Genomic DNA, 144,179 nt, shown 5'->3' with positions numbered 1-144,179 from the left:
AACAGAAATAGCAACTCTTTCATGGTCTGGCAAGAAGTAGCAAATTCTGATCCACAGTCTCTAATCCAAACCACCCGTAGGAGACCAGAGGGACTGGAGAAAGTGCTGTCTATAGTCGCCTGCACCATACTGACCTCTGCATGCGTGCTAAGTCGCTCAGTCATGTCCAACTCTTTGTGACCCTATGGGGTACAGCTGGCCAGGCTCTGGTCACAAGTTAATTGGGGTGGAAACAAAGGACTCAGGGTGAACAATCCTCCTATTTCAGAAATCAGTCTGCAGAAACCCAAAGGACCCTGTTCAGAACATTCACAGGAAATCAGGGCTCTTTGCTACCAAAATCCAACAGAGAGAAGAAGCTACCAAAATGCTTAAGCCCACTTACCTTCCCTGACTTTGCTCAGAGCCTGGCTCTTTCTCCAAGAATGACAGGGCCCATCACCTCTCTTAGGCTTCCCAGGTGGTGCAAGTCAGAAAGAACCGGCCTGCCATAGCAAGAGACATAAGTGACGTGGGTTCAATCCCTGAATAGGGAAGATCCCCTGGAGGAGGGCACGGCAACCCACTCCAGTATTCTTGCCTGGAGAATCCCATGGACAGAGGAGCCTGGAGGGCTACAGTCCATAAGGTCACAAAGAGTCGGCCACAACCAAAGCAACTTAGCACTCATGCAGGCATGGCTTCCCTTGGTAGAAAGGAGATCCAACCGGCCTTCCTTCTTAGGAAACTCAGGCCAGACACTTATCAATAGATTTAACATCTAAGCACTGCCTCTAATTCAATGAGATAAATTTTTAACCTATTAAAATTCTAAGCCACTGGTGTTTCCACCTAAAGAGAGAATGATGACTTGGTAGCATTACCAAGCCTGGGGGCTTCCACAGTGGCTCAGAGGTAAAGAATCTCCCTGTAATGCTGGAGACATGGGTTTAATCCCTGGCTCGGGAAGATCTCCAGGAAGGGGAAATGGCAACTCACTCCAGTATTCGTTCCTGGAGAGGCTCATGGACGGAGGAGCCTGACGTGCTGCAGTCGATAGGGCCGAAAAGAGTCAGACACGACTGAGCATGACAAGTGAGTGAGTGTCCACCCCTCTTCTGCTTGTTTGGTCCGGGTGTCACCTATACGGCAGAGCCTGACTCCATGCTTTGTGCTTAGCTCACCCACAGCAGATGGAAGGTCCTCAATTCACTGAGCATACATCTCTCCTTCTCCTGGTTCGGAGGGGTGTGTCATGGAACCGCCGCAGAAGCATCACATGCTCTCAGCTTGGCCTCCAAAGGCCTCTGTGGTCCAGCACGGTCTCTGCTTTCTGTGGTTCTTCTTTACCCATCTTTGGTGGGGAAAGAAAGATGTGGGGCTGTGGGGAGTTGCTAGTATTTTCCAAGGTTGAACAATACCTGTACCTCCATTAACACACAATTTTTTATCTTGGGCACTTACAGTATCAAACTTATTTCTATTATTGTGTTAGTTGCAGTAGAAAATCCAATTCAAACTGGCTTGAGCATGAAAGGGGATTGACCTGATTCAAACAAATGAGGAACTGGGGTATAATGACCACCAGGACTGCGCGGTATGCTCTGACTCTGTGTGTGTGTCAGACTCAGCATTGCACCTCTCCCTTCAGGCTTGTCCTGACCCAACCACAGATGGCTGTTAGGAGCACTGGGGGGTTCTGTGCTTTTTTTGGTTCACATCTAGGAGACAGAACCCTAAGACCAACCCTGAGGCCTGAGGAATATCTTGAGCTGTTTATTTAGAGCATCATTAGAGTGTAACCAATCACTGTGGCAAGGGAAGTGTGGTCACCTTGCCTGGTTTAGACTTGGAAACCAATCGGGACCACCACTGGAGCTGGAGTTGTGCCAAAGCCACCCCATCAACCTGGCTGCCACTCACGGTAGGAGGGAGGAGGTCTACTGAGACTGTCCACTCTCTGTCTGTGCAGCACATTTCTGCCAAAGCCACTCTTGCCTTTTGGAAATGGACCACATCCTACCTATGGAATGTGTATCTCTAAATAAGTTCACTTCTTACCTAAAAAAAGGTGGAAGGGGAGAATATGGTTGATGGGAAATCAACCACGTCTATATAATTGTCACTTTGTAATTTTTTCCCACTAGAAATGTACATGTGTGAGAGTTGGACATAATGAAGACTGGGCACCAAAGAATTGATGCTTTTGAACTGTGGTGCTGAAGAAGACTATTGAGAGTCCCTTGGACTGCAAGGAGATCCAACCAGTCCAACCTAAAGGAGATCAGTCCTGGGTGTTCATTGGAAGGACTGATGCTGAAGCTGAAGCTCCCTCAATACTTGGGCCACCTGATGTGAAGAGCCGAGTCATTGGAAAAGACCCTGATGCTGGAAAAGATTGAGGGGAGATGGCTCGATGGGATGACTGACTCAATGGACATAAGTCTGAGCAAACGCTGGGAGAGAGTGAAGGACAGGGAAGCCTGGTGTGCTGCAGTCCGTGTGATTGTAGAGAGTTGGACTTGGTGACTGAACAACAACTGGTCTTTGGTGAGTTTGCCCTTAGATTATTTCTTCACCCTTCCCCTGCCCTGCTCTGTAATGTTGGGGTGTGTGTGTGTGTGTGTGTGTGTGCACGCGCGCGTGCGTGTGTGTATGTGTAGGCAGTGGAGATGGGCTGATCCCTGCAGGATGCACTTCCCATCTCCCATGTCAGCTGGGCTTCAGCTAGATTCAGCCAATGGAAATTACTGAAGAAATAGAGGCCAAGGGAAGGCAGAAACCAGAGTATTTCCTCCCTTCTTTGCCTGACTTGGGCAGCAGCATTTCTGGCAACACTGCATCTCCTGCAAGGCTCTAGTCCCCAGGTCAAGCCCTTTGATGCCTCAGCTTCCACCTGGTGGCCCCACCCTGGGCTCTGAAACCACCCCCTATCTGCCATTGCTAGTTTCCAAAGCGCATCCCAGTCAGGTCTCAGCAGTCCCAGCCCCTGCGTGACCACGTCCCTGTGTTAGATTGCCTCTGTTTCAAATGTTCAGAGTGGTTTCGATTTTCCTGATGGGAGCCCTGCAGCACTCCAAAAGAGGTACAGACATAAAACTGGGAACATATTCTGCAGGCGCAGGGTTCTCATATAGTAATATAAACAATAAAACTCCAAATAACATTAACTCAACATGATAGACCATATAGACTGTATTGTTTTGCTGAACAAAATTCCCTCTTGAAATGTGACTGTGAGCCTGCCCCCTGTGGTGCAGATTCTTTCTGAGTTCCGCAGGCCTATGCCACCACGTGAGACTCAGCACGACCCGATTTTCTCACTGCTTCTCTCTATTGGAGTCTCTCTGAAACTTTCATTCGTATAATATCACCCTTGATCGCTGGCTTCCCCATCTAAAAACTGTTGTAAACATGATCTCTGAAACCTCACAGACAAACTCAGTAATCACCAGTTATCATCAGTTCATCATCTAGATTTCCCCCAAAATCTGTATTTATTATGTCTTTATTATGAAAATAAAAGCAGCATTTTAAAATGAATAGCGAAGAAAAGGCTGGCACGGTTTCCATATAGATACTAGTCGATGAAGAAGAGCCCTGGGCCAAATTTCACAGTCCTGGAATAACATTATTGTGCTCAGACTATGTGCCCGGGAACACCCTAATTAATCCTAATGACAGTCCTTCCAGGCAGGTACTATAATTTTCATTTTACAGATGAAGAAACAAGCTCAAAGAAATTAAGCCACTTGACTAAAGTCTCGTGCCTAGAAGAAAGTAGAGTCTCACACATTCTAAAACCCATTCCTCGTGATTCACCTCATCCATCCAGAGGAACTTGAGTTGCAAAATGAATTTATTTATTCAGTTCAGTTTTGTTCAGTGGCTCAGTTGTGCCTGACTCTTTGTGACACCAGCCTTCCCTGTCCATCACCAACTCCCAGAGCTTGCTCAAACTCATATCCATCGAGTCAGTGATGCTATCCAACCATCTCATCCTCTGTCATTCCCTTCTCCTCCTGCCTTCAGTCTTCCCCAACATCAGGGTCTTTTCCAATGAGTTAGTTCTTTGCATCAGGTGACCAAACTATTGGAGTTCCAGCTTCAGCATCAGTCCTTCCAATGAATATTCATGATGGATTTCCTTGAGGATAGACTGGTTGGATCTCCTTGCAGTCCAAGGGATTCTCAAGAGTCTTCTCCAACACCACAGTTCAAAAGTGTCAATTCTTTGCCGCTTGACTTTCTTTACAGTCCAACACTCACATCCATACATGACTACTGGAAAAACCATAGCTTTGACTAGACAGACCTTTGTTGGCAAAGTAATGTCTCTGCTTTTTAATATGCTGTCTAGGTTGGTCATAACTTTTCTTCCAAGGAACAAGCACCTTTTAATTTCATGGCTGCAGTCTCCATCTACAGTGATTCTGAAGCCCAAGAAAATAAAGCCTCTCACTGTTTCCACTGTTTCCCCATCTATTTGCCATGAAGTGATGGGACTGGATGCCATGATCTTAGTTTTCTGAATGTTGAGTTTTAAGCCAAATTTTTCACTCTCCTTTTTCACTTTCATCAAGAGACTCTTTAGTTCTTCTTCATTTTCTGCCATAAGGGTGGTGTCATCTGCAAATCTGAGGTTATTGGTATTTCTCCCAGCAATCTTGATTCCAGCTTGTGCTTCTTTCAGCCCAACGTTTCTCATGATGTACTCCACATATAAGTTAAATAAGCATGGTGACAATATACAGCCTTGACCTACTCCTTTCCCAATTTGGAACCAGTCTGTTGTTTCATGTCCAGTTCTAACTGTTGCTTCTTGACCTGTATACAGATTTCTCAGAAGGCAGGGAAGGTGGTCTGGAATTCCCATTTCTTTAAGAATTTTCCAAAGCTTGTTGTGATCCACACAGTCAAGGCTTTGGTGTAGTCAATAAAGCAGAAGTAGATGTTTTTTTTGGAACTCTCTTGCTTATCCAGCGGATGTTGGCAATTTGATCTCTGGTTCCTCTGCCTTTTCTAAAACCAGCTTGAACATCTGGAAGTTCATGGTTCACGTATTGCTGAAGCCTGGCTTGGAGAATTTTGAGCATTACTTTACTAGCGTGTGAGATGAGTGCAATTGTGCAGTAGTTTGAGCACTCTTTGGCATTGCCTTTCATTGGGATTGGAATGAAAACTGACCTTTTCCAGTCCTGTAGCCACTGCTGAGTTTTCCAAATTTGCTGGCATATTGAGTGTAGCACTTTCACAGCATCATCTTTTAGGATTTGAAATAGCTTAACTAGAATTCCATCACCACCACTAGCTTTGTTCATAGTGATGCTTCCTAAGGCCCACTTGACTTCACATTCCAGGATGTCTGGCTCTAGGTGAGTGATTACAACTTCGTGATTATCTGGGTCATGAAGATCTTTTTTGTACAGTTCTTCTGTGTATTGTTGCCCCTCTTCTTAATATCTTCTGCTTCTGTTAGGTCCATACCATTTCTGTACTTTATTGTGCCCATCTTTGCATGAAATGTTCCCTTGGTATCTCTAGTTTTCTTGAAGAGATCTCTAGTCTTTCCCATTCTGTTGTTTTCCTCTCTTTCTTTGCATTGATTGCTGAGAAAGGCTTTCTTATCTCTCCTTGCTGTTCTTTGAAACTTTGCATTCAAATGGGTATATCTTTCCTTTTCTCCTTTGTTTTTCCACTTCTCTTCTTTTCACAGCTATTTTGTAAGGCCTCCCCAGACAGCCATTTTGCTTTTCTGCATTTTTTTCCCTTGGGGATGGGCTTGATTCCTGTCTCCTGTACAATGTCCTGAACAGGCACTCTGTCTATCAGATCTAATCCCTTAAATCTATTTCTCACTTCCACTGTATAGTCATAAGGGATTTGATTTAGGTCATACCTAAATGGTCTTGTGGTTTTCCCCACTTTCTTCACTTTAAGTCTGAATTTGGCAATAAGGAGTTCATGATCTGAGCTACAGTCAGCTCCTGGTCTTATTTTCGCTGACCGTATAGAGCTTCTCCATCTTGTCTGGGGGGCCGGGCAACTGTAATTTTAGATGTGGTGGATAGGGAAAGCTTTCAAGAAAAGACTCAAAGGAGGTAAAGAAACAGGACAAAGAACTATCAGATTCAGACTATTTCAGGAAAGAGTCAAGTCAGGGAAAGCGTGCCTAGAAGCCAGTGTGGCTGGAGCGTGAAAAAAGCAGGGTTGATATAGCAAGAGATGCGTATAAGGGATGGTGAGGAAGCTATAGGGCTTATAAGGCCTTGGGGGTCAGAGTAAGGATGGCGGCTTTACTTTGAGTAGGACACAAAGCTACTGGAAGTTTCTAAGCAGCATCACTCGCTGTTACATGGAGAAGAGACTGTGAAAACGTAGGATGGAAGCTGGGAAGAGAGTTAGAACCATCACAGTAAATCCAGGTGAGAGTTGACAGTAATGGGACCCCCCCAAGTAGGTAGGTAGAAGTAACAGAATTCCAGCTATATTCAGAATTTGAGATATGACCAGGCATGCCCTAACCACTTAGCCTTTCTGGACAACTGAACTACAAGGACCAAGTTCTTTCAATCCAGGGAGGCACCAAAAGACCCCAGCACCAACACAACCCAGGGCACTGGTGTCCTGTGGAATTTTCTGATACTGGGAAAACTCTACACTCTCCAGAGTGGTGGCCGTTGGGCCACTCGTGGCTACTGAGCCCTTGAGACGTGGCCAGTGTGACCAGATTTTTAATTTTATTTAACTTAAACAAATTTACATCTTACAAAGCCGTATTGGACAATGTAGCTCTAGAGAACCCATCTGATAAATGGCCTCCTGGCAGCTCTCGCCTCTCCACGGGATTCACCGAGGAGACAACCGTCTGCCCTTTTATTCTCTGCTCTCACATCTCAGCTCCCCTTGACGTGAGTCAGCGTGCCTTTGAGAAATGGCTGCGATGTGAATAAAGTCCCTATTTTATCTCTGAAATGGCCCATTAATAAATAACAAAGTGTTTATGCATATGCAAAACACACAATTAGTCAATTTCACAACGTCTCCGTGATGGGAACATTAAAAAACGTGTCCTGGAGTGAAGGGTGGGGGGATCCAAATAAATTTAGTTTCTCTTTAAACCTTACCAGCAATGAATACTGAATCATTTACTTCTGAGAATTGTAACACAAAAGCAAGTCATTTATTGGCTCCTCTGAGCATGAGCAGCACACTCTAACTTAATTCATAGATGTGGAAAGCCATTATAAGAAGTAAATGAGTTACCAATGAGAGCGATGGCAGATGGCAGCTGTTTTTGCACGACTTCATGGACCCTGAATTACTCTAATCATCATTTTATTTAAGCCCAGAAGGCCATAAGAAATAAGTTACTGACTCCACTGAAATATGTCTCCCTTAAACATACAAACTAGAACTTGAAATAGGGTACATTATTCAAGCAATTTCTTACAGCGACAGGCGCCAGCTCACAGGCCAAAGGCAGCCATGAAATTCTGCAGTACTTCCTGGGATCTGGGAAGGTCCCCGTAGGAAGATATTTGAAAAAGAGTCCACTTTAGCAAAGAAGACACTGTCTGGCCTCGCAGAGTGATTGCCTATTCTAGAATCCTTGTGAGCATATCCACTGCTCTCCCTCAGCCAGAAAATGACAGTGTTGATCAGAAATCTGGGCATTATGGTTTTATTTTTTCCCCAGCTTTATTGGAATATAATTGATATATAACATCATATGTTTCATGTGTACAAAGCGTTGGTTTGATACCTTAATAAATTGCAAAATGATTACCACCATAGCATTAGCTAACACATCCATCACATCACCTAATCACCATTTTCCTTTTCATGATGAGAACATTTAAGCTTGACTCTCTTAGCAATCTTCAAGTATATAATACAATATTATTAGCTATAATCACCCTGCTGTACATTAGGTTTCCCAAACTTGTCCATATTTTAACTGGAAATCTATCTCCATTTCTGCTTCCTCCCAGCCCTGGCAACCGCACTCTACTCTGTTGAGCTTTGTTGCTGTGCTGTGCTTAGTTGCTCAGCCGTGTCTGACTCTTTGCAACCCCATGGACTGTAGCCCACCAGGCTCCTCTGTCCATGGGATTCTCCAGGCAAGAATACTGGAGTGGGTTGCCCTGCCCTCCAGGGGATCTTCCCAACCCAGGGATTGAACCCAGGTCTCCCGCATTGCAGGTGAATTCTTTACTGTGTGAACCACCAGGGACACCCTACTCTCTGAGTTCAGCTTTGTTAGATTCCAATAAATAAGTGAGACTGGGCAGGATTCATCCTTCTCTGTCTGCCTTACCTCACTTAGCGTAATTCTGGGCATTTCTCTCTGCTCCCTTCCCAATCCCAATCCATTTATTCCACTGGACTAAAAGGGTCTCATAACCAGCCCTCTTTCCCTCTGCTCTAGTCCACTCTACACACAGCAGTGTGAAAACTTCCTGTGTTACAAAGGGCCTTGTAGACCCTCAACAGTAGTCACGGAGTGAATGAATGAGCTCTAAGAGGTAGGCAGGGTTGAATGATGTCAGTGTTGATTTGAATCCTGGTTTGATTTTGACTCCAAGAGTCCTGGGAAGCATGTAGGAGAGTGTCTTCACCTGATGTGTATTGTCAAGGTCCTCCAGTTTGGGACCACCAGGAGCACACCCATGGGTCAGCAAGTAGGGTAAACTGCCTCCTTACAGTGAGGGTGAACACGCACGGTGGGGAGCTCTGGGGGCATCTCAGTTAAAGGGCGTTGGGACTTGCGGTAGATGCAATGTTCTAGAGAACATTCAAGGAAGTGGAGTTTGCTCTGGGTTTGATATTGTCAGGAAGCGGGGAGGATTCTGCAGCTGGGTTTCTCCATAAGTCTTACTCTGAAGATGAGAAGGACAAAGTGAAGCTGAAACTGATAAAGAAGTGTTGGTAACTCCCATGAGCCAGGATGGGAGGCTTGTTGGGCACTTTTGTGGTTTGGAAATTCTTTATGTTGATGTCTCTGTTGAGACCTGATTACAGAGATTACAGAGTGGCCTTGTTTTTGTCTTCATCTATGAGGGTCATGGGCTTCCCTGGTAGCTCAGCTGGTAAAGAATCCACCTGCAATGCAGGAGACCTGGGTTCAATCCCTGGGTTGGGAAGGTCCCCTGGAGGAGGGCAGGGCAACCCACTCCAGTATTCTTGCCTGGAGAATCCCATGGACAGAGGAGCCTGGTGGGCTACAGTCCGTGGGGTCACAAAGAGTCAGACACGGATGAGCAACTAAGCGCAGCTCAGCATGAAGGTCACAGGGTGGCCTGGCCTGATACTGGGGCTCTAGGACATCAGTGTTGAGCAGAAGACACAGTGGTCCGGTGGTGAGGGCCAGGCCAGCTCTCTTCTGCCAGGGGCTGCTTCTCTTCGTGGTGTTACTAGCACACAGAGCAGAAGCCAGGGTGTCCAGTTTGAAAGGTGAGTCTAAGTGAGAGATGGCGATAGCTTGCATTTGAACGATGGTCATGAGCTGATGAGACGTGACTGATTTCAGAATGCATGTGGGGTCACGGCCCTCACTCAGACCACACTGAGCTCACCAGCTCCTCAGAGGAACACCAACCCCCGGTGCCTCTGGGCCCTTCCTTAAACACTCTTTCCCAGACCCCTTCTCCACCTCCACTTCTGCAATGCAAGCCCTATTTGCTGACATATTCCTGTTTACCCTGCTCTAGATTACTCCCACCAGATCTACCCCAGTGATTTCATCTCAAGTCCAGTTAGCTGGCCTTCCTCTATGCTTCCATGCTATCTCATTATATTATTATCTTTTACTTATCTGTATCCCCTACCAGACTGTAAACTGTGTCCAGGAAGGAGTGACATCTCATTCACTGTGTGTATGCAGGTCTCATCACATGATCAATGCTTAATGAACACATGATAAATGGCTCAATGCTTTACTGAAATTTGTAGGCTCTCTCTAAACTGGTTTCCAGCAAGTCATTATCCAACCCCTGACATTTAAGTCATAATACCATTCCAAACCTAAGCTGCCTTTTCTTTGGCACATACTCACCAAATAAAATTATATTCCTGGCACCATTGTGTATATTCAAATTTCCTGCAATTCAGCTATAACCCCTGAAATAGCAGAAGATACTATGGGGTGCCATGATTAAGTGGCAGTAAGTGTCTCAGTTGTGAATGGTTTCAATTTAATTTGTTAGTAGAGCAGAGAGATATTTACAAGCTGTCTACCCTTTATGATTTTATAGGTCAAAAATTGAGTTTTGGTGCTTTGACATTTATCCATTCAACAACCGATTTTTCAAGAGCCAGGTGTTCTTCTAGAAGTTGGAGCTACAGCAATGAAAATATAGAGAAAAATCTTTGAGCCAGTGGGGTTCCATTATAATAGACAGGAAAGACTCTTTTAAAAATAGAGAAATAAAATATAGAGAATGTTGAAAGTGATGGTAGAAGTGAGGGATATAAGTGGGAAATATGGGAGTCAGGACCTTAAATAGTGCCTTCAGGAAAGGTTTCACTGAGGAAGTAGTTTGGAGGAGGCCAGAAGGAAGTGAAGGTGCCAAGCTCCGCAGACATCTGGGGGAGGCAAAGGGCATAGCTAGTTCTAATGTCTTGGGGCCAGAGAGGTGGATAGGAGGGACTTCCCTGATGGTCCAGTGGCTAAGACTCGGGGCTCCCAATGCAGAGGGCCCAGGTTCGATCCCTGACCAGGAAATTAGATCCTGCTTGCTGCAAGTGAAAGTTCACGTGCTATAACTAAAAAAGCCCACCTGCTGCAACTGAAGACCCTGCACAGTCAAATAAATAAATATTTATTTAAAAATAAAAGTAATGGATGGAAAGGCCCAAGGAAGATTTAAATAACCCAACTGCACACAATTCAGATATCGGTCTTGAAAGGACAAGAAAAATAGGAAATAAAATATATGGCCGTTATTGCTGACTTCCCCTTAAGAGAAAATGGGACAAAAATTCCAAGCTGTAAATAAAATAAAGGTGACTCAATAGGAGACTAAAACCAGACTTCAGAAAACTTGTAAACAACGTTCGGAGGCTACCTAGCAGCTGAAATGAAAGGAAACTTGCTGTCTCTTTTTGTAAATAGAATCAAATCTGAAATACTTTAGGAGACTTTGTCAGGAAAATAAATTGGAATAGGAAATGGCAAATTTAGAATATCTCTGACATGTGGCTTAACATTTTCAAAGAACCTTGGAAAATAAAGCAGCTAGAAAAGAAACTTCTGGCTGTCCCAGTGAAACAACTCATCCCTGAAATAAAAGTAAAAGATTCTCTATCCCCTGAGGATCAACAGCCTATGAGAAAGACGCCTGTGGGTGATGTAGGAAGAAGAGTCATTGGAGAAACTAACATCACAAATTGGTTACGAAACAGACAGTTGTCCAAAATCTGTTTAGTGGTGCTGCAAGCCAAGAGAATGATTAGGTTTCCTCTCTTCCTGTCCTCATTCTAAACTCCCTAGGTGAGTGGCTTATAAATATGTGTGGACAGCAATTCAGCTTTCTTACTGATGAGGCTGCCATGCCAGCTACAGTATCATAGAGCATTCGACCCCTCAGGGGACCACGACCAGTGAGAAGCCCTGGCAATCAAGTCCTTTCCCGCATCCCTACCTGTAACTGTTCCACTGGGACCAGGAGCAACAAAACATTCCTGTCTTCTCTGTAACGAAACTCCTGCAAATTGAATAGGTGGGGAACGAGTTTACAACTAAAATGCATTATAGAAAGATTATCTGGGCAAGTCCCAGAAATTATAGTTACATGTCTGTTAAAACACCTATATTGGACTTCCCCAGAGAAGGCAATGGCACCCCACTCCAGTACTCTTGCCTGGAAAATCCCATGGACAGAGGAGCCTGGTGGGCTGCAATCCATGGGGTCGCTAAGAGTCGGACACGACTGAGCAACTTCACTTTCACTTTTCACTTTCATGCACTGGAGAACGAAATGGCAACCCATTCCAGTATTCTTGCTTGGAGAATCCCAGGGACGGCGGAGCCTGGTGGGCTGCCACCTATGGGGTCTCACAGAGTCGGACATGACTAAAGCGACTTAACAGCAGCAGCAGCGTTGGACTTCCCTGGTGGTACAGTGGATAAGAATCTGCCTGCCAATGCAGGGGACACAGGTTCAAGCCCTGGTCCGGGAAGATACCACATGCCACAAAGCAACTAAGCCCGTGCTCCACAACTACTGAGCCCATGTGCTGTGTGCCTAGAGCCGGTGCTCCACAACAAGAGAAGCCGCTGCTGTGAGGAGCCTGTGCCGCCCAACTAGAGAGAGCCCATGTGTAGCAACAAAGACCCAGCACAATCAAAAATAAATAAAAACACTTATACTGTGATTATTCAAGAAACAACTGAATGGTCTCGGAATGTCTAAAGGCCAAAGACTCTACGAACACAAGCAAATTAATTGAAACAGAGTCATAAGAGTTCAGATGGATTCTTCTACACTTTTACCTAGATGTCCTCAATACGCCGCTAAAATGAAATGCAAAGAAGCCCTTGGGCCAGTTACAACTAGATTAGTAGGAAGAGGATTAAGTCTCCTTTGTTCTACCTGCACTACCTGTTTCACCTGCTTAAAAGCCTTAGCGTGCAGAATATTGATTTGTCTAAGGTCTATAGGAGAAGGCAATGGCACCCCAGTCCAGGACTCTTGCCTGGGAAATCCCATGGACGGAGGAGCCTCGTGGGCTGCAGTCCATGGGGTTGCTAAGAGTCGGACAGTACTGAGCGACTTCACTTTCACGTTTCACTTTCATGCACTGGAGAAGGAAATGGCAACCCACTCCAGTGTTCTTGCCTGGAGAATCCCAGGGACAGAGGAGCCTGGTGGGCTGCCGTCTATGGGGTCGCACAGAGTTGCACACGACTGAAGCGACTTAGCAGCAGCAGCAGTAGGCAGTTAAAGCATGTTTGCTTCCCTAAATTTGTGAGTCTGTTTCTGTTTTGTAAAGAAGTTTATTTGTATCATTTCTTTTTCTGGTTGCCAGGAGGGAAGGGGAGGCAGACAGATAGGGAGTTTGGGATGGACATGTACACACTGCTATATTTAAAATGGGTAACCAACAGGGACCTACTGTCTAGCACAGGGAACTCTGCTCGGTGTTATGTGGCAGCCGGGGGGGGGAGGGGAGTTTATGTATACATGGCTGAGGGACTCTGCTGTGCAGCTGAAACTATCACAACATTAATTGGCTATACTCCAATACAAAATATAAAAGGATGATGCATACATACGAGGGAGTCTCCAGTAGCTTTACACTTTGGGATGCAGAACTGTATTTACTGACGTAGAAAAATGTCCATGTCGAATGTCAGTGAACAAGGCAGACTGCAAAACAGCATGTAAAGAACACTATCATGAAGGTTAAATTAAGACTGTGTATATGTTTTTATTTGTACAGACGTATTCAAAAATATCCAGCAGAATGTTGAACTAATTACTAGTACAATTATCACCAGATGGCAGAATTTCCGGTGATTTTGACATTCATATTAGACTTTTCTGTATTTTCCTGAAATTTTTTCAATATGTATATTTTGGCATTAAAAAAAAAAAAAAAAGCTCGCTTGCCAACTGTGCCTAACTCAAATACTGCCCACTCTCTTTAGTCCCTGCTGTTGTTGCTGCTGCTGCTAAGTCGCTTCAGTCGTGTCCGACTCTGTGCAACCCCAGAGACAGCAGCCCACAAGGCTCCCCCGTCCCCGGGATTCTCCAGGCAAGAACACTGGAGTGGGTTGCCATTTCCTTCTCCAATGCAGGAAAGTGAAAAGTGAAAGTGAAGTCGCTCAGTCGTGTCCGACTCTTAGCGACCCCATGGACTGCAGCCCACCAGGCTCCTCTGTCCATGGGATTTTCCAGGCAAGAGTACTAGAGTGGGGTGCCATCGCCTTCTCCCCTCTTTAGTCCTACTTTAAGCCAAATTCTGTTCTTTATTGGATTTCTACTCACCTTTCTTTACTCTCCCAGTTGAGGATAATCAAGATTAATGCAACATAAGAAGTAGTTACGTTCCAAGCAATGTATTTGCTTTCACCTCAGAAAATCAACAGTCCTCCTGGATAATACACCTGAGGGTTTCTCAGAAGTGGCACCCTACTTTTCTCAAGACTTAGAAGATGTTAAGGATATAGTGTTTCCTTGTGAATCCATTCAGATTCAATATGTAGATGACTACTTCTTGTGTTCTATTAACCTTGAAAATTCTAAAACTGACTCTGTGCATCCACTCACAGAGTTAGCTGAAACAGGAAACCAGTCTGCAAGGGAGAAACTCCAATTCTGAAAAACCAATATTCATTGTCTAGACCATGACCTATTGGCTGTAGGAAAAGCATCAATTCAGAGGAGATTATACATTATCCAGAATTACCCAACACCAAACACTAAAAGACGAAAGATTTCTGGTATTCACTGGATATTGCAGAGAATGTGCATAAAATTTTTTCTGTAATATCAAGGCTGTATATTATTTGACAGAGTCAAACATCTCAGAATCCTAAACGGAACAACTACAACCACAAAAAAAAAAAGGGTCCTCAGTGATCTCACATATCCCTTAACAACCACCTAAGCCAGATCTCCCAAATTATTATAATACTGACGTTTTGTTTGTTCTTGAAAGGTTAGACCATGGGGACTTCACTGATGATCCAGCGACTAAGATTCCGCACTTTCAATGCAAGGGGCGTAGGTTCAATCCCTGGCCTGAAATTCAGATCCCACACGTTGCGCCACATGGCCAAATAAATAAATAAAATTTTTTTAAAAAAGAAAGGTTAGGCTGTGCTCTGGGAGTATTAACTCAAAAACATCCCACACATCAAAACCCCACTGCTTACTGTAGCCTGTTCCTTCGCCTAGTAGCAAAAGATAATCCTCCTTGCCTCAGAGCAATTTTACCCTCAGCTAAATTAAACAAGGAAATTCCCTGGCGGCTCAGATGGTGAAGAGTCTGCCTGCAATGCAGGAGACCTGAGTTCGATCCCTGGGTCGGGAAGATCCCCTGGAAAAGGAAATGGCAACCCACGCTAGTATTCTTGCCTGGAGAATCCCATGGACAGAGGAGCCTGGGGGGATACAGTCTATGGAGTGGCAAAGAGTCAGACTCAACTGAGCGGCTTCACTTTCTTTCTTTCTTTTAAATTAAACAAAGCACTTCAGATCTTGTACTGGGATCACCTTTAAACTTGATGGCAGCTTATGTTGAATAATCTCCATGGCTAATTCAAAATACCAATATTCTTCCAGTAAATAATAAAATAGTGCTACTTCCTCCCTTCTCTTATTACCATACTGACACCCTTGATCCAGCAACTTTCTTGCCCTTACCCCATGAAGGAGAATGTTACCATTACATTTCTGTTGTTCAAGAATTGTCCATGCCCAGAACACCCATACCCAATCCTGGCTTAATATTTTTTGTCTTATCTTAAAATCTAAAAGCTGTTCAGCTGTGTACAGAGAAGTATTATTCACACTAGACAAAATGTGTAAGCTACTCAAGTGTCCTATCAGTCCATGAATGGATAAACAAAGTATGGTATATATATATTGATAATGACTATTGTGAGCTTCCCGGGTGGTACTAGCGGTGCTCCTGCCAATGCAGGAGACATAAGAGACGTGGGTTCAATCCCTAGGCCAGGAAGATCCCCTGGAGAAGGCAATGGCAACCCTCTCCAATATTCTTGCCTGGGAAATCCCATAAACAGAGGAGCCTGGTGGGCTACAGTCCATGGGATCACAAAAAGAGTTGGACAGGACTTAGCAACTAAACCACAACAAACGACTATTATTCAACTTCAAAAAGGAAGGAAATTCTGAAGTTTTGATGTGAATGAACCTTGAAGATATGCTAAGTGAAATAAGCCAGTTGCAAAAGGACAAGTACTGTGTGATTCCACTTCTGTGAGTTTCCAAGAGTAGCCACATTCAAAAGCAGGAAGTAGAATGGTGGTTTCCAGGAGCTGAAGGAACGGGGAGAGGAAAGTTGTTTAATGGGCATCAAGTTTCTCTTTTGCAAATTGAAAAGTCTGGAGGTGGATGGTGGTGATGGCTGCATGATGTGAATGCACTTAATGGTTAAAATGGTATATAAAAATGTACTTTAAAATGGTTAAAATGGTATATTTTGTGCTTTGTGTTTTTTACCACAACGAAGAAAATGAAAAGGGACAGTACCAGGCTGGATTATACAATAGCCATCACAAATTTTCTTGAAAAAAATTCCAATCCCTTACTAAATGCTAAGTCAGGGTAGGTGGTCAAACATACAGCTATTTCAAGGGCATAACTAAATTCACTTTTATTGCTAAAACTAAAAAGGGAAATATATTCAATGATAGCTGACATGTTTTTGGAGTAGTTGATGATTCTGAACTAATACTGGAGCAAAGATATTTCTTAACCTTCTCAAGTAACCCTGTAAAAACAATAGGCAACAAATACAGAAATTACCTGATGTCTTAATGCTACCCAAGGGGACTGTCCTTAAAATATAAGTGAGATACTACAGAAGTTAGAATAAATGCTTTAAAGGTCATCATGTTAAACAAGCTGCTCTGAAAATCATTCTTATGCAAGAATCACTCACAGAAAAAAAAAAATACATGGAGAAGTTCAGGAATCTCACAATAGATGCACAAAATTTAGCTACCAACTCTGGAAACAAACATGGTGAATAGCCGGATAGTGAGACCCACAGGATAAAATCTGATGAAGCCAGGAGAGCAGGGTGGAAACACCAGATAATCTAATTGTGTAGTTGCTAAAAAGTACCATGAAACAGCTCATCACAGTATGAACAAAGGGACCTCAACATTACACAGCCACTGGTAGAGGAGCCTTTCTAGAATATTACAAGACACGCAACTCATTCTTCACCTGTATTCAACATAATTGGGGGAAAACTGGGAAGGTAGCGTATGGACTGGCTCCTCTATCCATGGGATTCTCCAGGCAAGAACACTGGAGGGGCTTACCGTTTCCTCCTCGAGGGGATCTTCCCGACCCAGGGTTCAAGCCCACATCTCTGTGTCTCCCGCATTAGCAGGTAGATTTTTCTCCCTCTGTGACACCTGGAAGCCCCTTCTACATGTTATGTATGTGCAATAAGAATAGTATGTTTCTTTTGTGAGTGGACTGAAGCATTTCTCTAATACAAGCCCAGCATTCACTGTAACCGAAATACTATTACTTTTGTCGAACCTACATGGGACCTTCCAATACATCCACCCAGAGGTAGAGAGTACATTTTACTGGGGACGCTGTTTGTAAATTATGCAAAGCTTTGTTCTTTCCTTGAAAATTCTGTTGTCCTATCACTTCCAATCCTCTATCAAAGTAGAAAGGACAAATGAGACTTAACCTGGAACTGGAGAGCCACTTTTAGGTGTTATAGTCCTGACTTCTGCTTTTAGGAACTTACAGTATCAGACAAAATAGACTTTATGACCAAGAGAATAACTAGGGAAAGAGAGTGTCGGCACATAATGACGGAAGTTTCACTTCACCAAGAAAATCTAGTCATTCTGAATGTGTTAGCATCTAATGAATGTGCCTGACAAGATACGAAGCAAAACTTAACAGAACTTCACAAAGAGATGGAAAAATCCACCAGCATTTCACCATGTATTCCTTAATAACTGATAGATCAGAAACAAAATCAGCAAACTTAGACGATCCCAACAACACAAAGAATGAGCTTCACCTCACAGACAAACACAGATAATAATGAGAGTACACACACTTATCAGATACACAGGAATATTTTTTTTTTAGTTTTTATTTTTTAAATTTTAAAATCTTTAATTCTTACATGCGTTCCCAAACATGAACCCCCCTCCCACCTCCCTCCCCATAACATCTCTCTGGGTCATCCCCATGCACCAGCCCCAAGCATGCTGCATCCTGCGTCAGACATAGACTGGCGATTCAATTCTTACATGATAGTATACATGTTAGAATGTCATTCTCCCAAATCATCCCACCCTCTCCCTCTCCCTCTGAGTCCAAAAGTCCGTTATACACATCTGTGTCTCTTTCCCTGTCTTGCATACAGGGTCGTCATTGCCATCTTCCTAAATTCCATATATATGTGTTAGTATACTGTATTGGTGTTTTTCTTTCTGGCTTACTTCACTCTGTATAATCGGCTCCAGTTTCATCCATCTCATCAGAACTGATTCAAATGAATTCTTTTTAACGGCCGAGTAATACTCCATTGTGTATATGTACCACAGCTTGCTTATCCATTCATCTGCTGATGGACATCTAGGTTATTTCCATGTCCTGGCTATTATAAACAGTGCTGCGATGAACATTGGGGTACATGTGTCTCTTTCAATTCTGGTTTCCTCGGTGTGTATGCCCAGAAGTGGGATTGCTGGGTCATAAGGTAGTTCTATTTGCAATTTTTAAAGGAATCTCCACACTGTTCTCCATAGTGGCTGTACTAGTTTGCATTCCCACCAACAGTGTAGGAGTGTTCCCTTTTCTCCACACCCTCTCCAGCATTTATTGCTTGCAGATTTTTGGATCGCAGCCATTCTGACTGGTGTGAAGTGGTACCTCATTGTGGTTTTGATTTGCATTTCTCTAATAATGAGTGATGTTGAGCATCTTTTCATGTGTTTGTTAGCCATCCGTATGTCTTCTTTGGAGAAATGTCTATTTAGTTCTTTGGCCCATTTTTTGATTGGGTCGTTTATTTTTCTGGAATTGAGCTGCATAAGTTGCTTGTATATTTTTGAGATTAGTTGTTTGTCAGTTGCTTCATTTGCTATTATTTTCTCCCATTCCGAAGGCTGTCTTTTCACCTTGCTTATATTTTCCTTTGTTGTGCAGAAGCTTTTAATTTTAATTAGATCCCATTTGTTTATTTTTGCTTTTATTTCCAGAATTCTGGGAGGTGGATCATAGAGGATCCTGCTGTGATTTATTTCTGAGAGTGTTTTGCCTATGTTCTCCTCTAGGAGTTTTATAGTTTCTGATCTTACATTTAGATCTTTAATCCAATTTGAGTTTATTTTTGTCAGATACACAGGAATATTTACACAAATTAATCACGGGCCAGGCCATAAAGAAGCCTCAGTGAAATTCAGAAAACAGTTTCTCAGACCACATTCTCGGGAAATAGGAAAATTATGTTAGAAGATCACAACACAAATATCAATTAAAAGCTCTATTTGAATAATTGTGAAAACACTGTTGCTGAAATCAGGAATTAAAGAATAAATCATACTGGAAGTTCTAAAATACTAAGATTGAGTAATAATGAATACTACACATCAAAATCTATGAGCTGCAACAAAAGTAGTGGTTCATGGTAAATTTATTTCATTGATTAATAGCAGATCATCATATTTATTTCATTGATTCCAAAGAAATACATTTAAAGAATAAAATGGAGTATATCAATATAGTTAGAAGCTGGTTCTTAGAAAAATAAATAACAAAATAGACAATGCTCTGAAAAGGCTAATCAAGAAAACGAGATGATTCAGGTAAATAATTTTAAAAGAAACACAACTAGAGATAAAACAGAATTTTAGAATAGAATAGAATAGAATTTTATAATAGAAGATACCATCAATAATTATATGCTGGGAATTTAAAAACTTAGGTTAAATTGAACAAATTCCTAGAAAAATGTGACATCAGATCTGACTTAAGAAATTTTTTTAATTGAATACTTATAACTATTAAAGAAATCATAAGAGTAGTAGTATTCTTCCCAAATTATAACAAATTTACATGCTTTTCCAAATAAACTTCAAGAACCAAGTCATCCTAATCTTACTAACTCTCCCCAAAAATAAAAAAGGAAATATCCCCCTATATTATTCTAAAAGGTAACCAATATCCTAATATCAGAAACCAAAAGCATGGAAAGAAAGAAAAATGTTGATGTTTGGCAGAAACCAACACATAATGTAAAGAAATAATCCTTCAATTAAAAATAAAATTTTAAAAAAGAAACAAAAATTATGAACTCATTTCATTCATGAATATCAAAAAAAATGAAGTCACATATGATAATATTTAAATAAGGTAGTGCACCATGACCAATTTGGGTTTATTCTAGTGCTCAATAGCTTACAATGATAAGCATTCATTATTGTTTATGGGTCTATAGTTAGCTAGGCAGTGATGCTGATCTGGGCCAGCCATGGCTGACCTCAGTCAGAGTCACCCGTGTGTTTTCTATCAACTGGGATGTTTGTTGGACATCAGCCAACCCAGGATATCCTCACTCACGTATCTTGTGATTGGCTGGCTGGCTTCTGGGGTGATAGGATAACTGGACCACACATCTTTCATCACGCAGATGTCTAGTCCAGCCTTATTCATAGGATAGGAGCAGGGTTCCAAGACAGGAAGTAGGAGTGGAAGCCGCAAGGCCTCCAGAGGCTTGGAACTGGCATGCAGTCATTTCCACTGCTTCTGTTGATAAAAGTGAGCCACAACACCTGCCCAGATTCAAGGATGGGAGGATGAACTCCACCTGTTCATGGGAGGAACTGTATCAAAATACTGCACAGAATATGGTTGTGCGGAGAAGTGAAAAATTATGGCCATCTCTGCAATCTACCCTACTAGGTATAAAAATAGTTTCACATCGGAAAATACTTGTAATTCACCACATTAAGAGAGAAAACCTGATCATTTCAGTAGATGCAGAAAAAAGCATTTGATACATTGCTATGTGATTACATGGAAAAAAGTCATTTGTAAATTAGTAACAAAGAGGAACCTGGAGGAGGAAGTGGCAACCCACCGCAGTATTCTTGCCTGGAAAATTCCACAGACAGGGGAGCCTGGTGGGCTCCAATCCATGGGGTTGCAAAGGATCAGCTGTGCCAGCGACTGAGCGCAATAAAGAGGAACTTTTACTACAGAAATTTACATCATCTTAAGAGAATAAATCTTAGAAGCATTCCCTTTAAAATAAACAGGACCCATGTACCCACCATCACTATTTCTACTGAATACTTTATTAGATGTCATAGTGCAATGAGGCAAGAAAATAAACAGAAGCATAAATTAGAAAGAAGAAAATAAAGCTGAAACTGTTTGCATCTGATATGACCATTTTCATAGACAACAAATAGAACTTACAGATAAATTATTAGAAATAAAAAGGTGCTTTTGGCAAGAAGATTGGCTATGATATTAATGTTTAAAAGTTCATTTCATTCTACATATCAGTAACAAATAATTAGAGAACATTTTTTAACAAAAAGGCCACATTTATAGGAGCATCAGGGAAGATTGGATATCCATTAAATCTAAACAGAAGACATCAATAACTTCATGGGAAATATTAAGCAAATTTATTAAGAGACTTTTAAAGAACCTGAATTAACCGAGAAACATACTTTGTTCATAGCTAGTGAGACTTAATATTATAAAGGTATCCGTGCTCCCTAAATTGACTATAGATTCATTTCAATTCTAACCAAAATGCCAATATATTTTTTTTTCTTGAGAATAAACATTTTGTTGATCATTCAATTCTGAAGGACAAATGGAGAAAAAAATTGCAAAAGCATTTCTGTAGAAAAGCAAGGAAGAGGAATTATTTTAAAGTTATGGTAATAACTATGATATAGAACAGGCTTCCTGGGTGGCTCAGTGGTAAAAACATATGCCTGCCAATGCAGGAGACAAAGGTTCAATCTCTGGGTCAGGAAGACACACTGAAGAAGGAAATAGAAACCCATTCCAGTATTCTTGTCTGGGAAATCCCATAGACAGAGGAGCCTAGCGAACTACACTCCGTGGGGTCGCAAAAGGGTCAGAGATGATTCAGCGACTAAACAGCAGCAACATGCTATAGAACTGGCTGAAGAACAGATAGAAATTACTAGCAGGCTAAATAGAACATAAAATCTGGCCATTCTTTGTGTATGTGTAATTCTTCTCACATTTTAGACAATTCTTAAAGCTTATACTTCGTTTATAATTACTATTCACTATATTTCCCGTATTGTACAGTAAATGCATCCTTGGAGCCTGTTTCACCCCCAATAGTTTGTACCTCTCATCCCTCCATCCCTGTATTGCTCCTCCCCACCCCCGCTGGTACCAACTAGTTTGTTCCTTTTTTTCTGGGATTCTGCTTTTCTGTTATATTCACTAGTTTGTTTTTTTGTTTTTGTTTTTGTTTTTTTGCTATTTTTTAGATTCCACATGGGATAGCATACAGTATTTGTCTTTCTCTGTCTTACTTATTTCACTTAGCACAATGTCCTCCAAGTCAACTATGCTGCTACAAATGCAAAGTTTCATTCTTTTTTCACAGCTGAGTATTCCATTATGCATATGTACATATATATAGATGTATGTATACACACACAACATCTTCTTCATCCAGCCATCTGCTGATGAACACTTGAATTGCTTCTGTATCTTGGCGATTGTAAATAGTGCTACAAGAAACATTAGGGTGTGTATATATCTTTGAATTAACGTTTTGAAGGTTTATATATATATATATATATATATATATATATATATATACACATACCCCAGAATGGAATTGCTGGATCATATGGTAGTTCTGGGATTTCCTGGTGGCTCAGATGGTAAAGAATCTGCCTGCAATGCAGGAGACCTGGATTGGGTCCCTGGGTCAAGAAGATCCCCTGGAGAAAAGAATGGCTACCCACTCCAATATTCCTCCCTGGAAAATCCCATGGATAGAAAGAGCCTGGCGAGCTAAAGTCCATGGGGTCACAAAGAGTTGGAAACTAACTCATTTAGTGTGAACAGCTAACAATTCTCATTCTTCATGGTAGCTCTACTTTTGTTTTTTGGAGAAACCTCCATGCTGTTTTCCGCAGTGGCTGCACCAACTTACATTCCTACCAATAGTATCCGAGGGTTCCCTTTTCTCCTCACCCTGGTCAGCATTTGTTATTTGTTGTCTTTTGGATGACAACCATTCTGACAGGTGTGAGGTGATATCCCATGGTTAAGGCTTCATGCTTCCGATGCAGGGACGTGGGTTCAACCCCTGTTTGGGAAACTAAGATCCCACACGCACATGTGCCTCACAGTGCGACCAAAAATTTTCTTTAAAAATTTAAAACCCTTGCCCTGTAAGTCGCAACAGTTAGTTGCCGTGGTTTATCCTAGTCTTCCACCCAAAACGGACTGGTGCGCGTCCCTGTAATACTGCACAGATCTAGGGGAGCCCTCTGGGCTACTTGTCGGTCTGCCCAGCTCAGCCGCCTGCCTCCCTCTGTGACCTGGAAAGCAGACATCACTGGGCTCATACTATCAGAGACTCGAAGTTTCCTTTCTAGCTGCAAATCACGATGCTCTGGCTTCTCCGCGTCCTCTTTCTTGAGTTCCCTGCTAGAAAGAAAAACGATGACAGCCACAAGGTTGTCTTAATACCAAGCATCATAGACTCTGAGGGTTTTTTTCTCAAATTCTTCAGATTTGTTTGTGGACTTCACCCATTGTTCCCTTGTCCCAAGAAGTCCTTCAACTGTGTCCCACGCCGCCGTCCTGACGAGGCGCCACGGTCTCTCAGGGAACGACTGGCCCCTGACACAATCTGGTATCAGAGACCTGATGTTTTACCACGGGGCAATTTGTAATAAACATAGCGAGATTTCCCAACAAGGACGTTCAATTGCCTTCTTCCGTCATGTGGAGGTCAAGTGACAGAATTCTAGACTTGATTCTGTCCCTTTTTAGTTAACTAGTTACGTGAGTATCTTTTTGCAGGTCATCTCTTTCTCCATTGCTCTACCTTTTCTAATAAAAAAAAAAAATTTTTAATAGTCATGCCAAACTGCCTCCTCCCTCCCCAAAGTGTTGCATGGATTAAATATAATGAACTTTATTGTGCTTTGCAAACTGCAGATCTAAGGTGTTATTCCCTTGGTGAAAGTAAAGATAGGTTGTGCATCTTCCCTGAAGGAGTATAAAGGCTTGGAGTTTTCATTGAAGGCAAATTCACAATATGTATGGGACCCCCTTTTGTTTGCTTGCATTCTTTTGTGTAGGCCTTTGTGTAAATTAGACTTCTCTGGTGGCTCAGATGGTAAAAGCATCTGCTTACAATGCCGGAGACCTGGGTTTGATCCCTGTGTTGGGAAGATCCACTGGAGAAGGAAATGGCAACCCACTCTAGCATTCTTGCCTGGAAAATCCCATGGACAGAAGGGCCTGGCAAATTACAGTCCACGGGGTCGCAAAGAGTCGGACACGACTAAGCGACTTCACTTCACTTCAAACTTTGTGTAAATTTTCTCATTTTGTCTTCATTGTAAGCCTGCAGGGCCACTAGTACTAAGATCCACTTGGCAGATAAGGAAACTAAGATTCAAAAAGATGAAGCAGTTCACCCAGAATCACACAATTGATATCACTTCTTCCCCATGAGGCCCTCAGGAGGCAGGTTCCTTCCAGGGTACGACACTGCCTTCCTGAGGGTGGCCCTTGTCCTTGGCACCCAGGATGGTTGGCAGAATTATATCCAAGGCAGGAGAAAGAGAAGAAGCAAAAAAGAGAGGAGAAGACCCAAGAAAAGCTCACAGGAGATGCCACGGGACACATTGCCACCCTCTCCTCAGCCAGGTATAGTCTCATGATAACCAGCCAGGTTGTTGGCAAGATGCTGCCGGAGCACTTGACCTGAAGCAGCAGGGGCAACCGAAGAGAGCCTAGTGAAGGGCTCATGTTCCAAGGCGCAGGTGCATTTAAAAGAAGCAAACTTGGGATGGGGCCGCACATCAGGGTTAGTAATAGTGGGGACCATTGTAACTGCAGGCCTGAGGGCCTTGGGAGGGATGGTTATGCGAAGCCAGAGACAGCTGGAGTTGTAGCTGAAGGAGAGGGATATTCCTACTGAGCTTTGGTAGAAGAAAGCCATCTTCAGTACTTCCCTGGTGGTCCAGTGGTTGAGAATCCGCCTTCCAATGCATGGGCCATGGGTTCAATCCCTAGCCAGGGAGCTAGGATCTCACATGCCAGAGGCAACGAAGCCCAGGTGCCACAACCAGGGAATCCATGCACCACAGGGAAAGAAGCCACTAGCTGCAACCAAGATTCTACTTGCTGCAACTGAGATCTGATGTAGCCAGATGAACAAATATAAATTTTAAAATACATTTTTTATGTAGCCAAATAAAAAATATAAATACATATTTTTTAAAAAGAGAGAGAGAAGTCATATTTTAGAGATACTGTAGAATTAAAATCAAGAGATCTGATGATGTCATTAAAAATGGAAAAGTAAGAGACTTCAGAAAACAATTATAAAGCTGGCAAAAACTTATCAGGATGGACTTTTATAGAACTCTGAATTTGAACAAAATTTTACAGCCCCCAAGGGAACATTAAAAAAGGAATATGTGGGCCTTCCACAGTGGCAGCCTTTGAAGAACAGCAGCCGTGGCTCTGAGCTACCCCGTGGCCATGGGCCTCAGCAAAAGCCGCAAGGTGACCAAGTACGTGAGCAAGCTGAGGCACAACGGCCGTCACGGGCACCTTACCAAACACACCACGTTTGTGCAGAACATGATCTGGGAAGTGTGCATCTTATGAGCAGCAGGTCATGGAGCTGCTCAAGGTCTCCAAGGACAAGCAGGCCCTCAAGTTCATCAAGAAAAGGGTGGGGGGAGAAGGAGGTGGACATGCAGTACATCTCTCTCCACGGGTACATGAGGAATATACCTTCAGACACACAAGCGCACGCAGAACACCAGCTGAGTGCGGACAGGAGGACCTGACCAGTGGAAAAGAGTATACAGAACCATGCAAAACTTAGTAGGATGAAGGAATTGGGGAGAAAAACAGGAGTGTTAGCAGGACTGGACCTGCCCTCGGCAGGTGGGGGAACTGAAGCAGGGTCTGATCCCCACATTGGTGCCACTGTCTGAGTCAGAGGAGAAACATTTAAGGCTGAGAGTGAAACAGCTGATCTGTGGCAGCCTACATGGAATGAGAATCAGACAGTCCTTGCTGCAGCCATACATACCCTGAACAGGAACACTGGTCCCCTGGAAGGTGCACCGGCTCGGAGCTGGAGTTTAGGGATTGTGGAGCAATCCCAGGGCGAGGGCTACTGTTGACTGCAGAGAGACAGATCGAGGGGATATGAGGGAGATCGCGGTGGGAAATGCCTGTGGAGGAAAGCCAGGCAGCCGTGGAAGCAAGGTGATACTGCTGAGTCACACATGGAGGGGAGCCATCACCAAGCCTCTCTCTCCCCACACACCAGCACTGGCAGCCAAACAGGAGAGAGGCTGGCCCATCAAACGCCGGACGCACTGAGCTACAGAGTAGGACCCCAGCCAGGGTGCTCCTTTCAGTGACTGATGCGACTATCTACAGAGCAGGACCCTAGGCAAGGGAGCCCTCTAAGTGCCTGAATGGGCTATGGAGAAAGACTGGCCAAAGAGGCCTTCTGATCACCAGCTACAAGAGGCTCAGAAAAAGACTGTGATAGAACCGTAACTCCTGCAGCCGAGGCAGTCCATCTCCCTGCACCCTTGGCACTGCCAGGGTCCCCACAAGCCAAGCAGCTGCATCACCTCCACATTCAACTCTCATTGGGGCAGAGCTGCCACAGGCAGAAAAAGTCTTGTGTCTATGCGTGCAGGGTTGCTTCAGTAGTGTCTGACTCTTCACAACCCTGTAGACTATGGCCTGCCAGGCTTCTCTATCAGAGAGGGGGTTCTCCAGACAAGAATACCGGAGCATATTGGCCACTACCGGTTGCCATACGCTTCTGCTGCTGCGGCTGCTGCTGCGGCTGCTGCTGCTAAGTCGCTTCAGTCATGTCTGACTCTGTGCAACCCCACAGACGGCAGCCCACCAGGCTCCCCCATCCCTGGGATTCTCCAGGCAAGAACACTGGAGTAGGTTGCCATTTCCTTCTCCAATGCATGAAAGGGAAAAGTGAAAGTGAAGTCGCTCAGTAGTGTCCGACTCTTAGCGACCCCAAGGACTGCAGCCTACCAGGCTCCTCCATCCATGGGATTTTCCAGGCAAGCGTACTGGACTGGGATGCCTTTGCCTTCTCCAGCCATTCCCTTCTAGAGCACATATTTCCTGCTACCCTAGCCACCAACCCCCCTGAGTACCCGGTGCTGCCAGAACCCTTGTGACCCAAGCAGCTGCACCACCTTCACACCTGGCCCTCAGAGGGGCAAACCCAAGCCCTCCAGGGCAGCCTCAGGAGGAAACCCCAGTGGACGACCCATGTGTAGAGGTAGAAATAAAACCACAGTTGAAACCAGGGGCAGTGTGGGTAAGAAAGAAGACTCAAACCCTTCCCACCAGCTGTACAAGATGCAGATTAAATCCACACAATCAACTAAGCAGACTTTGTGTCTATGGAATATATAAAAGGCCATTGAGAGCTCCCACAAAAGTAAATGCACTAGTTCTGATAGCTGTGGACATTGGAGGCAAGAACACACAGGAGCAGGACCAGATTAGAATCTGAGCTGCCCCCATAGCAGGTCCAGAGATCAGCACAGTGTTGGAGGGCATCCTAGGGAGGTGAGGTGGACTGTGACTCCCAGCGAGGGAAAGGACTGTGATAGCAGAGACTCAAGAAAAATATTTTTTTATTTGCTCTGTAGATTCTTTTGTATTATTTTTTTATCTCCCTTTCAACTCCCTACCCCCATTGTAGTTATTGATTTTATTGGCACTAAGAAATCCAATTAAGCTATTGAGCTTTTTTTTTCCTCAGTCACATTTTTTATTGTTGTCTTAAACCTCTGCCTCTATGTTGGGCTTTTGCAGTTCCATGGAGTTTTCCTCTTTTTTTTTTTTTCTTTTCTTTTTTTCTCTCTTTAATTTTAATTTTTAAATTTTTAAACCTATTATTTTTTCTACATTTATTCCTTTGTTTGCTTTTCCTACTGTTCTTTCCCCTTTGCAGTTAATTTTTTAATGTATATAAATCCACTTTATCTACCTCTATTTAACTTTGCATATTTATTATTTCTTTCCTTTCTTTCCTTTCTCTCAACATATTTGTTCAGTGTTGTTTTCATTGCTTTATTCCCCCACTTGGCACCTTTAGTTTTGTTTTCCAATTTGTGCTTGTTAGTTTTGTTCTTAATTGGTAAATATTTTTTATTTCCTTTGTTAGCCAGGTCAGTATACTGTACTTTATTTTTGTTGGACTGTTTTGACTTTGCTCATGGGTGTATATGTACATGTGTATATTCCATTATTTTAATTATTATTTGCCTGATTTTGTAACTACCATTTGTCTGGGATTCATCTTTGGTTTCTTATTTTTGGATATTTGTTCTAATCTCATTTAATGCCATATCAAACCACTTGTAGAATCTTTGTTCCTGGCCAGAGATCAAGCCCGGAGCCTTGGAGTGGGAGCATTGACTCCAAGACCCTAGACTACCAGAGAACTAACCCTAAGGAGTATCAAACAATGAGAACTCACACAAAGGAAACCACTTGAATACAAGACCCAGCATCACCCAACCACCAGTAGCACCCTGTGCAGGACGTCTCACCTAAACAACAAACAAAACAAAAGTACAAACCCAACCATCAGCAGATAGGATTACCACCTCAGTCAGCCTTGCCGTCAGAGGAAAAAAAGGAAACAAAAACTCAGCACAAATCTCACCCTATACGAAGCTCACACCAACCACTGAAGCCTGGGAAAAGGAGGCTTCAAACACAATAACTTTTTTTAAAAATAATGAAAAGGCAGAGAAATACAAATACAGCACAAATGAAGCACACTAGAAACACGAAAGTACAAATAAATGAAGAGGAAATAGGCAAACTGCCTGAAAAAGAATTCAGAACAATGATAGTAAAGATCATCGAAAACCTTGAAAACAAAATGGAGAAAATGCAAGAATCAATTAATAAAGACCTAGAAGAATTAAAGAATAAACATACAGAGACAAACAACACAACTACTGAAATTAAAAATACTCTAGGAGGAATCAACAGCAGAATATTTGAAGCAGAAGAACAAATCAGTGAGCTGGAAGATAAAATTGTGGAAATAACTTCTGAAGAGCAGAATAAAAGGAATGAAAAGAGCTAAGGAGAGTCTCAGAGACCTCTGGGGCCATATCAAATGCAAACATTCAAATTATAGGGGTCCCAGAAGAAGAAGAGAAAAAGAAAGGGTATGAGAAAACTTTTGAAGAGATTATAGTCAAAAATTTCCCTGACATGGAAAAGGAAATAGTCACTCAAGTCCAAGGAGCATGAAGAGTCCCATACAGGATAAATCCAAGGAGAAACATGCCAAGACACATACTAATCAAACTAACAAAGACTAAACACAAAGAAAGAATACTGAAAGCAGCAAGGGAAGAGCAATAAGTAACACACAAGGAAGCCGAATGCACTTGCCAGCTGATCTTTCAGCAGAAACTCTGCAGGCCAGAAGGGAATGGGAGGGTATATTTAAAGTACTGTAAGGGAAAAGTCTACAACCAAGATTACCATACCCGGCAAGTATCTCATTCAAAATTGATGGAGAAATAAAAAGTTTTCAGACAAGCAAAAGTTCAGAGAATTCAGCACCACCAAACCAGCTTTACAACAAATGTTCAGTTCAGTTCAGTTCAGTAGCTCAACAAATGTTAAAGGGACTTATACAGTCAAGAAATACAACAGAAAAAAAAGATCTACAAAATCGACCCCAAACAATTAATAAAATGGCAATAGGAACATATATATCACTAATTACTTTAAAAGTAAATGGATTAAAGGCTCCAACCAAAAGACAGACTAGCTGAATGGATAAAAAAAAAAAAAAAAAAAGACCCATATACATGCTATCTACAAGAAACCCACTTCAGACCCAAAGACACATATAGACTGAAAGTGAGAGGATGGAAAAATATATTCCATGCAAATGGGAAGCAAAAGAAAGCTGAAGTAGCAATTCTCATATCAGACAAAATACACCTTAAAATAGAGAAGATTACAAGATATAAGGGAGGACACTATATAACGACCAAGGGATCAATCCAAGAGGATTGTAACAATTGTAAATATCTATGCACCCAACGTAGGAGCACCTCAATACGTGAAACAAACACTAACAGACATAAAAGGAGAAACTGACAGTAACACAACCCACTCACACCAACAGACAGATCATCAAAACAGAAAATCAATAAGGAAACACAAACCTTAAATGATACTTTAGATGAGACGGATATCATTGGTATCTTCAGGACATTCCATCCAAATGCAGAAGAATACACCTTCTTCTCAAGTGCACATGGAACATTCTCGAGGATAGACCACATCTTAGGTTACAAATCAGACCTCAGTAAATTTTTAAAAATTGAAATCATACAAAGCATCTTCTCCAACCACAATGCTGAAGCTACGTATTAATTACAAGAAAAAAAGTGTAAGAAACACAAACACATGGAGATAAAACAATGCGTTTCTAAATAACCAACAGGTTACTGAAGAAATCAAAAGGAAAATAAAAAAATTTCTAGAAACGAATGACAATGAGACCACAACAGCTCAAACTCTATGGGATGCAGCAAAAGTAGTTTTAAGAGGGAAGTTTATAGTGATATAGTCCTACCTCCAAAAAACAACGAAAACGTTGAATAGACAACCTAATTTTACACCTATAACAACTGGAAAAAGAAGAACAAAAAAACGTAGAAGGAAAAAGCTCATAAAGATCTGAGCAGAAATACATGAAAAAGAAATGAAAGAAACAATAGTAAAGATTAATAAAACCAAAAGCTGGTTCTTTGAGAACATAAACAAAACTGACAAACCTTTAGCCAGACTCAGCAAGAAAAAAAGAGAGAATAATCAAATCAACAAAATTAGAAATGAAAAAGGAGAGGTTACAACAGACAATGCAAAAATACAAAGGATTATAAGAGACTATTATGAACAACATATCACAAGCTGGAATCAAGATTGCCGGAAGAAATATCAATAACCTCAGATATGCAGATGACACCACCCTTATGGCAGAAGGTGAAGAGGCACTAAAAAGCCTCTTGATGAAAGTGAAAGTGGAGAGTGAAAACGTTGGCTTAAAGCTCAACATTCAGAAAACGAAGATCATGGCATCTGGTCCCATCACTTCATGGGAAATAGATGGGAAACAGTGGGAACAGTGTCAGACTTTATTTTTGGGGGCTCCAAAATCACTGCAGATGGTGATTGCAGCCATGAAATTAAAAGACGCTTACTCCTTGGAAGAAAAGTTATGACCAACCTAGACAGCATTTTCAAAAGCAGAGACATTACTTTGCCGACTAAGGTCCATCTAGTCAAGGCTATGGTTTTTCCTGTGGTCATGTATGGATGTGAGAGTTGGACTGTGAAGAAGGCTGAGCACCGAAGAATTGATGCTTTTGAACTGTGGTGTTGGAGAAGACTCTTGAAAGTCCCTTGGACTTCAAGGAGATCCAACCAGTCCATTCTGAAGGAGATCAACCCTGGGATTTCTTTGGAGGGAATGATGCTGAAGCTGAAACTCCAGCACTTTGTCCACTTCGTGGGAAGAGCTGACTCATTGGAAAAGACTCTGATGCTGGGAGGGATTGGGGGCAGTAGGAGAAAGGGACAACCGAGGATGAGATGGCTGGATGGCATCATGGACTCGATGGATGTGAGTCTGAGTGAACTCCGGGAGTTGGTGATGAACAGGGAGGCCTGGCGTGCTGCGATTCATGGGGTTGCAAGGAGTCGGACACGACTGAGTGACTGAACTGAACTGAACTGAATGAGAGAAATCAAAGATGACACAAACAGAGGGAGAGATATTTCATGTTCCTAGGTAGGAAGAATCAATATTGTGAAAATGACTATACTACCAAACTCAATCTATAGATTTAATGTGATCCTTATCAAATTACCAATGGCATTTTACACAGAACTAGAAAAATTTCACAACTCATATGGAAACACAAAAGACCACAAATAGCCAAACCAGTCTTGAGAAAGAAGAACGGAGCTGGAGGAATCAACCTTCCTGTCTTCAGATTATACTACAAAGTTATGGTCATCAAGACAGTATGGTACTGGCACAAAAACAGAAATATAGACCAATGGAACAAGATAGAAAGTCCAAAAACCTATGGATACCTTATTTTTGACAAAGAAGGTGAGAATATACAATTGGACAAAGACAGCCTCTTCAACAAATGGTGCTGGGAAAACTGGACAGCTACATGTAAAAAAATGAAATTAGAACACCTCATAACACCATACACAAAGATAAACTCAAAATGGATTAAAGACCTAAATGTAAGACCGGAAGCTATAAACCTCTTAGAGGAAAACATAGGCAAAACACTCAATTACATAAATCAAAGCAAGATCCTCTATGACCCATCTCCTAGAGTAATGGAAATAAAAACATAAGTAAGCAAGTGGGACCTGATTAAACTTAAAAGCTTTTTCACAGTAAAGGAAACTATAAGCAAGGTGAAAAGAAAGCCCTAAGAATGGGAGAAAATAATAGCAAATGAAACTGACAAAGGATTAATTTCCAAAATAAACAAGCAACTCTTACAACTCAATACCAGAAAAACAAACAACCCAATCAAACAGTGGGAAAACAACCTAAACAGACATTTCTCCAAAGAAGACATACAGATGACTAACAAACACATGAAAGATGCTCAGCATTGCTCATTATTAGAGAAATGCAAATCAAAACTACAATGAGATATCACCTCACACCAGTCAGAATGGCCATCATCAAAAAGTCTACAAACAATAAATGCTGGGGAGGGTGTGGAGAAAAGGGAACACTCCTGCATTATCGGTGGGAATGTAAATTGATACAGCCACCACGGAAGATGGTATGGAGATTCCTTAAAGGACTAGGAATAAAACCACCATATGACACAGCAATCCCACTCCTAGGCATATACCCTGAGGAAACAAAAATTGAAAATTGTTCATTGCAGCACTATTTACAATAGCTAGAACATGGAAGCAACCTAGATGTCCAATGACAGATGAATGGATAAAGAAGTTGTGGTACGTATACACGATGGAATATTACTCAGCCGTAAAAAGGAACGCATTTGAATCAGTTTTAATGAGGTGGATAAACCTAGAATCTATTAAACAGAGTGAAGTGAGTCAGAAAGAGAAGGATAAATACTGTATTCTAACCCATATATACGGAATCTAGAAAAATGGTATTGAAGTATTTACAGGGCAGCAATGGAGAAACAGACATAGAGAACAGACTTATGGACATGGGGAGATGGGAGGAGGGGTGAGATGTATGGAAAGAGTCACATGGAAACTTACATTATCGTATGTAAAATAGATAGCCAACAGGAATTTGCTGTATGGCTCAGGAAACTCAAAGAGGGGCTCTGTATCAGCCTAGAGGGCTGGGATGGGGTGGGAGATGGGAGTTTCAAAAGGGAGGGGATATACATATACCTATGGCTGATTCATGCTGAGGTTTGACAGAAAACAACAAAATTCTGTAAAGCAATTATCCTTCAATAAAAAATAAATTAAAAAAGAATGTAATTAGCCTCCAATTAAAATAAATAATTTTTTAAAAAAATAAAGGGGAAAAAAAAGGGTGGGGACACACAAAAGTGCCAAGAGGAAGAGAGAGGAGCTGAGCAATGCCATGGCCTCCATGAGGAAAGCGGCAGCCAAGAAGGACTGAGCCCTTCCCCTCTGTGCACAATAAACCTTTTCAGATAAAAAAAAAAAAAAAGGAAAGAAGAAACACAATTTTCATTCTAAAAAAAACCACAGTTCAATTCAGTTCAATTTCTCAGTCATGTCCGACTCTTTGCAACCCCATGGACTGCAGCATGCCAGGCTTCCCTGTCCTTCACCAACTCCTGAATCTTGCTCAAACTTAAGCCCACTGAGTCAGTGATGCCATCCAACCATCTCATCCTCTGTCATCCCCTTCTCCTCCCACCTTCAATCTTTCCCAGCCTCAGAGTCTTTTCCAATGAGTCAGCTCTTCGCATCAGGTGGCCAAAGTTTTTGAGCTTCAGCTTCAGCATCAGTCCTTCCAATGAATGTTCAGGACTGATTTTCTTTCTGATTGACTAGTTTGATCTCCTTACAATCCAAAAAACCCACCGTGACATTTTAATTTACCTACTTATTATCCCCCAACCTCTACCTTATCAGCAGGCATGAGGACGGTGGTCCAGATTCTTGGTGTGGGCTTGCTGGTGTCAAACAAGGCAACACTGATCCTGGTCTCTAGGAACTGTCGTTGTGTGATTGGACCCGTCTGATGGATCCTTGCAAGATGAGTCTTAGAACTTTCTCAGGGCTAGGGTAGCTTCCCAGGTGGTGTTTGTCAGAAGCATTTAAAGGTGAATGTTCTATTTTCAGGTCCCTAGAGCAGGGGATGGGCCTTCCCTGGTGGCTAAGCAGTAAAGAATCTGCCTGTAATGCAGGAGACCCAGGTTTGATCCCTTCAGGCAATCCCCTGGAGGAGGGAAAGGCAACCTGCCCCAGTACTCTTGCCTAGAGAATCTCATAGACAGAGGAGCCTGAAGGGCTGCAGTCCATAGGGTTGCAAAGAGTCGCACATGATTAAGCAACTAATGTATACACACACACACACACACAGCAGGGGATAGCAGACAGGGCCTGCAATGGATGGGCTGAGTAGCCTGGATAGGGGAAGTTCAGGGCAGAGGTGCATGGGGGCATAAAGACTTTGGGTGCCATCTGCATATGGCATAGGGAATCAGGAGAGACGTGTGTGTGTCCCACGCCTGCAAAATATCTAAGACCCTAAGTTTTCACCTCTGACTGACATTTAAGGTGAAGTTGCTCAGTCATGTCCGACTCTTCGCTAACCCATGGGCTGTAGCCTACCAGACTCCTCCGTCCATGGAATTTGCCAGGCAAGAGTACTGGAGTGGATTGCCGTTTCCTTCTCCAGGGATCTTCCCGATCCAGGGATCAAACCCAGGTCTCCCACATTACAGGTTACCATCTGAGCCACCGGGGAAGCCTGACTGACCTTTAAGCTCCGCACAGAGAATGACGGCTAAGTCGGAGCTGTAAAAGACCTGGCTTAGCATTGAAGAAGGGGCCCAGTCAGTGACAGAACCAATCAGGAAAGACCAGGAGCATTTTCTTTTCTTTTCCTCTTTGACTCTTTTCCTTTAAGGAAATCTCGGTCAAATGATTAGTTTCTTGATTAACAAACAAGAGGAGACTTCAACGGTCAAACATGACAAAGACCATGGTCTTTTAGAAAGTGGTTCAGAAGAATCACTAAACAAACAACATCCCATACTAAGCAGTAAGAGAACTCACAGAGGTAAAAACCTGATTTCTAGTACCATATTATGATATGCAAAGTGTCCATTTTCTGGGGAAAAAAATATTAGTGACATATAAAGAAACAAGAGAATATGGCTCATTTGCAAAAAAGAAAGAAAAGAATTAGAAATCATTCCTGAGGAAGGTCAAACATTGGATTTACTAGACAAAGACTTTAGATCAAATAAACTGTCTTAAACATGTTCAAAGAACTAAAGGAAACCATGCACGAGGAAATAAAAGAAAGCAGGAGAACAATGTCTAAACAAATAAGAGATAATAGATAGAAAGTACAAAAGGGAACCAAACAGAAAGTCTGATGTTGAAAATTACAGTGATTTAGATGAAAAAAATTACCTGATGGGCTCAATGATAGATTTGAGCAGAGGAAATAATCAGCAAACTAGAAGATAAATCAATAGAGAAGGAAACCTGGGAAATTCACAAAAATTCAGAAATTTAAGAACATACTCTTTTAAACAATTGATGAGTCAAAGAAAAAATCACAGAGATTTTAACAAATTTTTTGAGATAAATATGAAAACATAAAATCTACAGAATGTGGTGAAAGTAGCGTTCAAAGGGAAATTTATAGCTTTAAATGTCTTTGTTAAAAAATAAGATCTCAATACTCTGATTTCTCTTCAGATTGCATAAACCATTTAACCTTTAAAAAAATAAGATCTCCAGAAATCTCCGGCTGTCCAGTGGTTATGATTCTACACTTTCACAGCTGAGGGTCTGGGTTCTATCCCTGGTTGGGGAACTAAGATCCCACAAGCCACACAGCATGGCCCAAAAGAAAAAAAAATTTTTTTAATAAGATCTCAAATCAATAACCTAACCTTACATCTTTAGGAAATGAAAAAAAAAAAAAAAAAGGAAGGGCAACTAAATCCAAAACTTTAAAAAGAGGAAGTAAAAATTAGTCAATAAATGAAATAGAGATTAGAAAAACGATAAGGAAAATCAACAAAACCAGAAGCTGATTCTTTTAAGAGATCAACAACACTGACAAGCCTATAGCTAGACCAGCGGTGGAAGGTGGTGAAGGTGGTGCAGACACTAAAATTACTAGAATCTGAAATGAAAATGGGGACATACTACAAACTTCACAGGAAGAATTATAAGAGAATATTAAGAAAAATAATTTGCCAATAAATCAAATAACTTAGATAAAATGGACAAGTTCTTAGAAACACACAAAGTACAAAAACTGACTCAAGAAGAAACAGAATCATAAGTTTATCAACTTATAACCAGCACAGAGATTGAATCAATAATAAAAACTCCACAATAACAAAACCCAGGACCAAATAGCTTCACTGGTGAATTCAACCAATCATGTAAAGAAGAATCGCCACCAATCTTTCTCAAAATCTTCTCAAAAATTTAAGAGAAAAGAATGGTTCCTAACTTTTTCTATGAAGCCAGCATTACCTTAATACTAAAGCCAGACAAAGACATCAAAGCCATCCAAAAAACCCTACAGCCCTCATGCATACAAATGCAAAACTCCTCAATAAATCATTATCAGATCAAATGCAGCGGCATACTGAAATGGTTATCCTCTGTGACCAGGTGGGATTCATCTCAGGAATGCAAGTGTAGTCAGCATACAAAAATCAATCAATATAACAAAGCACGTTAATACAAAGGAGGAAAATGCTACATGATCACCTCAATTGATATGGAAAGAAAACTGACAAAATTCAACATCCTTTTATGATTTAAAAAAAAAACACTCAATAAACCAGGAATAAAGGAAACTGCTTCAACATGGTAAAAAGTATTTATTTAAAAAAAATACACAAGTAATAAACTCAATGGTGAAAGACTGATGGTTTTCCTGGAACAAGATAAGAATGCCAACTTTTGCCGCTTCTATTTAACATTGTCCATAAATTCTAGGCAGGCCAATAAAGAAAGAAAAAAGAAATAAAGGACACCCAACTTGGAAAGAAAGAAATAAAATTATCTCTATTTCCGGAAGATATGATTTTATATAGAGAAAATCTTGAAGAATCCACACACCAAAAAAAATATATATTGGAGCCAATAAATGAATTCAACAAAGCTATGGAATAAGATCAACATAATTATCTGTTATATTTTTAAACACTAGCAATGAACAATCTGAAAAGGAAATTAAACAATTTCAGTTCTAATACTATCTAAAAGGACTGAACACTTATGAGTAAATTAAAGCAGGGAGGTACAGTAATGAGTCCTACAAAACATCACTCAAAGAAATTAAAGACCTGTGTTCATGGGTTGAAAGGCTTAGTAGTATTATTAACGGGAGCACTCCCTGAGTCAATCTACAGACTTAGTGCAATCTCTACCAAACTCTCAGGAGCCTTTCCTTCAGAAATGGAAAAGCTGATCCCAAAATCCATCTGAAATTTCAAGGGACTCCAGATAGCCAAAGTAATCTTGAAAAAAGAACAAAATTGGAGAACATATACTCCCCAATTTTAAAACTTAGTACAAATTCTGAGAGTAATCAAAGTTTTGTGGTGTTGGCATAAGGATAGGCATATAGATCAATGAAATAGAACTAAGAGCTCAGAAATAAACTCATACATCTTTGGGCAATGGATTTTTGGTAAATTGGCAAAACCAATTAATGAGGAATTAATCATCTTTTCAACAAATGGCGTGGTGACAACTGATGGCCACATACAATGGGCCCACATGAATGAATCTCGACACTTACCTTACATCATATACATAATTAAGTTAAAAAATCATCAAAACTTAAACATAAGAGCTAAAACTATAAAACTCTTAGAAGAAAATAGTAGTAAATCTTCATAACCTAAAATTCAACACTGGATTCTTAGATATGACACCAAAAATAACAACAAAAGAAAAAAGCAATTAAAATTTATCAAAATGTAAAACTTCTATGCACCAAAGGACACTGTAAAGAGTAAAATGACAACCCAGAGACTTGGAGGAAAATATTTTTAATCATATATCTAGGAACTGTTTACTGTCCAGAATATACCAAAAACTCTTACAGGTCAACAACAAAAGGATAACCAAATTTTAAAAATGACCAAATGGCTTGAATAGACATTTCTTCAAAGAAGATAAATTACCAACAGACACTTGAAAATATGCTCAATATAATTAATCACTGCTGCTAAGTCGCTTCCGTCGTGTCCGACTCTGTGCAACCCCAGAGACGGCAGCCCACCAGGCTCCCCTGTCCCTGGGATTCTCCAGGCAAGAACCCTGGAGTGGGTTGCCATTGCCTTCTCCAATGCGTGAAAGTGAAAAGTGAAAGTGAAGTCACTCAGTCGTGTCCAACTCCTAGCGACCCCATGGACTGCAGCCTACCAGGCTCCTCTGTCCATGGGATTTTCCAGGCAAGAGTGCTGGAGTGGGGTGCCACTGCCTTCTCCAATTAATCACTAGGGAAATGCGAATCAAAATCACAAGTTACCACTTTACACTTACTGTAGGAAATAACTGGGCTTCCCTGGTGGGTCAGTGTTAAAGAATCCTCCTGTAGTGCAAGTGACACGTTTGGGCTCTTCAGTTGGACATGACTAAAGTGGCTGAGCGCACAGGCAGGCACACAGAAAATAACAACATCAGTGAAGCTGTGGAGAGACTGGAACCATCATACATTGTCAGTGGTAATCCAAATTGTGCCACCAATACGGAAAATGGCTTAAGGGTTCCTCTTTAAGTTAAACACTGAATTACCATATGGGCCAGCAATTCCACTCCTAGATATGTATCCAAAGGAACTGAAATCAAATGTTCAAACACTTGTATACACGTATTCACAGCAGCACTACTCACAACAGCCAAAAGGTGAAGATAACTTTGTGTATATTTTACAACAATTTAAAAAAAAACAAAAAAAAATGCCAACTGGTCCAGTGTGTGTGTGTGCACGCACGCATGCTCAGTCATGCCCAGCTCTTTATAATCCCATGGACTGTAGCCTGCCAGGTTTCTCTGTCCATGGGATTTCCCAGGCAAGAACACTGGAGTGGGGTGCCAGTTCCTTCTCAAGGGGATCTTTCTGATACAGGGACTAAACCCACATCTCCTGCATTGGCAGGTAGATTCTCTACCACTGAGACACCTGGGAAACCCTCAACAAGTCTTAGTTGTACATTAAATATAAGAAAAAGGAAAATGGAAGGTATGAAGAGGTCTGTCAGATTTCCAGTTGTCTCAACTTGATGGAAGACGTCTGTGGCATTTTAAAACCATGACTGCAAAATTTGTTCACTCTCCCTGTCATTGATAGGTGGGGCCTTTGACCCCTTCATTTGAATCTGGGCTCTGTGATTGTTCGATAAAATACAGAAGTGATGCTGTGGATGCCGTGCCAGTTTCCAGGCACAGATATTAAGAAACAGTCAGTTTCCGCTTCCTGCTCCTTGGGTCACTTGGTCTTGGAACGTGGACTCCATGCTGTGAGGAAGTAAAATCTGCTCCCTGAAGAAACTCAAGGACAAGAACTGAAAGCCAACTGCAACTTGCCAGCCAGGGGAAGAGCCGTCTCGAAAGTGAGTCTTCCAGCCCCAGTAGAGCCATCTGAGCTGGGATCACATGGAAGAGAGACAAGATGTCCCCATGGAACCTGGCCCAGACTACCGAGCTATAAGCAAACAAACAAATAAAACTGCTGTTATTCTGAGCCACTAAGTTCTGTTACAAAGCAAATCGGGGCGTGATTTGGAGACAGAATAGCTACCACGGCTCCCCCAAGGAGGCATCTCTATTTAGTACTTCACTGTTAGTTTCTCTTGGGCCTCCCTGGGGGCTCAGATGGTAAAGAATCCACCTGCAAGGCCAGGGACCTGGGTTCGATCCCTGGGTTGGGAAGATCCTGGGAGGAGGGCATTGCAATCTGCTTCAGCATTCTTGTCCAGAGGATCCCATGAACAGAGGAGGCTGGCAGGATACAGTCCCTAGCGTGGCAGAGCCGGACATGACTGACACTAAGCACGGCACGTTAGTTTCTCTTTCTCTCTTCGCTCCTTTTGTCCTCTTTTACCCTCGTATGTAGTCCTTTGATAGCACTTTATTATTTGCAAATTTCATTCACATTGCCTGCCACCTTGTTCCTTTGCCTATGATGGCAGTCATTCCATGGCCAGAAGCAGTGTTCACTCAAGGCTCCTATAGAGACCCTCTTTTATCCTAGGTCCTGGTCACCCAATACGGCACCCATGAAGCAAACCCCTGATGCCTCTGGGTGGAAGAAAACTTTTTTTTCAAAAGACTGTTCCAATTAAAGAACTCTTCTACATGTCAGGCAGGATCTAATCACTAGCATTTCCTCCACTGCAGCTCAGAGTCAAGAAGAATGAATGGCTGAGGATGGGTTCCCCAGAAGCAGACTGTAACATAAAGATTGGTGTGCAGACACATTTGAAAGAACTCCCAGGAGAAAACCACACAGGACGGGACAAGCAGGGAAGATGCCGGGCAGGGGTGCAGTCTCAGGCTAAACCCACAGAAGATGGCCCCCAGCCTGCTCCTGCAGGGCAATTCTACAGAGTAAATGCCATCTCAGGGTCATCCCGAAGGCAGCAACGAAACTGAGCTCTCACCATTGAGTGAGGCCCTCCCAGCCCAGGATCCGCCCTGACCCAGGGTGTTCCTCGGCTGCTCCCTCTCAGCTCTCCTCCTGTGGCTGCACGTGAATCCTTATTTTCTTGATTCACCATCTGTGTTGCTTTTTAGTTGGGGGCTGGCTGAGTGGAAGGGTCAAAATTCTGCTCTTTCCCTAAAACTCTTGGCATTTTGGTTTGGGTTTCTGTAGAGTTTTCCTATGCCGGTTGTACTAATATTTCTATGAAACCTCTGGTTGGTGTTTTTAAAAAAGAAAAAAAAAAGGCGGGGGGAGGTGGGGGGAAGGTTAAATAAACCCCAGGCCCCTGGGGTTTTTACACTCAGTGCCCCTGGAATTTTGGAGAAGCCTGTGAAATGCCACCCTAGCCTGAATTATCCAGGTATGGGACCAAGCACCGGTGCAGCATCAGTGGAGTACCAGTCTTTCCCTGTAACCCCATTCTCCTTTCCCAGTCTTGGAGGAAAATGCAAACCATCCTTTTGGGTTGTGCCACTTCCACCAAACCCTTCTTACCATCCCAGACCCCTCAACTATCAGCCATAAATCCCTCAAGAGATCTTAGGAACTCTGTGTCCGCTGGCTGAAAGTGGATCTATTACCAAACAGCCCAGACTTATTCAGTCCCTCTTGTCTTCTTGTAATATATATGCAAATAATCACTAATAAGAGGAAAAGAAAAACACTGGGCTCCGAAATCATTGCAGATGGTGACTGCAGCCATGAAATTAAAAGACACTTGCTCCTTGGAAAGAAAGCTCTGACAAACCTAGACAGCATATTAAAAGCAGAGACATTTCTTTACCAACAAATGTCCATATAGTCAAAGCTATGGTTTTTCCAGTAGTCATGTGTGGATGTGAGAGCTGGACCATAGAGAAGGCTGAGCACGAAAAAATTGGTGCTTTTGAACTGTGGTGTTGGAGAAGACTCCTGAGAGTTCCTTCCACTGCAAGAAGATCAAACCACTCCATCCTAAAGGAAATCAGTCCTGAATATTCATTGGAAAGACTGATGCTGAAGCTGAAACTCCAATACTTTGGCCGCCTGATATGAAGAGCTGACTCACTAGAAAAGACCCTGATGCTGGGAAAGATTGAGGGCAGAAGAAGAAGGGGACGACAGAGGATGAGATGGTTGGATGGCACCGCCGAATCATGGACGTGAGTTTGAGCAAGCTCTGGGAGATGGTGAAGGACAGGGAGGCTGGTGTGCTGCAGTCCATGGGATTGCAAAGAGTTGGAAACAACTGAGCGACTGAATAACAACAGGAAAACAATGCCACTGGCTTCTCTTTCCTGGGATGAAGATAGGAAAAGATGTCCATTATCTTACTGTGTTTCTCTTAAGAACCCGGCTGCCAATGCAGGCGGAGACATGGATTCGATCCCTGGGTCAGGAAGATCCCCTGGAAGAGGGCATCGCAACCCACTCCAGTATTCTTGCCTGGAGAACCCCATGGACAGAGGAGCCTGGCAGACTGCAGTCCATGGGGTCACAAAGACTTGGACACGGCAGAAGCGACTTAGCACACACGTGTGTTTGTCTTAATAATCCATCCTGTTATATAAACTTCATGCCTGCATTTTTCAGTAGTACACACTATTGCAGGAGCTAAACTCTAAGGCGAAAATAAAAAAAATTTTTTTTAAAAAAACACCTTTTTCTCAAATTATGTGCCAGAGAGAGAATTTTCAGAAATGTAATACTGGAACATAACTTTCCCACCAAAACCCAGTATGAGTTCTCAAAAGATGTCTAGACATTGGATGAGGAACTCAAAAGGCACTTTCCTAAAGAAATAATGCCTGTATAGCACAGGGGAGTTCTGCTCAATATTCTGTAATAACCTCAGTGGGAAAAGAATTTGAAAAAGAGTAGATACATATATAACTGAATCACTTTGCTTGTTGTTCACCTGAAACTCACACACCATTGTTAGCCAGCTGTTTGTTATTGCTAAGTTAATAAGTTGTATCCCATTCTTTTGTAACCCCATGGACTGTAGCCTGCCAGGCTTCTCTCTCCAATAGGCTTTTCCAGGCAAGAATAATTGAATGGGTTGCCATTTCCTTCTCCATAACCAGCTAAACCCTAACATAAGGTAAAAATGTTTTACATAGAAATAATGCAATTGACTATGGTAAGTTTTCAAGTTCACCCACATAAATTAAATATATATTAATATATTACAATATATTAAACATTAAATTTAAAATATTAAAATAAAATGATATAGTGTAAGTTAAACTAATAATATGACCAATAATGCATTTAAAGAGTAGGAAATAAAACTATGGAAATTGGTAACTATGGCACAGCGCAACAGAACAAAGTAAGAAAATACTTTATTAATTTGAACACCACTGCTTAGCAGTAGCAGCAGCAGCTTCAGGAAAGGTGGGTCTAATCCAAGGGTGTCTGCAGACTCAGGGCTCCTGGGACTTCTGGACCCTCTAGGCATGGTAAGAAAACTCCTAAGGAAGTCTGGAGAACCCCCTTTATAAAAAAAATTAATTTACTCTTCAAGGAACCCTGGAGAAAGAGGAAAAGCTCAAGGCACCGCAATATCGCTCCTAGAAGAGCACACACCTATGAAGGCATTCGTCTTGGACATCAGGGCCTGGGGGTTAGGCAGATCAGGAGCTGGGGTGGAAACCCTAGCTCTGAGCTCCCCCACAACTCAACCATTTACTTCCTCGTGACAGAGGACAAAATCACCTCTCTCCGTATGTGCCTCGGTGTTGCTGGTTCCAGAACGAGGATGCCGCCGCCACCTGAGAATAATGGCAGCAATCAGAACGTGCAACTGACATAGGAGACCTGAAAACACACGCATCTGTGCATTTACCGAGACCCACCGTCGCCCCGGCGGTGTCCACCGCCTGCCCTCGGGGCCCAGTTAGAAGAGACCAGAGGCAAAGAAAGACCAGACAGTGTCCTTGGAGAAGACGGGAAAGTGAAGAGCTGAGACAAGAGCAGGTTTGCAGGAAGACTTGCTGAAAGGATGCCTACGGCATCTGGACCCTGAAGAGGGCAGTGGTCTTGGGGCAAGGCTAGCACCCACGCAGAGGGGAGAGCAGCTCAACTTTGCAGAGCACCCCGGGGCCCCGGCTGGACCTGAGGGGGCCCAGGCAGGCAGCGAGTCCCAAGGACTTGCCCACAGGCCTAGTTAAGGAAGGGCATGCCTGCAAGCGTGCTAAGTCACTCCTGTCATGTCAGCTGACTGCAAACCTGCCCCAGGGCTGTGGCCCCCTCGGGGAGGTCCGGAGAACAGAGCTGTGATGGCCACAGACACAGGAGGCTGAAACAAGGCCCTGCACCCCTAGGGTCGCCATCCAAGAGAACTAGCTTCAGGACCACCACTCACCCCACACAGTGTCCATGATGGCCTCTCAGAGCTTAGACCCAAATGTCTGGGGACAGGGCAATGGGCTCCAAAAGCAGAAAGCTGCCAATTTCCAGGTGCACTAAGCAAACCCAGATGGGCTGAATTCTCCTGAACGGATGCAGTTTCTACGAGTAGATAAAAACCTGGGAACACTGGACAGAAACTGAGTTATAGGAAATATTTCATGGACCCCGGGGTTTGCGCTTGAGAAATCCACACCCAGGTCTCCGGCTGATCCTCGACAGTGCCTGTCAGATAATGAGCACTCAGATACCCACAGGCATCATCACCCCCGGAGACACAGTCATTGAGATGGGCTATCTTTCATAGTCCACTCTGGTCTCCTTGGAAATGTAAATAAGCCTTTCCTTTCCAAAGCCACATTTACTTTCTCACAGCTTATCCCCCTTGCCCTCCAATTTATAAACAAACACAAACCCCCTCCAGGATTTCTATCCTCTCCCCTTAGCCTCTGCAACCACTGCCACCTCTCCCTGCCGCCCCACACGCTTTTTGGGGGGCCCTGGAGAAGCAGAGTCTCTCCATCATATGATGAAGAGGGTCAGTTGGGTCAACGATTGCTGGGGAACCCCCACACTATCAACCCAGGGAAGAGAGATCCCATGTCAGACCAAGACTTTGTCCAGTTTTTTAAAAGGACCTCAAGGCGATCCTCTCCCTCCCGCTTCCAAAGGCCCAGGAGCTGTGCCTGCTGTCACCCCCTCCACTTAAAGGAGCACATGGCAAGCCAAGGATTGTGGGGAGAGGGGGGAGGGGAGAGAGGACAGAGCCAGGCAGACTGAGGTCTGTGGGCTGGAACTTGAGGGCTGTCGACTCCGTGCCAGGCACCTGCCTCTCTCATGGGGCGAGATGGGGAGATGCTAGGTGCAAGTATACTCAACGCTATTACCTGAACGGCTCCTTGCTTATCATAACAACCCCCGCTAGGATGCCAGTCAAACATTTAGGAGGTACTGAGGCAACACAGGAATCAAACCCTCTGGATTGCTTTGTTCACGGAGATTTTTGACCTTTAGAATGTGTGACATCAAATTCTGTGTGTTATGCAGGCCAATCTGCCACTTTTCGTGTTTTCAAAACATTTTCCAGACACTATCCCATCCGTTGAAGAATTAGCCAGCGAGGCGGCTCTGACACTGTTTCTTGTTCTCCTCTGAGAAGGTATGAAGTGTCTCAACTGAAATCTCACGGCTGGCATGGATGGCGCCGTGTCCTTCAGTGTTGATAGTAAACCAGGTGGGCCTCCACCAGAGAGGACACAAGGGGAATCTTGTAAGAAACAGAAAACTCATTGCAACTTCAAAATCTTTTTTTTAATATATACACCAGCTTCCCAGCTCCAGAGACTGTGAGAATGCCAGAGGGAAGGATACTATAGAATCGTATGCTGGCTACTTTCCAACAACCTTCTCCCGGGCTCTGGACATAGACGCAACCAAAGATAATTTGATGAGAGTGTGGAAATCACTCATCAACCAATTACCAAGCCTTGATGCTGGGTATAGATTTACGGTACTGGAAGCCTGTTTCTGTGTACCAACCCTAATACCTTTCCAGAATCATCGGTCCCCAAACATAAAACATCTCATTTCCTAAGCACACTGTCAGGACACAGAAAGGAAGAGCTAACTTTTCTTCCAAATACACGTGGCAAAATCCCAGTGAACGAAATGGATTTCTAGCGAAAGTGAAAGTCGCTCAGTCGTGTCCGACTCTTTGCAACCCCTTGGACTGTAGCCTGCCAGGTTCCCCTGTCCTTCAGGCCAGAATAGGAGTGGGTAACTGTTTCCTTCTCTAGGGCATCTTCCCAACCCAGGGATCAAACTGAGGTCTCTCCCGCACTGCAGGCAGATTCTTTACCATCTGAGCCACCAGGGAAGCTCAGTTTTAAAGAATCCGAATAAAATAAGAGATACTAACAGTAGCCAACACTTGAGTCCATGGAACATGCCGTGGGCTGCACTACATGCCTTACATCTATTAACTCATCCAATCATCACATTAAACCTAGGAGTGAGATACTATTTTCATCCCCATTTTACAAACAAGGAAACTGAGGGACAGAAAGCTTCCAGAGCTTGCCTGAGGCCACGCCCAGAGGCAAAGGGGAGACTCAAACCCAGGCGGCGGGTCTCAGAGCCTGTGTTCTTAACCACTACCCTCCACTGCCTTTCCATGTGTGCTGCTCACTCATCATTGAAAAATAGCAGACTTGATGGCTGTCGACAGACAAATCGGCAGGTTCCATGAGGTTATGGGTAGCGCTGATGGCTACATTATCAACCTTAACAAATCACGCTGAAACTTAGCTGGAACTGTGGCCAATTACATACCTCCCAGAACTTTAACAGTAATTGCTCCCTCACATCAGACTTTCGAACACATTACCTGACAGCTGTCCTCATGCACTTGTGCTAACTGGGTTCAAAACAAAAACCAAACTGGTGGCTTCCAGATAGAAATTCTAGAAAAGGATTCAGCTTCTCCTAAGTTCTTGGGTTTCCAGGAAACCAGAAGTGACTGGATGATGTCACACCCACCGCCGGGATTTCTCAGCCAGGTCCATCCACGTGGACTCCATTCAAGTCGGCATCCCCGGGTAAGGGTGGGGATGAGGGTGGGGATGGGGGTGGGAGGGGAGGCGGCTCTCCTTGCTCCAGAACCTGCAGGATTTTCTCTGCTCAAGATCCAGTCTCCACTCTGGGCAGTTACACCCCAGAGGCTGTCAGGGTCCCTCTAAGAAACAAACTTGGCTGGATGCAACCAAGCTCACCCATCCCAAAGAGGGCCACCCCTTCCCTGGAAGCCATGAGCTCCCTCCTACAGGGTATAGGTCTCACCACCAGAAGAGAGATCTTAGAGACTTCCCGGGGCGGCCTTGCTTCTGGCCCACAGACCTTCCGTCTTGTTCCTCCCCACCCCGTGTCTGCTGGTTCTCGTATTCCAGTCGGCACATCTCACGAGCGGCCAAGAGCCCCAGGAGAAAGGAAAAGGAGACATCGTGGGTCGTTTTACTCCACATCTTCCAGCAGATTGCTGGCCTCCTAAAAGGGAAACCTTAATTCTCAGCCTTCCCAACCCAGGAAATTCCCGCAGCAGGGTCTAAGGCCCATTAAGACACCAAATGGCCTCCCAGGCTCTAAGGGTCTGAGACATTCAGAGGTCCCTGGAGCCCACGTGGCTACAAGTCAAGTGACACCAAGTCTCTTAGGGCTCGCTTCCTGGGGGCTTAGCTCTGGGAGCCTGAGTCACAGCCTTGGAGGCCCTGGAGGGAGGCAGCCTCCTCGGGGGTGGCGGCTGCTGGGCTTCTGAACTGACTCTTCCTTGGAGGGGCAGGCACTCTCTCTTCTTGTCTGAGGCTGCAGGGTATACAGAGAGTGTCGGACCTCTCTCCTTGCCAGGGCTTGCAGGCTTTCAGCACCTCCGTGGAGGCAGGGCTTTGCCCTTACTGCCCAGGGAGCATCCTTGGCCATTGCCCCACACCCAGGGCTCATTTCCCCCAAAGGAAAAGTTTCTCAGGCCAACGAGAGCTCCAGCCATCCTTGCCGTCCGGTGTCCTCAGATGCACGCTCGGCTCCCCTACCCTGCCCTGTCACCACTACCATCCACCGCTACCACCCAGCACCAAACGAGCCACCTCTGTGGCTGTTTCTGCAGGCTCCTCCTGGTTTCCTCCGCACACACTTTTCTGCAGACGCCCCTGCCAGACCTCAAGGTGCCTCTCGAGGACCACGGAGTGTGGGGCAGAACTCCATGCTAAAGACTTCCAGGGTCAGGAAAGCTCACCCATGTGACCCTCAGCTCCAGGGTGGGAGACACCCCCTCCTCCACTCCACCTCTCACCATCCCACCCCCACCAAGGGTCAACGGCTGGGGACGGAGGGGAGCTCCACCGTGTCGCACTGAGGCCCCCTCCCCAGGGAGAACCTGGGCAGGTGCTGCGTCCCACTCAGCGGTCCCCCCAGTTTCCCCCGGGGGCTTGGGCCAGGGGGGCCTTCCTCCATCACCCCCGCTGCCTCCCCTCCCAGCCACGTCTTCCTCTGCAGACTGGCCTACCCTCGGAACTATGAGGAATTCACACTCCAACAAGGTCCCGGGCCCCCATGTGCCGGGCAGCAGGCAGACTCCCACGGGTTTGGGGGCAGTGGGTACAGTGGTGAGGGTGAAGGGTCCCCCACTCCCTGGAAGAGCGAGAACTGGAAGGAGGGGCCCTTAGGAAGGAGCCCCCGGCCCCCTCCTCCCATCCTCCGACCATGGTGTGCTCTTTCTAAGGGAAGCCTCACGCAGTAAGCGCTCCTCCGTCTTTTCCTCGGGCCCTCACCGGGACCTGGAGAAGCCCCACCGTTCTGCCTGGTGGGCGCCCTGCAGCCTTCGCCATTGGCTCTGACACCAGAACCACCAGCGCCTCCTCGGAGGACCGCCCCACCACCGGCAGCTAAAACACCCTCTTTTACCAGGAGCCAGCCCTGGGGCAACAGGGTTCCCAGCCTGAGGAGCCCGCTCCGCTGCACCAGGGAAGCAACGTGACTTCGGTTCAAGAGTTGACCACTAGGCTCTCCTTCATCTGCCTTCCAAGGGAGGAATTCCAGGATTCTGACTACAGGGGACCGCCCGGTCGGAGACCTCAGCGGCCCCCGGTGGCAACTCACTTCTGAGAGCTCAGACTTCTGCCAGCACAATGAGGGTCTTTCAGATAAAAGATCCTGATCTTGCTGAAGGTGGTGGCTGCTCTCCATTCATGGGGAGGGGTGCCCCCCACCCGACACAGCCCCCAATGCCCCCCACCACCAGCCCCAGTGTGGGGAGAGAGCCGTGAGGCGCGGGCGTAGAAAAAGGACCAGACGGATAGGAAGCCAGTGGCCTTCTACTGAGTCTTGCTTAGGCTTCTGGGCGCAGGGGTCCAGCCACCAAGGCAATGTCACCGTCCCATGGAGAAAAAGAGTCGAATTTCCAGGAACTCTCTGAGCCCAAGTTTCCTCAAGTGTAGACTGACACCGCCCTCTGCCATCCCCCGGGGCCCTCCTGGGGTCACCACAGCACAGCCCCAGAACCGTGCTCCCCAGATCCTGTGAGGACGTTACGTGGCACATAGCCCAGACGTGAGACGTTACGGTGCACACAGCCCAGACGTGAGGGGAGCAGTCCTACACGAGCCAGTGAGCGCCGTGGATTAGTCCCAGGGGTGCTCGAGATGGGCACCGGGAGGTGGAAAGCTCGTCATCAGAGAGAAATTTGAAGATGCTGGCTTTGAAAATGAAGGGGCCGTGAGCCCAAGGACGCAGGCAGCCTCTCACCGTGGGAAAAGGCGAGAAAACAGTGCTCTTCTAGACCTGCAGAAGGTACACAGCCTTCCCAACACCTTCATTTCAGCCCAGTGATCTCCAGGGCAGTAAGATAATAGATTTGGGTTTTCTTAAACCACTCCTCTTCCCTTAACCCTCCATAAACCGCATCCACCCCACCACTTCCCATGGCTCCCCTCTCTCCCTGCCCTGCACACGGCTCTGTCTCCTTTTGTCTGTAAGTCATGGAGCCCCAGGAACCAGCCCTGCTTTTGAGTCGGAATCCCAATCCTGGTGCAAGCCCACATCAAATATGTACGTGCTCCGAAGGGAAAACGGGAGTGTGATGTCTTACACTTGCAGAGGGTCTTGCTGTTTGTAAACCAGTCATTCTTTTTAAAAAAAAAAAAGAATGTTCTTAAGAGCTGATTACTGAGTTGCTTCCTACAGATGTAAAGTCAAATGGATACCATCCTTTCCCCCAAGTAATTCACTGTCTAGTTGGGAAAAAGAAACACAGATGCAACTACCTAGAATCCTTGATGTTTCAGAAATTAGAGTTGGACTAACCCAATCTCCTTCAAGGGGGACAGGACAGCAAATGGCAAGAAGAACATGGTATGAGTTAGCCACCTCTGCTCCAAACTCATCTCTGGAGCCCATATGGCCACGTGTTTTTTGCTTTTTGGTTGTTTTTTTTTTTAATATAATGAATAATTCTGAGTCACAGCCAGGACACTGAGCTTGAAAGATCTTTTCATGCTTTACTTTGTGTCAAATGTTGTTTGCACTTCTCTCTGTCTGTTGGAAGTGGATGGAAAATTCCCGTAATAGGGAGCAGTGGAGAAAAATCACTGCTTAAGAGCAGAGTTGTGAACATGGCATCCTTTTTCCTCCTGGCGCCTCTCCCCTTCCTGACTCTGAAAACACTGCACACTCGTGCACATTCATCACGGAGATGAGTAGGACCTACTCTAACTCGAGGTGCTCCTTTCCGTACGGCTGGTTTTCAGCTTCTTTGAACCCAAGCAGAATCGCTGTTAGCACCAGCAAACCAGGACTTTGCAGAGGAAACTTAACCAACAAAAGAAACGTGACTAAATCCTTCCTCTCCTGTTGAATACTGACAGCTGAAACACCCAACCCGGCAATCTATTAGGAGGGAAACCGGCAAACCTTTGAGACAGAATGTCTAAGAAACTACAATTCTTTTAATGGAGTCAAGGGTTAGTAAGAGATTCTTGTGAACCCAGCCAGGTGAGGGAGACCAAGCAGGTAGGCACGAGTCAGCTCAGCCAGGATCAGGGCTAGCATTGCATGGTGTCCGCTCAAGGGGCAGAGATTCTTTCTTGGCTGTTTCTTTAGCTTAGTAGGTCTAAGCCTACCACCGTGAGGGAGCCTTCATTGCCAAACTCATCCCAGCAAGAAAGGGCTCTGGTAGCCTCAGAGGTTTTGATACTGGGGATCTGTCCTGGTCTATCTGAAATGCAGAATGTCCCATCCAGTGGGCTCAGCCCAGAGCCCACACCATGAGCATCTGTCCACCCAGGATTCTCATCCCAGTTCTTTATACCTCTCTTCTCCTCCCGTGGGTGAGCTGCTTCTTGATCCCCAAAGGCGACGCCTAGAGGACTTTGATGCAACCGAGTCATAAACAGAAAGGACAGGGTGCAAGAGAGGCAGAAACATTTAGAGGAAGCCAGCTTCCACATGAACCAAGTGCCACGCATGTACCCATGGTGACGCGAAGCTATGGGAGGGGGTTTGAAGGGCCAGTTGCCAGTCACTGCCACTTTGGAGGGGCCAGCAAAAGACACCCATAACCACCTTTGGAACTGAAACATCCTTGTTATGAAAGGTTGTTGTTGAATTACAACGCCGGGATTCTTGGCCCCCTGAGGAGAAGAATTCAATCCGGGGCCAGAGACGAGGCTTGATCGCTCAGAGCTTTTGTGTAATAAAGTTTTATTAAAGTATAAAGGAGATAGAGAAAGATTCTGACATAGGCATCAGAGGGGGCACAAAGAGTACCCCCTGCTAGTCTTTAGCTGGATGTTATATAGTCACCAGCAGTCTGTTAATGAGAGAAAGGAATGTCTCAAAACTTAGAATGGCACCAGGCCCCTCACCCATAGGATGTATTTTGGGATAATCTTGGCTCCAAATGGTTCATCTTGGGCCATAAAATGATCAACTTGAATCTTGAAGAAGGGCAGATCACCATACAAATAGTGTCATTTACATAGATTCGAGGAACAATATCGGAGTAGAACATGCTGGTTTATCAAGTAGGTTCTGAGCCCAAAAGGCGGAACCGACTTGAAGACAGAGTTTGGGGTAAATGCCTAGTACATTAGCATAGCTTAAGATAAACATTTCCATAAGAAAAAGGCATTGGTTAACTTCAGGTGAAACCAGGTATCATTATGGCAACACAGAATTTTAAGAGAAACCTCCTTTTAAATTTGTATAGAGAAGGAAAAAATATCGCTAGTTTCCTCCTGCCGCTTAAGAGAGATAAAATGTCTGACACTTGCAGGCTATTTCCTCCATTTGGAGACCCCTGGCCTTCCTGCCTGTTACCCTCTCAGTTACATCCAGCTTTTCAGAGCATCTCTTAGAGTTGAGAGTGAAAGGTGTTGACGTCCATCCTGTTCCCTGCCAACATGTGTCTCCTATTCTACCTTCCAGCCCCCAACCCTGCCAACATCTCTCTCACCAACTGTCCATCAGCAAGAGTAAGGGCAGGGCATCCTCCCCACCACACCCTCCCCCCACCCCAAGGATCATGACAACGGTCCCCCTGAGACCAGTGCCCCTCCACATTTGACCCTGAGAACTCACTTCTCCCGAGGCACGTCTGTCATTCCACTCTCCCTTTGAAAGACTGCCGCCCTCGACTCTAAAGGCGGCAACCATTCTCTCCTTTCCCCTCGTTTCATCTCAGCATGGGGCTCTTGACATCACAAGGGCTGCAGACATGGGGTGATCCAGTTACTGCATTGAATCACGACCAGCTCTAATCATGTTGGCTATAAAACAACCCCCTTGTAGGATCACCCCAACAGCGGGGTCCACCACCATTGGTCCTTGACGCCACGTGATTCGATACCCCCCTATCAAATCTAAGGACCCAGAGAAGTTCAAGACTCAGGCTCATCCTTAGGTGTAGAAAATAGATTGCCATGCAGAGGAGAGCATCACAGCAGACTGAGAAGAGGCGAAGAGAGGGTAGTCCAGTCAGCCTGCCAGCAGAGGTGAGCCCTCCCAAATTGTCTGGCTGGAAATGTCCTCACGGGACAGGAAAGGTGTGGCATGACATGGGTGTTTGAGAAGGAGAGCGTCGCGGCAAAGCACCAAGAACCCGGCAGGCGGCAGGGCACTTACAGCCTGTCCAGCGACATGGCAAACCTTTCCTGTGCGATTGGACGGCAAAGGGGGTGAGTCGGAGAACTGGAGAAATGGAATCTGAAAAAATACTGCTGGGACCCGACTGCGGTGAGTTTTCCAAAGCTGAGCTAAAGAGATAGGACTTTATTTTGTTGGCAGTGGGAAATCCGTGAAGGATGCTCAGGTGCTCAGTGCTGTTCGAGGAAGACGGTTCTGACAAAGGACAGGGTGGGTTGCTGGCTGGGAGTGTCTGAAAGCAGAGACACAGAGTGGGTTGAGCAGTGTTCCCCGTCCCCGCGACCCCTGCCAAAAAAAAAAAAAAAAACTCATGTCCAGCCAGAACCTCAAGGTGTGACCTTATTTAGAAATAGGGTCTTTGCAAATGCAATTAAGTAAGGTAAATGTAATTACTTAGGTAAGGTGAGGTCATGCTAGACTAGGGCAGGCCCTAAATCCAGTGACTAGTGTTCCTTGTAAAAGAAGGCAGACAGAGACCCTTGCGGAGAAGAGAACGCCACGTGAAGACGGAGTTGGAGATTGGACAGGTGTGTCTACAAAGGACACACCCAGGGAGCACCCAGCGTTGCCAGCCATCACAGGAAGCCAAGAGACGCGGGGGTCCCCTTCTCCCTGGGGACTTTGGGCCACAACCAACCCCGCTGAGGCTGATTTCTGACTTCTGACCCTCCAGAACCATAGGACGGTCTCTTCTATTTGAAGACACTCAATTTGTGGTAATTTGTTACCGCAGCCCTTGGACCAGTAAAGAGTCTACCTGGATGGAGCAGAAAGGATATCCGAGACATATCCGAGGGGGTGAGGGGGACACTGTTGCAAAGAATAATCAGTGGGGATGAATAGCCAAGGGCCCAGAGAGCTGTAGCCTCGAGGTTTTGTTCCTCATTCACCGAGGAGGGGGCCGTGGCCAGTAGGGACTCCCAGAACACTCCATCTCTAGGGCTGGCGCTCTGGGGTGTGAATTTCAGGCAAGCTTCTTGTCCTTGAAGGTGCTCCTGGGCGGGGCGGGGGCAGGCAGGCGCTACTTCTGGCCTCCCAAACTGGGGAGTCAGACTGAAAGCAAATGCAGGGCAACCTCTTGCAACCCTAACCCGAAGGCCAGTCACGCTACACACTGTAAATCAAATTAACACTGCTTCCCTTCTTTTTTGGGGGGCGGGGTGGCAGTTGGCAGGGATTTAGGAGAAAAGACTCTAATAAACAGCCTACAGAATAGTCTAGTGTCCCAGGCATGCCAAAAAAGTCAGAGGAGCTGCTCCTCTGGCGTGGGGCAGGGGCGGGGAGCAGGCAGCCGAGTGGAAGCACTAAGTTTTGATGGTGTGCCAAAGGGGATCCTGCCTCTCCCCACATTCAAGTTTACCTCCAGCTCCAGCGCTGCAAGTCCTAGGATTTATGAATGGGGGAGCAGCAGCAGGCTTCCTTGGCATTCCTCTGCACCACCCTACTCCCGCAGCTGGGCAGGTGTGAGCAGTCCAGAGCCTGCCTTCCCCAATAAAAGCACCAGATGTGCACTTTCACCCCAAGGCTTTGTGCTTGGGGCACCATCTAGGGAGAAGTGGGTTTTTGCTCAGCTCACCTAAGAGCATTAACCCCCTCCCCCCCCCCCCCCCCCCCACACACACACTGCTCCTGGAGTGCCTCCCAGCACATCTGGAAGCTGTCACTGAAGAAGCCACAGCATTGCCTGCCAAAAGGGGCAGAGCAAACAAAAATCCAGTGTGTGTACCAATTGCCCCTGAACCCCGTGCTTTGGGGTGCCTGAGCTTCTCATGGCCTTCTGAAAATGTGAAAGGGCATTCCCTGGGAGTGGCATTCATAGACAGTGTAACCTCCTGGACCCACCGCAGCTGGCTGTGTTCTGTACCTCCGCAGGGCAGGCTGCCCTCTCAACACAGAGTACCCCCACTGTCCCACCCCCCAAGTTGTCGTTGGTTTCTCCTACAATGCAACCCCAGTGAGGGTGAGAGGCACCCACAAGCCTCTCTCCCCAGCTAAGCGGGCAGTGTTGGAGGACCTGAGACAGAGTCCAGGGTTGGGATGCTGCCATGGGAATGTCAGTTGACATCAGTTTCCTTGGAGGTAAAGTCTGGTTTTGAAAGGCTTTGTTTTGCTTCTTTAATTGGTTCCACCTTCTAACCCAGAAATGCCACTTTTAGAAACTTGTTCTAAGAAAATTAAGTCTGCGTTTAAAAGATTTCACTCGAAGGATTTCCATCAAGGGCCAGGCAAGAGTACTGGAGTGGACTGCCCTTTCCTTCTCCAGGGGATCTTCCCGACCCAGGGATCGAACCTGGGTCTCCCGCATTCCAGGCAGACGCTTTAATGTCTGATCCACCAGGGAAGCCCTCATGAGTGATAGCAACACAAAATTAAACAGCACCTAACTATCCAAGACAGGGACTTCCCAGGTGGCGCTAGAGGTAGAGAGTAAGAGGCGCAGCTCCGATCCCTGGGATGGGAAGATCCCCTGGAGAAGGGCGTGGCAGCCCACTCTAGTATGCATGCATGGAGAATCCCTTGGACAGAGGAGCTTGGAGGGCTACAGTGCATGCAGAGAGTCAGACACGACTGAATCAACTTGGCACATCCAAGACAAGACGTTTTTTTAATACATTTGGGAAGATACCCACATGGGAATAATATCTCACCACCAACCTGGATGTTTTAAGGGAACATCATTTGCCTCCAAAAAGGGAAAACTGAGTGACTGGGAGGTGGGCAATGAAAGGCAACTTTCCACTGAAGGTTTTTTTGTACCTGTTACATTTTGAACCATTTCAGTCACAGGTATTAGAAAGGTAGGTAGATAGAATTGTAAAGAGTGGTTTGAATAACAGTAGTTCACAGAGACCGGTATTCAAGAAGTATGACGCGAAAAGGGTACCTTGCAAAATTAGAATGTTCTGTGTGATACCATTTCTACTAAAAGACACGAAGTCTGGAAGGAAATGACTCCAAAGTAACAGTATAAATTTCTTGTGGATGGAATTACAGGTGATTTTTATTTTCTTCTTACTTATGTTTATTTCCTAGCTTTTGCGCAAGGAGCATGCCATTATATTTGGGAGGAGGAGGGAGCATGGCAGGGGCAAGGAAACAATGTTTAAAAACAAAAAAAAATTCTCCAAAGAGGCATCTTGCACTTCCTCTCCTTCTTGTCTTGGTCAAACTTCTAGAAAGAACAGAGACACACACCATCTCTGCGTCCTCACGCCCGCACCCTATACAACTCCACCTGAAACCACGCTGCCTCCATCCCCCTGTCCGTCCCCCTCCACACCCACCCCACTTCCTGGAAAGGGTCTGGCCGGTGCCCCACCTCAGTGGCCAAACCCACTGGATATTTTCTGCACCTTGCCCACCACCACCACCCACCAGCCCACTGGCTTCTGTGCTGTGTTTGTGTTCAGCGGATTTAACCAACACTAACTTAGTGGCTATTGTGTGTCAGACACCAGCATGGGAAGAGAAACTCCCAAAGCTCAGATCACAGTCCTCAAGGGACCCCTCCCCTGGTTGGTGGGAGGGGAGCAGGAGTGGGCCCACAGGGAGAGCCCACCCACCAGGCTCTCTGGATTCTCCACCGCTTCTACTCCCTCCCGGCCCCCCACCACCTGTCCCTTACACACCTGTCCCTGGGTGTCTCTGCTCTCCCACCACGCCCCCCGACACCCTCCCAAAGCTGTTCTCATTATCTCTTAGCGCAAAAGCTGACACCCACAGCCCCACCTGCACTGGCCAACAGACACCCCCTCCCCTATCTGTTTCCCCCTCGAGGCCACAAGAGACCTCGTCATCAGTACCCTCATCTCCCAACTCCGCTGCTTTCTTGGTTGGTGGTGTCCACCAGGGACCACCCTACACAAGCCAGCACCCATCTCCTCCACTCAAGCCCTGGTCCCGGGTTCCCCCCTCATTTAGGGCTTCATCTCCAGCTAGGTCCCTTGCAGTGGCCTCTTGGCCCCACTGAGGTCTGCAGACCGGAGCCAAAGTTCCACCCAAAAGGCCCTCCTTCGCCCTCACAGCCATGCTGCTAATGACCCAGCTCTGCTGGCCCCTCCCGCTCCACCCACCCCTCCCACTAGTGTCCATCCTGCGCCCCCCATTGCCCCTGGGTCCCAGGGGTTCTCTCGCCAGCACTCCTGGCCGGGCTAAGTCCTGTCTTCATCAGGGTCCAGCTCAGACTCCCTCTGCTCTGTACACGGGGTGGGGACTCGGGGCCCAGAGCTGAGTGAGCTGGTCACAGCCACCGCAGAGCGACCCCACTGTTCCGTGGACGTGACTCACACCCCTGTGCTTTCCTCCCCCGTCAGCTGCCAAGACACACACAGCTCCCTCCCGCGCCGGGAAAGCCACTGTGAATCATTGCGGTGTCCACGGCTCTCGGCCCGGCACCTGACCAGCACTGGCTGGTCCCCAGGTGGACAGATGGCTGCTACCGTCACGGAAGGAAGCTGGTGGAAGGTCGGCCTGGGCCTAGAGCTCGTGCTTAGGTTCAAAAGCATCTCAGGCCCGAGTGGAAGCCGCCTGTGAGAGGCGCCTTTGCCCACGTTGAACCAGCAACCAGATACCCCAGTGATGGGCACCCGCGCTGGGAGGAGTGCCGTGTCCTGGAAGCCACCCCTGTATCTCCTTTGCTGCTCACCCCTGCCCAGCAAGGAGACCCTCTGCCACAGCAGACTGGCCCACAGCCAGCCCGAGGGCTCCCCTCCCCTGCCTGATGTACAGAGCTGGTCTGAAGGGCTTGGTCCACTAGGAGAATGGGGCCCTGATCCCCTTTGGCAGGAGACCCCCACCAAGGTGCCCCAAGCGCCCACGGGGAGCAGAGCACCAGGAGGGTTCATTCACGAAGGGCCTCAAACCAGAGACAGTGACCCCCGCCTCTCTAAAATGAGTGTCTACCCATCCATTGTATTTGCACCAGTGCTAAAAAGGCATTTGTTTATATTAAGCATTTAAATAAAATGCACTGTCCACAACTTTCTGTATCAATTCTTGGCTCTTTTTTCCTTTCAAATATTTAAGGTACTCAAAAAATGGAAATGAGCAGGCCTCTTTCCACCTCCGGAAGGCCTCAAGGGGCTGACATGGTGGAGGCCCGGGGCGGCGAGGCAGGGGTGGCCGCTTCTCTGCCCTCCCCCCTCCCAGGCCCTGCACACGCTTGGTGATCACAGAGCACAGCCCTTCGGGGAGGCAGGGTCCCCGCACGGGGGGTGGCGAGGATGCGACACCTCCGCCTTGGGGACAGCCAGTGTCTCCTCCCTGAAGCTGTGAGGAGGAGAAAGCCTGGCTGCATGCATCCAGCCCGTGAGTCTTCACGCAGCCCTGCTCCCATCTCTGCCGGCGGCCTGCCCTCCACCCCTACCGAGAGGGAGACTAGAGCCGCGGAAAACACAGGCCCAGCCCGGGGGACAGAGGGGCCGCGCAAGGGGACCAAAGCCCCCAGCCAAGCCTCCCACATCAAGTTTCTCTTCAGCTAAGGCAGGGAGAGCCGTAATCAGGCAAGGACCAGAGAGGTTTCCTCCACAGCTCTGGCAGGCCTAGTACCCACGCGGGGACTTAAGTCCTACAAGTCCTACACTTCCAGCGTGTTTAGCTGCTGAGTCCCCACAAGAAGGTCTGGACCATGTCCCTGAGGTCTGACAAATGTACCCAGCTGCAGCACCTGGCCACCACCAACTGCTGAGAACTTTAGTGAGAGAAGATTCCGACGGCAGTTGAAGGCGATGACCAAGCGAAGCCAGGGCCCAGTAGGACCCACAGTCCAGAAAGGGGCACAGCGTGTGGGGGGCAGGGTGATGCAGGGTCTGCAGGGCAAGCTGATGGGGAGGAGGGGGTGGTCAGTGGAGACGGTGGTGGCGGCCAGCGGGGAGGAAAGGGACAAGGTCCGGAGGAAGGGAGTACCGCTATCATAAGGTGGCCTCAGGGTAGGCTCTGACAACTTTTGTGTGTCCAGGTGGGGAGTCTGCCCCAAGGACACACACACACTCAGGCCTTTGCCACCATCATAGAGCTGTCTGTGTCTTTTCTTCGCCCCAAAGGAAGAAGTCCTGGCTGCCTCTAGGACTAAACTCTAGGTAGTAGGGACTGTGAATCAAGACCAAGGTCAAGCTCATGCTAGAGATACAACTACTTTACAGAAAGAAACCAGCAATGGCAGGTTCAAAGGCAGTGCCGAGGCTGAGCAAGGGACATGGAGCAGAGACAGCTGGGACTTGGCACCTTGCCGAGCACCCGTGAGATGGCGCATGTGCTGACGCCAAGCATACCCAGGGTGGGTTGCCACACTCTCTCCATTCAAGGCGCCCTTACTGCTTGAGTAATGCTTTGCATTGCCCCTAGGCTGGCTAAAATAAATACCTGAGAGTTCCATTAATAGACAGTTAGCTCCAAACAGCTCCATTGCATGGAGCCTGGCAGATGTCACTGCGTTCACTTTGAAAAAATGTTACTCAGTGGCTCTCAGGAGCTTTGCTGCAGTGACCCTGGGGCACAGCAATGCAGAATTGGGGAACCACAGAGACAAACCATTGATTAGGAGTCCTGGTTGAGTCCTTTAGGGCTGGCTACCCACTATCAGAGTGAGAGGGGGCAAGCAGGCTGCTGTCAAATTTTTATATACCGTGGTTGTTGCCAAGGTGTTTTCTGAGTGAGCTGTTTATTTCCGCAGACATCTGTTACCAGTCTTCTTGGGAACATTTGCCTGTAAGGCATTCACTTGAGTTCACACTGTCAAAGTTGAAACATCTGGAAGGGTGCTCCAAAGTTTCCCCACTAACTCTGAAAGAGGTTTGATCTGTAAAAGACACCCCAAGGACGGGCGCACCCTGGGTCTCATCCTAGCTGTCTGCCACTGTCCTCATATTCCACATCTCTGTTCCCTGATCAGACTGGAGCCTCGAGGGCAGAGGTTCTGGCCTCCATCCTCCTCCTCCCAACCCTCTCTGGGGCAGAGTACCAGCCAACCCCAGGAGAGGGAAAATGACAGTCACGAAGTACATGCCTCACAGGTGGCCTTTGCTCAGTGAGAAACACCTGTTGGATCCCTTCTGGTTATTCCCAAACGGACACTCCCAAATTTCCCAAACAGAAATTCCAGTCTACTGAGAAACAGTCCAGGGAAGCAGCCTGGACTACACTGGACACCTGAATCTCCGTCCTTTCAAAGCCAGGGAGATGGTAGCCCTAGAAAGGGAGGTGGGGAGAGTCTGAGGAAACTAGGTATGGGGGAGGAAAAGGAGGGGAAGAAGAGGGCTTTTTTAACTTTATTTTTAACTGAAGGATAATTACAGTATTGCGTTGGTTTCTACCAAACATCAACTTGAATCAGCCATAGGTTTACTAAACCCTGTCCCCTTCCACTTGAGCATCCCTCCTACAACCTCCCTCCCCATCCCACCCCTCTAGTTTGTTACCGGCCCAGTTTGAGTTCCCTGAGCCATACAGCAAATTCTCATTGGCTATCTATTTTACGTATGGAAATGTATGTTTCCATGTAGGAGAGGGACTTTGAAAGAAGCAACAAGTCGCTTGTGTTATCAAAGCTTTGAAAGTCAGAGGTTTCATTTAATGCCGGAATCCCAATTTCAGCTATTTCTGCATGCTGCCCAAAGCCCGGGGCGGGCACCACCAACACCTTTCCTGGTTTCCACAGTGACTAACAGGCGCAAACTTTGAAATCTTAGGTGGAATTGTTCTGACTTAAGCATGTAGTGTATATTTAAAGCAGTGGGCTAGAGACCGTGTCGCTTTTTGCTCCTTAATGAAACGTGCCATCTCTCTGGGGCAAGGTCCCATCACCCTGATTCAGGGATGCTCCACACAGCGCGTCCTCCCTGCCAAGTGCCGTCGCCACTAGAACGCAGGCAGGAGGGTCAGGTGTGAGTGCCTGCACTTTCACATTCCTTCCCTTCCCTCTCAGCCTTCTGGATGCTCGTCTCCAGTCCTCAGTCACAGCGGGGCCTTTGAAACTGATCTTCCAGGAAGGAGGCCCCCTTCCCTGGCACTTGCCACCCTTCCGGAAGATCTTGGGTTTCATGCTGTCCGCAAAGCACGCTGATAACTTGAGAGCGCGGGGCCCTGTCCACTCCCTAAGCTCAAACAGCACGTCCCGGAAGGCCGCTGGAGCTCCCTGGCGGACTCCAGTTTCGCTTCCTGCCTACCCATCCTCCAGCTCTTCCAAGCTGTCCTGCGTTGTCCTTCCAGTCTATACATCTCAAGGAAGAGCAGCAGCATTTAAGCAGAAATACAATTAGAGTCCTCCAAAGGGGGGTTCTCACCGCGGTCCTTCCCATCCACAGCCCCCAGCAAGTCCTCTCACCAAGGACAGACGGTCACCCCCAGGCAGCGGGCCCCTCAACCCAAGCCTCTGGGTCCAAAAGGGTCCCCAAACAAGTTTGGTCACTTTTCTGTACTACTCCCGGGCCAGCTGGTCCCAGCGGCGATGTTTAGTCTAGACCAGTGTTTTTCGATTTGTGTTGACCCTCCCAGACCACATTAAGAAATCAATTTGGTCTTTCATCATCACCCAGTACAGGTCTCCAGAAAGAATAGAGCTGTAAGTATAGCTATAGGTATGGCGACAGGTACATACAAAGAAAAAAAAGGAAAAAAAAGCTCGCCCTTTCTGTATGCCACACACTGCAGCTATTGTTTTTTTAATCCGTTGTTTTAAAGTGCTGGCTGTACATCACTAAACTGATTTCACAACCCACTAATGGTTTGCGACCGGCGATATGAAAAACGCCATGGTGTGAAATAAGTGCCTCTAATTCAAGGTTGTACCTCGGCAAGCAGCCTTTTATTCTCAAGAGATACCAAGGAAATATGCAAAGCTGGACAGACCCCAGAACCCCCCTCTGCATGGACTGTGTCTCCCCGGGGTCTGCAGGAGGCCAGTTCCTGTGCAGCCTTGAGGGAGGCTCAGCTCCCAACGCAGGGTCCCTAAGGCCAGGGCGGATGTGGACAGGACTGGCCGCGACCATCTCCACGGCTGTCTTCCTGCATCTCCCCACCCTCCTCCCTCTCTCCCCATCATTTACAAGATTGTAGGGTGAACTGAGTCTGAGCCCAGGGTGCCCACAGAGCTCTGGTGGGAGGAGAGTGAGCAGAGAGCAGTGGGCAGGAGGTAGAGGAGGAGGGAAGGTCCGGCCCTGTGCTTGGGGCAGGGGGCAATGCTGAGGGGGGTGCGATGCAGGGGGCCATGGGGGGCTGGTGGTCACGGGCTGCACCCCCAGTGCCCCCGGGACAGCGGCCAGTGGGCTCTGCAGCCCCGGCAGGCCCGGGACCAGCCTCCGCCCTCCGCCCCCTCACCAGAAGGCAGAGGACTGGATCTTTCAGATCTCACCCCATTTCTCCACCCAGACACCCCTTTCCGTCACTGAGGCTGCCCCGACCCCGAGAATCTGGCGGGGAGGGCAGGTCATCACCCTCAACCCAAACAGCCGGGCTTTAGGGAAGCCCGAGATGATGCTGGGCTCCCACTTAAAGAGGGTGGGACCCTGAGAATCACTCGGCGGCGCTGTCTCAGTTTCGACAGAAGGAACCTGCAGTCTTCCGGCCTCTCCCCAGCCCACCCCCACCCCACCCTGTGGGCAGGATGGGACCGGGCAAGGGGCCTTCGCCACCCCGGCCAGAAGCTTCCAGGCAGCCCGGCTACATCTACACTCAAGTACTCCTCTTCGCCCCTGGCTGTGGGGTGCAGGTTGGCTTTGCATCTGATGACACGCTCTCTCCCCTGAAACAGGGGTTCCTTGTTGGGTTCCCCTCACGACTCCCAGCCCCCGCGGCTTCCCCACCACCCCGCAGGCAGGCTGTCTGCCCCAAGCAGCAGTGTCCACTCAGGCTGCTCTTCTCAGAGCAAAAGGGAAGGGGGGAGGGTGTTGGTCTTCCCTGGTGATGGGCACGGGGGTGGGGGGGTGGATTCCTGCTTCTCCCTCAAGAACACAAGAAGCCACCTGTGCGACCTTCCTTCCTCTCTCCCTTTCTCCTGGCTCGTTTCCGGCCCAGGTTCCTTCCAGGCCACCCTTGACATGAGTGTGGAGCTGCCGCTGCCCCTTTCCCGCTGAAGCTGTCGTGCCCCTAGGCCTGGCCCTGGAGGTCGTGGGAGCATCTTAAACGCACCAGCCCACAGGGCCAGTGAGCACAGCCTTGGGCCCCCTGTTGAAGGCCGGAGCTTCAGAAAAACAGAAAGCACAGTCCACGCCCTCAAGGAATTGACAGTGTCTTTGAGGAGAAAGACAGACGATGACAGACAACCAGACAAGGCAGCGGACAGCAGGCAGAGGGGGCCTACAAGCTGGAATCTGGGTGAAATCCGAGGCTTTTAAGGGGGGAGAGGGGAAGGGGACTGTTGTTCCCAAGGGGTCAGGAACAACTAGGGAAACATTTGGGCAGAGAGGGAAGGTGTCTGCTGGAGAAGAGAGAGGGACACAGAGGCAGCCCTCATCCCACGTAAAAAGTTTGCACATTTGTCTGTGGGCGATGGGAAGATGCTGAAGGTTTTGTGAGCCAGGAAGACACACACAGGTGGGCAGTGGGGTCAGGGGAGAAGCTCTTGTCAGTAGCACATGGAAAGGACTGGAAGGGTTGAGCCTGGAGCCCCCCCGCCCCTGCAGGAGGCCAGGTGTGAACCAGTGAGGGCAGCATCACCGGGAAGTGGGTGGTGCCTGAGGAGGTATGGGCATCGCTGTGGAAGGTCTGGGGAGCGGGCATCGACACCACCTGTGCTGTGGTCAAGGGTGACGTCCGCTTACTGGGAGCTGGATCCCATCACACAACGCGGGGAGGAGAGGTCAGCCATCACTAAGAAGCAAAGCCCCAAAGGTTTCCCGGCAGGAGCGCTGGGCAGTGGGGTCAGAAAGGATGGCTACATCCTCAACGCAGTAACACAAATCCCACGGCAGGGTGCAGGCGGGGGCTCTGCAAGGCAGACTACTGTAGCCCTTTCCTCCCTCTCAGCTCCCCGCCACCCCAACCTCATCTCTGCAGGCATTAAAGAATGCTCTCAGTGGACCTGGGTTTCCAAAGGAAGACTGGCCTTTCTCAGCTGCTAGGTTTGAATGCCCTGCCTACCAGGCGGTCCAAGCACCGCCCCTCCTCCAGCATAGCGGGGCTGGCAGTTCACAGGGGACAACTGGGTACTCCCTGGAGCACCCCAGGGCCCCTCCACTGGCTTGTCCTTGAGGAACCACAGTGCCACTTGGATTTCTGTTGGCCCATGCAGGGGGCAGAAGCCCCACATGGTATACATGCCTGGGTTCAGGCCTCCCCTTCTTGGGAGGTTGCTGGGAGGGACAGGGATCCCTGTAGAAAAGTGTTAGTACCCAGGAATAAGGCCCATCCTGTTTCCCCGCAGGAAAATCATCAGTCTACTCTTATTCCTCACAATGCACAAAGTCAAGTCTACCTTAGACCAGACCTCAGGGCCAGTGGTCTCAGAACCTACTTCCCCCATTTCTAGTCAGTGGACATGGGAGGTCCTGCCCGAGGATCCCGGGGCCCTTGGCCTCTGCCTCTGGAATAGCACCTGCAGATGGCAGTCAGGAAGCCTCGCCCAGCATTCTGGTCCTCCCTCAGTTCAGTTCAGTTCAGTTCAGTCGCTCAGTCATGTCTGACTCTTTGCAACCCCAAGGGCAGTAGCCCGCCAGGCTTCCCTGCCCATCACCAACTCCCAGAGCTTGCTCAAACTCATGTCTAAACAGTTTGGTGATGCCATCCAACCATCTCATCCTCTGTTGTCCCCTTCTCCTGCCTTCAATCTTCCCCCAGCATCAAGGTCTTTTTCAGTCAGTCAGTTTTTTTGCATCAGGTGGCCAAAGTATTGGAGTTTCAGCTTCAACATCAGTCCTTCCAATGAATATTCAGGACTGATTTCCTTTAGGATGGACTGGTTGGATCGCCTTGTAGTCCAAGGGACTCTCAAGAGTCTTCTCCAACACCACAGTTCAAAAGCAGCAATTCTTTGGTGCTCAGCTTTCTTTATGGTCCAACTCTCACATCCATACTCCTGGAAAAACCAGGAGTCTAGTCTAGCTTTGACTAAATGGACCTTTGTTGGCAAAGTAATGTCTCTGCTTTTTAATATGCTGTCTAGGTCGGTCATAACTTTTCTTCCAAGGAGCAGCTGTCTTTTAATCTCATGGCTGCAGTCATCATCTGCAGTGATTTTGGAGCCCAAGAAAATAGTCTGTCAATGTTTCCATTTTTTCCCCATCTAGTTGCCATGAAATGATGGAACAAGATGCCATGATCTTTGCTTTTTGAATGTTGTTTTAAGCCAGCTTTTTCACTCTCCTCTTTCACCTTCAGCAAGAAGCTCTTTAGTTCCTCTTCTTCTGCCGTAAGGGTGGTGTCATCTGCATATCTGAGGTTACTGATATTTCTCCCGGCAATCTTGATTCTAGCTTATGCTTCATCCAGCCCAGCGTTTCTCATGATGTACTCTGCATATAAGTTAAATAAGCAGGGTGACAATATACAGCCTTGATACACTCCTTGCCCGATTTGGAACCAGTTGGTTATTCCATGTCCGCTTCTAACTTTTGATTCTTGACCTGCATACAGGTTTCTCAGGAGGCAGGTCAAGTGGTCCCTGATACCACCTGGATAAGGGAGCAGTCTGTGTCAGCAGGGCTGGAAGTGGGGAGCAGCTGCCTCAAATGATGATAGGAAGGGAGAAGTCCAACACGACATCTGGGGCCTCTTCCCCAGTCCAGGGTTGTTTCTTGGGAAGGTTCGGAGTACCTTGTGAAGTGAGCACTCCTACGTCTTCTCTCTCTGTTCATGCCACCAGAGACAATTGCCCCTGCCAAGGCTGGGTCTCAAGTCCCTTATGCTTGGGGCCTTGCACTTCAAACCCTCTTTGGCCCCACTGCGCGCAAGCCATCATAGGCTGTGACCAATGATACCACTCTGGGTGGCAGTGTGGTGGCATGCTGGAGGCAGACTCAGAAAAGGCTGCTGCTGCTGAGTCGCTTCAGTCGTGTCCGACTCTGTGCAACCCCATAGAAGGCAGCCCACCAGGCTTCCCCGTCCCTGGGATTCTCCAGGCAAGAATACTGGAGTGGGTTGGTTGCCATTTCCTTCTCCGATGCATAAAAGTGAAAGTGAAGTCACTCAGTCGTGTCCGACTCTTCGTGACCCCATGGACTGTAGCCCACCAGGCTCCTCCATCCATGGGATTTTCCAGGCAAGAGTACTGGAGTGGGGTGCCATTGCCTTCTCCGTCAGAAAGGCCGGTGCCCAGCAAAGGACATGTAGAGGGCCATCCAGGCCACAGAGGCCTCAGCCATAAAATGAGGTCTTTGGACTCAGGGAACTGGAAGTGCCCCGCCCCAATTTATGGTCACAAACTTCATCACTCATTATTCTCCAACCCAGCTCAACTGTTTCTCCCCACCTGCTACATGTTGAGGACGCAAGTAGGAGTCGACACAGGGGCCCAGTGACTGTATCGTGACTGTTTGTGCCGTATTTGCCTGGGTAGAAGCCAGGCGACAGCACCGGAAGGACTCCCGTTTGTAAAGCACTCTCATTCCCCGAGCACCGATCTCACGCTTCCCACAGGCGCAGGGTACCTGCCGGGCAGATGCTAAATGAGCAGACGACAGACACCGCCCCCCCCCCCCCCCCCCCACCCCCGCAGGCTCCCAGGCGTGGCAAGAGAAACAGACTCACAACGATGTAAATGACATGGTCCTCAGGCTGGGCCCGAGCCCTCCCGCCTCCCTGTCCAATATGGGACAAGGGACTCACCAGATCCAGCAGTGCGGGGAAGACAGTGATGCCCCCCACCCCTGATTCAACTCAGGGGCACCGAGACCCACTTACTTTTCCTTTATGCTTTGGTGCCTTCTTCTTCTTTTTCTTTTTCTTTTTTTTGGTTTACCAGGTGTTTGGGATCTTTTGATATTAAGACACGTTTATAAATTTGGTTGATGCTGACACTGACCAATTCTTCCTTCCTGGAACTGACTTCAGGGGGATTAGCAAACCAGGCTCCTTTCCTGATGGGCCAGGAGCAGCGTCTGTTTTAATGGCTCTCCCCTGGGTGTATTAATGATGGGGCTGGTGGCACTGGGAAGGCTGGGGATGGGGGAGGCAGCGGTTTCTGAGAACTAGTAGCAGAAACTGTCCACCTGTTGGAGCCAGCCCTTCCAATCCAGGACCTCCCAAGGGACTGTCAGTTTCTCCAATTTTTTATTATTATTTCTTTGCTCTTCTCCTCCTCAGCCTCCTCTCCTCCCAACCAGAGACCAAAACCACCCACTTGGGTGACCTTGTTAAGCCATGGCAAAGTTCCCCGCACCTGTCCTAACCCTCCTGGGGCTGGGAGGTCCCACCTTCCTTCCCCTCCATCCCTCTCCAGCCCAGGTCAATCTTGACAAGAGAAGCCGCGAAATACCAGGGTCTAAAAAGAGCAGAGACCCGCGCTGGCTCACAGGCCGGGTGTGGGAGCTGCTCATTTCCAGAGATAAGTTTTGAAGCTGCAGTTGAGCGCATGGCCCACCCCTGACTGAGCAGCATGCCCACCCCGAGACACGTGGCTTCTGATACCCCGGAGATACCACCTTCCCTCCCCACACCTGGAGACTGACCTCCTCCAAACTTCTGTGTCCACCCCAGCCCTTCCGAGGATAGTGATGAGCACACAGACTGGACCTCTGCCCTCAGGAGTCCAGTCGTCTAGAGGAACAGGACAGACACTGATCAGTCACCCCCACTCTTAGGACCCTTTCTCGGTGCCCAGAGGAAAACAAACACCCTGGTCGTGATCTGAGAATCAGCATGCAGGTTAGTGGAGAAAGCACTGCAGGAAACCCGAGTTCCCTCTTCTCCTGGCTATATATTCAGTGACTCGGGATCTTCTCCTGGCTATATATTCAGTGACTCGGGAGCGTTGTTCAGCGTCTGATGATGGTTCCAAGATGTGAGATAACAGGGCCCACTGCAGGTAACGCTAATGCCCACTGGACCAAGAAGCCGCCTTTAGGGTCTCAGTGGTCCCTGGGGCTCCCAGGGGCCCCAGCAAGGTCTCCTCACGCACCTATACCCTCGGGTTTCAGGCTAAACACACAGAAGGGCGGCAGCCTCAAGACACAAAAACAGTCGACGGCCTTGTGCGTGCAGGAAGGCGGGGTCCCTAGACCGCTGCTTTTGTTTTCTTAACCCTCCTCTGTTCCACATTTCTGTCACTTATTTCCAAAAAGGCCCAAATGATTTTGAGCCTGGCTCCAGAAAGGGAAACTCAAAAGCGCTTGGTGGCAGACCCCGGTGCCTTTCTGCCCTGGAGAAGCCGTGCTGGCGTCGGCCTCCTTCCCATCCCTCCTGGCCATGGAGCAGGTGCTCGGAAACCCCTCCAGAGAGTTCAGTCCCATCAGTTCAGCTCGGTTCAGCCACTCAGTCATGTCCGACTCTGCGACCCCATGAATTGCAGCACACCAGGCCTCCCTGTCCATCACCAACTCCCGGAGTTCACTCAGACTCACATCCCTCAAATCAGTGATGCCATCCAGCCATCTCATCCTCTGTCGTCCCCTTGTCCTCCTGCCCCCAATCCCTCCCAGCATCAGAGTCTTTTCCAATGAGTCAACTCTTCACATGAAGTGGCCAAAGTACTGGAGCTTCAGCTTTAGCATCATTCCTTCCAAAGAAATCCCAGGGTTGATCTCCTTCAGAATGGACTGGTTGGATCTCCTTGCAGTCCAAGGGACTCTCAAGAGTTTTCTCCAACACCACAGTTCAAAAGCATCAATTCTTCAGCGCTCAGCCTTCTTCACAGTCCAACTCTCACATCCATACATGACCACTGGAAAAACCATAGCCTTGACTAGACGGACTTTTGTTGACAAAGTAATGTCTCTGCTTATCAATATGCTATCTAGGTTAGTCATAACTTTCCTTCCAAGGAGTAAGTGTCTTTTAATTTCATGACTGCAGTCATCATCTTCAGAGATTTTGGAGCCCAAAAAATTAAAGTCTGACACTGTTTCCATTGTTTCCCCATCTATTTTCCATGAAGTGATGGGACCAGATGCCATGATCTTCGTTTTCTGAATGTTGAGCTTTAAGCCAACTTTTTCACTCTCCACTTTCACTTTTGTCAAGAGGCTTTTTAGTTCTTCTTCACTTTCTACCATAAGGGTGGTGTCATCTGCATATCTGAGGTTCTTGATATTTCTCCCGGCAATCTTGGTTCCAGCTTGTGCTTCTTCCAGCCCAGAGTTTCTCATGATGTACTCTGCATAGAAGTTAAGTAAGCAGGGTGACAATATACAGCCTTGACGTACTCCTTTTCCTATTGGAACCAGTCTGTTGTTCCATGTCCAGTTCTAACTGTTGCCTCCTGACCTGCATACAGGTTTCTCATCACCACGGCCCAAAACAGACCCATTTCTTTTGTGGATCATCGTGTAGGTTAATTTCCAGCAGGCAGGCGACACTCCCTGAGGCAGGTCTAAATGTGTGACTAACCCCAAGTAGCCCTTTAGCTGAATCTCTTGTGCAGCCTGTCTGGACCCCAATCAGTTCACCTCTCGAGATGCACAGAGCTCATGCAGGTCTGAAGGCTGTCCTCACTTGTCACTCAACACCCTTCCTCTGGGGAGATTCCTTGAGAAGCACCTAGGCTGATGAGAATAAGAGGTCAGAAAGCTCAGCTTATAGGAACTGATTCACTCTGCTCTGCCCTTCTCCGGCTGACTGGGCTTCTACAAGAGGACTGTATTGGCTCTTGCAAAGGTTCCCAGGAAAGAATGTCTAGCTCTCTCGGGCTGTTGGGTCTCACAGCCACAAGGTGTCGCTGTTGAACATTGACCCTGTGCAGACCCTGGATGCCTGCCTGGTTGTTTGGTCCCAGAGCAGGACACAGGCTTCTTAAAGGGAAGATGGTCCCACTCCCTAGATGTTACGTTCACTCTAGGATTCTCCACCTTTGAGCACACCTGCCACACAGGCAACACACACAAACACAACACTCACACTCAGTCATCATTTTCCAAAGCCCATCCAGCGCACTGGCCTAGTTGGGTCAAAGGGCTGCTTCCTTCCACCATCACCACTGTGCTAGAATCTCACCTTTTCCCCAGTTCATGTTCTTTGCACCTTGCTTATTGTTGAGCCTCCATCGGCGGTCTTCTCTCAAGGGATTGTCTTACTCCTGAGTTTTGGCACACCCTCACGTACCCCCAAAGGAGTGCAGGATTTTTGAATATCAGGAGTTGGGGGTGGGAGTCTTCCTCAGAAGACTAGCTCCTACGCATATACTCCATCTCTTCATCTAATTGGTTTTGCATTCAGGAGATTCAAAGCAAGTCACAGAAGGATCTACAACAATGAAAATCCATTTAAAAACATGGCTACTTGCTCTTGCTGTTTCTGCATAACTAAGAAGGATGCTCAAGTGGGTTTTTTAAAAGAAAATATCAGCTTCTTTAAATTTAAAAACAAAATTGAAGAGGGTTATATCAACATTCCTTCTGTATGCGTGGTCCATTCTGTCTGCTATGGGGAATATGGTCACCTTTTGGTGATCTCTTATGTATTCTATATCTTCCACTAAAGATTTAACTATGAAAACCTAAATTCCAAGATTTTTTTTTTTAACCATTGGCAATGGGCCTTCCTTATTTAGAGCTGGAAAAGAGAATATTTTCCCATGGGCTGTTCTTCTAGAAAAAGACTGTTAATCTAAACAGAAAATCCCTTGACCCACTTACCCATAAATAGTACTGATAGTATTCAACTTGGTACATGGAGTAAGTCTGAAAAAATATCCGTAAATAAAACCTGGCCTTCTACTCTAGGGCCACATCATAAACCGCATCGTGTCTGCACCTGTTCGTCACTCTTCTCTGGGCTTCCCTGGTGGCTCAGATGGTACAGAATCTACCTGCAATGCAAGAGATGCGGGTTCAATCAGTGGGTCGGAAAGACACCCTGGCGGAGGGCATGGCCACCCACTCTAGTAGGCGTGCCGGGAGAATCCCATTGACAGAGGAGCCTGGCGGGCTGCAGTTCACCGGGTCGTACGGAGTCGGACACGACTAAAGCAACTAAGCAGCAGCAGGACCACTCTCTTTAACCTTCTGTGATGTTTGCTTGGGATGATTGGAAACCTGAATATGCCAAACTGTACTGGCCAGCTGTTCTTTTGGAGCAGACCCTCACCAGCACTAATAAACATCCCAGGCAGGGATTTCTCACCTCACCGCCTATCAGCCCTCTCTGCTCCTTCTAATTAACTCCTTGTGGCTGGTTTTATAATAACTGTTGAAGACCTCTCCACCATGACCCATCCGTCTTGGGTGGCCCTACGCAGCATGGCTCACAGTTTCATTAAGTTAGACAAAGCTGTGATCATGTGACTAGCCCCCAGCCAAAATAAACCTTTCTGGTCAAAGACCACATCCAATCTTATCAAATTATTATTACAAATTTAAGAAATAAAAATCTCAGGTAAAATAAATGCTTGATGGAGAACCAGAATTTGCCCATTAGATCCAGGAAAAGGAGATGTATTGGGAAGAGATAAGGGTGGGGTGCAGGTGAAGCTGAGCATTAACTTTTTAATTACACATCATTTCAGATCATTTGACACTTCTACAGTAAGCAGTTATTTCCAAGCTTTACAACTGTTAATTTTTTTTATGTTTCAGAAAATGCTGTTTCATTCTTAGTTAAATCCACGTACTGCTGTCTTCAGCTCATGTTGTATAAAAGAAAAAGAGTTTGAAGCAAAAATGGTCTAGAACCCGACTGGCTTATTTATCATCCCAAGGAAAAATCTTTTACAAATAACATAAGGCTCTAGCTTGTATTGACTCCAAGAAACACTTTGAAATGTGCTAACTGATGTGTGTAGGAAGCCTGTACTTTAGTAACAAAGCAAGACATATAGAAACTGTCATCTATCAGATAAAAAACTCTAGTACAGGTACGTAAGAATGTTGTCTTATAACTGTTCACATTAGTGACTTAAGACCACTTCTAGATGAACCAGGTACAAGTCCTCCACTGTAGAAGGGGCAGGAATAGTTGAACTCTCCTCCATGTACATGACACGATTTCAATAGACAACTGGCCCTATAACCCCCCAGCAGCTATTACAAATTCTGCCCCCATAACTTGGCTATATTCCCACACTTTTATTTTACTGGGGTGACTTTTTGAAAACGTGCCTTTCTTGAAGGATACAGGAAACTTACCTTGCTCAGAGTTAATGGAGCATCTTACCTCAATTAAGTGATTTCAGAAATGTGTCTCTAGGCTAAGAGGGTATCTGGTTACACCTGTTCAGAATGATTCGAGGCAGACGAAAAAAATGCATACATCAACAAATGGGAATAAACACGCGTTGTGTTTGGTGTGGTGGAGTCAAAAATTAAAAGCTAAGATTGAAATTTAGCTATACACGCCTTCAAAACTAGACACAGGTGTGTTTCTTTAATTATGTGAATTTTCACACTGAAAATACTGGCAGAGTTCGCAGTTTCTAGGTTTTGTTTCTAAATGGTAAGAGTAGATCACGCACATTCCACATAAAACACGTCACAGCAGAAGAACGCTTTTACTCTGGCCTCCCTGAAACCCATGTTCTTCATCCTCTTGAAAACGTCCTGGTTTTCAAGGCAACTCTTGATGTGAGAGCACTTCAGAATGTCCTTTAAACTAAGGATTTTGATGAGATGCAGGCAACCTAGAGATTCTGGCAAAGGTGATCCTGCAAAGCACCCGTAGAATCATCTTCACGCTCACACTCTGCGTTGGCTTGTAATCCAGCATCAGGTTTCCCTTTGCCTCCCAATTTTAACTAACATTATGGGTCTAAAGCCAACACCAGAGGATTAAGAGAAAGTGTTTAAAGGTCTTTGTTGGTCAGAAAGCATGCTGGCAGCAATCAAGTGAGAGCTCAGCCCTTAATGACTGGGGTCCTAAAGACACTCAGAGCCTCTGTGAACCTCCTCCGTATGCAAATAATACATACAGCATCCACACTTTGCCTTAAAGGGGAACTGCTTAAATATAGCCACAGGTTATTTTTTTTTTTAACTAGACTTTAACCTCCTCTGGGCTTGCCAGGTGGCTCAGTGGGTAAAGAATCCACCTGCAATGCAGGAGACAATCCCTGAGCCAGAAAGATCCCCTGGAGGATGAAATGGCAACTCACTCCAGTATTCTTGCCTGGAAAATCCCACAGTGTCCATAGGGTCGCAAGGATTCAGAAATGACTGAAGCGACTGAGCATGCCTGTTACTTCCTTTAATTCCCCCCACCTGCCTCTCAGAGTTCATGAGCCAGCAGCTGGGAAATGTCCCCTAGGTCACCTGACGGAAAGGTACAATGACAAGGACTCTGAAAAAGTTTTGAGTGTTTGTTTAGAGGTGCTTTTGCCTATTGGCTTGTTTGAAGGGTGACACTGTTCCTACTGGCCTGTGCAAGCTTCCTCAACCTCACGCTCTTCCAACCTGTGGACCTGTTAGGACTCTCAGAAGGTCTCAAACCCGCTTTGATTGTACTGCATGTTAACCAGAGTCAAGAAGTGCCCACACGCACGGGATTCATCAGGGATGAGAAGACCATTCAGTTGAGAAAAGGATGGGGACCACCCTGAAATACAGGCCAATTGGTTTGGCATTCCAAAACTGCCTTGTTCAAACCCTGCCCTTATTTCAATAAACCCCCAAATCTCATGTTATCTTGTAAAGCTATCTGAAGTTTCAAAATAAATTCAACCCTTTAACTTGAAAACTCAACCCAAGACAACCTGCCAGCTTGTCTTCAAACTCTGCCATAGACAGGACGACACAAAACGTTTAATATCCGTAGACTACAGAACGATATGGACCAAGATAATCGAGAAGCATCAACTGGAAAATTCTTAGTATTAATATGATATTAAGGAAGTGGTAAGGTATAAGAGAAATATGCCAAAATCTCCCAAATCAATACTTCTCCTATATTTCCAACAACTACCAGACTATGTGGGGAGGATTTGCATTCATAAGAATATTGAAAAATGTATAATACTAATGAGAAATATCCAAGACATATTAAAAACCCAAACTCCTTATAGAGATTAATAGGAAAAAATTGATTGGAAGATATAAACTTGGATTGAAACATTAGATATATTGATGCCATTAATCCTGTTGAACTAGTTTTTAGGGTGAAATACAATCCTAATTAAATTCCAGTGGGATTTTTTTCTTTAACTTGGTGAAAGATTCTAAAGCTCATCTGAAAGGAAAAACAAAGATGAAAACAGCTAAGGATTGCTTAAAGAGTATCAAGAGGTCAAGGAAATACTTCCCTAAGAGATTTAACTACATTATTATTGATAAAGTAATTTAAGCAGGGTGGTGCTGGTGAAAGAGTATGAAGACCAATCCACGAAGTTCTGAAATCTATTATATCTAAAAAATCTGAGAAAGAAATCACCAAAAACAATATTGGGGGGTGGGGCGGAATGAATTAGGAGTTTGAGATTAACAGGGGGCTTCCCAGGTGGTGCTAGTGGTAAGAATCTGCCTGCCAATGCAGGAGATTTATAATAAGAGGCACAGTTTTAATCACTGGGATGGGAAGATGCCCTAGAGTAGGAAATGGCAACCTGCGCCTGTGTTCTTGCCTGGAAAATTCCATGGACAGAGGAGGTGGACAGGCTATGGTCCATGGGGTCGCAAAGAGTTGGCCACACCTGACCAGCGGAAGCAGCAACAATGTATAGCAAGGAAATTATATTATATATATATATATATATATATTCAATACCTATTATGGGAAATAATCTGAAAGGGAATATATATATATATATATATATATATATATATGTACATATCTGAACTAACTACCTTGTTGTAAACTAGAAACTTGCACAACATTGTAAATCAACTCTACTTCCATTTAAAAAAAAAAAGTAATAGTTGGTTGAATTGGGAAAAAGCAGCTTTTTTGGGGGGGAGAATCAAATTTTATCCCTCCCTCCTACCATACCCCCAGATGAAATCCAGTATATTAGTTAAAAAAAAAAAACAAAAACAAAACCTCTAGCGTTTTTGTAAAAAACACTAGTTTAAAAAAACAGAAAATCCAAAAAAAATAAATTAGTAAAAAGAAAATCCAAACCAGTAGAAAGTGGGCGAACTTTTCCGGGCAGGAAGCAAATGAAAGTGGAGATTGTAACAGAAAAATGAGTTATTTAAAGACAGTATCAAAAACGCCCTACACAAAACAGAAACGATAGCGGTTAAAAATATTCACGAAAAACGAACAGTAGGCTTAATATCCAGCAAACACTTCTCTACATCAGTAAGGGAAAGAGTCATGGAGAAACTGGGAAGCCAGCCACAGGATGTGTTAGAAGAATGATAAATGGTTGATTTCAAGGTTAATCAGAAAAAGGCACGTCAGCAAAACGGGACCATTGTTGCAGCTAATAATTCCACACTTTGATGGTATTCACAGAGGACTGGGTGAGATAGGGTGGCCACAGGTGGAACAGCCTGCCCCGGGGAAGCAGCGTTGATTGACAGCTCCAGCTGCCCACGTACTTGTTGCCGCAAAGGGTCCCTAACCAAGTCTGGAGAGCCAGGAGGCTTCTGGAGCAGTTCACTCCTGCCTGAGTCTCGGAAACCTGCCTGCTAGAAACTTGAGCTGGGGATCCCCAACCCTGTTGGAAATGTTCTCAAAGTCGGAGGGCAGTCTAAGACTGTCCTACTGAATCCTTTCCGCTCCTGCCTGCCCAGGCGTCAGACCCGAGGGCTCCCCCGCTGCCAGCTCACCCCCCACCATTTCCCCTTCGTGGGCACCCTCCTCCCCAAATCCACCTGCGTCTGTGCGTGTTTCTCAGACACCACACTGGCAGATGAAGTGGCACAAGCACTTTTGCACACTGCCGATGGGCGTGTAAATGAGCACTTCTTAGAAGCTTGGGATACTCCCTCATTCAAAAGGCCACTGTCTGGTCCATAAACGTCAGGTTTGGGGAGGGCCCTGACTGGGAAATTACAATCTTAGCTGCTCAGACTGAGGAGCTACGTTGACAGTGTGATATCAGTTTGATAAATCATCTCCATAATGGAGACATGGAGAGGAAAAAGGACAGCTAATCCACCCAGATGTACAGGGTGACTATGTCTGAGGACAGAATGATGATTTTTTCCCCATTATACTCTTCTGCCTTTTTCATATTTTCTGCCAAAAGTATAAAAGTTTTTGTAACCAGAAGATGGTGCTTTAAAAAAAATAAAATCAAAGTTAAGCCAAAACAAGAGGGCTCAGTAGATCTGGAGCTTGGCGTTATGTCTGGAAACCACCGTGAAAGGCAAGAGGACCCCTGCCTAGGCCGGATGCAAAGGGTGATGATGCTGAGACAGGCCACAGGGAGGAAATGACATGTGCAGAGCACGATCTGAACCCCCAGAAGGAATGAGGGCTTATGAAAATACTGTGGAATAGGGATAGAAAATAGTAAGAGAGAGGTCCAAGCCAGACCAGCAAAGAGTCTTCAAGGGCTACGCCAACGAGTCCATGGAAACGGCAGAAGGCTGTGGGCAGGGCCAGTGGACTAAGGCGCCTTTCTCTTTAACTTTCCTCGAAATCCCCCAGTCCACCCGGAGAAAGCGCTGATGGCCCTTAAGAGCCAGAAGGAGAGCGAGTCTCGATGGTCTCATGTGCTCCTACCTGACTCAAGGGCGGCCACCGAGAGACTGCGCCCACAGCCCTGGGGCCAGATGGAAACAGCCGAGCGGAGCCCCTTCCAGTCCAGGGACTCTGGGCTTCCCTGGAAGAAGCTATTTCTCGGGATTGTTTCAGTTTTCTCTCGTACATTCTGTCTTTCAGATTTGAAAGGGGATGTTTGGAAAAGACTTTGGGAGGGCAGAGTAAGTACATGGTGGTCACACATTCTAAGGACACGACTCTGAACATCCTCAAGTTGAAGGATGCAGGCTTGTCGTTGCACTCTGGCGTGTGGAGAAACCCCAGGAACCACTGTGAAGGTGGGAGGTCATGATAAACAGCCAGGAGAGGTGCTAATCTCTGGAAGGGCTCTTGCTGGAGCAAGCACGCCTCGCGTGGACAAGCTCTACCCCAGTCGGGCTCCCTGGACCAAGCCCGAGGAGGACATCTGAGCGGAAGGGGGCCACTCCCCCTCCCCCGTCTCCTTGTAAACACTGGTCCTGCAGAGACCTCTTCCAGCTCAAAAACACAAGCAAACGAAGAAGAAGGGAAATGGGAAGAGAAAACAAATTCCCAGCCCTGACCTTGAAGACTTGGAGGAAGAACACAGTTGTGGGAATGACCTAGCCAGTAGTATTTCTTAGCCCTGGTTTATAGCCTGTGGCTTGGGGGAAATTATGACCACGGCTCTTCTAAAGATGCTGCAGCTTGGAAAGATAATAGCAAAGCCCTGCTTCCCATGGGAATGCCTATGCTCAGGGACCCTCCCTCACGACCAGTTAGGCCCTTCTCATTTTCTTTTTTGACTCTGAGGACCCTTGAGGACCACCTCTGTCCTCTCTCTCCCTTGCTTTTTCTTTTTCACTCCTGTATCCTGTAGCGAGCCACACCTGTCAACACTTGGACTTCAACCAAGAGCTCCCATTCTGGAAGACTCCCTCCACCCCAGGACTGTTGCCGCCCCCCAGCCCCTTCATAGGGTCTCCTTGGGCCACTTGGGGCTGACCCACCAGGAAGAGAGCCCCAGTGGCCTCAAAGACTGTCTTTTCCAGTCCCTCTCCACCTGGAGGAGTTGGGGGGTCGGGGGGTGCTCAACAGGGAGGGAGGGGTGGAGGGCCACGCCCTGTGGGAAAGATCCCAGGAGAAGGGGCTTCTCTTCCAGTCTGCGCATGTCAGAAAGTCACAGGGATTCCCAGGATGAAGGAAAGTCCCAGGACATGTAATTTACACTCTCAGTTAACTGCTGCAGAACCTCTTTTCATTAAATTCCCTAAGGGCGGCCCCTCCTCCCCAGGTAGTCTTGGCAAGGCCTCCTCCAAGAAGGGGTGGAGACGAAAGACTCATGGTGGTCCCCCAGGCCCAGACAGGACCTTAGACACTCCAGGGGCAGGGCAGGTATTTCACACTGAGGCCCAGAAGCCAATAAGAAAGTCCCCCCTTCTTTTGGAAGGTTTTCTTCCCCTCTCTCATTCTGGGCTTCCCTCTCACTCTGCATAACTCTAGGAGTAAGCAGGATCAACTGAGATACTCTGGGAGAGTCGTTCAGATTTTTTTTTTTTTTAACCAGGACTACTGCAAAAGCAATAGCCTCTTAAGTGGGCTCCCGTAAGAAACACCCGTTGGTGCACCTAAAGATGAAACAGAAGTTTCACCGAACAAGACTTAACCTATGTGCAGTTCACTCTGTTTTCTGTGGTTATTTCACATTGTCCTGACCTACTGAATTATTTCACAGCACACTCTCGGGTGGCAGTTGGCAGTTTAAGAAGTGCTGCCCTAGGAGATGGGTGTTATTTATCCCGTGCGCCCCCAGGCGCCCCCGGCAGCCTCGGCATAGGTGTCAGAAAGGACCAGGGCTAGCAGGGATTGGTGCTGGGGCTTCCCTCCTTCCCTGTTCCCCAGGGTGTGTCACAGGGAGCGCTTGAGGCCCTGGCAGAGCTGCCAGGCAAGGTGGATGAGACGCTGGAGATTTTGCTCCTGGAATCTGGACCGTAGAAAAGGCAGGGGATGAGCTGCCTCGGCAGACAGCGCGCTGTACAGATGTCATTCCAGAATCTCGTGTTTCTCCAACACTCACCCCTGCATACTTCCTGTCACTTTTTAGGTTGAGGAGGCAAAAATCTCACAGCCCCCAGGTTGGGCAATGGGTGGAAGGCCAGGCCCTGTGGGAAAGACCCCGGGAGAAGAGTAAATTTCCAAGGGACACACCCTGCTCAGAGGTACAGCCCACATGCACATCCCAGGCCAGTGTGCCCAGCAGAAGCACCCTTTCTGTTCCCTGCTGAAGAAATACTATGCATCCCAGGAGAGAATCACTCATCCCAGGAGAGTATCCGGGAGTCAGGGCTCCCGGACCCTGACTCTCAAATAAAACTGAGTTTGTCACCCACTTCCTAAGTGAATGGTATTTAGGGGTACCTGGACGCCTTTAAATTCCAGCCTAAGGAGAGTGAGACCCCGACATCTTTGCACTTTGGACATAGGAAACAAGTGATGCCCCTCCCTGCAGCACCCTCTCCTCTCTCAGGGCAAGGAGCATTGTCTGAGAGGTCCCTGTGGGGATTAAGCAGAAAGGGTGGGTGAAGCTCCTTCCCTAGCACAGACCCCTCTTCCGGCTGCATCCCTTTCTCATCACCCTGGCTTGGCCTCACCCCGCACCGCCCCCCCCCCAATGTCTAGGAATCTCTCATCCTGTCCACTGAGCTGAGTGTTCCTGGTAACATCCCTCAGGTGGCCAGCACCCTGGCGTAACCCCAACAGCTCCGAGCCCAGGAGTGCTTGCTGCACGCCAGGGTCCGATCCCACCAGAGCTGAGTTCGCTGAGCGAAGTTGGGAGCCCATCCTTTCTGTCCTCTCCTCTTGCTGAGTCTCCTCTTTGGCTCCTGGACACCTGGGACCAGCCTAATTACAGGGATTTTTGTCAGCCGCCCGCCATCCTAGAACTGAATTCATTTACGTCTCCAGCTCAAGTCACTGTTAGACTTTCCCCCAAGTTCTTAACAACCACCATCGCTCCAAGCATCTACAGAATGCTCACCACACCACACTCAAGCCCCCAGGAAGCCTCCAAAGATGAGACAAATTCCCAACCCTCAAAGACGAGACAGATTTTCCCAGCACTCAAGGAGCTTACAATGCCACTGGGAAGACACGGTGAGCATTGAAACCATGGACAAGACAGTCCAAGCAATACAAGAAGCTGCCCACAAGTGCCCAAGAGGAGGACCGACAGTGAGAGTTGAGCAGGGTGCCTCTGCAACTGCGCTTTCAAAGGCGGTGGTAGAAACGTGCAAGCCCAAGAATAATCAGAGACCTCCTCCCGCTGAGGCCGGAGCTGGAGGATTTGCGTAAGAAAGTTAATGGGATGGGGGGCTGCGGTGCAGGCAGAAGGAACATGAGGACGTGGGGTCAGCCAAGCTAAAGGCCTCTCGTGAGGCAGGCAGTCAGGATGCACGTTGCCTTCCCCACCCCCACCCCCAGCATCACAGAAAATAGTGGCCATCCATACAGTAGCAGGAGAGCCTCTGCCATCTCCAGGGGCCCCGTGACACCATCAGTGACCTAGCGCATTTCTGGGGGCCCCATGATAACCAAGGCAAGGTCCCAGGCTCCCAGGCTCCCAGGACCACAAAGAATGGGCTTCCCCGTGCAAGCAGCCTCTCTGGATTTATTTTCTCCCTCCTCTGTGTCACTATGTCAAGTGACAAAAAAAAACAAAAAAACAAAACTGCATTTGAAAGACGAGACCCCTCCTGTTTTTCTTCCCAGAGTCTTGTGCTTATCGTGGTCCTTGGAGCCTTTGATGAGAAAGTCCACATAGGCATGAAACTGGGGGCGCAGAGCACTTCCAGCAGCAAGATTAGTGCTCGTAGCGGGCTGGTCATTGGACAAGGAGACACAGGATCTCTTGTGAATCCCAAATCTGGCCCCTGCTTCCAGGCTTGCTACGTATATATGGCTCAGCAGCTTCTACTCCGTTTCCCAGTCACGATGTTAGGTGGGACTGGGGGGCTGCGTTCTCTGCAAAGTGGTCGGACGGGGGATGTCCCTCCTCCAGGCAGCCATGACCCCTCCACTTTTCCCTCCTCACGTGCCTGGAGGGGTGCTGACTGTGGTGGCAACCTGGGAAGCCACCTTTCAGATATGGCAGAGCCACCATCAGCCTGGGTGCCTCAGGGACTCTCTAGAGAAGAGAGCTTGCTCCCGCCTCCCCCGTGTCAATCATGTGGAGCTACCGCACTGGACTAGCATGCGAGAAAGAAATAAACGTCTTTTGTGTTGGAGCCCTCATATTTTGGGTCTATTTGTTATAGCAGTTTGGCCTACCCTAACACAACCTCAAAGACCCAAGTCTTCCTTTATCAGTCCGCTAAGTGACTAGACACGTGATTCCTTACGAATAAGCAGGGATGTTGGCAACCTAGGGACAGAGGCAACTGGGCGGTGATATAAATGAAGGGTTACACATCCATACACTCTCTCTCGAACCTCTGGGAGGTGTCAGCCTCCGCTCGGTGCACCTCTATTTGAAGGAAGGTCTGGAAGTTTGTTCTCAAAAGAGGCCTCTCATAGGGGGTTGTTTTTCATTTCCGCAACCATCTCCCTGAGAGCTTCCCCAGCTCCCGGGAAGGGGCCTGAATACAGAAGGGAGAAAGCCGCTGCCCTGGCCCTCAGAGCGGCTGCCATATCAGAGATAAGTATCAACAGTTTATTGTAGGACTCTGCCCTTTCCTTCTGCTTGACCCCACTGCATCCCGGCTCAGGGCACACATCTTGTTTGATTCTGACTGAAGCTGTTAACAGGAGTGTGTGGAGTTTTGGGGGGTGCAGGGGCTGCAGGGGCCAGAAGCAGGCATCCAGAATGCTCAGCTGGTCCTGACATTGTGACCCACGAGCGTGTTTCCAGGGGCCCTCAGAAACAACAGTCACCTTTACTGCGCTCTAAAAAAGCAATCAAATAGTGAGACCCAACCGATTACCGCCAGGCCCCTTCTGTTGACCCTGGAACACATGGACACGGCCTGCTAGGACACATTTAAAAGAGAAAATCCAAGAAATTCTACAAGGATGGGCGGGTGTGTTTCCTCTCCACGCCCAGAACGCTCCTTTGGAGGAGAATTGTGTCTTAGGAAGAAAATTGCTGTTCTCAGCCCAGCATCATCCATGACCAGTAGGGAAGCAAGCGGTGGTCACCCAGGCTGGGAGAGACGCTCACCCTGGGTCAGCTGTTAAGACGCCCTCTAGGATGCTTCCAGGGTTTATACTTTTAAAGCAACACAGTTTTTAAAAGCATGTGTCAGCACGCCATGGAACCTGATGGGATAGCGCCCCCCTGGGCCCCGTTAAAATATCCCCCAAAATATGCCCACACCTTGGGCGACGAGGGGACCCCAGCGACCCTGCCTAACCACTTCATTTACTCACAGAGGAAGATGCCAAAGACGCAGCAACAGCTCTCCTATCGAGAGAAGGACTGCTTGCCTCGAGGAAGGCACGGAACCACCCTGCCCTCACTCGCCCGCCCCTGGCTCCGGGACTCGGGAGTTTCACGAGACCCGAGGGGCTCCCCTGTCCTCCCAGGAAGCTGTCTCCTGACGGGGGTGGGAGACGGGGGTGCGGGGTGTGGGGTGGATGGAGCACCTGCCCTCCCCGCATCAGAGTCTCCCGCGGGACTTAAGACAGAAGGGCCACCCGAGGGCCCACATCCGGATTTAGCAAGGGACAAGGCCCGTTATCCACCCCCGGAGGGTAGGGGTGAGCTGCTCTGTGATTGGCCAGCATCTCAGCATCTCGCGAGCGCCCCTAGAGGCTGGAATATGCCAGCTTAGACTTACAGTGGAGGACTTCTCCTCCTCACAGGACAGGATTGGGGGAGGCGAAATGGTTATCGGGGGCCTGGGAGGGCCCTGGTGACGGTTTCTGAGAACTCTGTGTGGCTCAGCCTACCACCCCCACCCCCACCCCATGCCTCAGCCTTGCTGAAGTCTTGGCCAAGTCTACAGAAGAGACCAAGAAATGTCTGGTGGGACTGGTCTGACTGGGGACCAAGGGGAAGGAGCTGTGTTTCACGTTTGCTTCCTCAAGCTGATGCCTAAGGCCAAGGGACCGTGAGAAGCCCCTTTGCGGAACGTGGCAGGAAAGCACAGGCGTGTTTTGGCCCTCTGTTGACCCCTGGCCCGGAGCGCAGGAGGGCACGGGACCCCGCGGGTTGCAGATGACTTGGATGGGCGGGAGGAGCCCAGCCAGCAGGCCACGCCCCCACCCTGCCGGTGACAGGCAGGGCTTACAGGGGCTCAGATTGCAATCATGCGAATATGGGGCCCATCCCATTCCTCAATCTATGTGACTGACACAAGAGAGAGTGCAAATGAACGCATCCAGAAGACACTTAGGGCTGGATCAAGTCCTTTCCTCAACTGCTGCCTTCTGCAGACAGCTAAACCCCAGCAGTACCAGGATCTCAGGTCACAACACGCAGCTGAATTAATTTGTATTGAGTCTGGGCCACCCAGGGAATATGCCACAGGCTGCATCTGACCGGTGCCCCGGCCACCCCCAAGGCCCCGGAGCCCTGCATTTTTTCCCCCCACTCCACTGAAAGCCTGCTGGTGCCAATGCTAAGCTCTGGTTTCCCTGAAACTTGCCCCCACTACCCTCCAGTCTAAACTTGGCAAAGGGGTCCACTCAGTCCCCAAAGGCTAGGGATAGAAGCTATAGAAAATGCATACACTCTAAGCTGCGACAGATACAAGCCCTGGGAGAGCCATCCTTGATCCAGGACCAAGTCAGCCTTGTGGGGAGGGTAGGACCCTGAAGCACAGAGAGAGGGAAGTCCAGCTCCGAGAGTGAAAGATTTCTAAGGTGATACTCGAGCAGAAAAACGTGTCTGAGAATATGAAATCTAGACGGGCAGGGCTGTTTCCCTCTGTTTTGTTGGCTGGTGTGACCCACCCGCCCCCCTACCCATGCTCACATTAGGGCTTGACGCATAGTAAGTGCTCAGTAAATATTTGTGAAATGAATGAATCAAGACCTGTGCAACTATGAGACTGAGGGGGGTCCCTCCCTGCCAGCCGAGCCGCCCAAAGTTACCGGAAGGGCTGGCTGGCTCACTACCTAGGAGCATCCTTCTCCCTAGAGGCCACGGGAGGCCCAGAGGAGGCAGGAGGACCTCTGACCTGGCTTCACAAGCTCAGAAGCCTGGTTTTCTTTGGTATCCAAAACTGATCAACTCCAAGGCCAAACAAATCATTAAAAAAAAAAAAAAAAAAAAAAACCCTCCTCCCAGGGGCCATTAGCATGGGCTGTAGGCATACCTCCCTAGTATCCGCACACTCCTCTCTGATCCTCTGAGGTCTGTAAGCCCTTCCAACAATCCTGACTCCTCTCTCCTCCTGGGCTGTTTCCAGGACACACGTGGAATTGACAGTAGGGTGAGGAATCACGGAGTCAGGACAAGGTACATTAACAGGAGTGTCCGGCTGAGACTCATGTTACCATCTGTAGCTTCTTGGCGTGCAAGCTGGTATAAACTCTGTAGGAAAAACAAAAGCAATGGTATAAAATACACCAAAAGCTTTCGCCCTGAGGTCCCCTTTTCAGGAATCTATCCTTCGAAATGATCAGAGGAGGCAATTGTCAAAGGCTCCTGCAAGGAGGTTTTTTGGAAGAAACCACGTTCAGGTCCTGGAATAGGAGAATATTCAGATAAAAGACAGTGCATCCCTCACGAGACCCCATCCATGTCCTTGGAAACGTTGTTGAACTAAGAGGTGGCAGGAACCCCAAATTCAACCAACCCAAGCCTGTAGGGGATTTTGCAAATTGGCAGGAAGGGTGGGTTTTTGTGGAGATGACTTACATTGCAGAGAGCACGCAGCATTTGACACAAAAGAGAAAATATTGCTGTCTTTAGCTTTTGTCCCCATGTCTCCTCGGGCTCCCGCCAGCCTCCCGAGCACCTGGTGGTCATCCAGACCCTCTGGACTCAGTCTCCTCACTGCCTCTCTCTTCCTCCTTATTTGATATTGGTAATAAGAGAGGCGTAAATACAACACGTCCTCTGCCAAATAAGCGACCATTGGCACAGAAGTGCGTGAGCCAAGGCAGAAGCAGACCCCTGGGTCAGAGACACACGCTGAGCATCGTAACGTAAATAGATACATGGATGGGTACAGTACATATATATGGGGAAATAATTGGAGTGAATTTGAGCAAATGTGACTGTAATTTGATTTCCACTTGGGTCTCTCACAATATTGCCTAAATTCAGGGCAAAAAAAAAAAAAAACCAGAATACCCTACCTAAAGGCTTAGGTGGGCGTCCCCTAGAAATCTGTGGGTGCCTTATATCTGCAGGCAATTTGATCCCTCCTCTCTGGCCCTCTGAGTCTGCAGGCCCACCCAGCATGCCTGACTCTTCTTCTTTCCTTCTGGTTGTTCCTATCCTGAAGTCCCTGAGAAAAATAAGGACTCAATAGCCAATGAATGAAGAGGCCAGTGTGAGAGGCTTCCCTGGGGGGCCCAACAGCGGAACCTTGCAAACCCTCCCGGGAAAGTGGGCGGGCCTCTGCCCCTGACCTGAGGCTGTCCCTCTGAGTTCTGTCTGCCCCAAAGACCCAGGACCCAACCACCTCCCTCTGCCCGTCCCCCACCACAGCTCTGTGGAACGCTCTCCCCCCAGGGTGGGCACCTCTGAAGCTGGCCAGGAGCCCCATGGCAGGGTGGCACCGAGAAAAGTAACTTAAGACTTCCATTGGTAGAAATGGCCCATTAAGCCTTTGAAACTATCCCCTGGAGACACTTAAAAAAAAAAAAAAAGCAAAAGCTAGAATATTATAAAATGGACAATCTTCTTAAAGGCATCAAAGAGATATCAAGATAGCGGGGAATTACTGGGCAGAGTCATAGAGAAGAGAACCCAGAACAGTAAACCCAGCTCTCGAAGCTGCTTTTGCCTTGAGGGCACTGGTGGATCCAGACAAATCTGCTCAGAAACTGAGCTGTGCACCCAATGGGCTTGTAGACAAAAGCCAAGGCCCAGTACCTACCAAAGCCAGGGAGCCCAGCGAGCCCTCCCTCACCTCCTTTAAACCTGACCCCGAGGAAGGGCTACCCTCTGAGCTCAAGGGGGAACCAGAATGAGCCAGCCCTCCACGAGCTTGCAGCTCAGCTTCCTGTTTTCGAGTTGCTTCAAGCACCTCCGACTGTGAACTTGGATTATGGTAGTCCCGTCTGTCATGGCCCGCAGCAGAGAAGAGTCTTCTCCAGCCGTCATCCTAAGCCTCTAACTTTTCCTACAAAGAGAGAGCCATCCTGGAACTCCTTCCCCATCAGGAAATGCTGGTGGGTCCCGCTGCCTAGAGACTCACAGGAGTCATCTGTCAGGGATGCTAAAATGTCTGAGCCTGGGGGCAGACCCAAACCTGACGCCCTCCCCTCGCTGTGCCCTTTTCTGGGATGAAACTGGATCTAGATGCCTTGCATATTCTCTAGGAAATCGCTGGATAACTCCTGGAGGGCTCGTCCTGCCCGAGTGACAGCTGGAAGAATCCAAATCGGAACCATCAGCACCCACCCCCTCTTCTCCCACATTTCTCTTTGCCAGGAGTCCTGAGGCTCTCTCAGGAGCAGGGTAGCCCTGTCCTTGGAGAAAGGATGTCTGACGCTGGGAAATCAGGCTCTTTGGCAGGAAAGTAGCCCCCGTGATGGTCTCTGGACACAGCCCACCTCATAGCCATTCCTCCTGAGCCTCCCTCTGCATCATCCCTCCTCCAACCAGAGTCCCCTTCTGTCCCTTCAAGTTCCATTCAGAGCTGGCTGACCTGTGCACCATTACCCCTTAGCGCTTTCTGCAGGATGGCAGGATTTGTAGCTGCTGGTACCTGTCTTTTGCTTAGCATAAATTTCACGGCAGCGGAAGTTGAGTCTGTCTTGTTCGCCTGGGTGTTCCCAGTTCCTAGAACAGTGCCTGGCAGAGTAGGGCGAATGAATGAAATCACAGCATCTCCCATGAGCCCAGAGCCTCGGGACAGCCAGTGATGTACTGACTGCAGTGACTACTGCAGTGATGTACTCCCCTCTTCCTTTACAAATACTGGGGGACCCTCCTCCTAGCTCACTTCATGTACCTCTTCTTTCATCTCCTCCTTTTGCATGAGACTTCTCGGGTGAGTGGATCGCAGCTGGACTTTCAGAGTACTGTCAAAGTGAAATGCTGGTCGACACCATCCTTCACTCTACAACTATGTCCAAGGTCACTGACCGCCAGATCCTCATACTCAGTCATTGTCACTATCAAAAGTGATCACTGCTCCCCCGACCAAGTGCCCAGGCTTGGCACACACACACACATACACACACAAAGCATTCCAGTCCACAGCCACCCAGAAGCTAGAGCATCATAAGGGAGAGGCTGACCAGTGAGCGCTGGCTGGCCTTGCGGTTCTATCCACAAGTACGTGGGGGCAACGTCGGAGAAACAGCCCCTTTTGAGACAAAGAGTGCTGTTTGCTTGGGGCAGAGGCAGCAAGGAAGGGTATGATCAGGACTCATGGAAGGAGGCGAGGTTCCCCAGAGCCTGAGGGAGACCATCCCAAGGCTCAGCGAAGAGGGTGGACTAACTGCCCCCAGCAAGCAGGGGGAGGGCCAGTGCTTTTGACTGAGGGGAAGGGATGGGAGAGGAGCATACAGAGTCAAGAGAGGGTGGGCGAAGAGAGGGGTGTCGGCAAGACTCCATGCGAGGCTGGACACTGACCGGGGGCCCAGGGGACACTCCAGTGGCAAGAGGAAAGAAGGTTTAAAAGCAGCAAACGTCTGAAGCCCCCTTGTAGAAGTGTGTGCTGCACGTGCCTGTGACCCACAGGGTCAGCCCTCCCCAGAACACCCGCCCCCGTTCCTCCGGAAAGTCAAAGCACTGCCCCTGAATATTGGATATGAAGCAGCCTTAATGTCATCCCACACCCAGGGTGACCTGGTAAATAAATACAGCAGATGTGCAGAAGGTAGAAACCAGGAGGCCCAAATGACCCCATGGTCTCAAGCCTGCAGGTGACCGAGGACAGCATGCAAAGGGCGTTGGCCTCTGAGATCCTGCTACCTTAGATGCCAACAGGGCCCGGGCACCTCGGAGAACAGACCCCTCTACAGAGTGCCACCACAGCCATCACCCAGCACGGTGGGTGATGTCACTACGGAGAAGCAGACTTTGAACTGGATCTGAACTGGAAAGGGACGGTGTGTGGCTCATCCAGGAACCACTGAGAAGGTTGGCTGGATGCAAACAAAAGGGCTGGGCAGGAGACTGGTGGGGCAGGGTTGGGGGGGGGGGGGGGGGGAGAGGGGAACGGAGGGCCAGGAGGGGCCGGGAGAGGCTGTGAAGAGCCTCCTGGGCTGAGTTAAAGAGTTTGGACTTTTAATCTGTTGGCAACAGGGAGCTGCTTGGGTCCACTGCCCTCCCTGTGAAGAAGGTGGGCAGAGCACAGGGGCACCCAGGGGCTGAAAGACCAGTTAGGAAACTAGCTAGGAGTTTAGGGTCCCCGGAGGAGGGGCCCGGACCGGAGCAGGGGCTGTGGGTGGGAAGCATGGTGGTGGGGGAAAACTTAGGATGCCCGGAGAAGCGACAGGACCGGTGAGCCACCAGGTGGGGCGGGGAGGGCAGAGGAGGAGAACAGACATTGAGTCAAAGATGACTCGGCTGACGTCAGGGCCTGGGAAGGTAAGGGGGCGCCCAGGGGACCCCGGAGAGAGGCCAGTGGGGCTCTGGGGAGCCAGCTGGGAGATGCACCTGATGAGTTCACGGTCGGGAAGAGAGAGATTGATGGGGGGCGGTGGTGCTTCGGGAGGCTCAAGCTTTTCTCAGGAGCACACTTGCTGGTGGCCTTCTCAAGGGCTTGGAGGTGGTGTGCCACCTTGCTCCTAAGAGCGACGTCTCATTGGATGAAGATGTGTGCCACCCCAAACGGCCCCATCCACGTCCCCCTCCCCTGTTCGCAGCAGTTGCATGGAGCTCGAGCTAGGCAGCTCCTCCCCTCCGCCAGCGGGTCCTCCTGGGAGTCAGGCCCCGGGGATCCCCGCCCTGCTGTCTTCCCCCATGCCCACTCAGAATCGGCACAGCCACCCATCCACCTGCATGGTTCTCTTGTGCCCCTTCAGACCCGTGCAGCACTGGGTGCTGGCGGGGCACGTGTGGCTCAGTGCCCCTGAGACCTGACCTGTCATCAGGGACTTAACAGGGCCCTGGACTCCAGGGAGGACCCAGGCCGCTGCCTCCAGATGACCTGGCCTGCGGGACCAGGTGAGCCCTGCAGCGGGAGGCTGGCTTTTCCTTGTGGGCGAGACACCCTCTCTGAATTGGAGCTTTTCACCTGTAGGTTCTGAGAAGGAAACTCTGTAGTACTTTTTGAAGTTTTTTTTGTTTTTGTTTTTTCCCCCCTGTTCACCAGGAAGAGCCCAGACATACAGGAGCATTGACAACCAACCTTCCACTCAGACTAGTTTTAACCCTTCCTTAGACATCAGGGCCATCTTACCAGGCACCCAGGAACCTGGAAACGCTGATCCTCCAAGCAGGATGGTCCTCCTGCGCATGGGGAGGGACCTGCCGCCCCTCCAAGTCCCCGCTCTCCCTCCAAGGCACGTCGGGCAAGCCCCTGCCGGCTTTCTGGCCTCCAGTATCTGGAGCGAGGGACCATGGGCGACCCTCCAGCCGGGACATCGGGAGCCGGGTGGGGGGTGAGCATCGTGGTAACGAAGGGCTGCGGTGGAAGATGGGCCAAGGCCTGGGGGGCCAGAACTCGGGAAGGCCCCGGGGCGGTGGCATCGGGCGGGACGCAGGGAGCCCGCCTTCTAGCTCTCCGGGATGAGGCCTCGCCCGGGAGCTTGTTGGAAATGCAGAGTCCCAAGCCACAGGCCTGCTCTTTGAGGGCCCACGTGATGAGCTCCGGCGAGTACATCCTCAGGAGGCTCCTCAGTACCAGGAGACATGCAGCCGACATCGCCGCAGCAGAAGCTGAGGTCTGCCCGGGTGGGGCAGGGGCAAAGTGTGGGGGTGTCGAGGTGCCCCCACTGGCCGCGGTGCTGTTTGGGCTGGCCAGGTGAGGTTCAAGGGCTTTCAGACTCTTGAGTCTTGACAACTGACCGCCTTCGGGAACGCCCTGACGGCGGTCTCCCGAGGGGGCACCGGGTTGCCAATCTGAGGTGTGTTTTTGTGGGTGTATGTCTTTATAGGGAGGTCCGAATCCACCCCCAGCCGCGCGGGCAGTCGCCACAGCCTCTCCAGTCCCAGGGTGCGGGGACAGCCCCCAACACCCCTGCTGCCCCCCGGCGGGGCACGGAGAGCCGCGAGGCGAGGCCGAGAAGGCAGCGGCCTCCAGCTGGGTCTTGCTTAGGGTTCTGGGTACAGACGCTTCGGGCTGGGCGGGAACTTACCCCCCGTGGGGGAAAGGGCTGAAGCTCCCGCCGACTCCGGAGCCCGAGTCTCCTCAAGTGTGGACTGACAGTGCTGGACTCCGATACCCCAACCTGAACCCCCGCCCTACGCTTCCCAGCGTCGTCTCGCTCCGCGGCGCTCCATCCCAGGGTGTGGACTTTGGGGTCGGTTCCGTCCAGGCCCTAGGACCTCGCCCCAAGGATGACCATCAGCACCGCAGAGGTAAACTGCAAAACTTTCAACAGAAACCTCTGATGCTGAACGTAGTAGTGCGCAACTGAGGCGACATTCCATGTCGGTGATGCCGAGATCTTAGGACAGACATCTGAGAACACGGAAGACTGAATCCTGACCTCCCTCGACGGCCGCTTCCAGGACCCGGCAGGGGGCGCCAGTGCTCCGGAACCCACCCTGAGCCTCGGGACCACCGGGGACACGTGCAGAGGCCACGCCCAGGGCGGTGGTGGGAAGCCGGGTAGGGCTCTGATGAGTCTGCTGCACGCAGGTCGGGAGCCAGGGCAGCAGGTGCCCTTTGTGAGCGCCACTCAGTGACACACGGACGGTCCCTGAGCTGCTCGACCAGGGTGCAGACAGCCGAGGGTCAGAACCACATAGGGCGGGGCCTGGGCAGGAGAAGTGGTGATGCTAGGCCGGGATGAGCCAAGCTCCGCACTCAGGTCGACCTCATCCTTCCCCAGACTCCAGGCTGAAATACCAGAAGGGGCCTAAGAGGGAGGAAAGAGGAGGAGGAGGAAAAGAAACTAGCCATAGTCTGAGCTCTCCTTGGGGTGCAGTTCAGACCCCAGGGGCCTCACTCCTTGGGCTTGGCCAAGGGGCCCTTCCTGTCCTCTCTTTGGCGGGTATCAGTTAGAGATGGGGTCCTTCGGTGGTGCAGTTCTCCAAGATACAATGCCAAGTCTCTTTTAAAAGTGTTAAATATTTGTGGAGATGGGGAAATGCTCATAACGGTAAGTGAAAAAATGAGGTCCTATGACCCAGATGTGTAGAGAAGTTGAAAAGGTATAGAAGTGTAAGCAGAGCTGGCTCCTTCACTTGTCAAGGCTTCTGAGGCTCCTATCCACCCCCATCATCCCTGCCACACCCTTGTCACCCTGCCATCCCTCTAGGTCACTGTGTCTGGTCTTCCCTTCAGACTCAACTTCCTGAGCCTTCCAGTTAACACAGAGCCCTGCATAAGTGGGTATTCACTAAATGTTTGCAAATGATAAATGCAGATAAATGACCCAAGGAAGGGAGAAAGGAAGGAAGGGAGGGAGAGAAGGGGAAAACTCTGAAATGCCATTCCGAGTTATCTGATAACTTGTCTTCTTTATAATTAACTATCTTCCAAAATGTCCCCCATAAAAACATTGCTTTTATAATAAATTCACTTTTAATCAAAATTTGCTTTTTAAATCAGTCTGAAATGTTTTTATCATAACTTCCAGTCCTATTTTTTAAGTGAATCCAGAAGATACCAGACTAGATTGTGTCTCTACAGCATCCACACCTTTAAGATCTGATGCTGGACATGTGATGGGGCTTCCGTAGTGGATCAGATAAAGCCTGGTAAAGAATCTGCCTGCAATGCAGGAAGCCCCAGGTTCAACCCCCTGGGTCAGGCAGACCCCCTGGAGAAGGGCATGGCAACCCACTCCAGTATTCATGCCTGGAGAATTCCACAGGCAGAGGACCTTGGTGGGCTAGAGTCCATAGGGTCACAAAAAGTTGAACTGATGGACTAACACTTGGAATTTCATGCACTTGTGGAAGAATGTGATCTTCTTCCTGGGTCTTCGGGATCGGGGTACCCCCATTTAAGGATACCTAAACTTCCACCGAGGGAGGAAAGCAGAGATGCTTTTGGACATGGGCCCCTTTCACCATGAAGTCGGCCACTCTGAAGTGCCCAGGAAAAGGACAAAAAGAGGGAAGAAGACAACCTACCAGGTCTGATGTTCCCTCCAGCCCAGCTTTGCTTTTCCAAGGCCCAACTCACTCTGCTTTTAAGAAACAGAACTTATCTTCATGGAGGAGGGGCTGGATAATGCAGGTAATAGCAGGGTCCCCCATAGCTTCCTCTCCCCACCCCACCCTCCCTTCTCCCCACTGCCCGGGACCCCACTCCCCCCAGTTCCAGTCGACACAAAGGCCGGCCTGCCTACCTCACCTTGCCGCCTCTCCACTAGCGAGGGGTGCGCAGTGGACAAAGGGGGGCAGCGTGCCGTGCCCCTGGAATTTTTTTCTAAACTCCCAGGACCAGGGATCTACCCATGGTCCCCCATCTCTGCCCCTCCCAGCCTCAGGCCTGCCTCTCTGATCACAGGAAGGCACCCTACTGGACTCCCAGCTCAGAAAACATCCAAGGCAATGCACACAGTTCGCGCCAGAAAGGTTTTTATTTAAGAGCCTGTGGTGCCAGAGCTCTGGCATCCGGAAGGGTCATCCTTGGGGGCTGCCTCTGCCAGGCCCAGTGGCAAGCACCTGGCGTTTACATGTCAGGCAGAAGAACCAGCTTCTCCGAGGATGGAAAGGCAAGTGGAAGCCGTGGCTCCAGTTCGAAGGTTCTGAGGGCACACAGCTCCCAGGTGCCCTGGCCCACTGAGTCACCTCCCGTGAGGACACGGTGGATGGCAGAGACAAAGTCGGCCCAGCCCTCCAGCAAACAGGGCAGAGAAAGGGAAAAGGGAGGCCAGCAAAAGCAGTGAGCTCACGGGAGGCGCCAAGGGGCAGCAGGCCCCCACCTTCAGGTTGGCTGTCCCTGAGCATTGTCCTCTACAGCTGGCGAGTCAGCCTGGCAGGCCCAGTGGGGCTTGGGAGCCAGGAGACCCCAAAGCAGGGCAGCCCTCTTCTCAGGAAACTGAAGAATTTGAATAGAGGCGGCAAGCTGGAAAAAGCTGGAGCTTTTCATCCCAAGCGGCGGAGCAGTCAATACAAAGGGAAGTATGGGAGCCCTGCAGAACGCCAGCAAAGAGGGGACAGAAGAGTTCACAAATACTCTTCCAGGAAGAGCAGGGTCCCGGCACCCCGAGGCACTGCCCGGAGACTTTCGCCAGAAGGATACTGGGAGATGGCAGGCCTCTAGCGTCCCAAGAAGTCAGCCCGAGGCCCCGCTTCCAGAAGCCGGCAAGCGTTGGGCGCTTGAGCTGTGGGACAACCCGCCGCCCGGACTCCCAGCCCCACCTGCGGGAGGGGCCCTCCTGCACTCGGCACCTGCATCCAGGTGGGCTCCTGGACCAACAGCAAACACAGTCCCTGGCAGGGGGGTTTTTATCAGCCAACCAGATCACCATTCAAATTATCACAGTGAATTTTTTAATTCCATTTCTAAGACCAACAACGTAGAACGGTGACAGGCAACAGATATTACTAACTGAAGACAGGTGAGCACTTTCTCTTCTCTCTGGGGATGGAGAAATTATCTCACGTGTACACACACACACACACAGACACACTCACTCACAGCAAACACAGGTAGAGGTCTCTCCCTGATATTCAGAATTCTTTGTGAGCTAGCCATGGCCAATTCTGCTAAACCCTTTGGGAAAAAGAAAGAAAAGGAACCACAAGGACTTGTTTACACCTGCTACAAGCTGAGCAGCTCTACGCCCCACACTCTAAAACCTGGCTGCAGCCACCACCAATGAAAGGCCAGCACTCCCATAGCTGATCAGGAGAGCGGACTGTCAGAAACCCTTAGGTCCTTGGTCACTTCTGATCTCTCTCACTTTTGTCGACAGAGTTACTTTAAAATTATTTTTAAAATCAGCCTGTTTCTACCCCTCAGCAAGGCAAAAGCCCTCTTGGGGAGAAAAGGAAGGGGTGACGTTTGAAAGGGGCATGTGGAGGGTGGTGTCTCCTGCAGTGACACACAGAGCTGATGGTGTGCACACACACACACACCGGAGTGTGCCGGAGTTGCACAAATAATGTTTGTTTTGGTTTCAACACCTCGGATGGGACAGCTTCCAGATCCTTAACACCCCGAGCCTCAGCTGACCAGCTTGCCACAGGACGCCAACACGCTGGTGAACAGGTTTTACCTAAAAGAAGAGGAAGAACAAGTCAGTGGCCTCTGGCAGAGCTGTGCACCCACTGCGACCCCTCCCTGACCACAGCCATCCCCCAGGCCACATTATCACTGTCACCGTGGCACCGTGGCAGGATGACACGGATGGCGCCCTTCTCTAGCCCCTCCAGCAGCACCTCCTGAGCTGCACCCCCACCTCTCTTCCCATCACACTGAAAAGCCATCTTTCCAGTTCTTGAAAGCTCCACCCTCCTCAACCCCAGGACCTTTGAATGCGCTGCCTGCAATGCCCACCCACTCCTCCAGGTAATGCCTTCCCTTCGCTCGGCTCCCAGCTCAGCATCCTTTCCTAGGTCCCCACACAGGCCTCTGTACACAACCTCTTTTCTTGTAACCCTCCTTCCTAGCACTCCTGCGGGTATTTACACCAGGGCTTGGAGAAGGAATTGGCAACCCACTCCAGTATTCTTGCTTGGAAAATCCCACGGACAGAGGAGCCTGGTAGGCTACAGTCCATGGGATCGAAAAGAGTTGGACACGACTGAGCGACTTCACTCACTCACTCAGCAAGCTCTCCCTGTTTAGAAGTCCAGAGAATACTAAATATTTTTTACTTTTCAGGTCCTTTAGTTTTTGTGGCAGCGGCTCAACCTAACTGCTAGAAATGCTTGGCATGACTGAGTTTCAATAAAACCTTATTTGTGGATGCCGAGGTTTGAATTGCATTTAAGTTTTACATGTCATGAAACGTTATTCTTCTTTTGATTCTTTTTCAACCGTCAAAACTGTAAAAATCATTCTTGGCTTGGGAATCGTAAAAAAAAAAACAGACAGTGGGCCAGATTTGGTCTGGGGGCAGTAAGCTGCTGGCCCCTGGCTTATGGATTATGACCTGTGGTTTATGTAATAATCTGATTCATGTCTGTCTCTCACTTAAACTGGGAGCTCCCTGCAGATGAGATGCTTGTCTGAGCTTGTTCACCTTTAAACGCCAGCACCAAGCACAGCATCAGACAATTGCAGGGGGTGCAAGAGATATTTGTGCAATGATCAAGAAAAGTTGAAAGACTAAATCTATTCAAGACATCATCCAAAGACTTACAAGAGGAGGAAAAATCTGAGAGGTATCCATCTATTAATGTTTAAAAGTGGACATTATATAATCTGGGCTTCCCAGGTGGCTCAGCGGTAAAGAATCCACCTGCCAATGCAGGAGACATGGGTTCAATCCCTGGGTCGGGAAGATCCTCTGGAGAAGGAAATGGCAACCACTCCAGTATCCTTATCTGGGAAATGCCATGGACAGAGGAGCCTGGGAGGCTACAGTCCATGGGGCCGCAAAAGAGTCAGACATAGCTGGGCAGCTGAACAATGATAAAATCACACGGAAAAATAGTAAGGACTTAATAGAACTTATAACAAACTTTTCCACGTGATGTTGCTGCTGTTCAGATGCTAGGTTGTGTCTGACTCTTTGCGACCCCGTGGACTGCAGCACACCAGGCTCCCCTGTCCTTCACAGTCTCCCAGAGTTGGCTCAGACTCATGTCCATTGAGTCAGTGATGCCATCCAACCATCTCATCTTCCGTCAGCCTCTTCTCCTCCTGCCTTCAATCTTTCCCAGCATCAAGGTCTTTTCCAGTGAGTTGGCTCTTCGAATCAGGTGGCCGATATTCTGGAGCTTCAGCTTCAGCATCAGTCCTTCCAATGAATATTCAGGCTTTATTTCCTTTAGGATTGACTGGTTTGATCTCCTTGTTGTCCAAGGGACCCTCAAGAGTCTTCTCCAGCAGCATAACTCGAAAGCCTCAATTCTTCAGCACTCAGCCTTCTTTATGATCCAACTCTCATATCTGTAGATGAGTTCTAGAAAAACCACAGCTTTGATGTTATATGATCCCAAATATAAATATCAGGTAGCTAATTACTGAAAGATATGGACATCTTATTTTAATGCACACTTTATTTGGGGGGAAAGGGACATAATACATGTAACTTATTTCAAATGGTTCAGAAAAAAAAATAATATGAACACACAAAGCCACCATAAGGCAAATGAGGCAAAATATTAAAATAGGAAAATCTAGATAAAGTGTATCTGGGTGTTCCCTATTTGTTTTGCAACATTTTTTTAACTTTGAAATTATTTCCAATTAAAAAAAATGGGGGTATCCTTGTATTGTCCACTAGGGTCCCCTACTCCACAGAGTAGAGAAGCGAAAGATAAATCCCCATGGCCACGTCCACACTGTGAAGGTCGGCTTTCTGAGATCACCCACATGCCCTCTTCTCTGGGTTGGGGAGTGGGCGGCGCACTCCCACTGACTGACATCCACAATCTGCAGAGCTGAGGCACTCACCCCCACTCTCTAGACGCAGCCTGAGGACCTGCCAGCAGCCCTGACCCCACCATCGGGCTCTCCACTGCATCCGGCTGCAAGTTCAGTGTTGAGCGTGAAGGGCAGGGGCCAGGACACTGGAGACAGAGCAGCAAAGGTTTCCGAAAACGAGAATCGGACCAGAGTAAAGGGACCCAATTCCCAAGAGCTATCCCCGAGCAGACGTGTGCGTGAACAGAAGCACACGCTAGTGAGCCTGCTGAATCTGGAAAAAGCAGACTGTCAGCTCTCGCAGAGATGTGAACTTTACATACCGCCAACGCGCTGAAAATTCCCTTTCACTGGCATCCCCAAATTGCCGTTTAGTTGAACTGCATCTTCCAGATGCCCTGAGGGCCCACCCCGATTCTCTGATGGGTTCTCCGCCTGCACCCCATCCCCCGCCACATACACGGCGTGCAGCTGGTGACATCCCTTGCGTTTATAGGGATAAACACCCCCGTATGCACACACACAGAGAGCCGGTGGAGCTGGATCAAGAGTGAGGGGAGCCCACGAGGAATCAAGCACATCTGATTCCTCAGGCTCCCTCTTCAGCGGAACTAAACCTCGGGGGCTGCTCCCGGACAAAGGAAACAGACCCGCTCGCCCACCCCAGGGGGAGTTCTGGGGGCGTATACCAGCACCCCGGAGGTCACCAGCTCTGGATCTCAAGTCTGAGTGCTGTGCTCAGCTGTCCTTCAGACTCCAGTGCTACCAGGATTGGGGAAGTTCTGGGGAAATCCAACATGGGGATTGGGGTGAGGAGGCTGGCTGTAAAGTCCCCGCTCTCTTCTTTTTACCCCGCTGTTTCCCTGAGGCCATGAACTTTGGAGCGCTTTCCTGGGGAGGGTCCTAGGTTCACAGCTATAGGTCACCTGGTTAGCTCTGCATGCTTAAGTTGCTTCCGTTGTGCCCGACTCTTTGTGACTCAAGCTCCTCTGTCCACAGGATTCTCCAGGCAAGAATACCAAAGTGGGTTGCCATGCCCTCTTCCAGGGGATCTTCCCGACCCAGGGATCGAACCTGTGTCTCTCATGTCTCCTGCATGGGCAGGTGGGTTCCTTCTGGTTGGCGCCACCTGGTTAGTCCCACATCTGCTCAAACCTGCACCTGTCAACATGCCATTATTTCTTCCTCCAACGCCCTCACACTCCCCGCTGCCCATTAATCAGCTCCAGGCTCGCTCCCTGGTCCTTCCTAATGCCCTGTAAGCTTCATCTCCACTGGGAAGAGGTGCCAGGGAGACGAGCCCCGCCGCCCCCCCACCCCCGGCAGCCCACAGAGCCCTGTGAGACCAGGTCCTCTTGTGAGAGTCTGTGTTTCTGCCATCTCACCATCTCAGCCCAGAACCTGCGCTCACGGTGACCTGGGCACACGCAGAAGGTGATGAGCAGAGATTTCCAGGAGGACTCCCTGGGTCCTTTCCCTCCCCTCCTCCAGAGCAACCAAACCACTGCTGACATGCTTGCTTTGTCATTAAGGCCAGCCAGGAAGGGGGTCCGTTCTGACCCCGTCCCCACCCTCCCTGGAGACTCCAGGTGAAGTGAAGGCATGTTTAGGCACCATGAGCTATGTTTACTCCCTTCAGATTTGTAACAATCCTGCATGACGACGCTGGGTTATAGCCATCCCAGAAAAGGAGGGACACTCCCCAGCCTGCTCTGTCCCATGCTTCACGGGAAGCTCATCTGTGGGTACAAAGAGCCATCAACAGGCGAGCAGCTATCTGGGGACAGGATGCCTCAGAAAGATGGCACAGCAGCCACGGGAATAAACGATGGAGAAGCCGAGGGGGGAGGCCGGGCTACACCTATGAGTGCAGAGACGGGCAGACGGGAGGACCCCACCACCCCGTGCCAGGGAACCCGGGCAGTTCCCCTGCTTTCATCCCACCGCGCCGACCACAGGAAAGAACAATCCAACAACGTGGCAAGTTTCTACAAAAGCTCTGCTGGTTAGGATTATGTGTGTCCTTGCCCTTTTGCCCCTTTTTATGACTGATTCTCACACAGCACTGGAAACTGTACATGTACGTAAGCAGGGCACTAAATCAAATTCACTTAAACATGGATGGGCCTAGAGATATCGTACGAGGTGAAGTAAGTTAGAAAGAGAAAGACACATACCACAGGATATCACTCAGAAGTGGAATCGAAGAAAATGATACAAACGAGTTTATATACAAAACAGAAACTGATCCACAGACACAGAAAACAAACCTATGGTTATCTAAAGGGAAAGGGAGGAGGGAAAAATTAGGAGTCTGGGATTAACACATGCACACTGCTGCTGCTGCTGCTGCTGCTGCTGCTAAGTCGCTTCAGTTGTGTCCGACTCTGTGAGACCCCAGAGACGGCGGCCCACCAGGCTTCCCGTCCCTGGGATTCTCCAGGCAAGAACACTGGAGTGGGTTGCCATGTCCTTCTCCAATGCATGAAAGTGGAAAGTGAAAGTGAAGTCGCTCAGTCGTGTCCGACTCTTAGCGACCCCATGGAATGCAGCCCACCAGGCTCCTCCGTCCATGGGATTCTCCAGGCAAGAGTACTGGAGTGGGGTGCCACTGCCTTCTACTATATATAAAACAGGGATCCCCAGGGGGCACTAGTGGTAAAGAATCCACCTGCCAGTGCAGCCGACGTAAGAGACGTGGGTTCGATCCCTGGGTCAACAGAAGATCCCCTGGAGAAGGAAACGGCAACTCACTCCCGTATTCTTGCCTGGAAAACCCCATGGGCAGAGGAGCCTGGGGGGCTACCGTCCATGGGGTCGCAAAGAGTCAGACAGAACTGAGCACGAAGGTATATATAAAATAGATAACCCACAAGGATCTGCTGTACAGCACAGGGGACTATACTCAGGTTTTGTAATAACCCGTAAGGGAAAAGAACCTGAAACAGAACAGATATATGAATAACTTAATCGCTTTGGCTGTACACCTGAAAGTAACACAACATTGTAACTCAACCACACGCCAACTAAAAAAAAGAGAGCCACTGAGCAGTAAATTTTCATCACCACACAAATTCCTGTTTCCACAGTCTCCCTTCTCATAGACATAAAACTCAACTAGTTTTACGGGGCACAATACTTTAGCTGAGAACTGCCCCCAGAATGCCAGTATTGCAATTCAAAGAAACAAAAATGCCTCAGGAGACACTCCTTTACATATAACACATAAGCTCAGCATTCTGCAAGCAAGAGGGCTGGCAGAGAGTTAGCCAGACTGCTTTGGGGGTGGCCTCTGAGGTTGTTTCAGGTCCAGGTAGGATGCTCTGGGGGAATCCACCTGCCAATGCAGGAGGCGCATGTTTGATTCCTGAGTCAGGAAGATCCCCTGGAGAAGGAAATGGCAGCCCACTCCAGTATGCTTGCCTGGAAAACCCCATGGGCAGAGGAGCCTGCTGGGCTACAGTCCATGGGGTTGCAAGAGTCGACATGACTGAGAGACTCAACAACAACAGCAAGGCTGCTCCAGCACCCTTGGGGAGGCTGCCGGTCCTCCTCCCAGGCCCCAGCAGCTCAGGGTACCCACTGCCTCTGCAGCTGTCCCCACGCTGAGACTCCAACAGCCTCACTCCTCATCCTCAGGAGATGACGGCTAGTGGGGCGAGCCAATGGCCTTTCCCAGCTCAAGAATTCTAGAAGTCACTGCCCTGAGCGCGCTTAGCAGGGGCTTAGCTTTGATACTGCCCTAGGGTGGCCGTGGGGACCCAGGTCCCGGACCTCAGTCTAGGATAAGCAAATCAAATCTGTTTTCTCCCTCTCCTACCACAGCCTCCAGGGGCCTCTGGCTGCAAACAGCCACTGAACGCGTTTTGTTCCAAAGATAAGATGATGCTAGGCACAGCCCCCAGAGGTGCAGGGGACATCTCGTGCGTTTCTAATTATATTCCCTTCAGTAGCCCTATCCAGGAAAGGGTGGGTGGCAGGCATCTCTGGAACGCACATCGGCACTCCCACGGGGCACATCTTTTCCAGACTTAAAACGCAGAGGAACTGAACCCTCCCTCCCGGCCCCAGGGAACCAGTCTGGCAGGAGCCGTGTGTTCTCCAAGCAGAGCGCCTTTGGGCTGCGCTGGTCACAGCTGCTGGTGCCGCCTACCAGATGGAGAAAGAGTAGCATCCGCCTCGCCCCTGGGGTCGCCCAGAGGATGTCACAAAAGGCCTCAGTAATAAACCGGGGAGGTACAGAGGCCCATAGCATCAGCCACCGTATTCACGAGGCCAACCAAGCTCAAATGCACGCAACCAGGATGCAAATGCCTTTTGAAATAAGGAACCACTTCAAAACCCCGGGGTTCTCTGCACTCCACGATGCCATCGTTTCTCTCTTCCAATTAGCCTTTTAAGGACAGAGCTGGAAACTCATTTCCACAGACGCTCTTCCCTCCCCACACACGCACGCACGTGTGCTTAGTCGCTCAGTCGTGTCTGACTCTTCGCAACCCCATGGACTGTAGCCCACCAAGCTCCTCTGTCTCTGGAATTCTCCAGGCAAGAAGACTGGAGTGGGTAGCTATTTCCTTCTCCAGGGGCTCTTCCTGACCCTGGGGTTGAACCTGTGTCTCTTAAGTCTCCCGCACTGGCAGGCGGATTCTCTACCACTGAAGCCCCTTTCAGCCTCCCCACACCTGGCCCTAAACAGCGGGGTTCTAACCTCACACATTGTAACATCTCAGTGCCGTGGGAGCCTGGGAGGAGGGCTGCCCAGGGAAGCCTTGCCCTGTCTGCCTTCTCTCTGCCCCACTTCTTGCCTGGCTGATGCTCACGGGCTCCAAGTGAGGAGATGTTATCCGAGCCACAAGTGTAATACAAGGCAGGGTACCACCTTACCACCCGAGCGCCAGAAACACGACTTTCCTCTTTGCACTCATTGATAAAACCAACTAAGGTCATGATTCAGCCACATCCGATTTAAATGTAGTCTGTTTCCCAGCGGGAACCAAAAACTTTGGCTGAGTTCTGTCTAAACAGGAAAGATGAGGACCACTGAGCAGACCGTCACATGCAGACGGAGAAGGTCTCGAAAACACTAAAGCCGACACAAAACCGGCCTTAAAATCCTTGCTCTTTCAAACGCGTTGACCTGAAAAGTGGTTTGTGACATGCCGCTCAGGTGGAAAACCGTTCCAAAGCTGTGTGTGTAACATGGTCCTATTTCTGTTAAAAAAAAAAAAAAAAAAGAGGATTCCACAGGTATGAACTCACACACACTCTAGTGGTTATCATTAAGTGGTGAGATTAAATGTAATTTTACTTTTCCTTTTTTTAAATCTGTAATCGCCATACCATACACTACACCTGTAATAAGAAAAGCTATGACCCAGTCTTTGTCTTCTTCAGTGACCGAGGGACTTTGAGCCCCAGGACTAGAGGGGTCTTCTGTTGGGTGACTCAGCCCCAAGTTCACTCACATCCTCACACATGGCACCAGCTTCTCACAGGAACTACTTGAAGTCCATCGTCCTTTGCAACAAACAGGGAGGCAGGGTAGTGCCTGGCACTGATAAGGAGAGCCTGAGGGAGGCAGCTGAAGTAGACAAGATTACTGAATAAATGCTAACATCAAGGCCGCTGAAAATAAAGGAGCTAAATAGCCAATGGACAAAGTTAGAAAAAAAAAAAAAAAAGAACAGAATGCACTCAAAGAAAGCTTAAGGAAGAGAAGCAGAAATCAACTGAAATCGAAAATGATAATTTAATAGAAAGGATCAGAGAAATCAAAAGTTGGTTCTTTGTACAGTTGGATAAAATTAAATGTACAGCAAGACTGATCAAGAAAAAGGAGAAAAGGCAAACAAGCAATATTATTATTGGAGAAGGCAATGGCACCCACTCCAGTGCTCTTGCCTGGAAAATCCCATGGACGGAGGAGCCTGGCAGGCTGCAGTCCATGGGGTCACAAAGAGTCGGACACGACTGAGCGACTTCACTTTCAAGCAATATTAAGAATGTAAAGGGGACATTCCCTGGTGGTGCAGTGGCTGAGACTCCATGCTCCCAACACAGAGGGCCCGGGTTCGATCCCTGGTCAGAGAACGAGATCCCACGTGCTGCAAATGAAGATGATGCGTGCCACAGCTAAAACCTGGCAGAGCCAAGTAAGCAAAGACTTTAAAACACAGCAGTGAGAAAGAATGAAAGGAGACCATGACTGCACATGGGACAAAGGATAAAAAGATGATGAAAAGAGCGTTGTGAGTAACCTTAGACGATACATTTGAAAACACGGATGACAAGGATAAAATCTCAGAAAAATAAAACCCATCAAAACTGCCCCAAGAACAGGACCTCCCGGTGGTCCAGTGGCTAAGACTCTGTACTCCCAATCCAGGGGCCTGGGTTCTGTCCCTGTTCAGGGAACTACATCCTACATGCCCCAAGTAAAGATCCTGCATGCACCAACGAGACTGGGCACAGCCAAATAAATAAATAAATATTTTGTAAAAACCAAAAAACTGCCCCAAGAAGAAACAAAGACTAAAAATAGTCCTGTAACTATTCAATAGTGTTCATCAATAGACATCAATAGTGTTTTCCAGTCTTCAAACAAAAAAGCATCAGGACTCATACAGTTTAAGCAAATTCTACTAAACATTTAGAAACAAATAATTCTAATCTGATACTATCTCAGAGAAAAGGAAAATACAGAACTGCCTCAATTTGTTTTATGAAGCTAGTACAACTTCTACCAAAGCCTGACAGTTCAGCTCAGTCACTGAGTCGTGTCCATGGACTGCAACACACCAGGCTTCCCTGTCCATCGTCAACTCCCGGCACTTGCTCAAACTCATGTCCATCCAACCATCTCATCCTCTGTCATCTCCTTCTCCTCCAACCTTCAGTCTTTCTCAGCATCAGGGTCTTTTCCAATGAATCAGTTCTTCTCATCAAGTGGCCAAAGTATTGGAGCTTCAGCATCAGTCCTTCCAATGAATATTCAGGACTGATTTCCTTTATGATTGACTGGTTTGATCTCCTTGTAGTCCAAGGGACTCTCAAGAGTCTTCTCCAACACCACAATTCAAAAGCATCAATTCTTTCGCGCTCAGCTTTCTTTATAGTCCAGCTCTCACATCCATACGTGACTAAGGAAAAACCATGTAATGCAGGCGTAAGTGGTTTAGCCACTAAGTCATGTCTGATGCGTGGGACCCCATGGACTGTAGCCAGCCACGCGCCTCTGTCCATGAGATTCTCTAGGCAAGAATGCTGGAATGGGTTGCCATTTCCTCCTCCAGGATTCTTCCCGACCCAGGGATCGAACCTGGGTCTCCTGCACTGCAGGCAGATTCTTTACTGACTGAGCTACAAAGGAAGCACCATAGCTTTGACTAGGTGGACTTTTGCTGACAAAGTAATGTCTTTGCTTTTTAATATGCTGGCTAGGTTGGTCATAGCTTTTCTTCCAAGGAGCAAGTGTCTTTTAATTTCAGGGCTGCAGTCACCATCTACAGTGATTTTGGAGCCCCACAAAATAAAGTCTCTCACTGTTTCCATTGTTTCCCCACTTATTTGCCATGAAATGTTGGGACCAGATAGATGCCATGATCTTCGTTTTCTGAATGATGAATTTTAAGCTAACTTTTTCATTCTCCTTTTTCACTTTCATCAAGAAGCTCTTTAGTTCGTCTTTGCTTTCTGCCATAAGGGTGGTATCATCTGCAAATCTGAGGTTATTGATATTTCTCCCAGCGATCTTGATTCCAGCTTGTGCTTCTTCCAGCCCAGCGTTTCTCATGATGTACTCTGCATATAAGTTAAATAAGCAGGGTGACAATATATAGCCTTGACATATACCTTTTCCTATTTGGAAACAGTCTGTTGTTCCATGTCCAGTTCTAACTGTTGCTTCTTGACCTGCACACACATTTCTCAGGAGGCAGGTCAGGTGGTTCGGTATTTTCATCTCTTGAAGAATTTTCCATAGTTTGTTGTGATCCACACAGTCCAAGGCTTTGGTGTGGTCAATAAACCAGAAGTATATGTTTTTCTGTAACTCTCTTGTTTTTCTATGATCCAACAGATGTTGGCAGTTTGATCTCGGGTTCCTCTGCCTTTTCTAAAACCAGCTTGAACATCTGGAAGTCCATGGTTCACACACTGTTGAAGCCTGGCTTGGAGAAGTTTGAGCATTACTCTGCTAGAGTGTGAGACGAGTGCCATTGTGCAGTAGTTTGAACATTCTTCGGCATTACCTTTCTTTGGGCAAAGCCTGACAAGGATATGACAAAATAGGAAAATTACAAACCAATCTCAGCCTCTAAGAGAAACAAGAAAGTCCCAAGCAAAATATCAGCAAACTGAAGGTAGCAATGTGAATAAAAACATGACCAGGACCAAACTCCTTTTGTCTCAGGAATGCAAAACTGATTTAATTTTAGGGGAAAAAAATAAATAATTATAAGTTCACCACCTTAACAGATTGGAGGAAAAAGTATCATATTCTCAATAGAGCTAAGAAATACATTTAATAAAATCAACATTAGCAAACTGTGAATAGAGGGAAGCTTCTTGGAAAAAAATCTACAAACCCTATATGGTTTGTATAGCAAACACTGCTGTTGTGTCAATACGGAAAGCACACCCGTTAAGGTCAAGAATAAGACAGGATGCCTATTACCATCACTTCTATTTAACAAAGACTTAGAGACCAAGAAGGCTTTTTTTTTTTTTTTTTTAAAAAAAGGGGTAAAATGATGAAGGACTTGAGGGAAAGGGAGGCACTCCTATTAGTCTCATGTGATATATCGATATAGAAATCTCAAAAGAATCCACAGTTACACCACTAGAATTCATAGGAGTTTAATGAGGCTGCTGAACATTTTTTAAATCACTCTTTTTAAAAAATCAACTGTATTTCTAGACACCATGAACAGAAAGTAAGAAAGCGATACTTTTAAAAAGGAAGCTCAGATTGAGGTCATGAATCGTGTGGCAGCGGCTTGCAGAGGTACTTGTCTTTGAAGCTGTCCCCAAAGTGACAGCAGAGAGAAGCCTGCAGCCCCAGAAGCAGAAACGCAGGCATGGATGCTGATCCGGCGGGACACGGGAGTCATTACAGTAGATGGTTGGGGATGAAAGACTGATAGGAATGGACTTGCTGGGTCCCGACTTTCTGCCCAGAATCAGGGTGGAGGAGAGGCTCAGAGGCGCCTGGGGGACCTTAAGTGATTCCTGTATTAAAAATCACCACGGGTGAAAGGGCCCCATGCTACTGCCGTGTGACTTAGAGAACGGGGCCGGGGCGGGGGGTCGGGGGGCGTTACTACAGCTACCAAACAGCACCACTCCACAGCGTGGCCACAGACCAGGGAGCAGACTCAGATTCTCAAACAGCAGAAGTGTTGTCTGCTACCTTAACACCTACCAGGTGGTTCCATGCAATCATCTGCCTAAGCGTCCACTGACAGACAAATCAATAAAGTGTGGTATACACACACACACACAAGTGGAACACTCCTCAGCACCAAACAGAAAGGAATCCTGCCATTTACAAGACCACAGATGGACCATGAGGGCACCACGTTTGGTGAAGCAAGTCAGACTGAGAAAGACACTGTGTGATCTCACTTATATGTGGAATTCAGAAAAACCAAACTCATAGAAAAGGAGATGAGATCTGCAGTTATCAGAATCAGGGCCCTGGGGACGGGAGAACTGGGCAAAGGGGGTAAAAAGGGTTCAAGCTCCCAGGTGGGAGATGAAGACATCCTGGGAAGGTCATGCGCAATGCGATGACCCCACGTAACACTGCTGCACGACGGACCTGAGAGCTGCCTGGAAAGTGGATCCCAGAAGTTCTCATCACAAGGAAAAAAATGGCTAACTATGTGCGGTGCTAGATGTCAACTGAACTTACTGTGGCAATCATTTCCCAATACGTGTATGCCATATGTCCTCCTTCAACTTGTACAGTACTGTATGTCAACCGACAGCGCAGGAAAGTGGAGCAATGCCAACACAGCCCTGATTGTTCCTAGGAAAGGAACTTGCTCCATCGTCTGAAGCACTGAGATTCACTGGGGAAGGCTCTTGGTCTGACAGTGGGTTCAGTACGTTCCTCCTCCTCATGCCATCGGACACGACTTCCACCCAGCCGTGTTCAGACCACAGTAATACTTATATCCAGACCCTCTTCCCACCTATACTCAGGAACAAGCCTACAGTTAGGACTGTCCAGACAGACTACTATATTTCTTTACTCAGGCTTTTCTTATGCAGTCAGACCTGGGGCTACCACAAAAATCACTCCGTCCATCGCAGCCCCCAAGGAGTCAGCTCAGACACCAAATACAAATGAAATCCTATTCCATGGCTCAGAATCAAAACAGTCCATGATCCACTAAAGCCATCCAGGGCTCCCTATTGTATAATAACCCCAGCAGGCCTGCAAGATGCAGCCAAGCCTTTCCATTGTGACTCAATGAAGACAGCGTTGTCTTCACATTTCATTTTATTTCTGTGACTTGCAATAAAATCAGTATAACCACTTCTTATGTACATAGTATTCTGCAGTACAGATGCATATTAGTAATTGTTTTGATTCTTCTCAAAGGGGGCTGTTATTTACCTAAAATGCAAACCATCATTAATGGTTTGTTCCTCTATATATAACAAACCCATGTCTTAATGTTGTGCATTCTCCATGAAATTTATGTGTGATTCATTAACAACTCTTTTTCCAATATCAGTATGTACGTGAACACAATAGTACATTTTTTTCAGACATGAGTATAAATAAAATAGCATTTGAAAGTAAAAAATATATGTACCAGAATGTAAAACACCTTGGAATATATCTAGCAAAAATTCATAATACATTAATGGAGAAGTTTTTGAAAGACATTTCTTAAAATACCTATATCAATGGGAAGTCATTCCGCACTCATGGATGAGGAGAACATAAAAGGGCCTGATTCTCTTTATTTTTTCTTATTGAGGTATAGTTGATATACAGCATTATGTAAGTTACAGGTATGCAATATAATGATTCAAACTGTTTAAAGGAAAAACGTTTAAAGATTATACGCCATTTATGGTATTATAAAGTACTGGCTATATCCCCGTGTGGTGCAATATATCTCTGCGGCTACCCTTATACCTAGTAGGCTGTACTTCTGAATCCCCGACCCCCATCTTGCCCCTCCCGTTGCCCTCTCCTCACTGGTAACCACTAGTTTGTTCTCTGTATGTGTGAGTCTGCCTCTTTTTATTTTGTTATATTCACTACTTTGCTGTATTTGTTAATTCCACACATATGCGATATCACATCATATGTCTTTCTCTGTCCGATGTACTCCACCTAGTACAAAGGGCTGATTCTCTTTAATCAATCTACAGGGTCAACACAGCTCTCATCAAAATCCCAAACACTTCTTTCTCGAATCTAACTCATTTACAGCCAAGTACACCCAACGTTGTGCTAGAAAAGGACAATTCAGGAGAGATATGGACGACCTATATTTGCTCCCTGGAAGAAAGACTATGACCAAGCTAGACAGCATATTAAAAAGCAGAGACATTACTTTACTGACAAAGGTCCGTCTAGTCAAAGCTATGGTTTTTCCAGTAGTCACTTATGGTTGTGAGAGTTGGACCATAAAGAAAGCTGAGCACTGAAGAATTGATGCTTTTGAACTGTGGTGTTGGAGAGGACTCTTAAGAGTCCCTTGGACTGCAAGGAGATCAAACCAGTCAATCCTAAATCAGTCCTGAATATTCATTGGAAGGACTGATGCTAAAGCTTAAGCTCCAATACTTTGGCCACCTGATGCGAAGAGCTGACTCATTGGAAAAGACCCTGATGCTGGGAAAGATTGAAGGCAGGAGGAGAAGGGGACGACAGAGGATGAGATGGTTGGATGGCATCACTGACTCGATGGACATGAGTTTGAGCAAGCTCCGGGAGTTGGCAATGGACAGGGAGGCCTGGGGTGCTACTGTCCATGGGGTCACAAAGAGTCAGACAGGACTGAGGGACTGAACTGACTGACTGACTTTCTCAGTCATGGGAAATCTGTGTGCAATGTGACTCTTATGGGTCAACCTGGCTGGGTGACACGGTTCCCAAATATTCAGTAGTCTGGGTGTATCCGGGAGGGTGTTCTTGCTGAGATTAACAATTGTCTGGGTCGATTCAGTAAAGCAGATTGCCCTCCCCAGCGTGGGTAGCTCTCATCCAACCTGTTGGAGGCCTGAACAGCACAAAAGGCAGCATAAGGGAGATTTGCTCTGTGCCTGTGTTGAGCCAAGGCACTGGTCTTCCCCTGCGCTCCCGCTGGAACTCACACCGTGGGCTCTCCTGGTTCCCAGGCCTTCAGACCTGGACCTTTGTAACAAACCTCTTCCTGTATACATATATCCTACTGATTCTGTTTCTCTACAGAACCCTGTGGGGGAGGGTGGAATCTCCAGATTGGGCCCAGCCTGTATTCAGGTCTCATCTTTGCCACGAAGACCTGAGACCTTGGCCAACCCAGGGCCCCTCTCTGGGTTTCCACGCCCTCATCTCTAAACTACATTCGCCAAGACCTCCCTGGCAGTCCAGTGTTGGGACAGCCATTTTCCAGGGATACAGGTCTGATCGCTGGTTGGCGAGCTGGGATCCCACATAGCTCAGGGCAGTGAGGCCCACACATTCTAGCCACTGAGCCTGGGTGCTCTGGAGCCCATGAGCTGTGGAGAGCCCGTGTGCCCCCACTATAGAGTCCACACCCACACTCATATGCCGCAGCGAAGGCCAAAGACAGCCATAAATAAATAAATAAACTCCAGTCACCCCAGCTTTCACACTGAGAATCCCACAGACCCAAATGCAGTACACCCCAAAAGGAGCCAAAACCCAAAAGACAGTCCTGAAGTCACACAGTCATTCTGACCTTTCCACAGGCAACCTTAAAAGAAACACACCTGCCTTTGGAACTCAGAAGTCAGTTCCATCCAAGGAGTAGCCCCCACCCCACATGCTCCATTACCAACTAAGCAAGCCTGAAAGAGCAGTTTCCATTCATGTGCTTGGCGTGAGGCACAGGAGGCTGCGTGCACCAGATCCCTGCTAGCCTGTGCTCAGGAAGCTCATGGTCTGAAATCCAGCCCCCCTTTTGCTTCTGTAAAGCTGGCTCCTCCCAGTGAGGGAGTCCCGGGTTCAACCCCTGAGTCGGGAAGATCCCCCAGAGAAGGAAACAGCAACCCACTCCAGGATTCTTGCCTGGAGAATCCCATGGACAGAGGAGCCTGGTGGGCTACAGCCCATGGGGTTGCAAAGAGTTGGACACAACTGAGCGGATAACACTTTCACTTTCACCCTAAAGTGTCAGCATCTGGAAAGAGCTGAGAAGACCCATTTCCCTGCTGGCTTCCTGGGTGCTGTGCATTCCCAGAAGGGATCAGAGCACTTCTCCCCACATACACAGAACGCTCCAAGGTCAAAGACAGCCAGAAAACAAGATTATACTCCTGGGCACTCAGTGTCTTCCAAGGTGGACCCCCCCCACCTTCCTGAGTCTGGGAGCCCAGGAGGAGGCCACTGTCCCCACCCAGCCTCTGTGGTCGTTTAGTCGCTCAGTCGTGTCCACCTCCTTGTGACCCCGAGGACTGTAGCCCGCCAGGCTCCTCTGTCCGTGGGATTTCCCAGGCATGAATACTGGAGTGGGTTGCCATGTCCCTCTCCAGGGGATCTTCCCGACCCAGAGATCAAACTTGCATCTCTTGCTTGGCAAGTGGCTTCTTTCACCACCAAGCCACCAGGAAAGCCCCCCAGTACCTGTATTTGATGTCAAATACTGTGGAGTCCTCGTCCTCATCATCCTCTTCGTTCAGCGGGGCCATTTCCACTCGCTCAGCGGGAGTGGTGATGATGTCATACTTGCGGGTCTTCTTCAGCCTCTTCCCAGACCTAGACGAGGGGAAGCACATGCCTGAGACCAGGGCGATGCCCACTGAAGTCAGCCACGCTGCCACCCCCAGCCCAGCTCCCAGGAGATCTGGCAAAACCCCACCCAGCTCCTTCACTTCTGGCCACGGGACCTCGGGCGGGATCCTGACCTCAGCATCCCTCGTTGGTCCTCACCCACAAAGCAAAGATGTGCCCTGAGCGCTGTGAAGCCCAGGGATCAGGCTTCATGACACCCAAACGCAAGATTTTCAAAAGGAAAAGTAAGGCAAAAAAAACCCACGACGAGCCAAAGATCAGAATGTCCACCGTGGATGGAGCTCAGCCACGCCCTGGGCCAGGCCTGAGGCACCTCGTCCCCGCATCCCCCGGCCCCTCACCCTTGCCCCAGCCCTGCTGTGCCGCAGGTCACTGCTCCAAGCACAGGCATCACCGCCTGGCACCACTGTGTGCGCTGCCCCACGGGCCGACCCAGTGAATCAGAACCCAGGCTGGGCCGCTTTCTACCTGTGTGATCACAGGCAAGTCAGTCAATCTCCCGAGGCCTCAGCGTCCTCATAAAGAAAATGGGCTGAGGACAGGCCAGGGAGGATGAAGTGAGACGAGGCATTCAGTCAGCCCAGGCAGCAGGCTCTTGGCAAAAAGGGCTGCTAGTGAAAAGAATCAACAGAGAGGGACTTCCTTCGGGGTCCAGTGGCCAAAACTCTGCGCTCTCTGTGCAGGGGACGGGGTTCAATCCCTGGTAGGGAAGCTAGAGCCCGCATGCCCCAGCTGAAACATCCTGTGTGCCGCAACCAATACCTGAAACAGCCAAATAAATAAATTTTTAAAAAAGAATCAACAAAAAGGAGTTAAACAGCCTACGGCCTCTCTCATATGACAAGGACTTGGACAAATGAGTATAGTTTCTGTCACAAGGATTTACGAGCATCGGGAGCTGTGACCCTAGGCTTTTACCTCTGGGACGGTAGACGTCCACTAAGGGCCGCCAGGAAACCGCTGAGCAAGCCTGCCTTCCGGTCTCCAGTGTCAGACCTCTACAAAGCATGCAGCATTGACCAGGCCACGCTGAGAGTTTATGATGCCACAGGGAACAGTACTGTTTTACGACTACTGATGCTCTATGCATTTATTTCTCAACTATTTTGAACTTTTTCCCAAATGCCTTGTATCCTCTGATGTCCCTCTTTTGAAAAAAAATTTTTGAAACTGTCTGTGAGAAACCAGTCAAAGCACCACCACCCCCAAATCACAAATAGGGCACTGAAGAATCATATTCTCTAAACATACTTCCCACAGGCCGTAAGCCGTACCTGCATGGAGACCATGTCAAAGACACATGTGGGGTCTCTCTGTCCCCAGCACACGAAATGCCTCAGGAAGTTTGCAAAAGAGTGAAAACAGAAGTTCACCTTCAAGTAAGAATTTCTTAGGAACAGCAACTTGCTCTTTTCTTGAAGAAAGAAAGTATAAGTCTCTCAGTTATGTCCAGTTCTTTGCGACCCCATGGACTGTAGCCCGCAAGGCTCCTCTGTCCATGAAATTTTCCAGGCAAGAAGACTGGAGTGGGTTGCCATGCCCTCCTCCAAGGGATCTTCCCAACTCAGAGATCAAACTACAGTCTCCAGCATCGCAGGCAGATTCTTCACTGTCTGAGCCACCAGGGAAGCCCAGGGAAGCTCTTTTCTTGCCTAGTATTCATCAAAAACATGATTTGTGAAAGGATTATTTACATAGAAAATATATATTTATCTACACCTTTGACATAAAGCAACCTACAGAGCCTATAGTATTTGCTGCCCGCGGTTCTCTGTGTAGAGACTTTGGGGCATCAGGTATACAGCCTGACAACCCCCTAGCCTCATTACAAAGCAATCTGTCATTCTGCTTCCATCACAAGCACCGTGTGTGTGTGTGTGTGTGTGTGTGTGTGTGTGTGTGTGTGTGTGTGAAACCACATGGATTTCAAGCACGATGCAGCAAGGTGCAAACGCCAAGCCAGGTGGTTAAGACGTAAGAGGGGCACAGCCAGCGGCCTCCCCAGGGCCACAGGACAGCAGTATTTTGGAAGCAGGTTTGTGTGGGAGCTTAAATGCTAACGTGATAAACCCCGCTAGTCCAGATTCTTGCCATCAAGATTCTTGTTTTCCCTCCACCTCCCGGCAATGGAATAAAATAGATCTTTTGTTCTGCCTCAGAGGACTTACAAACCCTGACCAATTTAATCTCCAATGCTGGATGGAGACATTCAAGCCCAGAAATGGCTCCATACACCACAGGCAACCCACGACAAAGCCACAAGGAAAACCATCCACCCCCGAGCCCTCTAGACCAGGGTCAAGCCCCGAAAGTACACTGACCCACACACCACACCTTTCTCAGGAAGTCTCCTATCTCCGCCCTGATGAATCACAGCTGTTCAGGGGAACACCTGACTTTGGAAAGGACTTGCCCTTCTGTTAGCTGTGCCCAGTGCCAGGGATGCCCACTGGGCACACACACCTGCACGAGCATCTGGAACACTAGAACAGGAGACGGCCTGTGGACCCGAGGGCTCAAAAAGGCTCCTATAGATGCCCAAAGAGACTGGCACCCAGGTGATTTCTGGATGAAGTCACCACTGTTGGTAACCATCTCTCAAACATCACGAGGCTTAGAGCATGCAAAATCTGGACTGTACGCCTCAGGCTGCCCTTGGAACCTGAAACCTCACTAAGTCACTGGTTCTGGAGCAGGACTGACTGCTGACCCGGGGAAAAGATTCTGGGGGCTCTGACTTCAGCCTTGCTTCACGGGAACGAATCCCCATCACCCACAGAATCACCTTACTTCTTCCTGACTGCTTATACAGTCTTGTGATGAGAAAATTAACCTACTGAGCTTAACATAGACCCGTAAACACCTACCCCTGGGAGAAGCTAGGACACAGCCCAGCCTCTAGAACACCATGGCCTACTTGCTTTAACACCAGCCATTCCAAACCAGGTCACCTGAAAAGATAATTTAAACCTCAAGATTACACCAAAGGTGTGACAGTTAATTTTATGCATTGACTTGACTGGGCCACAGGGTACCCCAACATTTGCTGAAGCACTATTTCTGGATGTGTCTGAGAGAGCGATTGTGGTTGAGATTAACCCCGGAATCGGTAGACTGAGCAAAGCATATCGCCCTCCCCAGTGCAGGTGGGCCTCACCCAATGAGTCAAAGGCCTGAGTAGACAAGAAGGACTGACCTCACACAAGGAGGAGAGAATGCCTCTACCTGGGGGCTGGGACACCATTTTTGTTTTTCTGCCTTCAGAACTGAAATCTTAGCTCTTCTTAGATTTCTGGCCTGTATATGTACACACACACACACACAACACACACGCACTCTCTCTTGGTTCCATTTCTCTGGAGAACCCCATCTAACAATCCTCTGCAGGAACCCTCATGCATGCATCAAACACCAGTTCTGAAACAATGGAGACACTGCATTTCCAACAAATCTCTGAGACACAACACCCTTCACAAAAGGGGAGTAATTCCTGCTGTTTTGCTACGGGGTCTGTTACTAAGGGGAAACCAGCATTTGGGAGAGGTTGAAAGAGGCTCAGCTTCATCTGTGGCAGAAGCCATGAAGCTGGCAGGGCCGCACTGGAGGGAAACCCCTGCATACAACTAGAGTGGGCCAGGATGGGGCGGGGTGGGGGTGGCTCGTGTGTTTCTCAGATTGAAAGGTGAGCTCTTTCTTTACCGTGTGGGAGTCAGAAGCAGGAAAGTGCAGGAACAAGGTCAGTCGGCATTTCCTGCAGACCCTCTGACTCTTGAGCCTCGCTAGACTGGAGTCAGAGAACGGAGTCATCCTGCCTTGGGGAGGAAGATGTGAGACAAGGGGGAAACAGACTCACTGGGAGCGCATACAAGTGCACCGAGGCCTGCTGTCTCTTCAGAATGCTCTAACACAGCCACCCCCAACCTTTTTGGCACCAGGGACCAACTTCATGGAAGACAATTTTTCCAGGGAAGTGGGGAGGAGCAAAGTAGTTTTGATTCACCCACTGCTCACTTCTTGCTGTGCAACCATGTCCCTAACAGGCACGAGCCAGTTAGGGTTGGGGACCTCTGGTCTAAGTTATCTTTTCCCTAAGAGTTGAGCTCCTCCTGAGTGCCAGCTAACCAATTAACACTAAGATCACATGCAAGACATAAATCATCCTATAAGGCAATGGGCTTCCCATGTGATGCCAGGGGTAAAGAACCTGTCTGCCAATGCAGGTTAGACACAAGAGACACGGGTTCAGTCCCTGGACTGGAGGATCCTCTGGAGGAGGGCACAGCAACCCACTCCAGTATTCTTGCCTGGAGAATCCCAAGGACAGAGGAGGCTGGTGGGCTACAGTCCACAGGGTCACACAGAATTGGACACGACTGAAGGGACCTAACACGCACACACGTGAGGCAGCACTGTTACCTCTGTGTTACAGGCGAGGAAACCAAGGCTCAGGGAGGTCGACGTCTCTACGACCGAGGACCGTGGGCTACCCCAGCACAAACCTCCCTGGACGTCACCTTGAACCACCTCGTGCTGGCCAAGAGGAAGGCTCCAGTTCTCCACTCACTCTTTCTGCAAGCTCACCCCACACTCCATTAGAGTCCGCCTCCACTTAACTTTAACACCAGGGAACTCTCTGCCCTTGGTATACATTTTTCTGGAACTTGCTGCTTAACACAGCTCACACAGTCCTATTTCAAAGCAATCGGGGCTGACTGCTCATAATAAACGCTTTCTAATAGTGACTCCTTCTGGATGCGAGTTGGTTTGGGACAGGCCAGCCTCCGTCTCCTCCCTCCTTTGGGCATCTGTATCCTTTGTGAACCCCTTTGCCCCATGGTCCCTAGGGGAAGAGGAGGCCTGACCACTGGCCACACCCCCAGTTCCAGGAGTGGACCTGGGACTTAAGTCTGAGTCAAAATCAGTGTATTGCCACCCCGAGGCCCTGACTGGGAGGCTGGGGGGAGTATGTGACTAATCAGAGCCAGTGACCTTTGCTGGGCAGGCAGCAAAGAGGCAGGGAATCACCCAGGTGAGAGCCACCTCGCCACCTTCTAGAGACGGAAAATATCCTTTTCTGGTAAGCGGTCTCTGAGGTGACCTCTAAAAATGGTTCGCCATTCACCTGACCCAAAAAACCCCCACAAAATCACGCAAACCAAGAGGTTCAAATCTTCACGTTCGCTTTAAGAACACCCATGAAACTGCCCAGGCCATGAAGGGTATGCATATCTGGAAGACCACCATGAATGTGACGGGCGTCACTTCAAAGGCGCAATGCATGCCATTCCAGTGTTACAACACGGGAGTCGGCAGGTGCGCACGGGCCAAACAATGGGGCTGGACGCAGGGTCGCTGGTCCAAAAGGAGTGCTGAATTTTGACAGCACAAGCTCAGAAATGCAGAGAGTGGTGCTGAATTTACAGGTTTAGATGTAGATTCTCTGATCACGGAGCAGGTCCAGGCGAACCAAGCCCCCAAGATGCAGAGCAGGACTTACAGAGCTCAGGGTCGGATCAAGCTGAGCTTTCCCTGCCACACGGAGAGGATCCGCACTGCAAAAAGAACAGACTGTCCCTAAACCAGAAAAGGAGGTCATACAGGAGAAAAAAGATACCCTGGAAGAAACTCAAGAAATAAAAACAGCCCAGGAATAAATGCCACCCCCCCCAAAAAAATGCAAATAAAAGTTTTTGTTTTTGTTTTTTAAAAAAAGAAAGGAATGGAAAATAAACCAACACGGTAGAGGAGACTGGAAGAAAAGACCCTGCTCCAGATCGCCTATGACGCCAGCTCTCCTCGACACCAACAAACTACCCTCATTGTCAACAAAGCCTGTCCAGCCAGGGCTTTCAGTCACACACAAACAAGGAGCTCTGACCGTCAGTGGGTCTCAAAGGAACGCAAGCACGGCTGTGAGGATAAACACCATCTTCTGATTCTCCCACATTCTAACAACAAACCTTCCACACGTAAGTAGAATTTTCCCATTTCATCAAACCCTTTAAAACCCCAGGAACTTTGTTCTGGTCCTAGAGGCAAAGAACCACACATATGAAGGGTCTTGGTGACGATGCTGTCCAAGTTTTCATTCAGGGCCTACCAGTCAACTGGTTTTCCAAGACAACCAACGGCCCCTTCCCACAGGGCTGCTCACCAGCATCCTGGTCTGAGGAAAGGGCGAAAGGGACGTGGCTACAGGGAATCTGAAACTCCCCAAGGGTCCCCAGGGGGCAGGGGGCAGCCTCTGGGACACAGCTTGAGAAGGAGCATCTGGTTCTAGACAGAGGCCCGAGTCAGAGTCAGACTTGGGCTCCTATCCTGGTGTATCTAGTTACGGATCTGCTTCCTCTGGGCCTGGGGGCACCAGCAGGGAGTGGGGAAGATGAGCAGGAGGGCAGCTTGCCACAACTGCCACAGCACCCCCTGCCCAACAAGGGGGGGATTCAGGGAACAGGGAGGGAAATGAGCAGTGATGCGGCTGGCCCATCCTCAACAGCACACCTCCCCGTGGCCGTCGTTTTTCTCTTCTGGTGCCAGGTCCCGCTAAACCAGGAGCCTCCACAGAGGGACAGCGAATGGTGGTTTTAAACAAATTGCCTGTGTTGAGCTTCACGGGACCCAGCAAGCCCAGAGAAGTTATAGAAGAGACAAAGGACCCTTCCACTGGGGCCAAAACACACATTTTTAACAAGACAGAGAAGTCCCAATTCCTTTCCTCTGAAATGTAATCCTACAGCCAGAGGGTTTGTTTACTCAAAGGCTCGCTGGACAGCTGCTCAGAAGCTGGTCTCCCCATGCGCCCTGGAGGCTGGGGCGCGAGGGGAGCCCAGAGGACCCACGTGGACAGGGGCCTGCTCGCCCCAGCCTCCCCTGCAAAGACACACAGAACAACGCAAAGCCGGAAGGGCTCGTTTGCTGTCAGAAGTTCAATCTGGGGGCACAGCAATCAGATCCATAGGCCGAGCATCCAGGGCCTTGACTCCACCTCAGTCCTTCCAACTCCTCTGTCTGGGAGCCTCCAGCCAAGTCCTCACCTTGAACCTGAATTTCATATCCACGTTGACCACCTGCCAAGTGCCGCTGGGGTTCCAGGAGCGGACCTCACCATGGCGAGGGGTGGGAGGGAGGCAGGGAGTGAGCTCACATTTCCTTCTGGAACGATATTCTACCATTGACCGAGGTGACGGCGCACAGCTCTGTGAATGTACTACAAAAGCACGATCTGGGCACTTTGAATAGGTGAACTGCAAGGCACGTGACATCTTACGAAGCTGTCATTAAAAACAGACAGGGACTTCCCTGGTGGTTCTGTGGTTAAGAATCTGCCTTGCAGTGTAGGGGATGCAGGTTCAATCCCTGGTTGGGGAACTAAGATCCCACGTACCTCGAGACAACTAAAGCCCCTGCTCTGCAACTGCTGGGGCCCACACACTCTGGAGCCCATGTGCCACACTAGAGAGGCCCTCACACCCAAAACGTCCTGCAGGACGCAAGGAAGAGCCTGTGTGCCACAGTTAAGACCTGACCAACCAACCAAATCAATAAGCATTTTTTTTAATAACAGGAAAGAGAGATATATCTGTATGCATGCATATCTACCACATTCATTCACTTCTGCATTTATAAAATCTCTCTCAAAGGGTCACAAGAAGCTGACAGCATCCGGAGAAGGAAGCTGGGTGGCCCAGGGGCAGGGCTGGGAAGGGGACTGTTCACTACGCACCCTGGCTCCTCATGAATTTCAAGCCATGTGAATCTGTGAGCTATTTTTAAAACGCATAAACAAGTAAATAAAATTCAAAGGCAGTAATTCAGGTAAAGATTTAAACAGGCCAGGGGTGTGCAGGCCTGCCTCTGGGGCAGGAGACCCTTTCCCTGGAGAGGTCCGTGGCCTGACCCCCAGGGCCCCATCCTACCCAGAGGCTGCCCGCCGCCTCCTGCTCACCTGCGCTGACATGAGGAGCTGAACCCAGCATCTCTGGCCTCTCCTCCACCCGCGCTGTGCCCGCTGTGAAGCCCAGTAAAGCCAACAGCTCTACGGCCCAAGGGCCGGCTTTCTGCTGAAACCACACTACTTGTTCCAAGGAACACGCCACCTTTGACATTTGGAAAATTAATAAAGAAGATGAAAACAGAATGTGTAAGGGAGAGGCCGAATCGAGCAGCTGCTGAGAGTCAGCTGCCTGCCTTCGCGCCGGGCCGAAGCTTCCGAGGCCTCGAGGACACAGGCCTTTCCTGTTTGTGACGTTTTTGGCTGCACTGGGTCTCCGCTGCAGGGCAATCACGCAGGCTTCAGTGGCCGAGGCATGTGGGCTTAGGTACACGTGGGATTTTAGTCACCGGACCAGGGATCGAACCTGCATCAACCACAGTGGCAGGCACTCTCAACCACCGGACCCCCAGGGAAGTGCCCAACCTCCGACCTCTGCCCTACATCTTCTCCCTCAGGACACAACATAACTGAGCCTTCCCTAGACAGCCAAGAAGCTTGGAGAAAGGACACGACCCCCAAACCCACTTTCTAGCCCCACCATGGTGGAAAGAAGCAGGTGTAGGAGAGACAGCCACAACAGTGCCACGTCTCCCAAGAAGGGGCAATGGCCTGGCATCAACCCCAGGCTCAGTGGCAAACCCAAGGCTGGGGAAGTGAAAGGGGAAGTCGCTCAGTCGTGTTGACTCTTTGCAGCCCCAGGGACTGTAGCCTGCCAGGTTCCTCCATCCATGGGATTTCCCAGGCAAGAATACTGGAGTGGGTTGCCATTTCCTCCTCCAGGGGATCTTCCTGACCCAGGGATCGAACCTGGGTCTCCCACACTGCAGGTAGACTCTTTACCATCTGAGCCACCAGGGAAGGCTCAGTCCCCAAGTTCTGCCCATCACCTTCCTTTGAAAGCAGCTTAAACTGAGCCCAGGCCCGGGGTGATCTGAATCTCACCTGGCTCCGCTCCAGAGAGGCAACTTGAGGCTCTCGGTCATATGAGACAAAAGCAGCGAGAGCTTCAGGGCCTCAAGCAGCCCAACGCTAACAGGGCTCCAGCCAAGCCCTCCAGAACACAGGTGTTCCAGAGCCTTCCGAGTACAGGAGCATCAGTGTCAGGCCCGACCCCTGACCTGGGGCCTCCCCTCCCCACATCACCAGGCTCTCTGCTTCAGCGCCAGCACCCAGCCAAGAGGAATGACGCAAACGCCCCAGGGCCCGAAGGCACAGGAAAGCAGTGAAGCCAGGCCGGCTCGATGTAAACAAATGCGGTGACGATCAGCAGCCAACCTCCGCTTGGAGTCAAGGAGACACAAAGATAGGGTCTCGCAAACGCAGATGAGGTGGGATCGCGCCTACCCAGCTCCCCCCACCCCCGCACACCATTATTCTCACTTGTTACTGGGGCTGTGTGTTTCCATAAATACTCCCATCTGTTGAAAAAAGCAGATCTGGATATTCATGTGAAGTCCCAATTTGAAGTGTTCTCAATTATCTCAGTTGTTAAAAACACTGTGTGTTTATGTGGAATCTAAAAGAATGACACAGATTAGCTTATTTACAAAACAGAAATAAATTCACAGACTTAGAAAACAAACAGTCACCAACAGGGAATTATATTCACTACAGTAAGTCCCCTACGTGTAAACAAGTTCCATTTCAAGAGCACCTAAGTCCAAATCTGTTCATAAGTCCAACAAAGTTAGCCTCAGTACCTGACTAATACAATTGGCTATATAGCCATGTACTGAGGTAGGGTTACAATATTCTTCACACAAATAATACATCAAAAACTAACACACAAGATAAAGAAAACATCTTTAACCTTACAGTGCAGGACCTTGAAAAGCGCAGTAGTACTGCACAACAGCTGGCACTCAGGGGCTGGCACGGAGTGAACAGGCCAGAAGAGTTCGTGATGGAGGAGGGAGAGGGGGTGGGAGAGGGCAGAGATGAAGGGCCATCGGCAACCGGAGACGGAGGGCAAGCAGTCATCACTCACGACTGATGTGACTAGACGTGCAAATGCACATTTGCATTTTAGAAAGTTTGCAACTTGGTTCATATATAGGGGACTTACCATACCTTGTGATAACCTATAACAGAAAAGAGTCTGGAAAAGAATATATGTGTGTGTGTGTGTGTGTGTGTGTATAACTAAATACTTTTTTGTACACCTAAAACATTTCAAATCAACTCCAACAAAAAATAAAAACGTTGTGCTGATCAAAACAAAGCACGAAAACATAGCTGTGGGCCATCGGTCTGCAGCCTCTGACTTAGTTTCCTGACCACCGTTTAGTGGGACCTGGGTGCCACGCATGAGTGATGAAGAACAATACAGTTAAAATCATGGGCCCAGAGAGGTGGACTGATACGCATGGTCAACTGAGGTCTGGGATCTGCTCAGCAGCAGCTCCCTGACCATGAAGAGGTGCTGGTCGTCACCTGCACAGCTGAGCAGTTCCTTTCCTCTCCTGGCACCATCCCCGAGGGATTAACAAAGTGACACCATCATCAGCAGAGCCCAAAACCCACCTGGAGCCCCGAAGCCCCAGTGTTCCTGGGGCTTACACAGGACCAGAGGCAATGCAGGCCAGTGAACCCCAACCAGCTCAACGACAGCCTTGGGGTTCCTCTTCGTAACACCTCAGGGTTACGCCTCCACCCTTTCCTTCCCTTGGTCCCTGAGGGACAGATCCACCTCTCGTTCGAGAAAAGAGAAGCATGGCTTGGTCTGACCGGTTTGAGGAGTCACATGACATGCAGTAACAGCAAATGTCCCAAGACCTGCTCCTCCCTCCAGCTCCCAGGCGTGTTTGCAAAGGGTTGGGTCCACTCTGCCCACACGGGAAGTGCCAGGCAAGGGCAGTGAGGCTAAAGGCAGAGGGAGGAAGCCCCTCGGGCAGCTCTGCTGGTGCACGGGCAGCAGCATGAGGACCAGGAGGGACTCTCTGGTGGACCCAGGGAGCCCAAACACAGCCCGGAAATTCAGGGGTCACTGTGCTCACGACACACGTCTTAAGTGACCCTCTCAGCATCCCTGTGCCCCTGCCATGTGGCAGTGGGTTGGCCCTTGCCACCACCAGCCCCGCTCAGGGCTAGCCACTTCTCAAGGGCACTCCCAACCTCTCTACCCCCGGCCGAGACATCCAGCTACGTGGCTGGCATTTCTGTGGCATTTCTGTCACACTCTTTCTCACCGAGCCTTCTCCCCTGCCAGACCACCCCTTCACCAAGGTGGGGAGGATGTTGGATCAGAAATTAGACCCCTGGGACTCCCCTGGTGGTCCAAGGACTGAGCATCTGCCTTCCAATACAGGCAACCCAGGTTCCATCCCTGGTCTGGGAACATGCCACATGCCGCGGAGCAACTAAGCCTGTGCCCTGCAACGACCAAGCCCACACGGTCTGGCGTCCACGCTCGGCAACAAGAGAAGCCATGCAGTGAGGAGCCCACACACTGCAATGAAGACCCAGCACAGCCATAAATAAATCCATAAAGAAAGAAAGAAATCAGACTCCTGTCCTTCACCAGCCTCACGGCCAGGAGCAAGACACTCCATCACTCTGCACCTTGATTTACTCATCTGCCAAACGGGATTCGGAGAGTACACTCCGAGGAATGAGGAAGCATGTCAAATGTGTGATACAGAGCCTGGCGCACAGTAAGGGCTTAATATTAGTTGCTATTATTATTACTGTCACCATGATCCCCACATGATTATTTTCACGAATGCTGTCCACCCAGCCAGCTGGTCCTGAAAGACCCTCTGCTTCTCCTCCCACCCCGTCAGGTCCTAATCCTCCTCACTTCTCCCCACATGCCCTTCCCTGACCACTGAGTACCCCATCAAAGTCCCTGGGGCTTTGATAGGTCCTTTTGCAAGTTATCAAGTACTGCTTTTGACACATGACTCCCTACAGAATTGGACTGTTTCTTACCTGCCAAGGAAAACTACACAAAGGCATCATCCCATCTCCCAAACTGAACTGGAAACTCCTCACCTTGACTGTTTCTTCCACACCGTCTAGTCTTCCAGTGAAAGTGAAAGCGTTACTCACTCAGCCGTCCAACTCTTTGAAACCCCATGGACTGTACCTCTGTCCACGGAATTCTCCAGGCAAGAGTGGGTTGCCATTTCCTTCTCCAGCCAGTCTCATTAAACACACTGGAAGGATCTCTCCATCCACTCAGCCATCTCTCTGCTAGCTCCTTAGCTGAGCTTCAGGGAGAACCACATGACTGGTCTAAAGCCAAGCCCACCACATCTGAGCATCAGCACACCTGGGCTAGAGCCTTACTCTTCCAACAAACTCACTGAGTGAGCTTAACAAACCCTTCCCATTTCTGGGCCTCAGTTTCCTCATCTGTACTATGGGTAGAAGGAGCAAGCCCAGTGGAGCTCTGAGTGCAAAGAAACCCCACACCCAAGAGGTTACAAGCCCCTGAGGCCCTCCCGGGCCTGAGGAGCCCTGTCCAGGCTCTGCCATAGCCCCTCTTCTGCTCCACACCTGCCAACGAGAAGGGACTGCCTTCTCCCGGCACCCTAGAGATGAAGTCCGGATTCCTGGCAGATCACCTCAGATTAAATACAGATTTTTTAATAGTGAAACCATGCCAACATGATTCTAAATTCATGGTTCCAGAATTTCCCTTTGTAAATAGAACCAAAACATCAGTCATAAAACTAAAATTCCACTCACAACCCATGAAACCTTCTCTGCTAAATCCTGGAGGGCTTCCCTCCTGAGACATTCTCCTTACATAATTTCCTGCAGACATTGACACTGGAGACCCCCACCCCACCCATACTTGTGCCCCGCCATACCTCAAGAAGAGCCTGTGTTTGCAAAGCCCCCAAACTCAATGGGTACATGGACACAAGAGCTTGTGAGCAAAGCCAGCTCATCTGGAGGGCTCAGGTTTAAATTAAAGAGGGATTTTCGTCCCTTTCCAATTTGATAGAAGAACTCAGTGGCAGGTCCTGGGGCCCCGCAGGCCTGGCAGTAAGGACAGTTATGAGGCACTCCTTCCCCAGGGAAATTCAGTAGTGGGGGGGACGGACCCTATGTGGGGTCCTCAGTGTCCAGGGAGGCTCACACAGGCTAAAGAGTCACCAGTTTCACTTCGGAAAGGCTCAGAAGCAGATGCACCTGTCTGAGGATCCTGGCCATATGGCTGAATCCTCATTTACTGGCAGAAGCAAGACCGAAAGGTTGGGCATAGTTACGTCTGTTTTCCGGGTCATTTTTTCAGTATAATAGGAGACACCTGGGTGCTCAAAGGAGAGCCAGGGACTTGATAGACCCAGTCTCACTGCAAACACCCCAACAGCCCTGAGCAGCAGGTACTTTAATTAGCACTAGGAAGCAGAAGCCCAGAAAAGCTAGGTCACCTGCTCACAGAGACAGCCAGGAGGTGCCCACCTGCACTACTGGCATCAGGGGCTGGCACTGGCGAGCGGCTCTGTCCTGGGCACTGGAGAATGCCCACCAGCAGCCTCTCTGGCCACAAAATGCCCCCTCACCAAGTCATGACAACCAAAAACATCCCCGGAAATTGCCAGACGATTTGAATTTGGGAGATAAAATAGACATATTCGGGTCTATAGACACATTTGTTCATTTGGGGCCAAATGACCCCAAGGCAGGCGGAATCCGCCCTAGGAAAGAAACCCTGAAAGCCCTGACTTCTCCCACATGCAGAGCTTTCCAGTGTTGTGCTAGTTTCTACTCCACAGCACCGCGAGCCAGTCATGTGCACAGCTGCACCCCCTCTTTCTCTAATCTATTCTCATTCAGGCCACCGGAGAGCAGCAAGCAGGCTTCTCGGCATGGTCTGCACTGCACGGCAGGCTCTCATCGGCGCTCTCTTCTCGGCACTATCTCTACACTGCACGGCAGGCTCTCATTGGTGCTCTCCTCTCGGCACTGTCTCGGCACTGTCTCTGCACTGCACGGCCGGCTCTCATCGGCGCTCTCTTCTCGGCACTGTCTGCACTGCACGGCAGGCTCTCATCGGCGCTCTCCTCTCGGCACTGTCTGCACTGCACGGCAGGCTCTCATCGGCGCTCTCTTCTCGGCACTATCTCTACACTGCACGGCAGGCTCTCATCGGTGCTCTCTTCTCAGCACTGTCTGCGCTGCACGGCAGGCTCTCATCCGCGGTCTGTTCCATTCTGCTGTTGCTGTGGTTCATCGCCCAGTAGCGTCTGGCTCTTTGGGACCCCAGGGACGGCAGCACTCCAGGGGATGATGGTGCCTCACCACCTCCCGCAGTTTGCCCAAGTTCATGTCGCTTCTTTCGGGGATTCCATCCAGCCATCTCATCCTCTGATAGCCCTCTTCTCCTTCTGCCCTCACTCTTTCCCAGCATCAGGGATGTTTATACCATGTGAAAAACAGAGGCTATTATACAGAGCATCAGTAGTGTATATACGCCAGCCCCAGTCTCCCAATTCCCCCCACCTCCCTTTCCCCCTTTGGTATCCATACATTCGTTCTCTTCAGTCTCTGCATCTGTGCTTCTGTTTCTGCTCTGTAAATCAGGTCGTCTTTGCCAATTTTTTTCAGATTCCACATACATGCATTACTATACTACATTTATTTTTCTCTAACTTACCTCACTCTGGTTGACAGTCTCTTCTCTAACTTGGTGGAGATCTCAATCAAGGGCATGCTCCCTCCCCTCTTTGCTTTTAATCTGGATTTTTGCTGAGTTAGATTTATTTAACACTTCCTTCACTGTGGTGTATAAAATTAAACACCCACGGGAACTGGATGAAAGTACAAACTTCCAATAAGACCAGTAAGTCCTGGGGATGGAGTGGGTACCATGACTATAGCTAACACTGCGGTGTGGTAGACAGGCAAGTTGCTAAGACCACAAAATTCCTCATTACCAGGAAAAAAAAAAAACTATCTCTTTTCCTTTTGGGGGATCTATCAGAGACGATGGGTGTTAACTATGTTTACTGTGGTCATCATTTCATAGTGTACATAACCAAGTCGTTATGCTGTCCATGGAACCTTACATAGTGTGGTATGTCTGTGTTATCTCCATAGAACTGGAAAACAAAGAAAAAAGGAAATTACTCTGCAAAGCAAAACCTAAGATAGATATGTTTCACAGCTATCACTCTTCCCTTAATTCAAAACTGTAACCAAGCAATTAAAAAGGACCTCCTGATAAACAAGGTACAGCACAGGGAACTATTTTCAATAGCCTATGATGAACCATATGGAAAAGAGTAGGATAAAGATTGCCTATGTGCGTAACTGAGTCACTTTGCTGCACAGCAGTAATTAAACACATCATTGAAAATCAATCATACTTCAATAATTTTTTTTTAAATGACCTCCTGGTGCTACACAAGCGCCACAAACCCAAAGTCATAAAAAGGGGTTTAACTTTGTAACCAGAGCCCTGCCCAAAACTCCAACTTTTTAAAATAATATTGATACACTAATGAGCAATAAATAACTAAAAACATTTCAGATACTTGCCCCAAAATACTGAAAGTATTAAGCTTCTATATTTTCTCTTAAATAACTTTCATTCTCTGGACAAACAATGGGAGATGTGGGGATCCCAGGAGAAGCAGGAAATGTTCTGGCTGCTTTTCAAAGACCTGGCTTAGTAATTAACTAAGCTCCCGCGGTTCCAGCGTCTTCAGGCTCTGACGGCGTGTATCTTTGCCATTGATCCAAGTGCGACAGCTGGGCAATATCAGATCACCTAGAATTTGTCTTCCTCCTCGTCCCCCAGGAAGCACCAAAACAAACCCTCCTTTCAGATAAGACGATTTTACAGAGCTTTTGAAATAAAGGGGTGGGCAGGCAGCCAACAGAGATCTGGGAGAAACCTGGCCTGGCAAGAGAGCCGGGAGCTTCCCAGGATGAGGAAAGGAGAGTCGTGGTTTCAGGTGGCACTCTGTGACTTGTCTCCACCTCGTTCATAAGACACCAGAGAGTAAAGTCAGATTCCCCTGGCTCTCAAAGGGTAGAGCCTGATCTCAGAGAGCGTGGGGCGGGGGAGGGCAACTGGTTCTGATCAGCAGCTACTGGGCGTTACACGCGTTATCCCCAAGTCCATGCAACCCCATGAGATGCTTCCTAACATCCAAACCGAGAGGAGTTTTCTACTTCCTAAACACAGCTTCTTTGTTTATTTCCTTCCAGCTCTCATAACCATGTAACCAGTAACAGACACAGGAGGGCTGACCCTACTGCAAGCCAGGCAGAACTGCACACACACACACACACACACACACACACACACACAAAGGTACCCTCACCAACAGGCACTAAAACTGCCTTTCCCTCCTCCAAGTTTGTCTACAGTCTTCAAATAGTTTTCCATAATGATTCCAATACATTAAAAAGCTGTATGATTCTGCAGGTGGAACACCAGATTGATTAATATGTATGGGAAATAAATTTAATTATAAAATGAATATGTATGGGAAGAGACAGCGGCTCAACCTCAGGAAGAAGTGGAGATCTGCAAAAACAAGTAGAGAGATGCCCAGTCATACCCAAGAGAGGACAGATGAGAAAAGAGAGCAGCTAAGAGGTCTGACTAATAGAGCAGACCCCAAAAGTTCTCACTGCCAGGAAAAAAATCTACTTTTTTTTTTTGGAAAACATTAGAAATTCAGATAATACTAAGTGTCAGATATGATGGGAGGATCTGAGAGTCCCAGATACTGAGGGTGGGAGGGTAAGCTGATACATCCTCAAGGAAGCCAAGTAACAGCACCCCTGGGACCCAGAAGCCCCACTGCGAGGGGTCCACCCCAGACTCTTACACAGGTCCTCAGGAGAACACATTTAAGGGGGCAGCAGACAGTTGAGTGCACAGAGAGAAAATGAGTAAATGTCCGCTGAAAGGAAATTCAGACAATGTAGAAATATATCATAAATAATAAGTACATAATAAATAAATAATAAAGAATCATGCGGACATAGAGAACAGACGTGTGCACACAGCCGGGGATGGAGAGTGCAGGATGAATTGAGAGAGTAGCATTGGAACATATACATTACCACGTGCAACATAGACACCCAGTGGGAAACTGCTGTGTAACACACAGAGCTCAGCCCAGCGCTCTGTGACAACCTAGAGGCTGGGGTGGGGTGGGGGGTAGGAGGGAGGTTCGAGAGGGAGGGGACACATGTATGCCTAAGGCTGATTCATGCTGACGTACAGCAGAAGCCAACACAACGTTGGAAAGCAATTACCCTCCAATTAAAAAAAAAAATGTTTAAGTATCTCCCACAGTCACGTGTGTACACACAAAAAATTCTTTGCAAATTCATATATATATATTAATTTATCTATTGATGAGATCATACTACACATGCTTTTAGTAACCTGTTCCACTTAACAGTATGTAGAGTTAGACCAAATCATTTTTCACAGCTGCACAGTATTCCATTACAAAGACTACCATAATTTGTGTAATCAACTGTTAGATATCAAGCTTACTTAAACATTTTCACTATTAAACAGAACTGCTCTGAACTTCATTGATCATGCATCTTTACTTCTTCTTTGAAGTAATAAAATTTGAAGCAAAGAATAGATATCACAGTAAAAAATGTGTGTACCTTAGAAATGGAATTGCTTGATTAAAAGCATATACCTTTCTTTGCTTCTAAGTTAGCAGTTTCCTTGGATCCACATTCTTTCTGCTGTCTAGTAAAGTGACTCCTTCAGGGAAAACAGACACGTGGGCTAGCAATAACACGTACTACACTCTCCCCCTCTTCTCCGTATCCATCGTCATGGAAATGGTGGCCCCCATCCAGACAAACTCCTACCTCACAGGCTCCTTGCACTAGCCGCATAGCTCATGACAGAGACATTCTGGGAAGCACCAACAAGGCAAAATACTTAGGGGTTCATTCATTTGCTAAAAATATCCGTAATAGATGCCAGCTTGTGCTTGGAGCCCCAGGAGGCGTTAGAGAGGCACAAATGAGTACGGGCCAGTCTTGCTCTTAGGAGCCCTCCACCTGGGACATCCAGTGACGCTCTTGACCCCAAGTCAAAAATTCAAATCTCGAGTGTGCTCTGGGAGCACTGGGGGGCCCTGGCTGGGGGGCTTCTCAGAGGAGGTGACACCCCAGCAGGCAAACAGCAGTGAGCTGGTCACGACGTCTTGGCAGCGGAGGGGACTTGATGCAGAAGATCGGAGTGACATGCGGAGCTAAGGCCACAAGATGCCCCTGGAGGACCCCTGGACGTCCAGCAGGGCTGGGGCAGCTGGCAGAGCTGAGATGGAGGCTTGAGAGGGAACGGGACCCCAGGTACGAAAAGCCAGCTGGTAGGAACACTGAGGAGCCCGTGCCTGCGGGGATGGGAGGGCAGAAGGGTGAGAACAGAGGAGGATGCACGGGAGTGGAGACAAGGCTGGCTGCAGGAACACCGGGCTGAAGGACACTGCTGTGACTCCAGAGACAGAGCAAAGTGAGCCAGAAGCACCGGCAGGTGGAGGGGCGCCCCAGGGGAGACGACACAGGGAGACTGGGGGTAGAACGGCCAGGACGTGTTCACTGCAGGCCAAGGAGCTAGGAGGATGTCCACCCAGGGCAACAGGCCTTCTTGAAGCCTGATGAAGGCAGCCTGCAGGGGCCTGCGGAAAGGCCACAGTATACACCCTGGGCTTACAGTGTTCTAGAATCTACTATACAACTTAGCCCACACTCCCTGGGCTTCCCTGGCTGTTCAGACAGTGAAGAATCTGCCTACAATGCAAGAGATCCAGGTTCAATCCCTGGGCTGGGAAGATACCCTGGAGAAGGGATAGGCTACCCACTCTAGTATCCTGGGCTTTCCCTGGTGGCTCAGACGGTAAAGAATCCACCTGCAATGCGGGAGACCTGCCATTCAATCCCTGGCTTGGGAAGATCCCCTGGAGGAGGGCATGGCAGCCCACTCCAGTATTCTTGCCTAGAGAATCCTCGTGGACAGAGGAGCATCGGGGGCTACAGTCCATGGGGTTGCAAAGAGGCAGACGCAACTGAGAGATTAACACTGTCACGGTCACTGAGATGCAATTTTCCTCTCTGCCAAGGAGCACGTGGGGCCGCACTGTCTACCATCAGGGCCTTTCCCAGCTGTCTGACGCTGTCCACATCAGAACCGGGGTGCCAGCTGTCCCCCCTGGAAACTCGACCCCACAAGAAGAAGGCCATAACCTGCCTCTCCTGAGAAGTCGGACCCTCTCTGCACAGTCAGCTCCCTGGGCGGCAAGGGCCCGTCCTCTCCAGTTCAGACGCGCACCCTCACATCTGGCCGCAGGCTGCTGAGTGTTCTCCCGCCTCTCCTGGGTAATAAGGAGCAGACTGGCAAAATAGTTCAAATACCTTCTGAAAAAGTACACCGCCTTGTGGGCTGGGAGGCCTATTTTGAGCAAAATGTTTCAAACCCCCAGGCTCAGAGCTGCTCTGGGGCATTCATGTTCAATGTAACCAAGTGATTGGGGAGGCCGTAAAGGATGACAGACACATCCGATGATGGCCAGGCCGTGCCTCGGCACAGGATGGGACGTGCCCACCCTCCAGGACTGTCTGTTGAGTGGGAGAGCCACCAGCCTGACATGAGAAGGGCCATCTGGAGGATGAACAAGTTTTGGGCTGGGGGCAGCAAGGAAGGGAAGGGACCTCCTGGCCCCTATGTGCAGGAAAACGACCCAGAGGAAGGGGCGTGGGAGCCGGGCCCCGGTGGCCGCGTGCAGTCACAGTACGCGTGTGGCAGGGACAGGCCCAGGAGCGGAAAACACACAAGCCGGCAGCCGGGAGTGTAAGGAGAGAGGCGACGAGTGGTCCAGAGGACGGGCAGATGGCCTCAAGGTGCTCCAGGGCTAATCTCAAGGCACCCGAATGCCACACCCAGGTAGTGGGTACAGGGAGCCACTGAAGTTTGCAAGCAGAGGAAGGAGGGCAGGGGGAACGATGGGGTGCAGAGGGGGTCAGGGGGTCAGCACACAGGGGAACAACGTGGCTGGAGCCAGGAGAGGGGAGGAGAGGGGATGGAGGAGGGGACTGTGGGCCCACAGTGCTCCCTTCTCCATTTTTTCAGGACCACAGGCATATTTAATCCCGTGGACCCACAAAGAAACACCTTGCCTCCAAGTCACACAGAAACCAGCAGCAAACCTCAAGGGAGAGCTCCCAGACCTGCCTTTGCAGATCTGGTTTCTGCTCCTGCTCTGAAAATGCTCGTAAGCCCCTGGCCCCAAACCTCCAACAGCTGATCAAACACCCAAGCACTCTGTGTAAACTAAGAAGGGGAGGGAACAGGCTGTGACAAACTGACACACATACGCCCAGATTTCCCGGAGGCCCGCCTGAGTAACAGGATACATTTGGTTCATTTCCTGCAAAACTAGTATTTCCCAGCCATGGGGGGAAACGCAGCCCTCCCTGCATTGCCTGTAGCCCTCTCCAGCTCCCGACTCCAGACAGTCTTCCTAATTTCCCACTTTCTCCCTGAACTTGAGAAACCTACAACAGCCTCTCTGAGATCTCTCACATCTAGGCAGAAAGTCACCGAGGTCACCAAGGGCCGCCAAACGTCCTGGAGCCCAGCTCCAACTCTCTGGCTCAAAAAACTGTGCCTCCAACAGGTATCCTGGAATCAGCCCACCCGATAGACACTGCTGCTTTTGGTAGCAGAACCAATGAAAAGAAAACAAGCAGGTGGCACATCAGAGACCCGAAAAGGAAACAGAGGGTGGGTACTGCGGGCCTGGGTTCCAACCCTACTTCCACCATTGAGTTTACTTGGGTAAGCCACCTTGCCTCTCCGGAAAATTTTTCATCTGTGAAAGAAGTATAAAACTGTTAGTGTTAAGCATTAGCGGAAAGTTAAAAGGAATTCAATATTTTATACATGAATACTTTTACGTATACATATGCATGTGCTACGGGCTTCCCTGGTGGCGCGACTGGTAAAGAACCCGCCTGCCAATGCGGGAGACAGAAGAGCCACGGGTTCGATCCCTGGGTCAGGAAGATCCCCTGGAGAAGGGCATGGCCAACCACTCCTGTCTTCTTGCCTGGAGAATCCCATGGACAAACGAGCCTGGCGGGCTACAGACCGTGGGGTCGCAAAGAGTAGGCCACGACTGAGTGGCTGATCACATGTCTATACATATGCATATGTATACATTTATCGTTCAAACAGGAGAAAATTCCAGTGTGCAGGAGGGAAAAAGCCTGCGGGGCAGGGCCGAGAGTCCCGGGGTAGCACAAGCGCAGCCCGGCTCCCGCGCCGGAGCGTCTGATGTGCGCGCTGATGCCGAAGGCGCGCGGTGACGGCGGGGCGGCGGGGCGGACTGGCCCGCGGGGCTGCAAGGGGCGGCGGACCCACCTGAAGACTCGCAGCAGCAGGCAGGCGATGAGGAAGGCGGTGAAGGCGCAGGCCACGATCACGGCCGCCTTCAGGGTGGGCAGGTCGCGGAGCAGGCTGGAGATGCGGATCACCAAGGCGTCGCCGCTGCTGTTGGAGCCGCCGCCGCCGCCGCCGCCCGCCGCCTCCCCGGACCCGGTGCCGGTGGCGTTCCCGGGCCCCGGGCCGGGCGGCGGCCGCGGCTGGCGCTCGGCTCCGGGCTGCGGAGGGGCGGCGGACCGGGCTCTGCTGGCGCGGGCGGCGGGCGCGCCCAGGAGCGCGAGCAGGAGCAGCAGCAGCAGCAGCCGCGCGGGCGGCGCCGCGGCGCGCATGGTGCGGGCCGGCGGCGCGGGGGCCGGGCGGCGCGCGCGCGGCGGAGCCCCGAGTCCCGCAGCGGCGCCGCGGCCTGGCCCGGGTCCTCCCGCGGCGGAGCCCGGCGGCTGCGCGGTGCTTGGCAGGAAGCTGCGGCGCCCGGAAGAGTCCGCGCCGCCCGCGGCCGCGGCCGCCGCCGCCACCAACACGTTGCACCGAGTCATTCGACGGGCCACGGCCCCACGTGGGCGGGGCAGGCCACCAGGCCGGGTGCGGGCTGCGCTGTTCCCCCGGGGACCTGGGACACCCTGGGAGAAGTAGCAGTCGCCAGGAGCTGTGCTGCACGTCACACGTTTTATCTCTTTGATATCGGCAGCCGCCTTAGGAGACAGGTATTGCCGTTACCCTCCTTTAAGAGCTGATTTAGCTCCCAGCAACTCAGATGGTGCCAGAGAATCAAAGACTCCATTCTACAGATGCGGAAACCGCAGCCTCCGAGGTGAATGAAGCGTGCGGCCGAATGCCCTGTGCACTCTGTATATTTATAGTTCAGCGTCTCCCCAGTCAGCTTCTTTTTTCCTAAGAGTTTCTTATCTCATGGCTTCGCTATTTCAAACATTTTGCACCTCTGCTTCTGAACTGGATTATGCTGCGTGCTAAGTAGCTTCAGTCGTGTCTGATTCTTTGGGACCCTATGGACTGTAGCCCACCAGGCTCCTCTGCCCATGGGTTTCTCCAGGCAAGAATACTGGAGTGGGTTGCCAGGCTCTCCGCCAGAGGATCAGCTTCTCAACCCAGGGATCCAACCCAGGTCTCCTGCATTGCAGGTGGATTCTTTACCACCTGAGCCACCAGGGAAGCCCAGTGTGCATTCCTGCCTTTGTACATTTGCTGTAGAATAGTCTTCCTCCTAGGTTGAAGTTTCGGCCCCCAGGGAGTAATTGGCTTGCTGCCTCTGGTTTGCAAGCTAGATGATAACTTCAGTGGAGAAAGACAGTTGAGGATGTTCCCGTGTGAGGCCCAAAGGTGGGACCTGATGAAGGGCACAAAGGGCCTTCCTGGATCGCTAGGAACTATCCTGCAGGCCTCGGGTTCCACATTTCAGCATGAGGCTGGATCCCGGCCGGAAACTCTCTGGTGACATGAGAGCTTAAGCATTCAGCGGCCTTAAACAGCTCACTCCTGGGCCTATTTTGTGAAGAAAAAAAAAAAAAAAAAGCAACAGGTAAATAAAATACAGTACAATGTATCAGTTTGCTATTGCCGCCTAACAGATTATCCCCAAACTTCTCAGCTTAAAACACACACACATTTTATCAGGGTTTCTGTGGTTTAGGAATCTGAGCATAGCTTAGCAGGGTCCTCTGCTTCAGGGTCTCTCACAAAGGTGCAGTCGGTGCTGGTGGCTGGAGTCTCATCTGAAGGTTCAACTGGGGAAGGATCTGCATCCACGCTCAGTCAGTGGTTTTTAGCCAGATTCGGCTCTTCATGGGCTACTGGACTGAAAGCCTCAGTTCCCCACTGGCTGTTGGCCAGAGGCTGTGCACCATTCTTACCGTGTGGGCCTTTCCAGCATGGCAGCTGGCCTCATCAAAACATGCATGTTTAGGACTTCCTGGTCTGGGAAGACCCCACGTGCCGCAGAGCACCTAAACCCACGTGCCTCAACTACTGAGCTCAAGCTCTAGAGCCTGCAAGCCACAGCTACTGAGCCCACGCGCCCTAGAAACCATTCTCTGCCACAAGAGAGACCACTGCAATGAGAAGCCAGAGCACCAGAGCCAGAAAGCAGCCTCCAGTCCCTGCAGCTGGAAAACGCTGGTGTGCGGCAACACACACCCAGCATAGCCATAAATAAATATTTTCTTTTAATATGTAAGTCTAGAAGGCAGTGGAGAAAGTCTGTTAGCAAGACCAAAATCGTTGTCTTAGGAATCCTGACAACAGAAGCAACATCCCCACACCTTTGCTGTACTCTGCTGGTTGGAGGCAAGTTACAGATCTCATCGCAAGGGGAAGGGGGATATACAAGGGTGAGCGTGTCCAGAAGCAAGGATCACTGGGGCCATCTAAGAAACTGCCAGGAGACCCGGGTTCAATCTCTGGGCTGGGAAGATCCCCTGGAGAAGGGAATGGCTACCCACTCCAGTATTCTTGCCTGGAGACTTCCATGGACAGAGGAGCCTGGTGGGCTATAGTCCATGGGTTGCAAAGAGTCAAACATGGCTGAATGACTAACACACACACACACACACACACACACATGAAGCTGCCTGTCACTTATAATGTGATACATTTTGATTTACTGGGATGAACAACAAGCAGGTTAGCAGAAGTCAACACCCAGGAGGTACTATTTGAAATGCATGCTGAATAGTCCAGCATGCCTCAGTGGTGAGAAATTTGGACAGATCACAAGCTTTAGGTCTCTTCCAACTCTCTAAAATACCACTTTATGTCAAAAAATGTGTTGATAGAGAGCCAGCATTTTATCATATCATCATGATAGAATTCAGAAAAGAAATTTCTTAAAGAACCACTGCTTACGTCCATGATTTTGCAGGACTGCCCTCTAAGGCATAAACCTCAGATATCACAGGCTTAGATTTTTGTCCTTATCAGAAATCCCTCTATGGAGAGTTAAAGAAGTCCTGGGTTTTGGAGCCTCTATTCAGGATAAGAGGTTTGACCACTGAGTGGCCTTGGCTGAAAACTTACCCACAGAATCCAAGTCTTTAATGTCTAAAGTGAGGATGACCATACTTAGCTCAGAAAGGTCACTGGAATTAACCCTAAGAAGGGAGAAAACATTTGTCTCCTATCCTTCTTTTACCACAATTCATGGACTGGGGTAGATGTGCTTGATTGTTTAACACCAAGAATTACATAACTTAACACCAAGAATGTACATAACCCACCACCAAGAATGTACATAAATGTTAGATTATTTTGGTAAAGTGAAACTTTAGAAGCTTTCCTTCTTCCTGATTACTTGGTGTGCAAATCATCACAATGAAGAACTTACTTATAAACTGCCCTAGAGTTCCTTAAACATTTTGAATCAACTGTTGACTTAAAAAATATTCACAACCTAAAAGCTGAGAGTTATGTTTTATTCAGTGGGAATTTTTAGGACTTCAAGCCCAGGAGACAGCATCTAAAGTGACCCTGGGAGAACTGCTCTGAAGAGGTGAGGGAAGGAGCCAGGTTATATAGAGGTTTGGCCACAAAGTACAGGTAGTCTGAACGTCACAAGATGACTGTTGATTAAAGAAAACCAGATATCCCAAGTTAAGGAATTTAGCGCTTCTCTATGTATGGGAAGATGCAAGAGTCTGGGCTCACTGAAATCATCCCTTCTCTACGCACCTCCTCTCTCTGGGGCCAGTATCCCGTGTTTTTTCCATCCTGGGCTTCCTTGGGGCTCCCTGTAGGGAGTGACTGCAGGCTGATGCCTGCCAGGTAGCACGTTTTCTTCTCCTTCCTGGGTGTTCTTAGGCCTCACCACCTCATATTGGAGGGCTGCAATTGCTGATGGTTGTGACATCCTTATTTACTGATATGGTGGGAAATGCTTCATTTCTCACAACCAACCACAAACAATAATCTTTTTAACATGGAACACTGGTGACTGGCAACAGAAAGCAACTTGGGCTGATTTCAGGAAAAGAGAGTTTATCGGAAGCATGGTGGATTGCCTCTAGAATCAATGGCAAGCTAAAGCAGAAGTTCTAAAAGTATGGTCTGGGGCTCCTGGGGTCCCTGAGACCCTTCCAGGGAAACTGAAAAGTCAAAATGAATTCTGTAATAACAGTAAGATGTTATTTGGCTTTTTCACTGATGATGCAAAAGCTATCGTGATGAAAACTGATGCTTTAGCATGAATTAAGACAAACTGTACTCATAGTAGGAGAAGGCAATGGCAACCCACTCCAGTACTCTTGCCTGGAAAATCCCATGGATTGGAGGAGCCTGGTAGGTTGCAGTCCATGGGGTCGCTAAGTCAGACATGACTGAGCGACTTCACTTTCACTTTTCACTTTCATGCATTGGAGAAGGAAATGGCAACCCACTCCAGTGTTCTTGCCTGGAGGATCCCAGGGACAGGGGAGCCTGGTGGGCTGCCATCTATGGGGTCGCACAGAGTCAGACACGACTGAACTGACTTAGCAATAGCAATACTCATAGTGATTGCATTCTTTATGACCATGCACAGCAGGGAAAAAAAAAAAAAAGAGTCACTTTCACTTTATAATGTCCTTGATAGAGTCATGAAATGATTAAACCTTGACCCTTGAGAAGGGAACATTTTACTGTTAGATGTGATGAAATGAGAAGTATGCATAAACCACTATTTCTGCATTATGAGCCATGATGACTGTCTCGAGATAAAGCAAGTGTGCGATTCTTAGAGCTGCAAACTGAACCAGCCACTTTTTTCATGGAATGTCATTGTTAATCAAAACAGTGCCTGACAAACTTCAAACCTGGTCCTTGGCAGTGCCTGCTAAGTCGCTTCAGTCATGTCTGACTCTTCGCAACCTATAGACTGGAGCCTTCCAGGCTCCTCTGTCCGTGGGAGTCTCCAGGCAAGAATCCCGAAACAGGTTGCTATTACCTCCTCCAGGGGGTCTTCCTGACTCGGGGATCAAACCTGCATCTCTTATGTTTCCTGCAGTGGCAGGCAGGTTTCTTTACCTCTAGCGCCACCTGGGAAGCCCCAGGTCTCTGGCGAGCACTTTCTCAAAAAATGAGCAAGAATGAGTCTGTCGTTTCAATGATAGTTACTGATAGTATTGTAAGCAATGACAAAATTCAAACCTTCAAGCTAAAATCTCAATTTTGAGGAAAAACTTGTCAGTTAGGACTGTCTGCTGTGAGCTAAGCAACTTCCTAAGACTGCAGGACTCTTTTGATGAGCTTGATGGTCTTTTTGATATTATATATTGAAATATGTCAAAATTTGGAAGATCTGCTTAAATCAGCAAGCCAGTTCTTTTCTACACGGCCGAAGCACAATGTTACAGAATTATGTCTGGCTGAAAATTCCATTCAAAGTGCGAGATAGACCAATGGATTTCAAGGAAACAGAGTGCAAAATTTCACTGATATGTTTCCAGGCTTCATAGTTGAACTAATCTTTAAGAAACTACTGCTCACAAATTTGGGTGTGAAATTAAAGGAGTACATCCATATATCTGAACAGGTTATTAAAATCCGCTTCCCTTTCCTAGCTGCATATCAGGGCAATGATGGATTTTTTTTTTTTTTTCATTTCTCAACCCAAACAACAAATTGCAACACAATGAATTCAAAAGTGAATGTGGAAACCTACCTATTTTCTACTGTCAGACATTAAGCAGTTTTACCAAAAAATGTTAAAACAATGCCACTCTTCTGGATTTTTTTAAAAAATATAGTTATTTTCATAACAATGTGTCAAAGTTAACATATTTATTATTTTGTTTCTATTTGAATTAATATTTTTAGGATATTGCTGTTGTTCAGTCACTAAGTTGTGTCCAGCCCTTGTGACCCCATCAACAGCAGCACGCCAGGCTCCTATGTCCTTCACTATCTCCCAGAGTTTGCTCAAAGCCATGTCCACTGAGTTGATGATACTATCTAAACATCTCATTCTCTGCTTTTGCCTTCACTCTTTCCCAGCATCAGGGTCTTTTCCATTAAGTCAGCTCTTTGCATCATGTGACCAAAGCACCAGAGCTTCACCTACAGCATCAGTCATTCCAGTGAATATTCAGGACTGATTTCCTTTAGGATTGACTGGTTTGATCTCCTTGCAGTCCAAGGGACTCTCAAGAGTCTTCTCCAGCATCACAACTTGAAAGCATCAGTTCTTCAACGCTCAGCCTTCTTTATGGTACAACTCTCACATCCGTACATGACTACTGGAAAAACCATATTTTTGACTAGACATACCTTTGTCAGATATGCAGATGACATCACCCTTATGGCAGAAAGCAAAGAAGTAAAGAGCCTCTTGGTGAAAGTGAAAAAGCAGAGTGAAAAAGTTAGCTTAAAACTCAACATTCAGAAAACTAAGATCATGGCATCTGGTCCCATCACTTCATGGCAAATAGATGGGGAAACAATGGAAACAGTGTCAGACTTTATTTTGGGGGGCTCCAAAATCACTGCAGATGGTGACTGCAGCCATGGAATTAAAAGACACTTGCTCCTTGGAAGGAAAGTTATGACCAACCTAGACAGTGTATTAAAAAGCAGAGACATTACTTTGCAACAAAGGTCCATCTAATCAAAGCTATGGTTTTACCAGTAGTCATGTATGGATGTGAGTTGGACTATAAAGAAAGCTGAGTGCCAAAGAATTGATGCTTTTGAACTGTGGTGTTGGAGAAGACTCTTGACACTCCCTTGGACAGCAAGGAGATCCAACCAGTCTATCCTAAAGGAGATCAGTCCTGAATATTCATTGGAAGGACTGATGCTGAAGCTGAAACGCCAATACTTTGGCCACCTGATGCAAAGAACTGACTCATTAGAAAAGACCCTGATTCTGGGAAAGATTGAAGGCGGGAAGAGAAGGGGACGACAGGGGATGAGATGATTGGATGGCATCACTGACTCAATGGACATGAGTTTGAGTAGGCTCTGGGAATTGGTGATGGACAAGAAGGCCTGGCGTGCTGCAGTCCATGGGGTCACAAAGAGTCAAACACAGCTGAGCAACTGAACTGAACTGAACGAACCTTGTCAATGAAGTGATGTCTCTGCTTTTTAATATGCTGCCTATTTCCTTCCAAGGATGAAGTGCCTTTTAATTTCATGGCTGCGGTCACCGTTTACAGTGACTTTAGAGCACAAGAAAAGAAAATCTGTCACTGCTTCCACTTCTGCCCCTTTTATTTGCCATGAAGTGATGGGACCAGATACCATGATCTTAGTTTTTTCTTTAGTGCTGAGTTTCAAGCCAGCATTTCCACTCTCCTCTTTCACCCTCATCAAGAAACTCTTTAGTTCCCCCTCACTTTCTGCCATTAGAGTGGTATCATCTGCATATCTGAAGTTATTGATATTTCTCCTGGCAATCTTGATTCCAGCTTGTGCTTCATGCAGCCTGGCGTTTCTCATGATGTACTCTGCACATAAGTTAAATGAGCAGGTGACCATATACAGCCTTGACGTACTCCTTTTCCTATTTGGAACCAGTCTGTTCTTCCATGTCCAGTTATAACTGTTGCTTCCTGACCTGCATACAGGTTTCTCAAGGGGCAGGTCAGGTGGTCTGGTATTCGCATCTCTTGAAGAATTTTCCACAGCTGCTTGTGATCCACACAGTCAAAAGCCTTAGTGTAGTCAATGAAGCAGAAGTAGATGTTTCTCTGGAATTGTCTTGCTTTCTCTGTGACCCAATTAATGTTGACAATTTGATCTCTGGTTCCTCTGCCTTTTAGGAACCCAGCTTCTACATCTGAAAGTTCTTGGTTCACACACTGCTGAAGGACCTTGACATTACCTTACTAGCATGTGAAATGAGATCTCTTGCAGTGTGATGTCAAGTGGGCCTTAGGAAGCATTACTATGAGCAAAGCTAGAGGAAGTGATGGAATTCCAGCTGAGCTGTTTAAAATCCTAAAAGATGATGCTGTTAAAGTGCTGCACTCAATATGCCAGCAACTTTGGAAAACTCAGCAGTGGCCACAGGACTGGAAAAGAACAGAGAAACTATAAGAGAAGAAATTTAGTCCCATAAACCTGTTATGCCTCCATTTCCTCACCAATAAAATACATATAATAAGAGAACCTGTCTTATGAGAGGATTTTCAGAACTAAATAAGTTAACACCTAAAATATGCTTAACACAGTATCAAAGAAATGGCAGATGGTCAGCAAATATTAATTATTAAGATGTCAGAGCAATGAAGAAGGAACATTGCAATAACTGAAAATACTTAACTATAAAATTGTTTTTCCAACCTTCAAGTCTCACCAATATGCAAGGGAGTTTCCAATACCCTGCATGGGACACCTCCAGGGACAGCTGCTGAAGAGCAAAGCTAGCAAGTAACTCAAGCAAGTAACCTAATCCTCCAAAACATCTACGTTCCCTTTTCCCTGGGATGCACAGGGCTTCCCAGCTGGCGCTAGCGGTAAAGAACCCACTCACCGATGCAGATGACATAAGGGACGTGAGTTCAGTCCCAGGATTGAGAAGTATCCCATGGACAGAGGAGCCTGGCAGGCTATAGTCCACGGGATCGCAAAGAGTCAGACATGACTGAAGCGACTTAGCATGCATGTAACAGCTGACTTAAAATGGAAGGCTGCTAAAGAAAAAAGATTAGGAGGAAATATATCAACACGTAAACAGAAACAATCCCTAAGTGTGCGGTCCATGTGAACCTGAAAGTGCTGGTCGCTCAGTCGTGTCTGACTCTTCGTGACCCCATAGACTGTAGCCCCCCAGGCTCCCCTGTCCATGGGATTCTCCCAGGCAAGAATACTGGAGTGGTTGCCATTCATGTTTCCAGGGGATCTTCCCAACTCAGGGATCAAACCTGATCTCCGGCATTGCAGGCGGATTCTTTACCGTCTGAGCCATGGGGCATTTATATTTTTTTCCTTTCCTTACCAGAGTATCCTAGTCTCTGCGCAACCTTGTATTAATTTTGCATTTATTTTTTAACTTGTAGTGTATATTTTGAATCTGAGCTATTTTGTTGCCTAAAATGGATAATGACATGAATCCCCTTCTTAATATCACTCTGAGGGAAAGGTCTACAAAGGTGATCAAAGATCAGACATCAGAGTGTAAGTAAAGGAAATGGGAAAGGTGGGCTCTAGAACCCCAGAGCAGTCTCTCTCCGTTTCTGCCCCACACCCACACCTTCATCAGAAATAATTTTTAAGGACAGACTTAATGGGAGTGAAGAAGTTCCGGGTAATAATGGCCAGCATTCACTGAGCTTTACATGCACAATCGCACTTAACCTTCCAACTCTATATTACAGATTGGAAATGGGGGCTCCCAGCAGTTTCTCAGTTTAGGCACTTGAGAAGAATATGTGAGCTTGGGCAATGGGAAGAAGGACAGGCTTGCAGAGGGGTCCCTATAGGCTCTGGGCAGGGTGGGTTATTTCTACTCCAGTTTGCAGAAGCAGGTGACCAACCATCTTCCTGAAGGGCACCTGAGGCAAAGAAGTGGAGGCAACTCAGCAAGAAATCCGGAGGGGGCGGGGGGGCGACCCCACAGTGACTCAGCCCGTCTTTCATCTTTTCCTTATTATGTCTTCTGGAGGGCTTCTTGCCAGAGCGGCAGTTATTTCTTGGGCTGGGCACCATTGGGAGGGAAGAAGCACGTGACGCATGGCCTCTGGTCTTAATGAAAGCCATTCTGATTCACAGACAAGACCTACTGGCTGGTAATCGAATCACTTGTAAACAAAGTTTCCAGACCCAAGAGAAAGGGTCAGGGAGAGTAGGGAATGGATTTTACGTGTACCATACAATCATTACTGGAGAGGTTCTGACAGAGGACTAATGTTTATACAGAGCCCACCGTGTGCCAGGCTCCACCTCACACATGGCATTTCTTCAGTCCTACCAGCAACCCTGTGGTCTGTTTCCCTCCCCCTACACCTGGGAAGTACCCTATTCTCGACACAGTGCTGTGAATCTCAGAATGCATTTAAAAGAATAGTGCTGGCTTAGACTGAGAAATTTCTGGAAACCCGTTCCAAACCTCCTTTGTACTGGCCCCGGTCACTGCTACAAAACATACTCCTGAAATACCAGGGAAACGCTACCTTCAAGACAAATTCTAAAATGCGCTGCTTTAAAGCTAAAAAGAAATGATACAAATGAACTTATTTACAGAACAGAAACAGACTCACAGACCTAGGGAAGGAACCTATGGTGACCAGGAGGGGAGGGAGAGAGGAAGGGATAGTTAGGAAGTCCGGGATGGACATGTACACACTGCTATGTTTAAAATGGGTAACCAACAAGGACCTCCTGTATAGCACAGGGAAGTCTGCTCAGGTTATATGGCAGTCTGGGTGGGACGGGAGTTTGGGGGAGAATGGATCCATGAGCCCCTTTACTGTGCACCTAAAACTATCACAATGTTGCTCATTGGCTACACTTCAGTATAAAATAAAAAGTTAAAAAAGAAATAAAATAAAATGGGGTTCTGGGTGCTTTTGAACTGTGGTGTTGGAGAAGACTCTTGAGAGTCCCTTGGACTGCAAGGAGATCCAGCCAGTCCATTCTGAAGGAGATCAGCCCTGGGATTTCTTTGGAAGGAATGATGCTGAAGCTGAAGCTCCAGTACTCTGGCCACCTCATGCGAAGAGCTGACTCATTGGAAAAGACTCTGATGCTGAGAGGGATTGGGGGCAGGAGGAGAAGGGGACGACAGAGGATGAGATGGCTGGGTGGCATCACTGACTCGATGGACGTGAGTCTGAGTGAACTCCGGGAGATGGTGATGGACAGGGAGGCCTGGCGTGCTGCAATTCATGGGGTCACAGAGAGTTGGACACGACTGAGCGACTGAACTGAACTGAACTGATACACAGTTTCTGCCATCCACATAATAAAGGGAGTTGTATTTCTTCCCCTTTTCAGTGCCTGCACCGTTTCCTCCCATTTCTCCTAGGTCGGCTAGGAGGTCAGGAGGAAGCCCCCCAAGGGGAGGCCAGGGGCAGGTGGCCAGATGGAGGGGGACGCCTCACCTCTCGGTCACTGGGTCACACAGTCCATGACCAAGTGGCCAGGCAGGCAGAGAGGGTCCTGCAGCGCTGGTTCCCGGCAGGCTGTCCCCTTCCCTCTCTGTGTGCCAGGCAAGTGAGTGTCCTGGTAACCTCACACGTGCTGGAGCTCTGGCCCCGTGACCTGGGCTCTGATGAGAAGAGGAAGACCAGAGGAGGACGGAGTCCACCCAGTCTGACTCGGGAGGGTGATCGGCCACCGGCGAGGCTGCGTGGAGGTTCCCACGGTGCAGGGCTTTCTGTTTTAAGTTTATGCATTCATTTATTTACTTGTGGCTGTGCTGGGTCTTCGCTGCTGTGCAGGCGTTTCTCTGGCTGCGGTGCTCAGGCTTCTCCTTGCAGGGGATTCTGTTGCTGTGGAGGACAGGCTCGTGGCTGGTGGGCTTCAGTAGATGTTGGTCCCGGGCTCTAGAGCACAGACTCGATAGTTGCAGCGCATGGGCTGAGTTGCTCTGAGGCAGGTGGGATCTTCCCAGACCAGGGATCGAACTTGTGTCTCCTGCATTGGCAGGTGGATTCTTCACCACTGAGCCATCAGGAAAGCCCAGGACTTTCCATTCTGAAACCAGGTAACTATATAGTGATGAATGGAAGCTAAATTTTTGGTGGTGAGCACGCTGTAGGGATGAGGTAGCAATATAATGTTGTACATGTGAGACTTATGTTATAAGCTAATGTTACTTCAATGAAAAACAGTTCTCATGTAGAATGAAAGTTAAAAAAAAAAAAAATAAAACATAAACCAGTTGGTCCTGGACAAACCAGGAAGAGTTGGTCACCTTACCCACCCTCTCCCTGTCCAGGGACTGTGATCTCTACCCACGAGCACACCCATCCTGTGTGTTCCCCAGCGGCAGGCTCTGATACCAGCTAATGTTTATTGTTTGCTGGTTGTCAGGCGCTTTCCATATCCGTCCCCTTGACTCCTCCTCACAGGCCTAGGGAGAAGACATCATTAGCACCTCCTTTCACTGATGAAGAAACTGAGGCTGACAGAGGGTGAACTTGAATTCGCACAGTTCCATAAAACCAGCCTGCTGACCACACTCGAGTGTAGGAAGGATTTCCGTACTCTGCTTTCTGAAGTTTGGCAGAGCAAGATGGAGGGAAAGAGGGAGGAAATGACGGAAGGAAGAGAGGGAAGGAGGGGGAGAGGGAGGTGGAGGGGAGGTGGGGCGAGGGGAGGTGGGGGAGGGGAGGTGGGGGAGGGCAAGTGCGGGGGAGGGGAGGTGGGGGAGGGCAAGTG

At 48.3% G+C, this 144,179-nt stretch overlaps 1 protein-coding gene and 1 pseudogene across 1 annotated transcript; one reads left to right on the top strand and one right to left on the bottom strand.

The window, feature by feature from the left end:
- Positions 1-24,421: 24,421 nt before the first annotated feature.
- Positions 24,422-33,687, top strand: LOC106991718 (large ribosomal subunit protein eL36-like; annotated as a pseudogene).
- Positions 33,688-92,522: 58,835 nt separating this feature from the next.
- Positions 92,523-132,340, bottom strand: FAM174B (family with sequence similarity 174 member B). The gene is made up of 3 exons (XM_027957047.2): positions 131,850-132,340; positions 110,320-110,451; positions 92,523-94,185 (listed from the first exon to the last, which is right to left on the bottom strand). Exons 1-3 carry the CDS (start codon positions 132,197-132,199, stop codon positions 94,182-94,184), a joined length of 486 nt encoding a protein of 161 aa, XP_027812848.2. The 5' UTR covers positions 132,200-132,340; the 3' UTR covers positions 92,523-94,181.
- Between the last annotated feature and the right edge of the window lie 11,839 nt (positions 132,341-144,179).

This window comes from Ovis aries, chromosome 18, assembly GCF_016772045.2.
Source record: "Ovis aries strain OAR_USU_Benz2616 breed Rambouillet chromosome 18, ARS-UI_Ramb_v3.0, whole genome shotgun sequence".
NCBI lineage: Eukaryota > Metazoa > Chordata > Mammalia > Artiodactyla > Bovidae > Ovis > Ovis aries.
The sequence above is the reverse complement of the archived record's forward strand: the minus strand, read 5'-3'. Positions and strand labels throughout refer to the sequence as shown.

Coding starts and splice junctions, on each gene's coding strand:
- FAM174B (XM_027957047.2), bottom strand. CDS start 132,199: ATGCGCGCCGCGGCGCCGCCCGCGCGGCTGCTGCTGCTGCTGCTCCTG. Junction 110,452..131,849: donor CTGCTGCTGCGAGTCTTCAG/GTGGGTCCGCCG, acceptor CCCCTCGTCTAG/GTCTGGGAAGAGGCTGAAGA.